This window comes from Cricetulus griseus, chromosome 8 (assembly GCF_003668045.3).
Source record: "Cricetulus griseus strain 17A/GY chromosome 8, alternate assembly CriGri-PICRH-1.0, whole genome shotgun sequence".
Classification (NCBI taxonomy): domain Eukaryota; kingdom Metazoa; phylum Chordata; class Mammalia; order Rodentia; family Cricetidae; genus Cricetulus; species Cricetulus griseus.
The window spans coordinates 97,813,083-97,954,635 of record NC_048601.1 but is presented as its reverse complement, the minus strand read 5'-3'; the positions used below and the strand labels follow the sequence as shown (position 1 = coordinate 97,954,635).

The following is a 141,553-nucleotide window of genomic DNA, read 5'->3' as shown; positions in this document are numbered from 1 at the left end:
TTCTCTTGATTGCTGGTTGACGTAGGAGGATCCCGGCCCACTATGGGTAATACTATCCCTAGGCAGGTGGGCCTGGGATATAGAAAGGAAGCTAACTGAACTTGAATCTGAGAGCAAGCCAGTGAGCAGTATTTATTTGTGACGAAAACAGGGCCAGAGAGACAGAGCCGTCAGGCCTGAGTTCACAGGGCTTGCTTGTTGCTCTTGCAGAGGACCATGTTCAATTCCTAGTACCATGTGCAGCTCCAGCCCTGTGTGTGACTTCATTTCTCATCCATGCTACTGTATCCTATGTGACTGACAGCCACTGTGATGGGAGATAGCACAATGCAGATACTTTTGTTTGTTTGTTTGTTTGTTTGTTTGTTTGTTTTTGAGGCAGTGGTGTTGGTGGTGATTGAATTCAGAGCCTTGTGCAAATCTTTTGTTTTTTGTTTTCTTTTTTGAGACAGGATTTCTCTAAAGCTTTGGATTGGCCTCAAACACACCGAGATCCAAGGGCCTCTGCTTAGATTAAAGGTGTGTGCCACCTTTTTTTTTTTTTGAGACTTGGTTTTGAGTAGCCCAGGTTAGCTTCAATCTCTCCTTATTTAGCCGAGGATGACCTTGAACTTCTACAGGCAGAATCCTAACACACTCCATCTGTAGCTAAAGCTCCCAATAACACATAGCTCCTGACGTCAGTACTTCTGCCAAGGCCATGAGCTCATCTTGAGATGGGCAATACTATCCCTAAACTGGGCTATTCCACTGTCACAGTCCATTGCCAAACATCACAGTAGGAGTTAAGTGGAAACTCAGCTTCCTGATTTTTGGTTTGGGCCCCGGTCACCATTCTCCTTGAATGCCTCCATTAACTCGGTGGTCCCTGACATCAGTATCTCTGCCAAGGTTACATATGAGCTGGTTGTGGGCATTTATGTTTACAGGCCTGGGGCTTTCTTCATGCGGGAGAAACTCACCTCTAATTCAACACAATCTCTCTCTTTCTCTCTCTCTCTCTCTCTCTCTCTCTCTCTCTGTTTTTCGAGACAGGGTTTCTCTGTGTAGTTTTGGAGCCTATCCTGGCACTCGCTCTGTAGACCAGGCTGGCCTCAAACTCACAGAGATCCTCCTGCCTCTGCCTCCCGAGTGCTGGGATTAAAGGCGTGCGCCACCAACGCCTGGCTTCACAATTTCTCTTTTGAGACAGGTTCTTACTATGCAGCTTGGGCTGGCTTTCAACGTGGCACATTCCTGCCTCAGCCTATGTGAAGGGCTACAGGCATGTACTACCATGCCAGGCTGGTTTGCTTTTTGTTTGTTTTGGTTCATTTTGTTCATTTGTTTTTAATACACGTTTCTCTGTGTAGCTCTGGTTGTCCTGAACTCGCTCTGTAGACCAGGCTGGCCTCCAACTCAGATCCCCTTGCCTCTGCCACCTGAGTGCTGGGATTAAAGGTGTGCCACCACCGACTGGCTTTGTTTACACATTTTTGTGGAAATGCTTGAGGCTTTTTTCCTTTTTAAAAATTTTGTTTCTATTTCTTCTGGTACTTAGTTTATTCCAAGGTTTTCCCTCATATTTTTTGAGACAGTTTCTGATTGAATTTAGGGCCTATCAACTGAGTCAGACTGCCTGGCTAGCAAGCCCTGGGAATCCTCCTGACTACTTCTCCAAGGCTGTCCTGCAAATGCACCTGAGTCCAGAGTAGGTGAATTATCCCTGGAGGTGACATTTTTATAGGGAGGACTGTCAGACAAAGAGTTCATTCACTTAACTGGGTGTTTGGTGAGCAAGTTACTATCCAGCAAGCACATCTGTATGGCAGTCACCACACAGGGAGACCAGGAGGTAGGTGACCTAAGGCTGGGGCTGACCACAAATTACTTTGACCTTGAATAAGTCACTTCCCTCTGTGCTTGTCTGTTTCCATCACAGAAGCTTCTGAACTAGGTGGGTCTCTATTAGACAGGTGGCAGGGACCTGACGAAACACCCTAAGATGTAAATAGGGGGACTTGGTCAGTAGAAAGTGGGAGAGAAGTGGCTAAGCCATTGTGGGAGTCAGAGCTGGCTGGATGCCTCATCAGGCACTGCTCTGGCCATTCCTGCCAGCAGAAGGTTGCAACTAGTCAACATCTTGGTCATCTTGTTATTAGGGCCGCCGGGGTGAGTAGCAACTCTCAGACATCAGCCACCCTCTCCTGAGCCCAGGCCTGACTCAACCCTTCTGTCAGATTTTAATTCCAAATCTGAGCTAAGCTACAGGTACTTGAACACTGTGACTATAGTATAAGCCTGGAACAGCTTGAAAAACACAATTTTTTGGGAAAAGGGGGTATAAAATATTAGAAACTGGGGGTGGGGGGCAACGGCAACAAATGTCACCCACCTGCAGTTGAAAATATGCAGCACTGCCACCACCACATTTCCAAAAACCTGGTGACATTGCAGCTGCTGTTTGCTTCCAGGCCGAGGGCAGCTCTGAATCCCAAACAAGGCACAGCTAATTTTAGATAATTTGCAGACTTTCTAGGCATTCTTAAAATGGTCAAAATGGTTTTCTCCTTGCTGAGTGGGTGTAGGTGACAAGTGGGCTGACTGGATTATTAAGTTGAGTACACTTCTCTTCCTCCACATGCCAAATCCTTCCAACCCTGAGCTCCAGGGCCAGTCTTTCTTTTGGGTGGTGGTAAAGAAAGTCAGGCTGGCCTCAAACTCCCTAGTGCTGGGATTCCAGGCCTGTGCCACACCTGGTTTTTAGTTCCTAATAACAGGTAGTTGGATTCAGTGACAAGTGGCTCTGTTGCATACTCAGGGCAGGCTGACTTAGACCACTTTGCTCCCAGCCCAGCTAGCAGAGCCAAGTCCTCTGGGGCTATGGTGGAGCAGCCCTGCCAGACTGAGCTCAGTGGAATGGCGTGGTCCCTCTGCAAAGCAGCCCTGAAATCTCACCATCAGGGAGAACAGACCCTTACCACTTTTTTAAGGAACAGGACCAAGTGTGCCTTTCTAGGCTGTGGTCAGAGATCTCCCTCCCTTTTGAGTAAGTCTGACCTAGTATCCAAACCACACAATTTAGTATTTTTTATGTGTTGCTGGTTTTCCCACTCAATTGCAAGCTCTTGGATGTGCTGTTAGGACATTAAAATGGCTGGTGTGCTTTCCAACAAAGATGGCCACTGAGGCTTCAGGGTTAAGGGTGAATATGACCCTTAGCCCTTAGCATTGGTGGCGCACACCTTTAATCCCAGCACTTGGGAGGCAGAGGCAGGCAGATCTCTGTGAGTTCGAAGCCAGACTGGTCAACAAAGAGAGTTCCAGGACAGCCTCCAAAACTACAGAGAAACCCTGTGTGGGGTGGGGGTGGGGAAGAATCCTGGCTAGATGTAAGCTAGACAGAGCTGTCTGAGAAGATAGAACTCGGTCATCTGAGGAACTGCAGACGCAGACCCTAGATCCTGCATCTCTCCCACTCTCCCAACTGACAGGTCTAGCTGGGAACCCTGGATTTTTACAAGTGTTCCATGTGATGTAAGGTGGTAGCAAGAGCATGTCATACTGCAAAGTATGGTGCGTGACCTCCTGCTCAGGGTCTACACACCAGGCAACTTGTTAGGAATGCCAGTTCAAGCTGCTTTCAGTACTGCCAAAAAGTTGCCAAGGTCCACCTCTGTGACCTGACAAGCCCTCTCTACATCCAAGTCTCAGGAAGTCTCCTGAAACACAGGCCTAAGGAAAAGCTCGATCCAGAAGTACAGGTGGGGTAGTACGTTACTGTAGCTGCAGAGGGCCAGACTTGCCCATGGCTTGCTGAGGGAAGGAATGCTTACTGCAGGAAGGGAAAGAAAGAATGCTCAGAGACACAGGAAGGAGGGACTGTGGCTTCCTCTTTATTGGACACTTTGTAGATGACACACAGATCTACAGTTAAATAATTATTAAAATACCGACCAGGACTACAGCCCTGACCCAGGGTTCCAAACCAGAAGCAATAAGGGATGGGGTGATGAGCTGGCAGTACTCTTCCAACATCACCAAAACCCATAACCCAAGACTCTGTGAATCCTTCCAGGGTCAGACCAGGGCTTGGGCCCTTGGGTTAACCCAGGGACCCTTGGCTGCATCTCTTAGGGCAAGGTAACCAGCAAGGGTCTGGAGGGAACAGCCAGCCAAGTCCAGACACAGACAGACCCAAACGGAAGGAAGAAGATGGGAAACGGACATGTGCTGTCCAGCTGGAGATAAGATGCAGCAAAGGCAGGCTGAGGGGAGAGGCTGGGGCAGTATTGCAGCAGTGCGGGAGTGCAGCCCCAGGGTCCTGTCCTGAGTGGCTGGTCAGGTGTCAGCTGGCAGTCTCCAGGTGGCATTCCTGACCCAAGCCTGGCTGAGGGCTCACACGTTGTGGGTCCTCTTGGTGAGCTGGGGCTCCTCATCTACCAGTTTGGATTTGAGGTGCTCCTTGTAGGCAAGGATGTCTCCAGGCCATTTAGTGATTGTCTGCTTCTCACAGACCCAAATCTCCTGTGCAACCTAGAAACAGATATTGGGGCTCAATCTGGCCACTCCTCAGCACCCTCCCCACAACCAGCACGGTACGGTATGGCATTTTCCGAATGAAAGAGCCTCTTCACTGAGGCCTCACCCAAACCCATATCCAGCTTACTCTCTCTGGGGACATTTACCCAAGAGCACTATAACCAGCATTCTAGAATTTTCCAAGCCAGATCCTGCTATGCCACTCTGCTACTGTGAGGTCTCCAGCAGGCTCCTGATCTATTCAGAGGCTTCATGAGCTATGTGATGATTTTCTATCCTAGCTTCTGTAGAAGCTCAGAAATGGCCAGCAGCCTTTCCTCCTCCTAATCCGAATTCTTAGTACAACACTTATTTTTTGGGGCTGAAGAATCTTTAGACAGGGGCTAGAGAGATGGCTCAGAGGTTAAGAGCACTGACTGCTCTTCCAGAGGTCCTGAGTTCAATTCCCAAAAACCACATGGTGGCTCACAACCATCCGTTATGAGATCTGGTGCCCTCTTCTGGTGTGCAGATATACATGGAAGCAGAATGTTGTGTACATAATAAAATATTTTAAAAAAAAGAATCTTTAGACAGTAATAAAAGTCATCTATACCAAGTTAACTACTATCACCAGAGCCGTGATGGACTGTGGGATAGCTGTGATAGATCGTGTGGCCTGTCACCAGGCCACATGGACCCAAGCTCCTTCCCTGGATTTTGCAAATGTGTTCAGCTCTCCATGTGGCACAATTGTGTTTCACACAACCTTCTCCCCTACATTTCATTCTGTGCCTCAGGCCACACTAACCTGCTGGATGAGTCTGAAGTCATGGCTGACTAGCATCATACCACCCTCAAACTCATTGATGGCATCTGCCAGTGCATCAATGGTCTCGATGTCCAGGTGATTGGTAGGCTCGTCCAGAAAGAGCATGTGAGGGTTCTGCCAGGCCAGCCAGGCCAAACACACTCGACACTTCTGCCCATCCGACAGGTTCCGGATTGGGCTCACCTGGAGGAATCATGACATAAGAACTTGGTGTTACACCTGCTGTGCAGCATAGGACTTCCCTCCCCTCTCTGGCTCCTGTTAGCACTATCGCCCGCCCCCCTCTCACTGCAAGACATTTACTTAGGACAACCCAAGAACACACAGCAAGACGCTGGCCAAGCCATTCATTACTCTTGAGCTTGACAGGGGACACCTGGAAACATGGGCACTCAGCCCTCTCACTGTTAGCATGTAAGTTCTGGTGCATGGCATGAGCGATGGTCCTGCAGTTTCCTGCCAGTTCCCTTGTGCTCTTAAGCACTCTGGCTCGAGAGCCTGTCAAGAGTCTCACTCACTGTCCTTTCCCACAACCCTGTGGTATAGAACACTTCAGAGGAAAGAAATGGAGGAGACTCTGGTACTGCTTCCAAATCCAGGTGTGAGGACAGTGTTCTCTGATCACCTGGCCACAGCCTCTGAGCCACCTTGGGTCCCTCCCCCCTCCCTCACCTGCTGCTTCCCAGTAAGGCCATATCTCCCAATGATCTTCCTCATCTCCTCCTTTTCCTTGATCTCCGGGTAGCATTTCATCATATACTCCAATGGCGAAAGGTCCAGGTCCAGCTGCTCCTGTAAGTGCTACAGAGAAAGCAAGAAAGACCACATTTGCGGGGAACGTCCTCCTAGAGGAGGCCACTTGGCATGACAGGGGTTGCCCTGAAAGGGGTCTACCCCAGGAGCCCACCCAGACACTTTGCTCAGGATCCAAGAAGCAGGGAGAAGCCAATGTTCCTAGAGGGGCTTGGACAGATATGGTCCCTTCTTCTACCCTGACCCCAACCTTGATGCCAGGACTGTACCTGATGGTAACGCCCTATCTTGACATGAGAATGCTTCCGGATCATTCCATCTGTGGGTAGAAGCTAGGAAAGAGTTAAGTAGAATCAGAAAAGTAAACATGCCAAAAAGGAATCCCAAACAGAAGCAAACACATGCACAGGGCTCAAACAACCTCTCAATCAATCAACTCTACTAACACAGACTATAGTCTAGGCACTCTTTAATGTTAGAGGGGCTGGGCAGATGCTCAGTGGATTAAGGCACTGACTGCCAAGCTTGACAATCTGAGATGATCTGGAACCCACATGGTGGAAGGTGGCAACTGACATCCATAAGTCCTCTGACCACCACACGGGAATGCACACACAATAAAATAAATGTAAAAGCTTAGAAAGACTTACTAAAACACTCTCAAGGCAGGTGAAAATACACAGCAGTTTACTAGGTGGACATGAAAGGTCCATTGTATAATACATCAATAAGGCACTTCATGTAGGTAGGTACAACACACATTTTCTCGAAAGAAACTCCAATGTATAGGCCACCTTACAGACTAACAAACACTGTCCCATGCATGCACTCTTAGTCATACAGATTCTTGCCCACCCACCCTCTGTGGCCTCAGCACTGCCCCAGTCCCTCCAGGTGGCTCACTCAAGCAAAGCATTCATTCACTCTCTTCTTCCTTAATGAAGGTACCAGGAGAAGCCTGACATTCTACCTTAGCACCATACCTCTCCAGTGAGCAGCTTCAAAAGAGTGGACTTCCCTGCACCATTAGGTCCTACCAGAGCCACCCGTGTATCAAGGTCAATGCCAAATTCTAGATTATTGTAGATGCAAGGCTGAGGTGGGTAAAGAGAGAGAGGGGAACAAGGTTAGAACTTGAATCTATTCTGCCTGGCATGTCAACTCCATAAGTGTACAGAATGGAGGAGGGAATTACTGTCAAAGCCGATCCCAACCCGCCGTTTTTAATCTGCTAAGCCTCAAAATCATCACCCTGGCAAAAGTCAGCAAGAATGGGAGAAGCTCCCAATGCTGAAACAGTCCATGCAAAGTGTACCCGGCCGGCCTCCTAGATACACACAGGCTCGTCACATGCGCTCTGGCCTATACTCACTCCGTCTTTTGTGTACTTGAAGCTCACGTTCTGCACCATGATGACAGGCGGTGGGATTTTACCACACGGTGGGAAATAAAATGACAGCGTCTAGAAGGAGGCATTTTTGTGTCAGTACGTTTTTTTTTTTTAAACCCACGCTTCAGCTGCCTAATATAACCATCAGATCTCACCTTGTCACTCACAACCCTTTCTGTTAGTCCTGATGCCATCATTTTCTGTAGCGTTTTCTCTTTGCTCTGAGCCTGCCGGGCCAGCTTGGCACTGCCATGGCCAAACCTGGCAATGTAGTTCTGTAAGAGACCACAAGAGGGATTGGAGTGTGTGCAAGAGACATGAAGGGGCTTGTAGTGTATGTAGGAAACTAGATTGGGGTTTAGGGTGTGCATGCACACAGGACACCAGAAGCAGCAGCTCCATTGTTTGTGTGTTTGTGTGTGTGTTTTGTTTTTTTTAAAAAGATTTTATTTATTTATTTTGTATAGTCTTCTGCCTGCAGGCCAGCAGAGGGCACCAGATCTCATTACAGATGGTTGTGAGCCACCATGTGGTTGCTGGGAATTGAACTCAGGACCTCTGAAAGAAGAGTCAGTGCTCTTAACTGCTGAGCCATCTCTCCCCAGCCCCAGCAGCTCCGTGTTTTTTTTTTTTTTTTTTTGAGAGAGTTTCTCCATGTAGCACTGGCTGTCCAGGAACTCACTCTGTAGGCCAGAATGGCCTCAAGCAGAGATCACCTGCCTTTGCCTCCCAAGTGCTGGAATTAAAGGTGTGTGCCACCATGCCCAGCCTCAACTCTTAAACCTTGACTAAGAAATGACCCCACAATTCTTCCCAGCCTCCCCTAGCCCCCATCCCTTCCCAATACAGGTGGAGAATGGCAGTGTAACTTCCCTACCTTCATGTGTGCGATCTGGTCCTGCTCCCAGTGAAACCTCTTCATCTGGTTCTCCTCCAGCTCCAGCCGCGTCTTCACATACTGATCATAATTACCCTGTGGGGAAATGCCCCAAGCAAGGCAGGCAATAAACACCCATACACATAAAGAAAAGAACTTAGATTCTAGATTAGAGATAGATAATACATCCACATATGATAGTTCCAACAAATGACTGCAAATATGCAGTTTTGGAAGGTGATATAAGAAACTATCAATGTTCCCACAGTGACAGTGACTGTGACTATGAATGAAAAGGTCTATTGTCCCTTTTCCCATTTGAAACTGGTGGAATCCAGGCTGGTATGACCCTCAGACTTCAGCCAACATAATGCTGGGGTCATGTATGTGCCACAACACCTGGCACTATTTTTCATTAAAAAAATATGACATTTTTCTTTATTTAGTGGTATGTGTGTATTCATGAGATTCCCAGAATATACATCAGATGCTCAAAACCACCTCTAACTCCAGCTGCAAAGGATCCAACACCTCTGGACTAAGTAGGAACCTGCACTCACCTGCACAAACCCACACATGTATACATAATTAAAAATGGTAATAAAAACAAGTATTTTTAAGAATTAAAAAACAAACAAGGCAAAAGAGGGAGACTGCTGAGACACTAACTTATTTTCACGTGCACCAAGGTCTCACAATGAGGGGGCGAGGGGGCACAGCTGCCAACTGTGGCCTATGGTCAGAAGCAAAGGCTTTGAAACTAAAATAAAATGGGCTGCAGGACTTCTGTAAAAGGATGTTTTGGTATTTAATAACAAATTCAAAGAATCAGTAAGTGTAGGAGCCAAAGTCCACTCACCGTGTAATACTTAAGTTTCTTGTTGTGCATGTGGATGATATTGGTACAGACTCCATTCAGAAAGTCCTGGGAATGTGACACAAGGACCAGGATGCGCTTGAAACTGTAAAGCCAAAGAGCCAATCACAAAGATTGCAAGCTAGAGACTGGTCAAAAAGCCCACACAGCCAGACCCCAAAGTCCTCACCCTCTTCCACCCTCACCCCCATGTGCCTTGCCGATCCTGCAGCTAGCACTGCATTCACTCAATAAAGGCTTTTGGAGCCTCTCCGCGGTAAGACAGCCTGAGCCTGAGTCTTCTGTTCTGTCCACAGAATGGATGGGAGATGGAGTAGTAGTGAAGTCAACAGTCTGTATATACAAGTATCCAGAACTGTAGGCAGGGCCAACTCAAACCGCTTCAGTAAGAGAAACAGCACTAAGGTACATCCGACTGTTTCCTTTTAAAGCTGAGACAATAGTCCAAGCTACTCAGTTCTTTGGTTATAAAAGAACCATGATCATATATGTTAAAATTTTTCTTTATCACCACATCATGAATTTAAGCATTAGACTCACTTCATATGATTTGTATGTGTATAAACACATACATACTATTAAACATTGTCTTTAATAAAGATGCTGTGTTTCAGGTATAGGAAAAACAAAAGTTTTGGTTTTAAAACCTCATATATTTCCGACTAAAAAAACCCCCAAAACACCCCAATGAAACAAAAGGCCCACTCTTAACTGCATTTGGCACTGGCTATATCTGGCCCCGCTTTGGCCTCCTTTCACACACTCATCAAGGAAGCTTCTGAGCACCTATTTCCTTTGGACTCTGCTACTGACCCCTCAGGGATCTGTGGCTCCCAACCCCGCCTCTTACGTCTTAAGTTCCTCTTCCAGCCACACACAAGCATCCAGGTCCAGGTGGTTGGTAGGCTCATCCAGAAGCAGCATGAAGGGCCGAATAAAGAGGGCTCTGAAGGACACAAAAGGGAACAAGAGGCACCTTGAGTGCCGAATGGAAGGCACAGCTTGCCTGCCACAATGTTGGTTGGGTCTAGACTGAATCCTTCAGCCAATCTATAGCAGTCTTCTTGGACTGCCAGCCCTCCCCCCATCACGACAGGAGACTTATTAATTATCAATATTCAGCTTAGACTGTTCCACTACCATTTTAATTTAATCTGTTTCTCTTCATCTATCTTTTGCCTCAGGGCCTTTTAACTTTCTTATTTTTTTAAAAAAAAATAATTTATTTTTATTTTATGTGCATTGGTATTTTGCATGCATGTATGTCTGCGTGAGGGTGTCAGATCTTGGAGTTGTAGGCTGCAATGTGGGTGCTGGGAACTGAATCTGGGTCCTTTGGAAGAACAGAGAGAGTCACTTCTCCAGTCCCTATGTTTTTCATTCTGCATGTACTACTTTCCTGCTTCCTCGGTGTCTGTCTGTCTGTCTGTCTGCTGCCTGGCTGGCCCCTGGTGTCTCTCTTTCTCCATTGTTCTCTCCTCCCTTGAGCCTAGATGCCTCCTTCTACTTACTCTCTCTGTCCGCCAGCCCAGACCATCCCTCTAATGCCTAGCTATTGGCCATTCAGCTTTTTATTAGACCAGTCAGGTGTCTTAGGCAGGCAAGGTAAGACAAATGTAGCACATGTTTACATAGTTAAATGTTGCATAAACAAATGAAGCACATCTAAACATAATTAAAAAACAGATGCAACACATCTTCACATAGTTCAACAAATGTTCTTCAACACCAATCTGTTTTCTACCTCAGAGAGAAGGGGCTCCAGAACTCAGGACCCAAAGGTAGAAAGAGAATAGGAATGCAGCCTATAGGTAAGGCTGAGAAGGCCTTTTTGCACCTGAGGTTTCAGATGGCAGTTGGTGAGCATCAGAGGCACAACAGGAAACAAGTTATCAAAGCAACAACCATCCTGGTTAGACTATTTGATGGGGCTGCCAGACTCCAGCAAGCACCCAAACAAAGAATGTCCTTTCCTTACACAGTAAGTCCAGGAACAGGCTAAAACTCTGGCTTCCAGACTGCAGTTACCATTCTTGGGGAACTTGGTAAAAGTATTTCTGAGCATCACACTCAAGTTGAGAGTTGTCTCTAAAGCTCCTAAGTCAGCCAGAGCAGCTTATGGTTATCAAGTGGAGCCACTGTACTTAAGTTTTAAGACACAGGAAACTCTTTAGGCCCATGGGGCAGCCTCACCAATCTGCTTCCCAGGAATGGAGCCATGCAGAAGGCATCACACATTTAATTAGCACTATGGCTTGAATGCATGTGGGCTCCCACTGAGAGGCATTAAGAGGGAATACATCTGAATGTTGATGCTTGGCCTCTGCAAGGTGAGCAAGATTAGGCAGTCATTGGGGTAGAGCCCAATGAGCACACATTTGTGGCTTTATAAAGAGCCAAAGAGAGATACACAAAAAACTTCCCTATCTCTCACTACATGAAGCCTACACTATACTTCAGGATTCTGCTAGTAAACCACCATCAGATGAGGCTCCTTGGCCTTGTACCTTCAGAACCATGAGTCTCTTCTCTTTATAAAGTGTGCAGCCTCAGATAACTTCATTATTATAATTGAAAACAACTCAGCACTCTGGGGAGGGACACTCAAGTAGTGCTGAACTATAGAAACTCATGTGAAGAACAGGTTTCTCCAGGGGTAAAAAGGACAGGTGACGTCAGTGCTGTCCACTATTTCACTATCATAAAAATTGGCAAGTGGAAGCACAAAAGGCAGGAGGAGGTGGAGGTGAAAGAAAAACGTAACTCTTACCATTTTACCTGAGTCTGCACAGAATGCTCCTGGACCATGTGCTGAAGAGCCAGCACTGAGCATGCAACTACTTTTGAGTGCCTCAGCCAGGACACTCAGTCTCGTCCACACCCCCATCCATGCCACATCACTGATGGTCATCTCGTCTGACACACACTGACCATGGCACCTGTTCTACAGGCCTACCAGAGTGAGAATTCCACTCCAGGAGATGGGGACTCCAAGCAAAGAGGGAAGGGGGGAACTCACCTGGCAAGAGCAACTCTCATCCGCCAGCCACCACTGAAGTCTTTCAGCTTCTTGCGCTGCATGGCAGGTGTGAAACCCAGCCCATGTAAGATCCTTGAGGCCCTCATCTCCGCTTTGTCAGCATCCAGCTCTTCCAGCCGCTCATAGAGTTCCATGAGCTTCTCACACTCCGCTGCGGGTGGGTGACACAGGACCATCAGCTCCCTGAGGGTCCCCGGAGGAAGCCCAGCCCACCCGTGGTGCAGAGCCCTACCATCCTCGTGAGCTAACCGCTCGGCCTCCCTCTCCAGCATGGCTCGCTCTGTGTCCACCTCCATCACACACTCCAAGGGGGTTTTCTCGCTAGGAGGCATCTCACGAGTCAGATGGTAGATGTCTATGTGCTCAGGGATGGGCACTTCACGTTTCCCAATAGCAGAGAGCAGCATGGATTTCCCTGAGAGAGAGAGAGAGACATAAAGAAACCCAGTCACTTCATCGTTCCTTTGTGCTTGTTTCTAACAGGCCCAGCATGCCCATTCTTTAACTGCCTCACTTCTTTTCACTCAATCAAATCCCACTATCCTTCACCTCAGGATTCCCTTTCCAACTTCCAGCCTTGTGCTGCTGCTCCTGTGAAGTCCTGTTTATTTACAATGGCTTCACACACCCTACTTACTCCCCACCCCCCGTTTCCCATACCAATTCTCTAACACCTTCTGTCAAAAACTACTCACTCGGTACTCACTGCACACTGCTGTGCCATAAATCCCCGGTCCCTGGCTTGTCTGTCCCCACTCATAGTATTAATTCCTTGCTTTGCTAGTGCTAAATACATACGGAGTGACACATGAGCCAAGAAGGAGAAACCTCCCACTTTGCCCTCTAAGGGCCTCACCAATTCCATTTAAGCCAATGAGACCATAACGACGGCCTGAGTTGAGTTCCAGTTTGGTGTCACTGAGCAGCTCTTGACCATGAAAGGTCAGTGAAAGGTTGATGATGTGGACGTCAGTGCTGTTGGGGTGAGAGGCCAGGACGCCGGTGACGGCTCGAGCAGCCGCTTTCTTCATCTCAAAGTCCTCTAGCTCCTTGGTCAGCAAATCAACTTCTGGAGACAAACCAATTTGGGAAGGGGCTGTCAGACAGACTCGGATCTGGGTCGAACAGGCAGATCTCACAGGACCCGAGCTCAAGTCATTCAAAGCGTACTCAAGAATTCCAAGATCGGCTGAGTGGTGGCGCACACCTTTAGTCCTAGCAGTCGGGAGGTAGAGGCAGGTGAATCTCTGAGTTTGAGACCAGCCTGGTCTACAGAGCGAATTCCAGGACAGCCAAAGCTACAGAGAAACCCTGTCACAAACAACCAAAAAACATTCCAAGAACTTCAAACCCAGTGCACATGGCAGACTTGCCCAATATCTGCTTTCACAGATGAGTTTCACTCTGTCCTCTTTTTGATTCTAAGCTCTCTTGTCGTAGCAAAGTCCTTTCCCTCCCACTGTGTTGAACCTCTCCACCGTCACTGCTAAGCCAGCTGGGGATAAGACTCCCTAAGGCCTAACTTCATCACACTAGCTAGTTTCCTTCTATAACTCTTACTATGGAGATGATTCTTACCACTTAACTCTTATCAGTCATTTTTAACTCTATTTTCTTTCTACTCCCATTGTTAATGTCATTATGCTTCTTCAGGTGTTTAGTGTTCTCTCTAACAATACTCCAAATGTGGTCCCTGCATATGCATATAAACAACCGAGATGACTAAAATAGACACAGATAACATTGCAGAATGTCTCAGGGGATAACGAAAGGACACAACCAATGTTAGCTGTCATGAAAAGGCTTTGAGAGTAAATCTCAAATACAGCTTGTACAAATACTATAGTATCAAAAGATGTATCAAAGGGACAATGAGCAGTCTACATGCAGCAGCAGGACTGTGTAGTGACTTTTCAGGGAAGTGAAGAGACAGGCACTAAACTGTAATGGTCATGACTATGCATTCCCACCTTTCCCCCTTGTCACAGTTAACGTCACAAAAACCTGGGAAGAGGGAACCTCATTGAAGAATTGCCTCCACCAGACTGGCCAGTGGCCGTGTAAGGCATTTTCTTTCTTTCTTTTTTTGGTTTTTAGAGGCAGGGTTTCTCTGTGGCTTTGGAGGCTGCCTTGGAACTCCCTCTTGTAGACCAGGGTGGTCTCAAACTCACTGAGATCTGCCTGCCTCTCCCAGTGCTGGGATTAAAGGTGTGCACCGCTGCTGCTGCTGCTGCTGCTGCTGCTGCCGCCGCCGCCACCACCAGGCTTGTAAGGCATTTTCTTAATTGTTAATTAATGTATCGGGTCCAGTGTGGGCAGTGCCACCTCCAGCTAGGTGGGTCTGTCTGGGCCACATCTGAAAGCTAGCTGAGCAAAACAGTAAGCAGCATTCCTCCATAGTCCTTGCCTTACTTCCCTCCAAGAGGGACTGTAACCTGGAAATATAACAGGAAATAAACTTTTTCCTCCCAAATTGTTTTTAATCAGTGTTTTGTCATGGCAATAGAGAAAGGAACCTAGAAAATAAAGCTTCTGAAAGTAAACTATGTTTATACTATGAGTGAGTAGCACAACAAATATGGAGAAATGCTCAATAAATCCCCAAAACACAACAAAACCAAAGCTGTTTTCTCAGGAAAATTAACTAAAACAATATGTAACAATAATTTACAAATTAGTATAATCACTATCCCTGTGACATCACAAGAGTACCATATGGTAAAGCCTGACATATCACCACTGTAGGTTAGAAGGAAAACCGAGAAAAATGATATTAGTTGCCTTTTCTTTTGTCTACTTCAGCATCAGGATAGACCAACAACCCCTAACCGCGTTTGTCACTTCAGTTTCGTTTCCTTGATCGGTAACAAGGTGGCACTATCTTTAACTTTATGGGTTTGCTTTTCACTAAAAAGTTTCACGGCATATAAAGGTGCATGTGTTGGGATTTTTACTTAGTAAAAGCAGCCCACGCTGGCCTCCTGAATGTTGGAATTAGGCCTATGCATCTGAATCCAACTAGAGACACTCTTCATTGCCTCTGCATCCAGATTCTCATTTTGTTTGGCTGAGGCAACCAGCTCAGGGAATTCACCCAATTCCCCTCCATCACCTGTGGTCTCTCTGCCATTGGCCTCCTCATTTTTCTCCTCTGCCACCTGAGGTTCTGTGACAGTGTCTCCATTTTCTTCATGTCCCTTTCTGGGCCGCTGTCGAGCTTTGGCGGCTTCCTTCTTTTTGGCTGCTTTTTTCTTGGCCAGGTCGGAGGGCATGGTGATGAGCCACAGGGGTAGTGACTGTTCTTTGAGTCTGAAGAAAAGCAAACAGATACTCCAAAATGCTAAACTTATCGGTAAGAATGTCTGAGCCGCAGTCCATCCCTCCTCGGAATTTTCCTATCAAGCCTCTGGTGCCCCACTCTGCCTCTGCCAACTTTGTCAGGGTCTCTTCGCACAGTCTGGACCGGTCTTCCAGCCTCGTCGCCTCCTTTAGGACTCGCGCGCCAATCCCCACCGCCGGGCGGGCGGCGGGCGGGCGGACAGACGGGCGCGGCGCGGGCCGGCCTCGCCGGGACGAGCTCTTCCCCCACGGCCTGGAGGAGGGACCGCTCTGCCCCTGGTCTCTACTTTCCCAACTTGGCGCTCGCGCACCTCAGCCGGCTGCCTCCTTTTCGGGTCTTCGCCAGGAGTCCGACCCGGACCTGGTTTGGGCCGCTCCCCTCCACCCCACCGCCTGCGGCGCGGTTTCTCCCCGGGATCCACGCGTCCTCCCCGGCGGGTCCCAAAGGGTCTTCGCGCTCGCTGCCCCTAACCTCCCCCACAGCCCGCGCGCCGGCCTCTCCGCCTGGGCCACTTCTTTCCCCGTCCGGCCCTTTCCATCCCGACCCTGGTCTCCCTGCCGCGTCTCCTCCCGCTTCCTGCTCACGGGTCCGCTCTCCTCCCCTCCGGCTCGCCTTCCCCCTCACTCAACTCACGGGGCCTCGCCGCTCGGCCTCTGTCGCAACAGTGCTGCTCCTTGAGCTCCTCCGCGTGCGGCCGGCTCGTCAGCCAATCACGGCTCCCGGTGGCCCTTGGCGCGCTGCCGCGAGGGCTCCTGGGAAATGCAGTTCTTGACTCGCAACGACCTGGGGCGGGACAGTTCTCAAGAACTACCACGAAATCCCGAGAGTGGCGCGGTCCTAGTGACGCCATCAGAACGCGCGAGGCTCCGGGGCGAGGGAGGATTAGCGTCCGAGAGTCCCCGTCCCAGCAGGCCGGCTTAAAGTGTTGGGAACTGCAAGTCCCAGATTGCTCCTCGGAGAGGCGAGCCCGTCTCCCAGACAGTACCTACCTCTAGCAGATGGGTTTACCCGGCTGCCCAACCGGTTTAGCCAGCAGGGAGTGCAGCCACGCTTCCTTCCCAGCATGCATGCAAACAAAGGGAGGAGAGAGGTAGAGGTGCGGGGGGCAGGCAAGAGTGAGGTGCTGCCGGGGGCAGGCGGCGTGAAGATGGGGTGGCCTTCCGCAGACCTCCACGCCGCTCCCCCAGTTTCATGGAGCCGAAATTGCAGAGCCGCGGCCATCGCTAACCAAACTTTTAGAACGTGCTAGAGGTGCTTGTATCTTAGCTGACAGCAACCGGATTCCATCAGAGCAGAGAGTCTAAAGTAAGCCGGCCGGAGGCGGTGGCCCACGCCTTTAATCCAGGCAGGCGGATCTCTGTGAGTTCGAGGCCAGCCTGGTCTACAAGAGCTAGTTGCAGGACAGCCTCCAAAGCCACAGAGAAACCTGTCTCGGAACCCCCCCCCCCCCAGAAAAAGAAAAGAAAACAACAACAACGAAAACCAACCCAACAAAATTTGAGTCTAAAGTAAAAGGACCACTGTAACACGAAGTAATATTAAATGACCCAGAGACTGATATTGGGTTTCAAGCTTCAAGCTAAATATCCGAAAAGCAAAGCAGCTGGCCACTAGCTTCTTACCTCTACCTCAGGCTGAATGGGCTGCTCCTGTCTCCACGAGCTCTCACCAGACTGTAACCTGGCTGTGGTTGGAGAATGAATTCTTCTCTGAGAACTTGCTTCTGTCTTACATACTTCCCTAATGTTGGGATTAAAGGTGTGAGCTATGATTCTCTTTTAGACTGATTCACTCTTGTGTAGATCTGGGTGGCCTTGGACTCAAAGATCCATCTACCTCTTAATCCCGGGTCTTAGAATTAAAGGTGTGTACCATCACCTAGCTTCTGGCTGCTGAGATTAAAGGCGTGTGCCTCGCTTCCATGGCTTGTGGGTGACTTTGCTTTCTGAATCCTCAGTCAAGCTTTAATAAATCACAAGTAATATATCACTACAGACTCAACTTTGCTGAGTTTAGGTTTGTGAACGATTACCTGTGACTTGTCTTGTTTCATTTCTTTTGAGTCTCCCTGTTTAACATCTGTAACAGACTTAGTGTTAAGTACACTATAAACTCTAGACTTGTAGCCTAAAAAACAATGTAACTCTTTTTTGACCCTTGTTACCTCTCCAGGCTCCAGTTCACTAGTGACTTTACTATTGATGACAATAAGGAAGCAAAAAAAAAAGGACACTTCCCTTGAGTTCACTTCAGAAAGTGAGCCCCTTTTCCTTTTCAGTTATCATTTTCCAAGCTAAATAGAATTAGGTTTGAAGGTCATTGAGGGTGGACATCATGAGCAGCTTCCTGTGTCTTTGATAACACACTAATATTGAGAAAAAAAGCATCACCCAAGATGTAAAAGGATTGCAAAGATCAGAAAAGGGAGGAAGGCGAAGGCAATGCTTTGTTGAAATGCACTAAGGGAAGCCTGTTTTGTCCTGGTAAGGGCTAGCTATTTTTTATAGACCCCCCCCCTTTAATTCTTTTTAATCTGCTGTTACATTGTTTGTAGACCCAAAGTTCTAACTTGGGCCCTGAGTAGAAACAAGACTCTCTGAAGGGGAGAGAGGAGGAGAGAAGGGGAGTGGGGAAAAAATGTATAGCTGCAATATAAGTAAATAAATAAATAAGATTTTTGAACTGGCAGGTATATTTTAAGATTACTGTTTAAGCAGAAGGCCTTTGACAATGAACAAAAATGCATATTGCTTCTTCCATTAAGAGTTAATCCAAAGAGTAGAGAGATGGCTCAGCTGTTAAGAGCACTTGCAGAGGATCATTTTTGGTTCCTAGCACACCCACATCAGGTGACTCCCAACTGCCTATGAAAACAGTTCCAAGAGATCCAGCACCCTCTTCTGGACTCTGCAGGCATTTACACACACACACACACACACACACACACACACACACACACACCAGCTGGGGGGCGGAGGGTACCCAAATGGGCCTGTTAATGGCCTGGACAGGAAAATGCTCAGGAAGCTGTTCCAGAAACTAGGAAATAGTATAAACCTGCCTAACCATTGTCCAACCCTACCTCTTGAGAAATGTTTTTCCTTGAGTGTTCCTTTTTAGGTCCACTGTCCACTTCTGCCTTTGAGAATGGCCTCATTTTGCTACATGGTAAACTATCTTCACTACTCTGTGTGCCTCACTGGAATTTACAAACAGATGACAATGACAGGGAAGCCAAGGGGGAGGTCACAGTAAGATCCCTATAACAACAAGACTCAGAAAGCATGGGCTGGAGAAATGGCTCAGAGGTTAAGAAACTGACTGCTATTCCAGAGGTCCTAAGTTCAATTCCCAGCAACCACATGGTGGCTCACAACCATCCGTTATGAGATCTGGTGCCCTCTTCTGGTGTGCAGATATACATGCAGATAGTACACTGTATCATGATAAATAAACCTTAGGAAAAAAAAATGACTCAGAAAGCTGATCCCACCTCTTCCCCCATAATAGAAATAGTTTATCTCCTTGATAGTTTACCAGGACTTATAGTTCAGATATGTCTCTTAAACACCATTGACCATGTTCCTAGGATAACCCCACCAGCTGAGTAGTGCTATTGCCATCTTACACACTTCAGTGTAGCAAGAAAACTTTATTTAAAGGCCAAGTAATAGTACAGATCAGAAATATACTGTCATCACTGTTGATCACAGGGCACATGTGTGAGAAACTCAAGTGTCTGAATAATGTTTAGGGCTTCCTCTTATGCAGTCCATTGCAGAACATTGTATACAAAATAAATAAAATCTTTAAAAATATGATTTGTTATGTATACAGTGTTCTGCCTGCACATATGCCTACATGCCAGAAGAGGGCACCAGAGCTCATTACAGATGGTTGTGAGTCACCATGTGGTTGCTGGGAATTGAACTCAGGACCTCCGGGAGAAGAGCCAGTGCTCCTAATCCCTGAGCCATCTCTCCAGCCCTGGGTTCTCTTTTGTGACAGACAGGTTTGAGTTACATAAGCTTGTGCTCACTACTTACGACCTTTTCCCGTGATGCATCTGATCTTTAAATTTTTATTTGTTTGCTTATTATTGTGTGTATACCACATGCACACTGATGCCACAAGACAACCTGAATAATTGATTCTCTCCTTCCACCATGGATTCCCAGAGTCAAACTCAAGTCATCAAGCTTCGGTGGCAAGGGCTTTTTTTTTTTTTTTTTTTTTAACCTGCTAAGCTATCTTACTAGCCCTTTAAAACTTTTGTGTGTATGGAATATGCGCACATGTGTGGATGGGTGTGTGCTCCTGTGTGGGGGAGGGCAGAGGAGGATATCAGGTGTCCTGCTCTATCATGATCTACATTATTCCCTTGAGACAGGGTCTCTTATTGAATCTGGAGCGAGCTGGCAGTCAGCAAGCCCTATTAATCCTCCTGTCTCCACACCACCCTGTAGTTGGAATTTTCTTTGGGCCACTACCTCACAATAATGACACAGAGACTTACTAATTATGAAAGTTTGGGATTAGCTTAGGCTTGTTTTTAACCAGTTCTTACAACCTGACACATTTCTATTAATCGATGTTCTGTCAGGTACAGCCTATCCTGCTCCCTCCTGTGTCTCTCTTGCACTCCTATATCCTCCTCCTCCTTCCTCTCTCTGCCTGGAAGTCTCTCCTATGCCTCCTGCCTCGCTATTGGTTGGTCAGCTTTTTATTATTACACCAATCATAGCAATACACCTTCACAGAGTGTACAAATATACCACAATACCACCCTCCACAGCACTGGGGTTACACACATATTCAACCATGCCCGTCCTTTTATGAGTTCTGGGTCTTTGAGCTCATGCTTGTGTAGCAAGTGCTTTTAAATGCTGGGCAATCTCCCTAGACCCATGCATCTGATGTAATGTGCAATCCCAATTATGCGTAGGCATAAAATGGCAATCGGGGATTCTCCCTGAAACTCCAAAGGACACAGTTTCTCCGATTGCACAGACACCCAAAACCATTTTAAGCTAGATTATCCCATTTCTCTTGTTTTCAGGGTGAGTTCCAACATATTTCTGAGTAGAAACCGGGCATTACCTAGGGGTCACTAAGGGAGTAACTTGTTTCTATTGTTTAAGGTTGGTATAACTACAGGCTGATACAGATGGGGGTCCCAGATTTCCAACAGGATGCTGGGTGCACTGTTGGGAGAGATGTCTTTGTGCATAGTATAGGCAAGTGGGGGTCCTAGGTGGCCAGGTGAATTGTTAGAGAGTGAATGGTCTGAACTAAGTGGAATCTGAGGTTGCTGAGCCTGTCTCATTACTAATTAAGCCCACATGGGACTTCTCTACTGAGAAGTTATTCCTTGACTCCTGAGAAAGCTCTTAAGGAGCCTTATTAAAGAGAGCCTACACTGAATTACAAAAGAGTTTGTCACATTTTCATATAGCATATGTCATTCATCTCCATTACTTTTTCTTGCCCTACCTCTTAGACCCTTCTGAAGACAGAGCTTTGTTGTTCATTTGTATGTTTGTGTCATGCTAAGGATTGAACCGAGGGCCCTGTGCTTGCTTCACGTATGTCTCCACTGAGCTTCAATCCCAGTGCACGCACACTCACACCCCACACACCCTACACACACACACTGATGATTTATACCTCAGCCTCCAAAATAGATGAGATGACTGGATTATGAATCTGTGTTACCAGGATGTTTTTCAGGGGCTCATGTAGCCTAAGCCTTAAATTCTTCTGTGTAGCCAGGATGACTTTTTTTTTTTTTTTTTTTTTTTTTTTTTTTTTTGGTTTTTCGAGACAGGGTTTCTCTGTGTAGCTTTGGAGCCTATCCTGGCACTCGCACTGGAGACTACACTGGCCTCGTACACACAGAGACCCGCCTGCCTCTGCCTCCCGAGTGCTCCCGAGTGCTGGGATTAAAGGCGTGCGCCACCAACGCCCGGCTCAGGATGACTTTGAGCTTGTGATTCTCCTGCACCTCCCGAGTGCTAGGATTATGGGCATGAGTTATATGTACTGAGATCAAGCCCAGGGCTTCATGCTTACGCCACAAGCCCATCTCCAGCTCTCCTCCCCCCCTTCTCTATATATATTGCACAGACACCCAAAACCATTTTAGATCAGATTATCCCATTTCTCTTGTTCTCATATAAAAGAAATGACTTCCATGCACCATTGTAATGCCAAGGAGGCAGGGCTGTCACTTGGCACACGCTGCTTTATGCAGACCCAGCTCTCCCCTTCAGAGCCTAACCTTGGGCAATGACTGTACTTTCCTCTGGGAGTAAGAATGACAGTAATACAGTTTTACCTCATATTGGTTAGAAAGATTAAATTAGTCAAATTCCTAGGTTTCTATTAGACAATGAAGTTCCATTAGGCTTATGTTGTGAGCTTCTGTGGCTTGTAGACTACTTGTCTAAGGGCTGGGCGGTGGTGGAGCGTACCTTTAATTCCAGCACTCCAGAGGCAGAGACAGACGGATCTGAGTGAGTTCAAGGCCATCCTGATCTGCAGAGTGAGGGCCAGGACAGGCTTCAAAGCTACAGAGAAACCCTGTCTCAACCCAACTCAACCAAAGAAAGAAAGAATACTGGTCTAAGGATAATGTATATTAGCTGTTTATTCAATATAATATTATTAGTAAACAGAGCATTAAGTATGAACAAAAGCTAAATAACTAAAATCCCTCTTGTTTGCCACATAAGCACAGGGCCCTGTGCTTGGATCCCTAACACTCATGTAAAAAGCTGGGCACAGTGGTACTCACCTGTAATCCCAGTACTGGGGAAGTGAAGACAGACAGATCTCTGGGACTCCCTGGCCAGCCAGTCTACCTGAGTCAGTAAACTCTAGGCTTAGTAAAGTGCTCCAAAAATGAATCCCAGAGTGATTTCGGAACACGCTGTGTCCACATGTGTACCTCAGGCCTCCGCCTGCATAGACGCATAAATACACACATCTGCATAGACACAAACACACACACATGTACCACACACAAAGACACAACCCCTCACGCAGGAACCGAAGCCTCCTGGGACCACTGTTGATAACATATCTCCTCCTCTCTCAGTCTTACTTAACATAGTGGTCACAAGCAATTAAGAGCTTACAAGAGAATAATATTTATTTTTAACACTAACAATTCATTATGCTATTTCTATCATATTTAATTCCCCCAGAAAATTCTGAGGTGATGTTGTTACCACTGTTTCCATTCTACACACAAGCCCGGGGAAAATGCTTAATGTTAGGAAAAAAAAAAAGAAAAAGAAAAAGAAAAACAAATCAAACAACAACAAAAACCACTGCTACTTAGAGCCAGTACAAGAATTTAAGGCTGAAATCTTTTGGTTCTCTACCATCAGGTACTGTTAGTGTAGCCAATCACAGTTGTGATATCCTATGAGTAAACAGTTGATAGGCAGAGTCCTCTTCAGCAAAGTTAGTGTCTTAGAAAACTTGCTAACTGCTTGGATTATTTTCATTCCCACCCAGAGTTAAAACTGTGTGCACAGAAAAGTGCCAGGGATGAGAGAAGAAATGAAGGCTAAATATGAATCACAAAAAGTCATAGTTCAGCAAGAACTGATTATTAGGTCAATTTGTCCTGGTTTCAAAGTTTGCATATGGAAGAATCTAGATTACCATTTCAATATTGATTACATGTTGAACTGACATTTTAGTTTTATCTTGTAGTAGTTTGAGTATGGTTGGCTCCCATAATCTCAGAAGGAGTGGCACTATTAGGAGGTGTGGCTTTGTTAGAATGGTGTTACGTGAACCCACGAGAGTCTGTTAAAGGGTCTCAAGGATTTATAGAATTTATTTAGGTGTAAAATGGGGATAAACACTCACTGATATAGAACAGATCAGATACTGTTGGCAGCCATATAGCTTGGCATGAACCTTTAGGCCAAACTTGGCAAGCCACACAGTTATAGAACTGTCTTTTGATTATAAATGGTGTCTAGAAGCATGAGCACCAGAAGGAACAACATGACCCAGATGTCAATCCTTTGTTCCAAACACAGGCCTACTTACCTAAGCAACCCTCCCGAGTCCCACCACTCACCTAGGTAACCCTCCCTCTCCCCACCACCCATGAACTTTTTACCCTGCCAACATCCTCCTCCTATAGTTTTCTGACATCCTGCTTGAACTAACACCTGGCTCTTGGCCTTTTCTCCCCCTCCCCTTTACCCCATACCACTGACTGTATAAGCTAGCCTGGGAAAAATAAAATTTGTCACTTGATCAGAATCCTGTCTTCTGGTCATTCTCTCGAGTCTCTTGTCCCCATTCCCCTCCCTGGATATCTTGCCCTAAGTTGCTGTCCTGCAGGTTGGGACAACTACAAGATACCACTATGATCCAGTGGCTGTGTCTCCTGCCATTTTGCCCAGGGGAGGGGAGACACCCCTCAGCTTTTAAGCGGTCATATACACAGACAAGACCATGCCCTAGGGCTTGCTGCCTCAAAGGCCATTGGCTAAATGGATGGAAATCCCACAACAGAGTGGGTATGGCCTGTGGAGGAAGTGTGTCACTGTGGGGTGGGCTTGGAGGTTTCCTATGCTCAGGGTACTGCCAGTGTTTCAGCTGACTTCTTATTGCCTGCAAGATGTTGGACTCTCGGCTCCAGCACCCGCCATGCTCCCCGCCATGACTGAATCTGTAAGTGAGCCGTTCTCAATTAAATGTTTTCCTTTGTAAGAGTTGCTGTGGTCATGGTGTCTCTTCACAGCAATAAAATCTCTAAGACATATCTAATACAAAGTAAAATATTAAAGCTAATTCTACCCATTCCTTTTACTTTTAATGATTGTGGCAATAGCCAGGCACGATGGCACGCGATTATGATCCTAGCACTGAAGAGGCAGGTGCAAGTGGATTTCTATGAGTTCATGTCATGTGGTCAGACTTTGTGTCAAAATTAAAACAGTATAAAATTATAGTTTCTTGACAATAACATAAAGAGAAGTAAAGGGAAATACTGTGTAATAAAATAATATTTCAGTATGCTCAAAAGTGAAGGAGAAGAGAGAGAATATCCCGAAGGCGGCAGCACAAAGGTATTCTGAGCACTGCCATGCATCCCTATAAATGACAAACTTTCTCCAAAAAGATAACCATCTGCCATCCATATGAGCGGCTTCTGAAGAACTTAGCACAGGGCTGGAGAACTTGCTGCTCTTCCAAGGACCCAGGGGCTGCTCCCAGCACCTACTTGGCTGTACACAATATCTATAACTCCAATTCTAAATGAAGTGATGTCATCTTCCGGCCTGCTTTGTTACTGGACACATGTGGTACACAGACATACATGCAGGCAAAGCAAACAAACAAACATTCTCTCTCTTTTCCTTCACTTTTGAACATACTGAAATATTTTATTACACAGTATTTCCCTTTACTTCTTTTTATGTTATGGTCAAGAAACTATAATTTTATACTGTTTTAACAAACAAACTTAAAGAATTTAGCACGTTACAAATTCTACAGAATTGGTTCTCTTTTTTTTTAGCAGGGGTGGGGGGTGAGAGGAGGAGGGGTAAGTCAGGATTTGTCTCTCTGGCTGTCCTAGAACTTGCTTTGTAGATCAGGTTGGCCTGGAACTCACAGAGATCTGCCTACCTCTGCCTCCCAAGTGCTGAGATTAAAGGTGTGCACCACCAATGCCCGGCTAGAATTGGGTCCTTTTTTTTTTTTTTTTTAAAGCACAGGTGCAAGGATAAGAATATCGCAACCATTTTTTCCCCACCTACAAGAATGTTCAGGACGTTGAAAGCTACATGGGATCAGGACAGCTTTCATATGAGACACCTTCTTACAACGTACAAAACATCACACACACACACACACACACACACACACACACACACACACACACACACACACGCGGTATCATTTGACAGCAAAATTGTCCCTGTACATTTCCAAACTGCCCTCTAGGGGTGGCGCTGTCCTTCTTGGGAGCCCACTGCCATCTTCTCCTGCAGGCTCACCTTGGGCTGTTTTGCACTTGGCTCTAGCTTGCCCTGGCCTTCCTTGGTCAATCTCCTCGATCTCTCAGGGCTTTCCTGTGCTCTCCTTGCCAGGAAAACTCTTCTTTACGTCTGGATAAATCTTGCTGGAACTTGGCATCTCAGCACGTCCATATATCACAGCCTAATTAGATTCTTCCCGCTTGGTTTTTCCAGTTACTTCTATATTTCATAGGTGTGTGTGTGTGTGTGTGTGTGTGTGTGTGTGTGTGTGTAGCAGAGGCACAGAGCTCAGATCTGCAGTCTTGGTGGCGAGCACCTGCACACTTACTTATATGTGTGTGTATGTGTGTGTGTATGTGTGTGTGTGTGTGTATGTGTGTGTGTATGTGTGTGTGTATGTGTGTGTGTGTATGTGTGTGTGTGTGTGTGTGTGTGTGTGTGTGTATCAGAGGCACAGACTCAGGTCTGCAGTCTTGGTGGTGAGCACCTGCACACTTACTTCTATATTTATGTGTGTGTGTGTGTGTGTGTGTGTATGTGTGTGTGTATGTGTGTGTATGTGTGTGTGTGTGTGTATGTGTGTGTGTGTGTGTGTGTGTTTGTGTATCAGAGGCACAGACTCAGGTCTGCAGTCTTGGTGGCGAGCACCTGCACACTTACTTCTATATTTATGTGTGTGAGTGTGTGTGTGTGTATCTGTGTGTGTATCAGAGGCACAGACTCAGGTCTGCAGTCTTGTTGTCGAGCACCTGCACACGGCGAGTCGTCAATCCCTTGCTTCTCTGCCTTGAGACTTACCGCATTACGTTACTGTCTACGGCCTGTCTCCAGCAATTCTCCCGTCTTAAAGCCACAGGATGAATCTGAGGCTAGCCCGGGGCATCTTTCTTTAGAGCTAACAGGGCTGAGCTGGAGTGGGGGAACACCTCTGGTCCAGTTGGGGTTCACCAGCCTTGGTGCTGGGAGACACAGCCTCCGAGTTGAGCCGTGCAACCGCGACCATAGAGAGCGCGAGGCGGGAGCGAGGAGCCGGATGTGGTCACCATAGAGACGGTGACTGACAGGCAGCGGAAGAGGAAGCCCGGGGAGGGCTAGGCTGTGAGGTGGCAGCGGCTGCACAGGGGAGCTCCCCGTCACCCGCGAGGCGGCCCCGTGCCCGCCCCGGCCTGCCGTGGGCTCGGCTGCCTCTGCCGGCCTGATCGGCCGAGCACCCGTTTGGTCCTGCTCCCTGCCGCGACCTCCTTCCCGCTGCTGCCGCCGGGGCTCGGGGCTCGGGGCTCGGGGCGGGGCTCGTAGAGCAAACCAGCTGGACGCCGGGCCTCCTCTGCAGGCGCAGGACGTAGGCGGTGCATTCCTGACCCCGGACGACCGGCTAGCATTCGCTCTGGGCTTCTTCCGAGGGTTGGCACGGGGCCGCGGTTGCCCAGGGACCTAGTAGGGCCCGGGTGGCTCAGGCGGGGGTCGTGTTTGGAAGGTGGTGAGCCTGTGCTGGCCTTCCCAGACCCCGGTTCCTCTAGCTGCAGCTGTCCCCGGGGTGCTTTGTTCGGTAACCCCTAGATACAGCAAGAGTGCCTATAATTTGTGACTTGCTGCCCTTAGGAAGGTGAACAGCAGCACCTCTTGCAGGACTGAGTGGGATGGCCTGCAAAATGGCTCCGTCAGCCATTGCGCTCCTCTGAGAGACCAGTTGTGCTGAGTCACCGTGGCTGCCCACTTCATTTGGGTGGGCAGATGGGAGTGCACCATGCATGGTTAGTGATCTTATGTGACAAGGAGGGAGGGAATAGAACTTGCGTTTCTGTGACACTCAGCAGCAGCGTGCAGCAGTAGGGTCAGGAGTGCCTTCGTGGGCCTGAGCAGACATGGTGGGCCGTGATACCTACAGGACAGGGCAGGGTGGCTGAGGTGCGACTGTGGTTTGGATGGCGCCTGCGCTTTTCTCCCTGCTCATCAGGTGCTGCTGACATCTGAATTAGGCCCGTGCTTCAGATGGTGTAACCCCTTCTTGTGATGGGTTTGACAGTATTGCACTTTCTTTCCCCTCTCTTCTGGACCACAGACTGCAAGCCCAGTAATGAGTGGCATGGTTTACGTGGACATTAGTATTTTGTTGAGAGGTATCAGCACTATGGCCACTGAAGACCAGGCATAGGGAGTTGGGAAGACTTGGTGGGGGATGCAGGACTTGGAAGCCAGCGCACTTTGCTCTTTTCTCTGTTGCTGACCTCATTTACCTCAGGTTCCCTGGTTTAAACTGTGTGGCTACTGCAGGCCTGGTGCCTGTCAACCTATTGATCCTTGAGACTGTGCCCTGGGGCACTCCATGTCAGGGCCTGCCACCATGCGACTGAGCTCCCTGTTGGCTCTGCTGCGACCAGCGCTCCCCCTCATCCTGGGGCTGTCTCTGGGATGCAGCCTGAGCCTTCTGCGAGTTTCCTGGATCCAGGGTGAGGGAGAAGATCCCTGTGTAGAGGCTGTGGGGAAGCCAGGAGGGCCACAGAATCCAGACTCAAAAGCTGGGTTGGACCAAAGTGATGAAGACTTCAAACCCAGGATTGTCCCCTACTACAGGGATCCTAACAAGCCCTACAAGAAGGTGCTCAGGTGAGGGTGATATGTGCACAGTCCCCCAGCACTGATCCTCATTCTAGAGCTGTTTGCTGCTGTGTTTGCATTGCTACTCAGTGTTACTTTCCTAGAAGCACGTGTTTCTGATCTTGGTTTGTTCCCACTTTATCCCTGCCCAAGTCTGAGAGTCTCACCCATTCGTGTTGATGTTCACAGGTCTTTTTTTTTTTTTTTTTTTTTTTTTTTTTTTTGGTTTTTCGAGACAGGTTTTCTCTGTGGCTTTGGAGGCTGTCCTGGAACTTGCTCTTGTAGACCAGGGTGGTCTCGAACTCACAGAGATCGGCCTGCCTCTGCCTCCAGAGTGCTGGGATTAAAGGCGTGCGCCACCACTGCCCGGCTCACTGTTCTTGGACAGAGCTGTGGCTGCCCTAACCTACTGAATAGACCTGAGCAGACCCTGCCCCCACCTGCTAGTATCACCAGCATCACCTGCTTGGTGGCACTCACACCAGAAGCTAGTTAGTAGTGAGTTCCTTCCCCTTTCCCAGGCCCAGCTCTTTCAAGCTGGCAGTGCTTCCCTAAGGACTCAGGAGTTGACCCCTTACCTTCTGATCTCTCCACAGGACCCGATATATCCAGACAGAGCTGGGCTCTCGAGAGCGCTTGCTGGTAGCTGTCCTGACTTCCCGCACCACACTGTCCACCCTGGCTGTCGCTGTTAACCGTACAGTGGCACACCACTTCCCTCGAATACTCTACTTCACAGGGCAGCGAGGGGCTCGGGCTCCTGCAGGGATGCAGGTGGTGTCTCATGGAGATGAGCGGCCTGCCTGGCTCATGTCAGAGACCCTGCGCCACCTTCACACACACTTTGGGGCTGACTATGACTGGTTCTTCATCATGCAGGATGACACATATGTACAGGCCCCCCGATTGGCAGCTCTTGCTGGCCACCTTAGCATCAACCAAGACCTGTACTTGGGCCGTGCAGAAGAATTCATTGGCTCAGGAGAGCAGGCCCGGTACTGCCACGGGGGCTTTGGCTACCTGCTGTCACGGAGTCTCCTGTTGCGTTTGCGGCCACATCTGGATGGCTGCCGAGGGGACATCCTCAGTGCGCGGCCCGATGAATGGCTTGGCCGCTGCCTCATCGACACTCTGGGCGTCGGCTGTGTCTCACAGCACCAGGTGACAGCCCCTTCAAGGCAGTCCCAGTCCCCCAGAGGTTGGCAGTGACTGAATGATTGCTGTCCAAATTGAATTCTCGAGACCATCCTTTTGTCCTTCCCAGATGCCAGCCTGCCCCTTCAGCTCTCCCTTGCTCACCTTACAGCACTGGGGCCATCAAAAGTGCGTATCTTTAGGGACCCCTAAAGCCAGAAAGGTCCCAACTCACCACCTCCCACCCCATTTCCACATCCAGTGCATATCACAGTTAAGGACAATGTGAAAATGTTCTAGAGTTGGCCACTCCCAAAGTGGAAAGTCCAGAGTTCCCGCTACTACCCCAGAGAGTAGCTCTGTACCTCTTCATAAGGTAGAGCATCCCAGAGGCAAGCCATCTGAGACACCAGCCTACTGGGAGGGTCTTCTGTGACTGTATTCTCATTGAACAGTGGCGTCCCTGGGGGAGGAGAACGTCCTTAGCTGCCTATTTGCTTTCTCCTTTCTAAAGTGTGGGCACTGGAAGTAGGAATGCAGGTTAGGGAGCCACTGCATTCCTGTCCTCTAAAGCAGCAGCAGCGATAGGAGTGAATGCTAAGGATTGCTGAGGGAGCTTTGGGAATAACGGCTTATGTGTGCAGCATTGATTGTCTGATTGGTCCCTCTAGGGACAACAGTATCGCTCCTTCGAACTGGCCAAGAATAGGGACCCTGAGAAGGAGGGGAGCTATGCTTTCCTGAGTGCCTTCACCGTTCACCCTGTCTCCGAGGGTACCCTCATGTACCGGCTCCACAAACGCTTCAGCGCTCTGGAGTTAGAGCGGGCTTACAACGAAATAGAACAACTACAGGTGAGCTGATGCTGTGAGCTGTGCCTGGGGGCCATGGCTGGAAGTGTACAGGGAGCCGGGGGAGTCAGGCTTACAGGGAGAAGGCAGCTGAGTTGGGGGCCGGGCTAGTAGGATAGAAAGAAGCTAACTTCCTACAAATTTAAAATCACCACAGGGACAAGGGACCCTGGGGTCCAGGACATTGTAAAGTAAGCTCAGGGCTGACTTAAGTGCCACCAAATGTGTAGGTAGACTTGCTTAAACACCCCTACAGTACTACTCTCCTCTGAGACAGCAACCCACAAAGTCCCAAGCTGCTAGAATTGTCCTAAAAAGGCCCAAAAGGTAGACGAGAGGGGAGTCCTATAGTGTGGGGATCTCCAGAGGTGGGGTATAGATCAAAAGTTTGATCGTGAAGAGGGTGAGTCCTGTGGGCGTGGGAGTGAAACTTGTTGAGCTCTGTGTTTTGAGATCCTCTTCTCTGCAAAGCACAGGATCTGCCTGGCAGCAGCTGTGTAAGGTGGGTAGCACTCACCTCGCTTCTGCACTTTAGATGAAGACTGATGTGATATATGAAAAGGACTAGGTGTTTAGCCAGGACTCTGCTGTTGGAGCCTCAGAACCTGGGCATCTGGACTCGGGTGGGATCTTAAAACCAGCACTAATGTTGGGTGCATTCCCTCCAACCTAGGCTCAGATCCGGAACCTGACGGTGCTGACCCCCGAAGGGGAGGCAGGGCTGAGCTGGCCTGTAGGGCTCCCAGCCCCTTTCACTCCACACTCTCGCTTCGAGGTGCTGGGCTGGGACTACTTCACAGAGCAGCACACCTTCGCTTGTACAGATGGCGCTCCCAAATGCCCTCTGCAGGGAGCCAGCAGGGCAGACGTGGGCGATGCTGTGGACACCGCTCTGGAGCAGCTCAATCGGCGCTATCAGCCCCGCCTGCGCTTCCAGAAGCAGCGGCTGCTCAATGGCTACCGGCGCTTTGACCCTGCCAGGGGTATGGAGTACACCCTCGACTTGCTTCTGGAAGCTGTAACTCAGCGAGGGCACCGGCGCTCCCTGGCCCGCAGAGTCAGCCTGCTGCGGCCACTAAGCAGAGTGGAAATCCTGCCTATGCCCTATGTCACTGAGGCTACGCGGGTGCAGCTGGTGCTGCCGCTCCTGGTGGCCGAAGCTTCCGCCGCCCTGGCTTTTCTTGAGGCCTTTGCTGCCAGTGTCCTGGAGCCTCGAGAACATGCATTGCTCACCCTGCTGTTGGTATATGGGCCCCGGGAAGGCCGCGGGGGCCCTGACCCGTTTCTTGGGGTGAAGGCTGCAGCAGCTGAGTTAGAACGACGGTACCCTGGGGCAAGGCTGGCCTGGCTTGCTGTGCGAGCAGAGGCCCCTTCCCAGGTGCGACTCATGGATGTCATCTCCAAGAAACACCCAGTGGACACACTCTTCTTCCTTACCACCGTGTGGACAAGACCTGGGTCGGAAGTCCTCAACCGCTGCCGTATGAATGCCATCTCTGGCTGGCAGGCCTTCTTTCCAGTCCACTTTCAGGAGTTCAACCCTGTTCTGTCACCACAGAGATCCCCCCCAGGTGTCCCTGGGGCTGGCCCCGAACCCCCATCCCCTGGTGTTGACCCCTCTCGGGGGGCTGCAGTCGGGGGCAGATTTGACCGGCAGGCATCGGCAGAGGGCTGCTTCTACAATGCTGACTACCTGGCAGCCCGTGCCCGGCTGGCTGGTGAACTGGCAGGCCAGGAAGAGGAGGAAGCCCTGGAGGGGCTGGAGGTGATGGATGTTTTCCTCCGGTTCTCAGGGCTCCACCTCTTTCGAGCCGTAGAGCCAGGGCTGGTGCAGAAGTTCTCCCTGCGGGACTGTAGCCCCCGGCTCAGTGAGGAACTGTACCACCGCTGTCGCCTCAGTAACCTGGAGGGGCTGGGAGGCCGTACCCAGCTGGCCATGGCTCTGTTTGAACAGGAGCAGGCCAACAGCACTTAGCTTCCCTACCCCTGTGCCTGCCATAGCCCCAGGAAGGGCAAGGCAAGGTGATGGACAGATGGAGGGCTTGTCACTGTATTTTTTTAATAATAAGAAAATGTTATTAAAAGTATCTTCTGCCAAACTGTTTTTAGGTCTAGGGAGAGGGGTAGGAAGAATGATGTGTGGGAGGGTTGGGGAATTTGTCTGCGGGGTCCCACTGCCTCCTCCCTCTTTCCCTCCCTCCCTCCCCAGCCCCCAATGACCACGAGGCTGCTGTCTGATGAGTGACCTTTAATCCAGTCCTCCCCACTCTGCCTGCAACCCCACCGCAGCAGGGGACGGAGGCCAGAGTCCAGGGCCTATGCTGGACAGTGTGGCTGGCTGGTCCACAGTGATGCTTGTTCATGGGCTCCTAGGTGTTGCGCACGACCAGCGATTGCTCCAGCTCCTGCCTGCGCTGCTGGATCTTTAGAGGAAGTGTGAGCAAGGGCAGGGTTACAGTGATCCTGGTGAGTGACCAGGGGGCACCCCTTCCTGGCACCCCTTCCCTGGAAGAGTCTGGGAGCCAGGAGACTACTGCATGGGGTTGTAGGGTGGTGGACAGGTGTTAAGCATGGCAGCAGCAGAGACTGTCGGAAGGTGAGAAGCAAGGGTTCTTTAGGATTGGAAGACAGGGAACCCTCATGTTCAAGGACCTCCATTACCTTACAGTAGAAGTAGCGGCTGACGGCTTCCTGGGACCAGGGCTGGTGGTAGAACTCAGCCCGGCGTTCCTCTTCAGGGTTACCAGCCACATCTGTCATCACCTGGGAGGGAGCATGGGATCTGAGTTCCCCAGAACCTCACCTGCCCGAGTTGCATGTCCATCTTTCCCTCCCCACGTGCTTGTCTTGTTGTCAGTGCTCCCTGAGCCCTCTCTTCACCTTGAGGTCTCGGCTCTGAGAGCGGAGCAGGTCTTGGACGTAGCCTTTTGGGTCTCTGGAGAAACTTAGCATGAAGTCCCTCTGGATCTTGAGCTGGTTTATGGACTCAATCGTCTCGTGGATCTACAGGTAGAAAGACAGTTATTTCCACCTGACCCTGTGATGGGTGAGAGGAATGTAGGAGGAAGAAGTGGGTGGGGGGACTTGCAGTTCCCCAGAGCTCCCGTTTCCTTTGAGCAGTGGGGGAGGGGTGGGCAGAGCTGAATTTGGAATGAGGTCAGCTTCTCAAAGCAGGAAAGAGCTATGTGCTCCTCATGTCCAAGGCCCGTGCTGTGGTCTGAGTGTTTTCTCCTCTCTCTCGGTTAATGTCCCACTCTAGCTCTGGGCTCAGGCCGCACCTTACTGTCCAGAGCGCTGATCTCCTGCTGGTTGGCTGTGGACAGGAGAAAGCTGCTCATCTGCCCCTTCAGTGGCTCCTCTACCTCCACGTCAATGTCATAGCACGCTGTCTTCTTCTGGTCTGATGGGTCCACGCTGCCAGAGAAGCCCAGCCTTTGATGTCCATGGTACACCCCACAGAAGTCCAGGGGTAGGGCATGGGTGGGTACAGGAGAAGGGTGGAGAAAGCAGGGAAGGCTTTCCTCTGTGGAGGAAGCTAGGCCACCTCACCTGATGACATGGTTGATGACAATTGGGTCAGGGGGCAGCAGCAGGGCTGTGAGGCGCTGGGGAATCTCAGAGAACTTCAATCGGGGACAGTCAAAAATCTGAAGCAGGATTTTGAGAAGGGGGGGTCATCCTTGTGTATGTTGTGTGAAGAGACAGTAACTAAGTTGGATCCTTCCATTCTGGAAAGACCACAAGAAGCTGAGAGCAAGTCAGATTACTGAGTGAGCATGGCAATGAGCCAGGCTGGAGGTGGAAAAGCAGGCATGCCCAAGGGGAGGCCAGTGTGGACACTAAGTATGCCTGTTTGGCTGTCAGTCCCTTGTACCACATTCCGTGAGCAAATTACTTAACACCTTGGGTCTCAGCGCCTCCATCTCTAGAACTGGGGATATTAACAATCCCCATTTCAATGGTTGTCATGAAGGTTAGGTAAATTAGAATACAAAAGTAAGTGTTTGGAATGGTATATGGTAAGTGCTCAATAAAATCCAACTACTCTTTCTACTCAGATTTATCTGCTGTGTTTATTTTAAAATATATTAATAGTAATACTTTGGTAGAATTTTGCCAGATCATTTCTGCAACAATCTGGTTTTTCTTAGCTGCCAGATACATGTGATGGCACAGCTTTCACCAATCCTCACGTCAAAGACAGAACCAGAGGCAGAAAGAATAGCAAAGTAAGTTACCCCAAGTCTAGACCTAGGACTGGGACCCCGGGAATCCCAACTCCAAGTACCAAGAAGATTACACACAGGGTGCTGCTGCCCGTTCCCCCAGGAGGGTCCCAGATTTGCTTCCCTTGAGGAGCAGCCAAATAGACAGGGCAAGAGCCTGGGTGAGACCCTGCTCTTGTCTCCAAGCCTGGCATTCAGGAATCCCGCAAGAGAGCCGGCTACCTTTGAGAGGTGCTTCTGCTGGGTCACTATGCCTGCTCCCCAGAGCCTGGCGCTTAGGACACCCGTTACCTGCTGGAAATACTTGTCTCCATTGATGTATTCCTTGTCATGGGAATCCTGCAGCCGGTTTGTCTTCACATACTGCCACAGTGCCTGGACTATGGCGGAGCGGCTCTGGGTATGCAACCCCAGCAGCCGGGCTAAGCGGGGGTCCAGTTTGAACTGGGGAGGCTGGGAAAAGATTACCAGGACGATTAGATCAAAGGGGGCAGAAGTGGAACTCAGGGACACAGGGCTGATGGTCCTTGGCAGTGTGCCCCTAGAGAAGATGGGTAGGATGAATGGGTTCTTCGGGTAGCATATGCACGTGAGGGGAAACCAACCTGATAGTCCAGCATAAGGAGCAGGGTACAGCGCACACTCAAGTCCCCTGGCCTCTTCACTTGGAACCCATCTGTCTCCTGTGTTGTGGGTGTCCTGTGCCACTGTCCAGGGGGGAGGAGCTAGGTCACCTACAGACCCATCTGGACTGGTAGGGCTAGGGCTTTAGGGTGGTCCTCATTCCAAATCTGTAGCTTCTTGAGGGTCTTGGGTTTGTGGGAAGGGTGGTGACTCAAGGGCAGAAGCAATCTGTCTTACCTCAACGAGGTGGTTGTCGGGGCCATAAAGGTCTTTGTCCAATTCAATGACCAAACTCTTGAAGAAGGAAGAGAACTTGCGCTTCTGCTTACTGGGCTGTGGGAAAGTGACAGGGACTGTGGGGGCAGAACAGGGACCATGGACACAGAGTGGGCCAAGTTGGCAGCAGGCAAGTGGTATGCTCAGAGGCAGTCCTCTGTACCCAGACTGTCCCCAGGCCCACCCACCCCAGCCAGGGCTGACTACCCCACTCCCAGTACAGACATTGAGTTCTGCCCTTGACTCAGCCCATACCCACCCCAGGACACCTGGAGAGACCTGGGCCAGGACGTACATCATCCAAGAGCTTCCCCTCCACCCGCAGCTCCCAGGAGGCAATGCTGCCATCAGAATCTTCAGCATCGGGCTTCGCAGGGTTAAAAGTATTGGAGATATAAAGGCGCAGCTTTCGCTTTTGCTGTAGAAATAAAGTGTAGCACAGGACAAGGGCCGTGTGCATCCCCCGGGGTTCCCCGCTTCCTCCTGCTGGACGGGGCACTGAGAGCCCTCTGCCCACCCCCACACTAAGGCACCTTCATGGGCCTCTTGAGGGCCTCCTGGATGTCCACCCGCTTTCGCATGATGGTTTGATCCAGTTTCCTCTCGAACGCTAGGAGGTCCATGTAGGCCTGGGACTCGGGGACCAGCTCCCGAATCTGGAGGAGGGACAAAGTGGAAGCAGGGCTCAGTCAACCTTGCCACGCAAAACAGGACACAAAGGACATGTAGGGGAGCTGTCCGATTGATTTCAGGGTGTGGAACTCTGAGCGTGCAGAGAGGACTTGTCCTCAGGACCCTATTATGTAGCCTCATTGTGTGTGCATAAAGATTGCTTCTCCCTCCAGGAAAACCCATGCATCTCATCACCGGGGAAGGAGGTAGCAACCGGCAGCCCGCAGGTGCAGCGCTTGGCCTCATCCTGTCACCCCCCTGAGATAGTTGGGAGGTAGTGTTGGTTACCTCAAGAGGCCTTCCTGCTACCTTCTGTTTCCATCACCTAGCAGTCTCTTGTCCCTTCTTTGTCCCATGCCTTTATGCCTTTGGACACTGGCATTCAACCCTCTTAACCTCAGGCCCTGTGTTCTGCCCCTCCTCCCTCCATGGCTCTCCAGCTCCTCTCAGTCCCGCCCTACCCTCTCATATAGGGAGCCTCACTTCTTAATGAGCTTTTAAAACAAAAAGTGAAAGTGACGCTGAGCCCAAAGCATCATTCCTGAAGGAGGAGGGGAGGGCGGAGCAGCAGAGGGTGGGGGCCTGCTGGGGGCTGCTGTGAAAGGCACTCACCCTTTGAGGGAGGATTTTGTCAGCCATCTTCCTTCTCTTGGCACTGTACATTTTTAAAAGAAAAAACCAGGTTACCATGGCGACAGATCTGGGAGTAACGAGGCCACCTGCTAAATTATCCCGACATCTCCGCCCGCCTGGCTGGGGTTCCCACAGCCTGCTTGTCTGCCCGTCTGAGGGCTACAGCAATGATGTGGAGCTAGTGCTTCCCTTGGAAAGCAGGACGACTGGTCCTTTCTCTGACCTGGGCCCCCCTCTCCAACCCAACACACAGACCTTATACCTCACCATATACATCCTCAGAAACAGGGAAATTCAGACTTAGGGGGAACTAGTAAAAGAGGTGATGTTGCCAAAAGATGGCTGCAGAAGTGTTTGCAAAAAGCTGCGAGGTGGGGAGGAAAGCAGAGAGGAGACAGTTTCTGAGGAGGACCCTCTTCTGCCAAGCAGGAGGAACATGCCCAAGACAGCCGGAGCTCCAAGAAGGGGAGAGATGGCTCTTCCACCTGCTTCCTGGAGCCACAGTGGTGTGAAGCTGGTGGGACTTGGCACTCCTGCCACTCTGGGCTTGGAATGGACTGTTTAAGGGCAGGAGGTGCTTGTGGTCTTGGACCATTTGCCAACCAAGGGTCACACCACATTCACAAGGACCCTGAAAATGTGCAGGAGTGTTCTATATGAGTGTGACTCAACACTGGAACCAAAGCGGCTGGAACTTTGGTAGATAGCACCTGGAATCTGGATGCTTCTCAGTTTCGAAAGCATCCCAGAAAACCCTTGGCTGGCCAAGAGAGCACACAGCCTAGAGGATAGCTCTACACTGCCCCCATGTGGCATTCCCACTCACTGCCCCCTCCCTATCCAGAAATCCATTCTATGGACAGGCAAGCAACTCATTAAAGAAAAAAAACAACCCATTCTTAGGCTGGGCAAGCCTCTCATGAAAGGATTTCAAATAAATTGTCCACACAAGGCTCTTAAACACAACAAATCAAAGAGTTATTTACTAAACAAGATAATGGTTCACTTTGTAAAAGAATTTATCATGGGATGCCTATAAATGATTTTCCTTGATGTGTAAAAGCTAATAACTTAATAATGAGGTAAAATTGGTATTACACCTTGTATAAGAACCCATCTGTTGTGCAAAAGGGAGCATGTGTGTTTGGCTAAATACTGATGCCCATAGGGATCTTGCCAACAGTCAGCAGGGGCCATGGTAGTGTCACCAACTTCTCAGACAAATAAGCTGGTCCGGTGGCCTGAGGGCAGATCTGGTCCCTCAGAGGGACTATAACGTCTATTCACGCCCACTGCCAAGATAGGGACTGTGGAGGTCTAGAGGGAGATTCGGGACTCCGGACTGGCAGGGAGGTACCAGAGGACCACACTTCAGCAAACACACAGCTAAAGCTCAGCCCTCAGTTTACTGCCAGCCCTGCCTCTCCCCAAAGCCTGAAGCGTCATCCAGAACTTGGGGTAAGGGATGTGAAAAAGGATTTAGCAAGTGACAAGCAGGAGAGCAAGGGGTGCGTGAGAGAGGGGACACTGGCAGCTGACTGTCGCAGTCTGTCTCCAGTGTGGGCACACAAAAGAACCAGACCAGTGCCCCCAAGCCCTCCCCAGAGAGTATCCAAGTCAGAATGACTTGGTCGCTGCTAACACCCTTCCTCAGCTTCCCACACCCATCACTCACCCACCTGGTCCCCGAGGCTTCTGCCTGCCCGCCCCTGCACGCCCTTCCACGCCGGTGGGGGGGCACTCACCTGCGGCTCCGCGCGGGGGCGGTGGGCACAGGCTGGCCCTGGCCCTGTGGCTGGCTCTGCCCGGGCGGGGGCGCTGCTCGCTTGCGGGCGGGCTCCATGCCCGCGGGGGCCAGGCCGGGTCGCACGGCGGGGCTGCCCATGTAGGGGGAGCCCGGGGGGCCCATGGGCGCCCCCTGGTGGGGCATTCGGGCTCCAGACGGCATCCCGGGGCGCTGGGGGGGTGGGGTGGGGCGGGAGGTGAAGCAGAAACCGGCGCCGACAGGTCAGATTCGGTCCCGACCCCCAGGCCAGCGTGCTGTGTCCCCGCCCCTCTCCAAGACCCGGGGCTGGTAACCCTGCGCTGAGCGAGGAGTGGGAGTGATTGTGGGAGGGGCGGGGGCGCGGGAATCTGCGTGGCTCTGGAGGAGGGGGCTCGCCGGCTCCTTGCAGGAAGCTAACTGAAGCCAGGCAATTGCCCAGGGCATAGCCGAGCCTCGGAGCCGTGCAAGGTACCGCAAAAATGAATATTAATGGCGCCTTTCAACCTTTCAAAGGATGTTCACATCGGCAGGCACGGTCTTCTGCAAGCCAGCCAGAGCCGGTCTTTTTTATCCCCAATTGACAGATGGGGCAACTGGGGCTCAAAGAGAAAAAGCGACCTCGCCAAGGTCACCCCGTTCATCCCGACAAAGGCAGCACCTTGACGGGCCTTGCTCCCCGCTGCTTTCCTGCTTTCTACAGCCCACTTCTGGGGCTTTGTATGTGAGCCCCCATCTCCCTTTCAGCACCCCTGGTTTGGACCCTTGGTGTTCAAATAACCCCTTCAGCTGACTCCAGGTCTCTGACTTAGTCTGCCTCCTTAATTTCATTTCTCCCAAGGTGATACAAGAGGCTGGGCAAAGGCACCCGAGGGTCTGAGCTTTTCCGAGTGGCAAGTGGGGAACTGGACTAGAAGTGGGCTGCCAGAGGGCAGGGATGGTTGAAGGAAGCCACATCTCCCTCCCATCTGCCTACATCAGAGAGAGAACCCAGTACCCACCCCATCCTAGTAAGGGTACAAATTGGAGGGAAATGAGGCAGGTTGTATTTCCCCAGCCACCACCTCTGGGCAGTCAATCAAAACAGAAGAGGTGTAAACGCAAGCGGGGTGTTCCAGAGTCCACTTGTCCAGGCCTGGAAAGGGAGTTGAGGTTTAGGGGCTAACCAGGAACAAGGAGGTGATGTGGGGGTGCAGACCCTACTATTTACACACCCTCATCTCAGGCTAGGGATGTAGCTTGGTGTAGTGCTTGCCCAATACATGTGAAGCCCAGGGTTCGATTCCCAGCACCAAAGAAACTGCACTTGTAATCCCAATCTCAAGGTGGGGACAGAAAGAGCAAGACCATCTTCCCTTATATAGTGAGTTCGAGGCCTAGGCTACAGGAGACCCTGCCTCAATACACAATAAACAAATACAAAATACTCCTCATCTCACCCCAGAACCAAGAAACCCCGACTGCTCAGACCAAAGGTCTCCACCCTCTACCACCCTCTACCAGCAGCTGTCCCTGGCCATCTCTTCTGTAGTGTAACCGGCCAGTTCCTGAGTTTGCCTCCCCCATTCCACCTGACTCTGTCACTCATACCACCAGTGCCACCAGGGTGGAAGGCCAGGCCTAGTCATTCCCCACTACTAATAAGGGGGCCTTGATCACTCAAGGACTGACCCTCCAAGTTGGCCATATTCAAATCCACATGGGCAGCCTCCTCTTCACTGAATGGGACTCTGTAAAGCAACTCCCCCAGGCAGCTAGGTTAGGACTGGTAACTCCACTAACCCACAGGACTGCCTTGGGAACTGCACCCCAGAGATCCCTGTGGCTAGAGGGCAGGCTGCCACAGGGAAGCCCTCCTCCCTATCAGCTGCCCTGCTACTCATCAAGGCCACCCACACTGTCTGGTTTACTGAGAGGAAGGGGCTTCCAGGGGCTCTGCCACCAGCACCACAATCACAAGAGGTCAAGGTTTTGGGGGCCCTTGCCTCTTTCACTGAGGAGGTGCTTCTTGGAGTCACAACCAAATTTGGCCATAGTAAATTTGACTGATTTTTCCCTCTATCACATATCCCCAAGCCTGGAGCGCCTTACAGCCAGGCTCTCCACTGACTCAACCCAGTCATCTCCCTCCTCAGGTCCCTGGAACCCTCAGGTCCCTCGTGTGCCTTCACATGTCTGTGGCAGGACACTATAGTGTTAACCCTTTGATCTCTAGGCCTCATGTCCCCAACTCCATCCCTTCACACCTTTGAGGTATTAAGGTCATCAACTTCTGGTGGCTGAGCCTGCCAAGGGATCCCCTGACCCCTTTAACTTGGGGTCCATCTCTTAAGTAGGCCTCTCTTAGCTCTGACAGCAGGGCCAAGTCCTCAGGACCCTCCTGCTAGGCTGCAGAGGTTGCTCAGCCAGGGAGCTTTTGCTCTCAGGTGCCTCCAGGGTCACCTGCTCCTAGTTCCTCAGACCCAGTCAGAGTGACACTGCCCCTGTGGATGAACAGGACAACAGGCAGCCCAACCCTAGTTGTGTGTTCCAGTCGCCACCCCACCCCCACCCCAGGGCAGGGGTAACACCTGGGCCCACCAGTAAAAAAGAACGGGCGACGTGTCAGCTACAGAGGGGACCCACCTCTTGGGGGGCACGGTGCCCACATCCCACCCCTTGCCCCTGACAAGAGCCCAAGCCGACGCCTCTCTTCCCTGCCGCCGCGCGCCCATCCCCAGCCGACCGCTTGGCGACGTGTTCGGATGCCAGGGCGCCGGCAAGGTCCCAGGGTTGGGCCGTGACCGTGCGCCCCCCAACCAAAGGGGTGGGAGAGCGGGAGCGCGCCGGCGGCCCTTCCCGATCATCCCTCCATTCAGCCCGAGCCAGCTCGCTCGCCCTCCCCCGCTAACTTTCCCCCACTCACCACCCCATGGACCAGAAACTCAAAAAGTTTGCTTTTCGTGGCTTTGCGCGCCCCTCCGGCAACTTCGTCCGCGGCCATCGGGGTGGGCTCAGCGGCTCCTCTCACTCTCTCTCTCTTCCTCTTTCTTTCCCTTTTCTGCCTTTTTTTCCTCCAACTCTCCCCTCTGAGTCCTGCTGGGCTCTCTCACACTTCTACTCGAGCGGAGTGGGGAGGGGGCCCCTTCAGGGCTGCCCTGACGGCCCACGGCCCAAGCCGCCGCCGCCCGCCCGCCGCCGCCGCCCGCCGCCGCCGCCGCGGCTGCCGCATTCCTGCACTGATAAGACAGAAATAGTCCGGCGGCCCGGGGTCTGCCTGCGACGCGCGGGGACACAGCAGCCCTCCCGTGCACCCGCGTGGTCCAAACGGCGCAGAGACGCGGCGAGCCAGGCCGGTCCGCCCAGCGGCTGCGAGGCGGGCAGCGAGCGCCCAGGCCGCCGGAGGCTCGCCGGTGGCGGCACGGGGAGGGACAGTCTAGGGAGGGGACGGGGGGGGGCTTGCCCGCCACCCTGCCTTCTTTCTCCACAAACAGTTTCTCGGTTGGGGAATTCGCCGGCAGGGCCAGGCAGAGAACGGGCAGTTCCAACTTTCTTCCCCCAAGTGGCTCCTGCAGCATTTCTGAGGCCCTTTCCCCAGGGACCGGGCAGGCCAAGTAGGGAAACATTTGCTGGAAGGAATCCGGGGGCGGGGGGGCGGGCGAGCCGGGAGCGGGCCTTGCAGCCGTCCAGGGCCGGCCGCCGTGGGTGTGCCCGTGCCTCGCGCTCCGCGTGTCTGCACCCTTTTGTGGCTCGGCGCAGCGGCCGAGGGTGTGGATGTTTATGTGCGGGCACCGGTGTGCTCCCTCCACGGGAGCCGCCGTGCCTGCGCGTGCGAGCGTGCGAGCGTGCGTGCGCGCGGGGCAGGACACGGCCTGTGCCTTCCAGCTCGGAGGGAGGCTATTTCTGGGCTCGTGAGTCTTTGTTTGCCTCTGTGTGGGAAAGTGAGGGCAACCGGGGAAAGTCTTTCCGAAAAGGGGACATGGACTGGGCTCCTGAGCACAGGAAGAGTGAGTGTGGGGAATCGTGCCGAGCCGGGATGCGTACTTGGGTGGGTAAGGAGGAAAGAGTGAGCAAACAAGGTTTGGTGGCTCTGGCATGGAGACCCAGGGGGGCTGGGGGGCTGAGGTCCGCTCCAGGACCGAAGAGAAAGCAGGAGTGTGGAGTGGGAGAGGATGAGGGAGCCCCGGAAAGGACCGTAGGGAGAGAACTGGCCGACCCCCGAGTGGAGGGAGAACAGAAAGGAGATCCCTAGGCTGAGCTCAGGCCCCGCCCATGCCAGAAGCCACGCCTGTTCCCACCTTCTGGAGGAGGAGCCCGCAGGCTTTGGGACAACTAAGGGTCACACTTATGGGCTTCCTGGGACGGCAGCTGTCAGAACTAGGATGAGGGAGGGACAAGGCCTGAGGGAATTTGTGGGAACACATTAAAATTTGAGCCCTCAGGACCCAGCATTGCACGGAGGGGGCCTAACCTTTGGCCCTGCAGAATGTCTTCATTGGCCAGGACAAGCAACAGAGGGAATGTTCTCCCAGGAGTCTTTTGGGCCAGCACCTTAGTTTCCTGCAGGTCCTGCTAGTGTGCCTAGCTGTCATTGCCCTTTCAGGCGCCCACTGTCACTGTGAAAGGTTTAGAGAGAACGCCTTGTTCAGATGGTGTGGCAGACACTGGTTCACGGTGGGCTGACCAGCAGCCAGGGCTATAAAGGTAGCTCTAGTGATGATCTGCGTGGGAACCCTCCCTCATCTGCTAGCCTTGAGGCTCTTCTGCCACCGTGTAATGCCTCCACTTGCCCTCTGCCTGGCCCATCACACTCACCCTTTAAGACCCAGGTCAGACCCTGGTTCCTGGCCTCACTCATGGGAATACATCTTAGTCTTCTCCAAACGTCCGGTATCACTATCTTGTCCATAAACTGGGCTGGACTAATGCCTCAGGTGTCCTTTGCTTCAGGTGCATTTGGGTTTGTGACTCCTGAGGGCAGAACCTGGCCTTGGGCCCATGTTTTCCCCAGGCCTGGGTACAGGAACTCTGTAACACCAAAGCCGAGAAAAGCCTAACCTAGGCCAGTGGGTGCAGCTGGTGCTCTGGCATATACCTGAAGATTTGTGCTACCCCTACCTCTACTTCTAGCCGGGCCTGGGACCAGGCCTCCTCCAAGGTTCTGGGAATGGGGTAGACACATCTAGGCTTTAGGAAAAGTTGGGTGTTTTCAACTTTTAGAGCTACCTCTTGGGGGGAGAAGATAGTAGGTGGACTGGCATCTCAGCTTTGGGGGTGTGTGAAGGCCAAAGGAGGGGTACCAGCTCAGGGAGGTAGCAAGAGATTACAGGGGTGGTCTTGGTGGTGAAGGAGACACGGGCTGAGTGGATACCAGTACTAAAGAGATGGAGAGCACCAGGCAGGTCCATCGATAAGGTCCTTCTCGAGCCACCCATCTAGGTAGGGTATCATTACACTGCACAAATGGCAGCCACGGGCACACCGTCACAGGGACCAGGAGCCACAAGGATTTGCACACACACGTTGACCTCCCCCACCGAGATGCTGGAGTCACAAGCGAGCGGACACATTTACATGCTCTTGTAGCAAGTCCGGTCGAGGGCTCACGGCCAGGGAGCCGTCCTCACAAAGACTCGGGTCCTCACCAACTCAGTGCCACCAGGTCGCTAGGCAGCAGCATGCTGCCCGCGGTGCCTGCTGCCTGCTGCGGAGAGCCCGGACTTCTTCCAACCCGACAGGGCGCAGGCCACACCCGGGCAGGCCTAGAGCGCGTCTGGGGCACGGGGAGGGCGGCCTGCAGCCGCAGTCCCCCCTGCCGTCCCCCCATCTCTCCTTCCCTCGCAGAAGCACGACCAGCACCAAATGGCAAAGCGCCGCTCCCCGCGCAGGGAGCGCTGCGCCGCGGCCCGGCCCGCGGGATGGACCGACCGCCTCGCCCCCCACCGTGCGCAGCGAGCGCGCCGCAGCCGGTGCTCTGGGGGCCCCGGACCGCCGGCCAGCACCGCCCTCCCGCTGCCCGCACCGGTCCCCGGCCCGAGCATGCGCGCTGCGGCCTCCCCTCCCTCCCTGCCGGTGAAGGTCAGCCCAGGGCCCAGCTGCAGGACTCCACAGCGGCCAGGGGAGGCGGACGAGGGAGGAGGGATGCGGGAAAGAGACTTAACTCTTTCTCTGCGGGAAGATGGCCACCGAGACCCAGTCCAAGCCTCTTGTGCTCCCTCCCTCTGTGGAGGTCCTGATTGGGGACAAGGAGGGGTGGGGGGAGTTGGGGAGGAGGTGGGGAAGGGGGAATGGAGGGCTGGAAGAAGAGAAGGGAAGCTGGGTGGGAGAGGAAGGGAGGGGGTGGGGGAGGAACAAAGGAGAGAAGAAAGAGGGAGAAAGGAAAGCTTGCCAGAGACCCCTTTCTCGTATCAGCTTTTCCTATGCCCCAGCAGTAAAACTTCCCTCAGAGGAATACTAGTACCCCGATTTTATGGGGGGAGCGTAAAGAGAGGCCCCTTAGAGCTCTCAGGGCCAGGACTCCTGATTTTTGTGACCTGGCCCATCCCTAACCTAAGCCGACAACCCTCTCCTTAAGTCACTAAATCCTGGGACATGTCAGGGGGACCCAGAGTCAGATGACTAAGCTCCAAATCCCTTAGGAATTCTGGCTAGAACTTAGGGCCAGGCCCAGTTCCTAGACATGGTAGGAGACCCCATGGCCTCTGAGACCCCAACAGCCTCTACTCCTACCCCCCTGAGAGACTCAGATACAGTCTTTCTGGGGGACGCCTCACAGTGGCTCCATTGCCTGAGCAGCTGTGCGCCTCCCTGTTAGTGTCAGGGGGCATCTGTACCCACCACACAGCCTGCTGCTATATGGGGGCTGTCTCTCTGTGTAACTTTGCCTTTCTGTGTTTTGCATGAGTGTACACGCGCGCGCGCATGTACACACACACACACACACACACACACACACACACACACAGAGCAAATATGAGCGAACAACAACAAAAAAAATAAACAAAGAAAAAATAGGACACCAAAATAGTTTTGTGACCTTGGATGAGTTGCTGTTATCTGCCTGCTCCTGCTTCCTCAGGAGTAGCAAGAGAGACTTGACCAGGGATTCCAGGGCCTTTCCTGCTCAGAGACCCAAAGATTCCACAGACAGAAAAGAACTGAGGCAGACAAGAGGGGAGGGGAGGGGAGGGGAGGGGAGGGGGAAGAGAGGGGAGGGCAGAAAGACATGGAGACACAGCCCCACAGCCAGTGTGGGTGCTGTTCCCAGAGAGGTCTGAGTTACTGTCAGCCACTCTGTGAAGTCCTCAGGGACACCCGGCCTCCCTCCTTCCTTTCCTTAGAGTAACACCAGGTGTGGCCCCTTGCCACACCTCATTTGTGCCCTCAACGCCACAGACCACACCATGGGCCCCCTGCCATGAGGGAAAGACCTTACCGTGGGGTCCCCAGGGTCCTGCGCCGTGGGCAGGTACATGATCAAAGGTTAGCTGAATGCACAGTCCTCCTTCCTCTCTGCCTGCGTGGATTTGTTCAGTCTAATGGGATGCTCCTTGACACCCCTCCCACCCCCACACACACCGCACACACAATGAACTGCAAACATGGGGAGCTGAGCCTGCTGGTCGCAGGAGGAGCGGAGCTGGCCTCTGGGGCTCTGAGCATCCCGCTGGCCCAGAGGGAAGGCACGTTTGGATTCACAGCCAGTTTTCTTTCATCCCCCCTCAAGGCCTCCATTAATTAGGTGGTCTCTTGGAGCAGGTCACTCCGAATAGCTTAAGGCGCCGTAAAAAAATAAAAAATAAAAAAGAGCCACCAGGCTAGATGCCTATTTCTCTGAGGATATGGCAGGTGTGTAGGGCCATGTTTCTGTGGGGTCTCGAGGGGTGCTAGCCAGTGCACCCCAGTGTGGCTCTGCCTGTAGGCAGGATTGCATTTGTGGCCCAATTAGGCAGTACCCTGGGAAGAAAGGGTATGTTACACAGTCACCCCACCTCCTCCTTGATCAACACCTCAAAGGTTTGGCTAGAGTCTAGGGCTTAGGTATGAGAAGGCTTGGGATCAAATTGTGGGGTGAGGGTGGGGGTGAGGCATGGCCTAGATTTGGACACACAAAACTGCAAGTTTTCCCCTCTCCTCTTCTGGAGGTGGAGCCAATGGCGGCACTCTGGGCCCATTCTGTGAGGCAGCCCATCATCCCAGTAGAGCCTGTCTCACCCTCTGAAGCTACCCTCTGTCGACCTCACACAGTATCCAAGTGCTTGACATTTTAAGAGAGTCCATCACTTCATGTCCCAGACTTCTTGACTTTTGGATATGTCTGCAGATGCCAGTGGAATCATCAGTGTTTGTTGCTAAGAAGCTGAGAACCCAGATTGAGGAAAAAGCCCGGTGGTTTCCTAGAGGTTTGCTCATGTCAATTCTAACACCATGTCCCTAGGAATGCCCCTGTCCACCTTGGGAAAAAACACCTGTCCTCATCTCTGGCCAGAATGCCATCTGGTATTTCATTCTCCCCTGTTGAACTCTGGGAATACAAGGAAGATGCAGAGTGCTGGGAATTGAACCCAGGGCCTCATGTAAAGCCAATTCTCTACCACCGTGCCACACTGCAGGTCAACTTTATTCCATAAGGTGCCGTTTTAACCTTGTTTGAATATACCCCTTGACTGTCTCGCTGCTCATCCTACCATCAACATCTCCACCAGACCCTTCCTGCCGGCATACAACAGTATGGTTTCCCCATCTGAAAAGGACTCTCCTCACCCTGCTTCCCACAGTTGCAACAAAACTTCTCAAGAGTATATCTGCATTTGCTATCTTTACTTCTTGAACTCAAATTTTAGTGGATGTACATCCTACTGAGAGTGTCCCTGTCAGGAACACCAGTGGCCTCCATATTGTCCAACGCCACCATCGATTCGAAGGCTGTGTCTTGCTTAGAACACTACAGTATCTGACCAAGGAAACTCCCTTCTTCTCTGTCTGTCATCCTGGCTCCAGGATGCCCTTCCTCAGGCTCCTTCTCTGTCCTGTTCCTCATGTTTTCTCTCAATATTGGGGAACTGAGAGAGGAAGGGCTCAGCTGCTAAAGTCCTCCATCGGGTCTCATGTCAGGACCTGTATATGGAAATCCATTCCTTCCTGCCTTGAGTTCTTAGAGCCCAACTGGCTCCTGTTGTCTCTAAAATTTTAGCTTAAGGGTTACAGGCCTCTGTGGTGAATGGCTCCTATCTAAATAACAATAGACTTGGGTCCAGGAGAGTAAGTATACTCTCACCCTGAAGGCTAGGTGATACTTAATCTATGGAGTGCCTGAAGGCCAAGTCGTAGTGCAGCTGTGGAGTACCTTTAGGATTAGGGAAGTAATTGCTATTTGTCCTTTATACATGATAATGGAAGTCTTTTGCCACTGTCCCCACCTTTGGTTGATTACTTAAGATGGTTTTTTTTGAGTAAACTAAGGTGTATTCACTATGAACTGAAATTGCCCTCCTGACAGCTATTCTGTGTCTCTGACTCTTAACTCTTTTAGCTAGCCTTTCCCTCACCCACACCCCCAAACTCAGAAATGAACCAGTGTTGTTTGGCTGGTCCCAACTGCAGCCCCACAAACACCAGTCCTCGACAGTCTCACTTACCGGTACCACTACTTCCTGAAGAAAGGTGTTGACCTCTGAAGTTTTCCCATAACCCAGTCCTCTCTCCCAGACTTCAGACTGCTAAGTCTAATTATTGACTCAGCATTTCCACTCTGCTGTTTACAGACATCTCAAACTTAACCCCAGTGTTCTACTCCATTCTCCACTCTGGGCCTCTTCCAATGGCCCAGGGCCCCAGTTCCTGAGCCATCCGAAAACCCCCACCTTTCTCTTATACTTACATCCAATCAGAAAAAATATTCCCCTGGCTCTGGATTCAAAGTCCAACAGTCTCTCCCTTTTCTTCTCTGCTGTCCTTTTCTTCTCCTGCCTCCAGAATGCCCTTCCTCTGGCTCCTTCTCTCATGTTCCCTCTCAACATTGGGGAACTGAGAGAGGAAGGGCTAAACTCCTAAAGTCCTCTATCAGGTCTCACTTACTGGTACCACTGCTGCTATGCCCTAGTCAAAACCACAAGTGCTAAGTGGATAGCTTGCCACCCTGCTTCAGCCTGCTCCAGACACTGTAAGCAGGCACTCGACATGGTGCGTGTCTCTGTGCACATAGGAAGAACGGAGTTTAAAACAGTGAGGCTCCAGCCTTCCTGCAGCTGCAGCATCTCTAATGGTCAAGAACAGGATGCTGTCACCCATGAGTAAAAATCGTGGTTGATAAAAGAAACCAAAGCCACAAAAGGGATACTTTGTGGATGCCTGCCCCCCAGGCTCTCTCTCTGATTTCCAGTCTTGCAGGCCCCACTCTGCTCCCCACACTCTCTGCTCTGGACTCTTGACTCTCCCCTTGGGCTGCTCTCGGCCTCTTGTGCCTCTTTGGAACTCAGGGACTTTTCCAGCCTCACTCCAGCTTCTTCTACCTGGGGTTCTGCTCTTCCTCCGCTGCCTGCAGGCAGGGCTCTCACCTCCTAAAGATCTGTTCTCAACCAGACAGTTTGTACTCCTATAAAAATATAGTCTTAGCCTGGGCATGAGGGTGCACACCTTGAATCTCAGCACTCGGGAGCCAGAGGCAGGCAGGCTTCTACGAGTTTCTGGCCAGCCTGGTCTACACAGAAAGTTTGGGCCAGCTACAGCTCATAGTGAGGCCTTATCTCAAACAAAATAAAGCAAAAAACCTTAGCACCTAGCTGGGGAGATTATTCAAGGGGTAGAGTGTATGTTTGACCCTCAGAACGTACATGGTGAGAGCAAATCCTGATTTAGGCACATCCTCTGACTTCCACAGTGCACTGTGGCCCATGCCCACCTCCACCCACTATAACAAATGCACTAAGTAATTAAAGGAATCCTGCATCGTCTCTCTTCCCCCCAAGCCCCTTATTGCTTTTACTCTGCTCAGTTCTCTCAATGGTACTTTAGACCTCCCCAGTCTACATAACCTACCTCCTGACTATAGTAATGCCTTTCTACCCCCTCCCTGCTTTGCCCCCACCCCACTTAGGGTGCAGGCTCCCAAAAGGTAAGGCTTTTTATCTGTCATGTTTGCTGATAACGCTCAAGTATCTTGGACATAGCAGAGGCTGAAATCTAGTCAAAGGTATAGATGAAGGTGCCTACTCAAGTCAGTTTGAGATCTGGAGCATGCGTCCATGCTGGGTAAGGCTGCTATCTGAACCAGTGTTATCTCAGTGATAACACACATCTTCATTTGCATAGACTTCTTCACTGTTGACCAAACCCTTTCACACACACTGACCTGCCTGGTTCTCACAGATACCTCAGGCGCCTGCCTGAGAGGATTTCTAGTCAAAAGATAAGGAGAATGGTGTTCTCAGAGCCATGTGACTTACCAAAGCCACTGTGCTGGTACAGACTCGGCTGCACATCAGAACTCTGATATAGAGGTCCTTGAGTCTCCCCTTCATCCCAAGCTGCCTCCCCAGAATCACCTGTGGAAGACACACCTGTCCACGAGCCACAGAGTTACACACGGACGTCCTACCTTTCCACACTCCTGCCTTGTTTAATGAAGAATGCCAACGGGCTGGGAGGTGGCTTAATGAACAAATGCTCCCCATGCACGTGTAAAGATCTTGGTTCAGATCCCCAGAACTTGCACAAAATCCTGGGCCCAGTGAAGTCCATCTGTAACGCCAGCATTTGGGAAGCAGCGATGGACAGATCCCTTGAGCTGCCTGCTGGCCAGCGAGCTCCAGGTTCACAGAGAGACTCTGTCTCAAAAACAGAGAACAATAGAGAAAGACACCTGACGTCAACCTCTGCCTCCACACACATGAACAGGTGAGTCCAGTTACTTGCACAGCAGGAGCACACCACAAACATACACAAACATACATGCACACGAAACACACAGACACCTGATGGGGGAAGCCCTTCTGTGTATTGTTTGTCTTATTGGTTGATAAAGCACTGTTGGCCAATAGGGAAGCAAGATAGGCGGGACTAGGAGAAAAGGAGGATTCTGGGAAATGTAGTAAAGACAGAATTGCCATGTGATCGCCAGCAAGAGAGGACACATGCCGCCAGTGTCCTTGATAAGTCTTTATAAAATATATAGATTAATGGTTATGGTTAATAATTAAGACTGAGCTAGCATATAAGAAATGCTAGTCATTGGCCAGCAGCATTGTACCTAATATTAATCTCTGTGTGTTATTTTGGGTGCCCACATGGTAACAGGGCTCAGGCGGCTGGTGGAAAGATTTATCGTTACAGACACTCAAACCCTGCACACACACACTCACACACACACACACACACAGAGCGCACAAGTACTCGTAAAGGAAATCAAGACTCCTGGAAGCCTGTGCATTAAATCTGATTTACCTTCAATTATCCAATTATCTCTTTTTTCTTTTCTTTTTTCTTTCTTTCTTTCTTTCTTTCTTTCTTTCTTTCTTTCTTTCTTTCTTTCTTTTTTGAGACAGGATTTCTTTGTGTTGCTTTGGCTGTCCTGGAACTCACTCTGTAGACCAGGCTGCCCTTGAACTCACAAAGATTCACCTGCCTCTGCCTCCCAAGTGCTGTGAATAAAGGCGTGCGCCACCACTGCCTGGCTCAATTATCTCTTAATAATCACACTCCAAACTCAAGAACATTGTTTCAAATATTGGGAATATAAATATTCAAAGAGGTACCACCAAGGTGTCTAAGATAAATGTCAATGCACTCAGTGGCAGTCTCCTTAGCTCCTATGTAAAAACCCTGGTTAAATTTGGAACAAACCCTTTGATTGTGGCTTTTCCTGGAGTATGGCTGGACATGTGTGTGCATGTGTGTAACATAAGGAAGTGTGTGCATGAACCATCATGGACACATATCCCCCTGTCCCTCACCCTAGGCTGCTATGCTTCGGAAGCTTATTGTCCTCAGAGCACACCACCTCATCCTGCCTTCCTGGCACCACTTGGTAATTGTAAGTTTGGGAACTTGGGGGCTCTACCTGGCCCCCAAGAGGCTGGCTATGTGGAACAGCCTATGGCTCTCTCCCTCCCGTGTGTGGGTGTTTATGTGCATGGGTATATACGGGTGTGTGTGCATGTGGGGGCCAGAAGTCAACCCAGGTATCATTCCTCAGGAACTGTGTATGCTGGATTTGGAGCTTGATTAGTCTAAGCTGGCAGGCTAGCAAGCCCTAGAGAGGGGCCTCTCTCTCCCCCCAGCACTGGGATTGTGTGTGCTATAATGTCCAGGCTTTTTACATGAGCAAGAGATCAACCTGAGGCCTTCATGCATGCACTGTAAGCATCAAATAAGCTATCTCTCCATGGTTTCCCAGATTTTGTGTGGAACTTGGTGAAAGCATATAGAGTTGAAAGCAATAGGGGCTATGTGGCATGTCTATGACAAGGATCTCACAGTTGAGTTCTGCATCTCCTTCTATCTCCAAACAGTATAGTCTAAGAGTGAGCAGAAATAACTACTCCTGGGGTCAAAGGCTCTGGTGGCAGCTAAGAAACCTCCCTGGACCAGAGGGAGGAAACAGGCTAGGCCTGTCTTCAGGGTCTGAACCAGCTTGGTATCCCACACCCTTCTCTATGACACTGGTGGCAGCTGGTACAGGCAACAGGCCTTGCTCCTAGAATTGGCCCTTGCTTGGTCACTCTGATCTGGCAATCAACTGTCTGGGGTCAGGGCTTTGACAACCTGGCCCCACAGCCCTGTCCTGTCCTGTCATCCTCTATGGTCCTAACCCACCACCCTGGATGGAATCTCTGCAGGTGACATGGTATGTTGTTCTGAGCTGGATGGAGTCTCTCCAGGTGACATGGTGTGTTGTTCTGAGCTGGATGGAGTCTCTGCAGGTGACATGGTGTGTTGTTCTGAGCTGATACTGTGGAACATGTTTTCTCAACTTTTGTACCATTGGCATTTGGGGCAGGATGACAAGTATGGCCTCTTTAGCACTGAGCTATATATACTTCCTGCTCCAGAGTGACTTACTGTGGTAGCTCTCCTATGCACCGCAGGATGTTTGAAGCATCCCTGGCCTCCAGCATCTTCTACCAGACTCTTTTCTCCAAGGTGATCAACAAAACACAGCCAGACACTGATCCCTGTCTCTGGAAGGAGGGACTGCCCCAGGGTGAGAACCTCAGCTCTACAGTCATGACTTGGGGTCACATCTGGCTCAGCACTGAGTTCTTTGACACCTCTGAGTCTCATTTTCCTTATCTGCAACACAGGAAGCCCTGTCTTGACTCACAGTGTCTGAGGTTGCAGAGAGGTCCAATGCTTTACCCCCCATAGCTACCCCATTAATCCCCAGTGTCACTGCCCTCCTGGGCTGCCTCTACTTCACACCGCAGGCCCCAGCTAATTCTGCTGCTGGCTGACCCCTGCTAGGCACAGTGGCAGCAAAAGACCCCCAGAGCCTTTCAGCTATTGGGGAGAGGGGAGTGGATAGGCTGAACAAATGCCCTGGAGGGAGCATGTGAGAGGTTGGCCAGGGCCCCTAGAAAACAGCCAGGCAATTACTCAGAATAACTAATTATGCTGGGCTCTGGGATCCCTGGAGAGTTTGGACTCTTCCCAAATCCTTGGACACATCCCAGCAGAGAATCGCCTAGGGCTACCCCAGTGTGCAGCTGGGTCACAACATGGGAAGCCTGCGGCCTACACCTTGAGAAGAGGCTGTGCCAAGGGACTGCAGGAAGGAGACTAGCACTCAGGAGCCACAAAGGAGTGTGTGCCCTGGGCATGAACCTCAGAAAACCCACAAGACCAACTGTCCAAGATCTGAGTTGGAACCAACAGCAGAGGCGTCTAGAAGAAAGCTGGCCTGTGGACTTAGTGCTCCCCTCTTCTACATACTGTGAGCAAGTGCCCATGCCAGGAGAAGCACACCCCCATACTCCTGGGAACCCCTGCAATCCCTGAACAGACAAGCTGGGTGGAGGGCTTAGTGCCAGGAGCCTATTCAGGCTCTGCAGAGGAAACAGGGATGCAGCATCCAGACAGGTGAGACACAGAAGCCATCTTGGGTAGTCTGTGCAGAACCTGAACTAGATGTGGGAAAGCCCCATTAGGATAAGGTGAGTGAGGGTAGTAGAGTGCCGGGGTTCTGGGGCACACAGAGAGAGGCACCCTTCTTTTGGGAGAGGCACCTTGGAGCTTGGACTTTATGTTGCTGAGGATCTTAGGAATGATGGGATGGGAACAGATGGCAGGTGTCCAAAGAGCCTGGCCAGGACTAAACTAGTAAGAATTACAGCCGACACACAGGCACCTGCTGAGTCAGGGACAGCCTGCCTCTAGTTTGCTTTCATTTGTTTCAGGTAACCCAAGCACCTGAGAAATCTCTATGTAGCCGAGAATGACCGTGAACTTCTGATTTTCCTGCCTCTACCTCTTGAATGCTGGGATTACAGGTGTAAACCATCAAGCCTGTTTTTGCAGTGCTGGGGCTTGAGTCTGGGGCTTTGTTCCTGATAGGCAAGTATTGTACCAACTGAGCTATGGGCCTCCTCTGCCTCCAGTCTCTATTGCAGCTTTAGGCCACAGGGATATAGGCGTGGGAAGAGGGAGTGAAGATGTTCCCAAATATTTAATTAGAAAACAAACAAACTCAGGGGTAAAGGCAGGAAAATCAGGGGTACAAAGCTCACATTAGCTACAGAGCAAGCTCTGTGCCTGGGCTACATTAGACCCTGTTTCATGAAAACAAATAGCCAAGGGCAGGGGCTGATGCTTCAAATCAAGGCTGAGGCTGTAACTTCAATTTCAAACCCGAGTGAGAGCTGCAGACTAGGGGCAATGTGTCCCTGCATTCACACGAGACCCCCCCACCACACACACACCTTGGCTGCTAGTGGCCTCTGCAGCAGATCACAGACACCCCACATCCCATAAAGCCACGTGTCTGTTCCCAAGTTCTACCTGCAGGAAGGACCAGTCTCCCCTCCCTTCAGCTACATCACCAGGTGGCAGGCTGGCCAGTTACCCCAGGCCAGCATTCCCATGTTTTTCTGTTGTCATTAACATCCTCTTCTCCGCCACCCTCACAGCCGGTGCAGGGTTAGGGTCAGGGTTCTGTCTCTTCCTGATCCTCTAAGTACAACAGTATCATCTGCCACAGCCAGTCTTGGTCTGGGTACCCTCATCTCTCCCCTGACCCCATCTCTCTCCAACTTGTTTCCTATATCATTGCCAGATCCATATTTTAAAAGGTCTGACTAGGAGCACAGTACACCCTTTTTAAGAACTGACAGTGGTTTCCATCACACTAACCAAATCCAAATCCCTTGTCCAGTTCTCAAACTCATTGAGCCTCTATTGCCTCAGGCCTTTGCTCATGCATGATCAGCTCCTTGTGGCTGAAAGTCACACTCCTGAAGACAAATTTGGTTCCTGCACAGAGAGGAGCTCGTATCAGCTCCAGCCTTAGCGGCGGTGCTCCAGAATGACAGCAGCATTGGCCACAAGGTAGGGTGGAGTAGCATACCTGCGTAGCCTATTCCAAAGCCCAAGGCGTGTGAGGGTGATGGGGTCTGCAATGAAGTTTCCAGCACAGCCCACAGCCTGGGCTGGCATCAGTGGGGGTTCCTAGGTACAATGAAGCTGTCATCCCCTAAGTGGCCCCCCATGACAAGGAGGTGAATAGTGACCAACGTGGAGCTGTGTTCCCACCTCTGCCGGAGACGGCAGCAGCATGGTTGGCTGCAGTGTCTGAGCTGGAGCCTCATCAGGAGAGTCAGCATTGAATGCCAGGGTAACTGCTGTCACATGCATGTTCCCACATGAGGAGGCCTGGAGCTAGGTGGGCTACCGGGATCTCATCCTCCAGCACCTCAGTAATAGCAGTGTGTCCATTTGTCCCCTCAGGGCCTTGGTTCCCAGAGTAGTCTCCTCAAGATCTTTCTGAAGGCACAGCTCCAAACACTGAAGGCAGCTATTGCAGTTCCCTCCCCTGCGTGGGTTGAATGGTGAGCCCCCTAATTCTGGGCATGCCCAGTGAATCAGAACGTGAACTTAGAAAGAGATTCTATGAGACTGGAGAGATGGCTCAGCGGTTAAGAGCACCGGCTGCTCTTCCAGAGGACCCGAGTTCAATTCCCAGCACCTACGTGGCTGCTCACAAATGTCTGAAAAGATCTAACACCCTCATGTAGACACACATGCAGGTAAAACACCAATGCACATAAAATAAAAATGAAATAATTTTAGAGAGAAAGAGACTCTGATGTAATCATGGGTCACATGACCAGGAAACAGACCGGGGCAATGTGCACAGAGGGGCGTGAGAAGGCACAGGGAGAGGTGGCCTGCACCTGCAGCTGCTGCTCAAGCTGGCAGCCTGGTGCAGGCCCAGCAACTGTGGCAAACCAGCCCACTCATACTGGCACTCCTGTGGGTGGCTCCTGAGACACACTGCCAGTCCATTTGTGTCCCTGACCTGGAACCTGAGCACGGTGTCTATTCTCTGGAAAGCACTGAATGCCATACCTTAGACATCCTAGTCGTGTGTCCCATGGCAGCACCTCAGCATACACACTGAATCTGAGGACTCCACAGAAGCATGGAGTCACATGAACCCCTCTAAGCCTGGATTTCTTCCGCCCGCAAGTGGCAGGGTGAGCAGCATAAACACATGGGATGGCATGAGGACAGTCTTCAGGTCACAGGGCCATCAGTGTGGCGGCTCTTCATGGCTGGCGCTCACACATTCCACAACCCCATGTGCCTTGAAAGCTCACACCCTTTCTCCCTCCACTGTGCCTAAACACACGCTGATCCAGGCTTGTGAAGCAGTCCCTTGAACTCAGACAGAGAACTTTGGTTTTTCCTGCCAATTCTATGTTGGGAGAATCAGCTCATTGCTGGCCTGGTTGGGAGCCTCTAGGTTCCAGTATTGATACAGTTACCATCTCCAGCTGCGTGGTATTCAGAAGTCTGAGGAAATGTGGCAACAGTCTTCAGCCAGATCTTTGCTCATCTTAATCTTTACACTTATATTGAAAAGGGACAGAAGGTGGCGAAAGCCTCTTTACAGACATCTCATCTCTATGCCTACTGGACTTCGTTTTCAATTATTTTTTAATACATATGATTGTCACAGGATTTTTTTTTTTTTTTTGGTTTTTCAAGACAGGGTTTCCCTGTATTGGCTGTCCTGGAACTTGCTCTATAGACCAGACTGGCCTCAAACTCACAGAGATCCACCTGCCTCTCCCTTCCAAGTACCAAGATTAAAGGCGTGCGCCACCAACGCCCGAACTTCTTTTTAGTTTTTTCAAGACAGGGTTTCTCTGTGTAGCCCTGGCTATCCTGGAACACATTCTGTAGACCAGGCTGGCCTTGAACTCATAGAGATCCACATGCCTCTTCCTCCCAAGTGCTGGGAGTAAAGGTGTACGCCACCAGGATCTTATTTTGTAGTTCAGACTAACCTTCAACTCTTTTTCTTTCTTTTTATTAATTAATTTATTTATTGATTTTTTGAGACAGGGTCTCCCTAGCCTGGGACTCATTATGTAGACCAGGTTGGTCTGGAAATAACATAGATCTGTGCCTCCTCAGTACTGAGAAATTGCCTTGAACTCTTGATCTTCCTGCCTTAGTCTCCCCAGATAGACTTATAGGTGCCACCGTGCCCAGATCATCTTCATTCTTAGAAAACATGTTGATAATAGTAACATCCAGCCAGTGTCATGCTTGAGTCTTGTCTCAGCTCTGGAGAGACTGCTTATGCCTTATGTCCTTTGTAACCAGCAAAGGACACAGAGCGGGCTCACTGAGCACATGTCCTGCCTAGGGCCAATGGTTACATAGCCACCAGCACACCTCTGCATCCATCCAGTCCTCCTTGTGAATCATACCCTAACTACACTGAGAGATGCTTCATCACCCACTGCCAAATGGAAATGCACTTCTGGGTGGAGGTCAGCCTCTGGGACAGCTGATTTGGGTTCTGGGCTGAGGGAGAGAAGACAGGTGGCAGGGCAAGGGGGGTTAAGTGTTGCTTTGGCCACACAATGTCTTTCAAAAAATATTTTTTGTATACATGTATGTATGTATGCATGCATGTGCAGCTCTATGTGTCTGTGTAAATGTACACATATGTGTGCAGATTTGTACGTAGAGATCAGAAGAGGGCATCAGGTATGACTTCCTCTATCACTCTTCGTCTATTCCTTCGAGGCAAAGTCTCTCCCTGAGCCTGGGACTTGATTTTTCTTGGCTAAGCTGGAAGCTAGCTCGTCCCCGTGATCCTCTTGTCTCCATCTCTCAGAGTTGGGATTACAGGTATTCATGGCTGCCAGGCTTCTGTGAGTGCTAGAATCTGAGTCTGGTCCTCATGGGAACAGCAAAAGCTCTCAACTTCTGAGGCATCTTTCCAGACCTCACTCACGCTGTGTCCGAAATACTTCTATTTGGTGCCACCCTTGAAATTTGGGAGATTTCTTAGGAAAAGTTAGGTCTCTAGAATCACTTAGAAATTTAGTGACATGGTTCCTGAAGTCAACCAGTCCAAAGGGAGCCGAGGAAGAGCTGCTCCTTTCTGAGAGGCTGGTTCTTCCCAAGGGACACATTCTCATTCCTCCATATTGTCTCCCCACTCCTTACTTTAGGGGTTGCAACCCAAATGCCCCTGGGGGCCCAGCTATGACTATAAGAGAGTGGCTTTGAGCCCCAATGCTGTAAAGGAGGAAGGGCTGGGGTGAAGAGGGGCTATACAAAGGGTGGCTGTTTATACTTTTGAGGATCAGCAGGATTTGGGCCCAGCATAGCTCTGAGGGCCGGATGTGGTGGAGACACCCTGGTTGGGACTCTTGCCCTGGCCTCTGGGAAAATGACTTAGATTTTTGAGCCTCAGTGTAATTGTCTTAAAAGTCTTGGCAGTTCTAACCACATTTACACCATAGTGTTTTGAGGCTCAATTAAACCAGGAAACAGTTCTAAAACCACCCAACAGTCAAGAAACACCAGCTGCAGCTACCCATTCACCTGCTGAGCTCTGCTTACTGCAGGGGTACCCTGCTCCCAGGGCCTCAGTGCTGCTGAGGAAGCAAGCAGGGGCTGGAGAACCTCAAAAGCTGGGCCACTGCCCCCCCCCCCCGGGGCTACTTTCAAGTGTCTCAGGCACCCTGGGATGTAACTTAGTTGGTAGAGTGCTTGCACAACAAGCACAAGGTTCTAGGTTCAAACCTGGGAACTGCATAAAGCATGACTGTAGTGCCAGCATATGAGGGGGGGGGGTGGAGGCCAGCAGGGCAGAAGCTCAACGCCATTCTCAGCTGTGCATCAAGTTGAGGTTACATGAAAACCTGGTTCAAAAAAAAGTGTCTCGGCATTTTCTTATGAATTAAGAGTCCTAATAGGGCAGTGGCAAAGAGGGGACCTGAGTCAAGAGAGGGCCAAGAGTCACAGTGATGATCCCTGAAATACTGGGGTAAGTTAAAAGAAAAACTATTTGGGGACTAGGCATGTGACTCGGTGGTAGAGGGCTTGTCTGTAGTATGCTCATGACCCCAGCTCCAATTCCTAGCACCACAAACAAGACAAAGAAAACCTCTACGAAAGGCAAGAAAGGAGTCCTCTCCAATATGCAGACCGAATAGACTGGCAGGTGTTGGCTATAAAGATGGACTAAACTAAGGTCAATCCCTATGAGAGTTCAGGGGGTAGGGCAGGGTGGACGCCAAGCTGACCAGTGATACAATAAAGGCACCATGAACAGATGTTGAGACCTGGAACCAAGGGAGCTGATGCTCTAGGGCTTGCAGGTGACACCTGCAGAAAGCAGGGCTGAGTATTTTCCCTAAGCCACATGGTTACCAGGGGTGCTCCCAGCTCTAGTTTCATGCAGTGTTCTGCACACACATGCAGTAAGTCCTTACAGAAAGAAAGGCTTTGTGACCAGTGTTGCAGACAAGACACTTGCCTTTAGAGAACTAATGCCCCTGCCTCGGTATATGTGTGTGTGTGTGTGTGTGTGTGTGTGTGTGTGTGTGTGTGTGTGTGTTTAATTTACTGTGTAGTACATGCTAGCCTTGCACTCAAGACTGAAGGTATGCATCACCATGCCCAGCTCAGGAGGCAGCACAATCTTCTATGATAAGTCTGTCCAGCCCTCAGGGGCCTCTTTGGAAGGGCAGAACCGATTGTTCCTCAGAAGTGTGTGGGAGAGCAGTGCACAGGGGCTGGGAGCAGATAAGGTCTACTCTCTGCAATCCCGGAGGTCCAGGCTAAAGTCAGAGGGAGGGAAACTCTCCATCCCCATAGCAACACTTGAACATGGAATGAGTCTGACTGTGGAGAGCCATCCTGACAGGGGGAGCTGCAGACCAGTTGTTAGGGCCCAGAGCACATGAGTGGGCAGTGGGGTGTCAGCAGGCAAGGCAAGGCCACTATGAGGCCAGCTGTACCCAGAGGGACCTCAGCTCCTCTGAGTCAAGGCCTCTTCTGCCCCCCCCCCCCACACTGTCTCATTCATCTGATTTTCATTCCAGGAATACTTTTCCTACTATGCAGAAAAGCACCCATGCTAAGTGCGAACTCTGTGCACTCTGCACTGAGCAGCACCCCCAGCCTTTGTGTTTTCTTCAGAAGAGTCTGGGTGAGACAAGGGTACTGATAAAGTAGGAGTTTCAGGGGAAACTGAAGAAAACAAGAAGAAAAACAAACAAACAAAAAACCGGCAAATGTACACTGTAGATCTTATCTTTAAGGAACACTACAGTTAAATATTTAAATGTTAGCAGGTGCTATGAGACTTAGTGGGACTTCACTTCTAACCAGGGATGGGAGTAAGCCTCTCTGAGTGACTTGTGACTGAATTTAACTGACCAGGGCAAGGGATCAAGGAAAGCCATGGAGGCAGAAGGAATAGCAAGGAATGGCAAATTTAAGGTCATCCTAGGCTACATGAGACCCTGTCTCAAGAGGAAAAAGAAATAGATGGAATGGGATACAAGTAGAAAATAAAAGCCAAAGCCGGGCGTTGGTGGCGCACGCCTTTAATCCCAGCACTCGGGAGGCAGAGGCAGAGGCAGAGGCAGGCGGATCTCTGTGAGTTCGAGGCCAGCCTGGTCTCCAGAGCGAGTGCCAGGATAGGCTCCAAAGCTACACAGAGAAACCCTGTCTTGAAAAACAAAAAACAAAAAACAAAAACAAAAAAAAAAAGAAAAAAAAAGAAAGAAAGAAAAGAAAAGCCAACAAAGGGGGCTGGAGAGACAGCTCCACAATTATCATTGTTGCTCTTGCAGAGGACCTGGGTTCAGTTTCTAGTGTCCACCTGATGGTTCACAAGCATCTGTAACTCCAGTTCCAGGGGTTCCAACACTCTCTTCTGGCCTCTGTGTGTACCAGACATGCATAGAGTGCACATACATACATACATACATACATACATACATACATACATTCATACAAGCAAGAAAAACATGCATACACATAAAAATAAATAAATCTAAAATTTTTAAGCCAATAAAAGATCATGGTGACTATCCTGAGACACATCAGGAAGAGGATGGGATGACAAAGGTCATTTCCAGGTCTGGACTTAAACACTGCTGTCACTGTCTAGCAGTGTGACTGCCCCACTACCACTGCCAAGGGGACCCTTCCCTCTTCATGTGTTCACAAGGGAATTTCCATTCCGCTCCTTAGGAGATGACCCTGGATTAGCCCTTCCGCCCTTCTCTCTACCCCTCTTCCCTGTCTGCTAAGCAGGGGACAGGCATAAGGCTCACTGAGAAGCCCATCAGGGGAATGGTGGGACAGCTTTCCCCATGGTTGGCCCTGCTCTTTTGAGGAACCCCTATGGGGCAGACCATTTGCTCCTGTTCCCGTGCTCCATGTACCGGGACCTAAATCAGGAAAGGGTGGCCTTCCACATTCAGGCCTCATGGTCCAGCCTCCTCCATTGGACTGTCTGGGTTCTATAAGGAAGGAGTGTTGCTGCCTGGTCCTCCTTGTGCCTCAACTTACCTGCTAGACATGTGATGATCTTTAGTTTCTAGGAGCCCATCTCACCCCACCCAGGAGGCGGGGACTCTGGACTTACCCTCAGCTTTAGACTACCCTTCCTCTGCACAATGCGTAACAGATACATTGTGTCACAGTAGTAACAATTATTTCTTGAAAGTAGCAATCCCTCCGGCCAGTTGCTCTAAATGTAAAACAAATAGATTTGATTCTAATGTGTAGACTTGTTTTCGCCTGCCTGGTGTGTTTATGTGCGCCACACCATGCCTGGTACAGGTGGAGGTCAGAGGAAGGCAGCCCATCTCCTGGAACTGGAATCCCAGAACCGAACCTGGGTCCTCCGCAAAAGCAACAAGTGTTCTTCCCTTCTGAGCCATCTCTCCAGCCCTTAGTCACTATAAATTTTACCTTCAGGTTAGGCACACTGCATAAAGATCTATATGGCCAGGCAGCATGACACTCATTCTATTTCCCAGCCTGAGGAAACTGCGAGGACATTGTAAGACTTAGCTCAGCTTTGTTACACCATGTTCTTTATATAACCCAACAAGAGGCAGGACAGAATAACAGTGATTTGATCAAGTAGTTGGGTTTTAGCTTAAGGAAGGGTAAGCAGGTTCACAGAACCACAGGAGTTTATGCTTACACTAGCCTTGCTCTGGGCCACAAGGCATTTCCCTCTCCACCTACCATCAGTCCAAATTTTCCCTGCATCATTGACCTTGCAAGCCCCCCAAGACCTTTCTGGAACACAGTAAAGTGGAAGTGCATCTGCCCACGCACCTTCTCTCTGCTTCTCTACCCTCCCTGGGAGCATAGTGTTCCTCCCTCAGGGCCCCAGAATGTTCTTTAGTCTGGAGAAACGGTTCAAATGGGAGTCAATCCAAGTTTGTAAATTCCAGTAAAGGCATGTGTGGAACCATGCTTGGGAGGCACATTCTCAAATTCCCTAGAACTAAGTTTAGGTCACAAAGAAACTGGTTTCACAGCTGGGAAACAAGGGAACAGAGTGTGCATTATCCCAAATGGTAGCACAGCTCCAGTGAGCAGCAGCTCTCCCACAAGATCCCTTGTGAGCTTCCTGGCTTCCCCATATCCCACACCATTGAAGGATACTGGGGACAAGAGCCACAGTCCCTAGAAGATGTCCCTAGGCTTAGTGTACACCAGCAGCAGGCAAACAGGAGCCTCAGGCTGGCCCCTGTGTTTATTCCTAAGGCTCCAGAATCCTACCAACTCCCAGAGTGCACCTCCCAGTGACTCCTTCAACTCATTACCTTTGCCACTTATCTCACTAACACTTGCAATGGTACATCCAGTCCTTGGGGGCCAGCAGCTGTGTACCTAGCCACTGTACAGCCCACCATTGAGATACAGGGGCTTGTGAGCATCCAAATGCCTGCACACATGCCCTGGCCAGCAAAAGTCTGCCATCAAGACATGTGAGGGTTGGTTTCATGTTCATGTGACTCTCAAATCAAATACCAAACAAGCGCCATGCTTTGCTAACTCATCTCTGGCAGATTGGGGGGGGGGCACGTGAGTGTGCTGGTGCTTCTGGCTCCCCAGAAAGCATCTAATGACTTAGGGACATGCTGGGACCAGTTATCACTGCCCCAAACCCCAGTCTTCTCAGGCTTCCTTTCTTTCCCCCACTGCCCAGCCCTACAGTGAAATCATGTCCTTCAGGTAGCTACCTGTGGCTGCTGAGAGCCCCTGGAGGCTTAATTCAGTGCACCCCACATGAGCTGTGCTTAATGGAGCTTATCATAGGATGGACAGCTTCTGTGTACCTGCTAAAGACCTCAGCAGTTTCCCACCATCCCCCACCTTCAGGGCTGTCACCTCTGACAAACTAGAACTTTCAGATGTGGAGCCTGAGCTTGCTCCAGGACAAGCCTGCTGGATCCACCTGTGTACCCATTTGCTTAGGGAATCTTCACCACAACAGTTCCCACAGGCTTAGGAGGAGGTCCCCTTGTCACCTTAAGTGCTGGTAAGGTTGTGAGGAAGGAGGTAGGAGTCCTGACTTTTCTGAGACTCCCAGTGTGGGAATGGGAAGCCCATACCATGCTTGTTTCAGGGCTATGGGTACCAGGTGACTTGCTCACAGCATTATAAGGCTCTCACATTCTGAGCCAGGCTGGACTTACCCAGCAGGCAAAAGCATGTACCATTTTTTTCCCTGAGCTGGGCCAGGGGTGTGTCTGTCTGTGTGTGTGTGTGTGTGTGTGTGTGTGTGTGTTGGAGGTAAGAGTGTTAGGAACAACAGCTGGCCAGGGGCTTCCTCTTGCTCCACTCTGAGGAAGTAGAGGCTGAGAGAGGCCTCACTGAGGCCTTCTGAAGCTCTGTCTTCCAAGAACCACTTCAAGCTGCATCCATTCAGGGCTCACCTGAAATCCCCTCCTCAGAAATCCCCTCACTGCCTGCAGCACTTATTTTAGCCCTTCCCATATCCAGCAAAGGTCTTGAAAAGTGGCCTTTCTTTCCTACACCCTAGCATGTCCCTCTAGACAATTTGGAACTGGTGTGAGACTGCCTGAAGGTCACCCTCCTCTTCTACTAGAGCGAAAGGTCCAGCTCCTGTGTCCAGCAGAACAACAGACATCCAAGCTTGAAGCCTGCAAGGTGGCAGAGAAGAGCCACTACCACCCCCCTTCCACCATGAACAACCCATCGGGGCCCCTGAGGGGCTCTGAGAAGTCTGCTCGGCCTGTCTGTAGGTTGCTGAGCCAAAACTTTGTCAAGGACCTTCAGATTCCTTCCAGATAAGGGGACCATGGGTGAGAGGAAGGCGCTGAGATCACTGGGAGTCATTTGTGGGGATGGAGAGATGTTACCCATCCAGCTGTCTGTGGACAGTGGGGACTCTGAAGAAATCAGATCTATAAACCCTTTTCATATGAACTTGGTTTCAGATTAACTTGTTCCTGGATCAGAATGGCTTTCAGAGGCAGGGTCTAGGGACTCCTAAGGAGATGAGGGGACACTTATAAGAGGTATCAGAGATATGGCGGAAGGAAGGTACTAAATGACAGACGTCATCAGGGTCAGGAAAGTGTCCCATGCTGGAAGGGATGCACTGTGTGAACACTTGTGACCAGTGGGGAGGTGGGCAGACAGGGGTGGGGAGCAAGGCATGGCTAGAGCATAGAGCTGGCAGACTTTGGCCAAAGCTCCTGCTCCTAGGCTGGCAGAGAAGAAAGCACCTACCTGTACCACGGTGGGCAGGTGCTGAAGACCTGGAGTCATAGATGTCAGGGTTCTGCGACTGGGGAGTCATCCAGTGCCCCCTTGGTGCCCCGGCCCAGAGCCTGCCACACCTGGAGCACCAAGGGCCATGCTGAGGAGGATCTGAAAGGAGAGGGCTGTGGGAGGCGTGGCCTGGGCCCTGAGCCCCTAGGGCAGGCTCTAAAGGGACTTGGAGGGAGGCTAGGTTGCAGGCCTCCTTTCCAAGGAGGTCAGAAGGTCTGAAGAAGAATACGGAAAACTGTTCAGAAGGGGCCAGACCCTGGGGCCAGCACAAGCCAACCTGAGGCCAGGGACACTCCAGGAAGAGCATAGTGGGAACAGTGTATGCCTGATGCTCATGGATGTGGGTCCAAGACAACTTCAGCCAGGAGCTGAGACCCCAGGAAGAGACCTTCTGGCCACGGTTATACCTAGCATCAAGACAGCCCCAGGGTGAGCAGGTAGGTGGTCACCTGCACTCGATCAACAACTTGCTCCAGGCTCTCCTGTACCACTGCCTTCTGGGTTCACCCCAGGTCCTGTGGCCTTTCCCTACTGGGAAGAGCAGAAAGGTCCCAGGCTTGGAGCAAGAGAGAACAGTGCCATGGGGTGGGGTGGGGGGCAGGTTTGAGAGTGGTCCAGGAACATGCAGAGTATATGGGTGGAAATATGTTGGCCAAGGTTGGAAGATGGAGTGAGACCCAGCTGAGGATGCTGAGGTGGGATGTGGGGCGTGTGATAGGAGAGCCAAGAGGGTCTGAGGTAGACTTGTAAGGCCACGATCTGAGACTGGGGGCAGGAGCCTGTAGGCAGGTAAGGACAGAAGGATAACTTGAATGGCAGAGGGCTGTCCAGGAGGGAGGGTAGCAAGTGGAGTCTGCGAAGGTGCCAGGCGGCGGGCAGGAAGGAAGGTGCCAGGTAGGGAAGAGTGAGAGGATGCCAGATAGGGCAAGTGGGAGAAGGCTGCCAGGAGCAGCAGGTGGGGAACGAGCTAGGCAAGAGGGAGGAGCCAGGCAGTGGGGAGGAGGGTGGTGCCAGACAGGGAAGCGAAGGTGCCAGGCAGCAGGGTGCCAGACAGGGGCAGGGGGAGGGGAGGCAGGTGGAAGGAGGGTAGGAAGGTACTAAGTAGGGGTGGGAAGAGAGGGTGCCAGGTAGGGGTGAGGTGTCAGAGATGGGGCTGGATGGGAGTTGGCTGGAAGGGGTGGTTGAAGGAGGTTCTAGGTCAGGGAGAGTGCCAGGCAGAGGGGAGGAAAGAGTGGGCAACACCAGGAAAGAGGGAAGGTGACAGCAAGGAAGAAAGGGGACGCCACATAGGGAGGAGGGGTCTGGCCAGGTAAAGGGAAGATGCCAAGCGGAGGAAAGCAGGGAAATGCCAGGTGGGAGGGAAGAGGGATGCCAGGCAGAGAGGAGGATGCCAGGCAGAGGGAGGATCAGGAATGCCAGGCAGAGGGAGGAGGGATGCCAGGTAGAGGGAGGAGGGATGCCAGGCAAGGAGGAGGGATGCCAGGTAGAGGGAGGAAGGAAGGATGCCAGGCAAGGAGAGGAGGGATGCCAGCGAGCAGAAGGAGGGATGCCAGGCAGGGAAGAGGAGGGATGCCAGGCAGAGGGAGGAGGGGGATGCCAGCAGAGGCGAGGCAGCACTGCCAGCAAGGAAGGCGGGGGCGCTGGTGCAGCGCGGCTGGGAGGCGTGTTTGCCTAGGGCAGTGGGGGACGCGGGCGGGTCGCTCACCTGCTCCCTCGGGACCCCGGCCCCGGAGCGTGGCTGCCCGCCCTTCGCTCCGAGCTCCGGCTAGACTTGGCGCGCCTGCGCTGCTGCAGCCTGGAGCGGGGGAGGTTCAGGGAGCGTCTGCAAAGAGCTAGGCACCTAATAATGAGTTAGGGATTGGAGTAAGAAGCTTTGCCCCATCCAATAGTGAGGGTGATCTTCAGCTCTGAGCACTGAGACTGAGCCCTCGCCAAACTTTGACCCATCCGTGGTGAACTTCAAGCTTGTGCACAGATATCTTGTAAATGCACCTGCGTACCCATATTTCACAATACGTTCAAAACACTCTGATTCTTCTCCATACTAACCGTCTACCCTGCGGGCAGAAACACACAGCTGTGTGCTTGCACACAGTGGGAGCATCGTGAGTGCTGCAGATTATTACCTAGCAAGGAAATTCCCTTCTCTAATATAGTGTTCCGGTAAACAATATGGTACCCTTGCAGCATCTGAGACCCAAATGAGACCTCTGGTGTAGCTTAGCTAGTTGACACAAACCTCAAAGAGGCCACTGAGAACATAGGGCCAGCAAGCCTGGTTACTGGTCACCTGTGAGGTCTTCCCAGAGTCCCAACTCCAATCACCAGACTCCAACTAGCAGAGTATCTGCAGGACTTAACTCTGTCTTGAAGAGCAAATGGGTTCAAACAGCTGGGCAAGGGCCAGCATCTGTGGGAAGCAGCCAGTGAAGAGAAGCAACAGATAGAGAGAGCAAGCCTGCTAGATGCCTGGGAACAGAGGACAGTGCCCCCCTTCCCCAAGGATGCTGCAGACAGTAGGGAGCTGTGGAAGAGGCTGAGGTCAAGGCTCTACCCTGATACCTTACATTTGCCTCAGCCCTAAAGGCCTGCCACTCCACTTATGTGAAGATCACTTCAGAATCTAAGCCCTGAGCCCTGAGCCCTGAGCCCTGAGCCCTGATCTCTACCTGGCTGTGCTGTCCCTGGGCATGAGCAGAGCTCTCCCTCCCTCCCTCCCTCCCTCCCTCCCTCCCTCCCTTCCTTCCTTCCTTCCTTCCTTCCTTTTGTCTTAAAACGTTAATCGTAGCCAGGCAGTGGTAGCACACGCCAAAGGCAGGCGGATCTTAGTGAGTTCGAGGCCAGCCTGGTCTACAAAGCGCGTTCTAGAATAGCCAGGGTTGTTATACAGAGAAAGCCCATCTCAAAAACAAAAACAAACAAACAAACAAAAAAACAGAAAAAACTTTAATTGTGAAAGAAAATAGACATAATAAAAATAACATCTTTTAAAAAGATTTACTTTTATTGAAATTATGTGTGTGTGTGGGGGGCATGTGCACATGTGTGAAGGTACCTACAAAGGCAAAAAGAGGATGTTGGATACCCTGGAGCTGGAATTACAGGCAGTTCTGAGCTGCCTAACAAGAGCCCTGGGAGCTAAACTCACATCTTCTGCAAAAGCAATACATGACTTAACTGCTGAACTACGCCTCTACACACACACACACACACACACACACACACACACACACACACACACACCACTCACACACATACCCCCCCACACACACATACCACTCACAACACACCCCCACACACCACACATACACACACCCTCCCACACACACCACACACACATACCACTCACAACACACATACATCCCCCACACCACACACACACACACACACACACACACACACACACACACACACACTCACATCTTTTGGAGACAGGATGTCATGTATCCCAAACTGGCATCATATCTGCTATGTAGCAGAGGGTGCTCTTGAACTCCTGTTCTTCCTGCCTTTACCTGAGATCACAGTGCAGGTACCTCTCCCTCTGACCTTTGGCTGTAGGCTGTGGCACAGCTCTTCTGTCCTACTCAGAGCTGGCAGGGAAGCCATCCAAAAAGGCTGTAAGGTGACGAGTATAGCACCGTGACATTTCTGAGTGGGTCAGCAGGGAACAATGTCAGAGAAGCCAGTGAGATTGCCACAATGCTCACAACCTTGACTACAAATTACTCCATGGCTCTCTGCCACTCTGGACAGGGACTCTATGATGGAACTGATGGAACCAGGGAGTCATGGCAGCCGGGGTTTCCTGGCCACACCTAACACCTGACACCAAGTAAGAGGCAGATTCTGGGAGACAGGGCCAGCACCACACCCTGAGATGCCTGCGCTGGGTCGAAGCAGCTAAGCAGGACCAGGCCAGTGTTGAACTGGAAACACTACACTTATAGTTAGAATTTGGAATCTGAATTTTGTCAACATAATAACAGATCATGTCAGCTGAGTGACAGATATGAACAGGTGCCTGGAAGATAAATTACTTCATGCTCTCTAATGTTACATAGATAAGAAGATATATATTGATATATATTGATCTATATCTATATATCTATATATATTGATCTAGAAGATTATATATTGATCTCAGCTACAAGTCAAGGGAAGTCAGCAACACATACAGGACAATGTGTAAAGAGTACCAGCATCTGTGAGTGTGAGCATGTGCAAGCATGTGTTGTATGTGCAAATGGATACATGTGACTTGTGTGTTATGTATATCTGTGTGTGTCACATGCAATCTGTCTGTGTGTGTGTCACATGCAATCTGTCTGTGTGTGTGTCACATGCAATCTGTCTGTGTGTGTGTGTCACATGCAATCTGTCTGTGTGTGTGTGTCACATGCAATCTGTCTGTGTGTGTATGTCATATGCAATTTGTCTGTGTATAAGCACTACTCCAGAAAGGTGAGTCTTTCACTTCCTATTTTATTTTTAAAATAATCTTTTAATTATATTTTATTTGTTCACTTATTTGTGTATGCTTATGTACATGTGCACATGCATGTATTCAAGCCATGGTGCGTATGTAGAGAGCAAAGAACAGCTTTTATGAGGCAATTTCTCTCCTTCTACAGTGTCAGTCATGGGCTCGAACTCAGGTCATCAGGCTACGCAGCAGTGGTCTTTACCCTCTGAGCCATCTTGCCTTTTTTCCTTCCTTGCTTGCTTCCTTGCTTCCTCCTCCTCCTCCTCCTCCTCCTCTTCTTCTTTTTTTTTTTTTTTTGGTGGGGGGGAGGTTTCGAGACAGGGTTTCTCTGTGGCTTTGGAGCCTATCCTGGCACTCGCTCTTACAGACCAGGCTGGTCTCGAACTCATAGAGATCCTCCTGCCTCTTCCTGGTGGGATTAAAGGTGAGCACCACCACCACCCAGCGCTGCTCCTCCTCCTCCTCCTCCTCCTCCTTCTCCTCCTCCTCCTCCTTCTCCTTCTTCTTCTTCTTCTTCCTTCTCTCTCTCTCTCTATTTTTTCTTTCTTCAGAAACAGGGTCCTATGTAGCCCAGGCTGAACTCAGACTTGCTTTGTAATAGAAGATAACCTTGAACTCCTAATCCTCCTGCCTCTATCTTCCATGTGTTAGGATCGTGGCATACATCACCCAGACTGGTTTATGTGGTGCTAGGGATCAAACTCAGGGTTTCACACAGGGTAGGTGAGCACTCTGCAGCCCTGTGTAACGATATGCACCCCCCACTCTGGTGTCCTATAGAGAGGCTTCACTGGCTCGAAGTCCCAACCCCCATTCCATATATTCTTCCCTCTTTCCCACTCCAAGGCCCAGTTAACTGCTGATCTTTTACTTTTCCAGAAGCCACTGGTTGGAATCTCATAAGCACAGTGCACTCCTGGGCTCTTTCATGTCACAATGTAAGTTTCGAATTTTGTAATTTGTTTATTTATTTATTTTAGATTAGAATAAGATTCCATTTCATCTACCTCTGAAATAATTATTTCTAAAATGTTTGTTTACTTAGTTTTCTGTGTAATTACCATCAAGTCAGTTCCAAAGTCCTGGCTGACTATCAGGACCCCCTCTTCACCACCATCTTGGGAAATGCCTCTACCTCTCTTCTGTCCATTCAATAAAAGAGAGTGGTGTCCTTATCAAGTATCAGGTATTGTTTCAGAGTCAGGCACTGAGGTACACCGGGAACAAAATGAACCAAAGTGTTTCCACCCACTTGGCACTTAACAGATGACAGAGGGATAAGAGGCAAGAAAACTATGTGACTTGTCCACTGTGGCCATGCAAGACTGGTTCAGCATTCAAAGCTCCATCCAGGGGATAGGGATAAGCTAACCAAAACTACAGATGCATTAAGGCCCTTTAGGAAAACCACTACTTTGTAAGCTAATTTTAAAATGTAATAAAAAAGTCAGGCATGGTAGCACACACCTTTAATTCCAGCACTCAGGCAGAGACAGGCAGGTCTCAAGTTAGAGGCCAGCCTGATCTACAGAGTGAGTTCCAGGATGGCCAGGGCTACACAGAGAAGCCCTGTCTCAAAAAACAAAGAATGAAACAAAGAATATAATATATATTAATATATATATTTGTGTGTGTGTGTGTAGTGGTTTGAACACAGGTACCCCGCATGGGTGGACAATGCTTCTCCCAAAAGACAAAGGTTATTAAATAAAAATGTCAGTGTCCTGCATGCGATACCTCCCTATGAGTCAGAAAGTTCCCAGAAACACCACCTCCCCATAACAAGCTATTGCTGCTACTCTTGGTTACCCACTGGAAATAGAAATAAGACCCCATTTCTGAGGATACTATACATTTAGATGCAGGATGTAGAGAAATCAAGCTAGGGCTGACCTGAAACATCTTCCTTGCTGCTGGCTCTTGTAATGCTGGGAGGTGATGTCAGACCACTGTGTCTTACAGAGCAGTGAACCCTAAAGGCTCCAACACCGACTGCCAGGCAAGATGCCTATGCAGGTGAGGCATGAAGGTTATGGAGGCATCCAAAGACTTCCTAACTGGAGCTGAAGCTTGCTGTACAGGGGGGAATTCACACCTGGTACAGTAAACCTGGTCAAAATCTCATGGCAGGAGGAGACATCGGCCTACTGTTTTTTAAATGGACACAGGATCAAGCTACCTTATGGACACTTACATCCTTTTATTAATGCTGCTCTCAACCTCAGTTAGTGAAGCTTCTCTCTGCAATGGGCAGCAATAAATGTAGAAAGTCGAAGGAGGTCAAAGAGCTGAGAATAAGTGACTTTTGCATGCTCAGCCCTAAAGTTGAGTATACCACTACCCCTGGCGCCTGTAACATTACAGAAGAGGGGGTGCAAGAGCCAGAGGGTGAGGAGGAAGACTGTGAAACGCTGTCCTTTGGACATGACATGGCCATTGCATCCATGAACTCCCTGAAGCTATTTGTTACCTGCACAATAGATGAAGATGCATTGAACACAAGTATGAAATTGTCAAAACATACAAAGAAGGTATTTTAAAAACTCTGTCAATTTGATCCATCACATTGATGAGCTAAAGAAGAAAAAACCTGAGATCGCATCAGTCAATTCAGGAGATATGGTCAACAATATTCAACATCCGGGCTGGAGAGATGGCTCAGAGGTCAAGAGCACTGGCTGCTCTACCAGAGGTCCTGAGTTCAACTCCCAGCAACCACATCATGGCTCACAACTGTCTATAATGATATCTGGTGCCCTCTTCTGGCCTGCAGGGATTCATGCAGGCAGAACACTGTATATATAATAAAAATAAATAAATCTTTAAAAACCCCAATATTCAGCATCCATTCACAGTAAGATTGCCAGGAAAAATGCAGGCAGAAGACAACTTAGTCAGCTTGATGAAGGGCATCTACCAAACTCCACTGATTGACAGCACCCTGGGCATGGGTGAGTATTTCATTACCTCTGTCCAGCACATGGCCAGCAGTGGCCCGATACAAGATGGGAAAGGAGACAAAGACTGGGCCAGAAAGAAGAAACAGAAATGTCCCTGTCTGCAGATGACAGAAGGACACAGGGAAGCCAGCAGGTCTGCAGAAGGCCTGATCAGGAACTCAGCAAGGCCCAGGACATAAAAGCATGCAAAATTCACTTGCAGTTCTGTGCCCCAGAAAGGACCGAGTGGGTCCTGGAGTTGAGATGGCGATTCCACTTTTAATTGCTCAGGATGATGAAAAATCTCGTGTAAGTCTGACAGAACATACACAGGGCTTGTCCCTTGGTGGCTCTACATGTGGCAGGGCTGGAAGGAAGCAAAGAGAACCTTTGTGGAGCATGTGTTGGTTTGGGAGACTCAGTAGAGGGAAAACTTTGATTGTTGAATCTGATGCTGATACACAGGCTTTTTTTAAAGACAGGGTCATGTCAGGAGCACAGACATGTGCCAACACACTTAGCTTAACTCAACTGCTGTCAAAATCCCAGTGGATATTCCTGTAGAGGTAGAGAAATGAGTATGGAAAGACAATGAAGGGGGAAAATGGCTCCACACTTAAGAGCATATGTTGCTCTTCCAGGGGATTCAGGGTCAATTCCCGGCCCTATGTAGCGGCTCATAACCATCTTTAACTCCAGATCTAGGGGATCTAATGCCTTCTTCTGGCAGCTGTGGGCACCAGGAACATGCATGGTGAAGGCAGACATACATGTAGGCAAAATACCCATGTGCATAAAATAAGAATAATAAATCTTAAGAAAAAAAGAAAGACAAATTAACTATTATATCTGATGTGTTTCTGAGATAAAAGAAGAAAGTGGAAACCAGTGAGATGACTCAGTGTGTAAAGGCACTTACCCTACAAGTTTGGCAACCTGAACTCAATTCCTGGATTCTAAGTAAAGGTGGAAGGGGAGAACCAACTCTGCAAAGTTGCCCTCTGACCTCCATGTGTGCACATGGCACACATGTCCACATACATGTATCATGTACACACACATTAAATGAATATCTAAAAGAGTAAAGTTGGAGGGCTCCTGCTAATGCTTTTTGTTCCAGCCTCACCATCAGAACCCTGGGTGATAGGCACGGAGGTGGACACAGAAGAACAGGACAGAGCAGAGAGCCTGGAGACTGACTAGCAAATATTCCCACCTGAGCTTAACAAGGGTCCAAGAGTGATCAGCGGAAGAGAGCTGGGGTGGGCAGACAACCCCGTCAAGAACAACCCCTCAAGTTTCTGTAAACTCTGAGCTCAGCAGGTCATAAACAAGTACAGAAGAGGTAAGTGAGACTCTTGGACATTTATTCTAGCAACAGCACCTTTGAGATCAGGGCTTAGTGAAGAATTCCTAGACTTGATGATCTCAGGTAAGTCTGATAGATTGATTTCCATTAAAATAGAAACTTTGCGCTTCCTTCCCTTTCCACCGACACATCAGCAACTAGAGTCCTCATCCAGTGGCTGATGGAAGCAGAGACAGACATCCACAGAAATACACTGAGCTGAAATCGGGAACCTAGTTGAAGAGAGGGAGGAATGAAGAACGAAGGGGTCTGTACCAGGTTGGAGAAACCCACATAAACAGTTGGCCTGAAAAAGGGAGAGCACATCGACCCCAGACGCTCTTTGGGAGGCCAGTACGGGACTGATCCAGCCCCCTGATCATGGATGCCAATGGGGAGGCCCCTGCACTCTGGGGAGCCTCCGGAGGTGGACTGGCGTATTGCCCTGGTGTGTGTGGGGGGACTTTGAGAGCCCATCCCACGTGAAGGGATGAGCTCTGTCTCTGGACACATGGGGAGGGGCCTAGGCCCAGCACAGGAAGATTTGGTGGACTTTGTGGAGCCCCTGTTGGGGGCCCTACCCTGCCTGGGGAGTGGTGGGTGGATGGGGTGGGGGTAGGTTGGAGGTGGGGGAGAAGGAATGGGGGTGAGGGGAGGGAGAGGGAGAGGGGAATTACATGTGAAACAAGCCTGTTCCCTAACTTGAATTAATAATAATAATAATAATAATAATAATAATAATAATAATAAGTAAAAAAATTAGAAAGTTTGCTACAAAATAGGAGAAAATTAGATGTCAAGTATCAGACAGGAGATTTCACTTACGATACATGAAGAACTGTGAACTCAGAATTGAGGGGGACACACAAATAGTCCAGTTTAGAAAATGAGCAAGAGAAACACAGTTGCTTCCCAGCAGGGAAGTAGCTCCTGTAAAGACAATTGGTGACTGAAGCCTTTACACACCTGGCAGAGCAGCCAGACTTGCAGCTAGTGCTGGTTGAATGGGGAAAAAAACCACACCACCACGTCCTCCAGGTGGGGATGTAAATGGTCAGAGCACTTCAGGAGAGAGTGTGGCAGTTTCTTATGACTAAGTATTTGTTAACCCAGTGTGTGCAATCATGAGCATTCATCATAGAGAAATGAAATCTCACGATCACCCCAAAACCTGCCTGTGAACATGTTCACAGCAGCTTTGTGCAGGATAGTTCAAAACTGGTAAGGAGCCAAGCCCTTCAGTGGAAGAATAGCTAAATGGTTGTACTTCCAGGTTGGGGGACATTACTCAGCAATAAAAAGAAACATTGTACTGATACGCATAGCTATGCCTGGATAGCTGAAAGTTTGTTTCAATCTTTTGAGTTATTGGAAAGTGAAAAAAACAACAACAAGTGAGTGAAAAAGTTTCACATGCAATAATCATGCATGATTCCATTTATATAGAATTCTTGAGATGGCAAGATTATAGAGATGGAAAACAGATTAGTGTTGCCAGCAGTGAGGATGGGGTGGGGTGGAAGGAAGGAAAGGGGAAGGACACTGGAGAAGGAAACACCTGCCCTCTACACTGTTGATCTGGGCTGACGAAGGCTCCTGAAGCGTTGCCCACATCCTAACGCCCAGAATCTGGCCATCTATTCTGGAAAGGTCTCTGACTTGTTACTAAGTTAAACTCTGGAGACAAAAAGATCCTGGCTTACCATCCCAAGTATCCTAACAGAGTGAGCAGAGGCCTGGGGAGCAGTTGCCTCACAAGTATGGAGACCTGAATCAGAACCCAGAATTAATATAAAAGATCAAATGTGTGGCACACACTTGTGAACCCAGAAATGGCAAGATTGAAGGCAACGAGGACTGGATCCCTGGAGACTTGCTGGCCAGTGAGCCTAGACCTTTCTTCAAACAATAGGTGGAAGGTACCTGAGAAGTGACAGCCAATAGTTTCCACACACAGGTGCTCACACGCACACCAACACGGATGTATACACATACACACACAAAGAGTGAGGCAGGGGGAGATATCTCTGTCTCTCTATCTCTCTGTGTCTGTCTCTGTCGCTCTCTGTGTCTCTGTCTCTGTCTCTCTCTCTCTCTCTCTCTCTCTCTCTCTCTCTCTCTCTCACACACACACACACACACAGATGGAATGAAATCAGAGCACAGAGATGGAACAACCCTGAGGGCGAAAGAGGCAGAGGACAGGTTCTCCCTGGAGCCTCTGCAGTGAGCATAGCTTTATCTATACCTCAACTTAGGGTTCTGGCTTCCAGCTACCTAGTTCATGGCCATTACAGCAGCTACAGGGAACTAATTTGAGACTAGGTCAGCATCCTGCCTGAAATATGTTACAGGGGTTTTGAAAGGTGTTACCATTGGGGGTGGGACAGTGAGTAAAGACACAGGATCTGCTCATGTTCTCTCTCATAGTTACCTGTGAATCCACAATTATTTCCAAATAAAACATCCAATAAAAATGAGCCAAGGGACTTGGGGGTGTAGCTTAGCTGGGAGAGTGCTTGCCTATATGCATGAAGCCCCAAGTCTAATCCTCAGCACTATCTTACCCACTTGCAATCCTAGCACTCCAGAGGTAAAGATAGGAGAATCCGAAATTCAAAGTCGTCCTGGACTGCTGTAAGTTCAAAGCCAAGGCCACCCTGGACTACATGAAACTCTGTGTCAAAAATAAATAGGAAACTCTGTATCAAAACTCTTTATCAAAAGTAAAGAGCTGGGCTGGGTGTTGGCAGCGCACACCTTTAATCCCAGCACTCGGGAGGCAGAGGCAGGCGGATCTCTGTGAGTTCGAGGCCAGCTTGGTCTCCAGAGCGAGTGCCAGGATAGGCTCCAAAGCTACACAGAGAAACCCTGTCTCGAAAAACCAAAATAAATAAATAAATAAATAAATAAAGAGCTGGAGCTTCAGCTCAACGGTTAGAACTTTCTGCAGTTATGATTATAAGTACTAGAATTCGGATCCCAACACTAATGTAACAAATTGAGCATCACACACATGTCCGTAACCTCAGCTCCACAGTGACAGAGACACGAGGATAACTGGGGCTTGCTTGCTTCCTGGGAGGAGAAATGGGAGGAGTTCCAGGGTTAGGGAGAGACCTTGCCTCAATGAAATAGGTGGGGACAATAGAGGAGGGCACCTGGCACCTTGTCTGCCCTGATACCTGTACACACATGCACTTATACACCAATCAGTAAACTTAAAAGCAATAGGTAAGTAACTTAAGAAGCAAGGGCAGGAGGGGAGGACCTTTCTCCTGCTGCTTTTTAGACAAAGTCTCCTCATGTAGCATTGGCTGGCCTGGAAAATGCTGTGTAGACCAAGCTGGCCCCAGATTCACAGAGATTTGCCAGCATACTGGGCTTGGGAGGGCAAGACTTTAATATGGGCCAGGGAAGAGCTAGCAGCACAGGCTTCCTGGTGCACAGGGTATGGAGACTATAAGGAGGCCAGAGGAAGATGCCAGGTTCCCAGGAGCTGGATTGACAGGGGGGTGTGAGCTGCTTGCTGTGGGTGTTGGAAACTGAACTTCAGTTGTGGATCTCAGGCCAGCCCCAAGATCACTAGGTAGCCCAGGCTGGCCTTGGACTCCTGATCTTCCTGCCCCAACCTCCCCAAGGGCTGAGATTACAGATGAGCGCCATCACAGTCTGGCTAGGTATTTTTAAAATAGGAAGACTGGTCTGGGAAGATGGATCGGTGGGTACAGCATTTCCATGCAAGCATAAGGACCCGAGTTTGAATCCCCAGCACCCACAGGTAGATTTGCTTTGTCAGTGAACTTTTGGTGGTGGCCACACCCTATGGGCATGGCTTCAGGTGTTCATAAGTGACCCCTCTTGGGTTGTGGTGAGAGTGTGAGAGTATCCAAAGGGCAGAGACCGCATCTTCTGGAGCAGGAAGACCATGGCGGTTATTTACTATTATTTTTCTTTTTTCAAGACAGGGTTTCTCTGTAGCTTTGGAGCCTTTACTGGCACTAACTCTGTAGACTAGGCTGCCTCCATCTCACAAAGGTCCACCTGCCTCTGCCTCACAGGTGCTGGGATTAAAGGCGTGCGCCACCATTACCTGGCTTAGTAACTATTATTTGTGTAAGTGCTTCCCTAATAAATAGCTATTTATCTTGGGCCTGGTGGACTCATTTAAACCTCACCTTCAATTGGCACGCGTCTCCTAATGATGCTGTCATTGGCCAAATACAACTAGAAGCCAGAAATAGGAGTGGCCAAGCCCGGGCACTACAGAGTCTACTTCTGGCAGCACACAACGGAAGAAGAGAAGAAGCGGGGAGGTTACCACACACACACACACACACACACACACACACACGCACGCACGCACGCACGCACGCACGCATGCACGCATGCACGCGCGCACACACACATACACACGTGTGCACACACACACGCACGCACACACGCATGCACGCATGCACGCGCACACACACATACACACGCGCACACACACACACGCATGCATGCACACACACACACACGCGCGCGCGCACACACACACGTGCACACACACGCACACACGCACACGCACGCATGCACACACACACACACTCGCACACACATACACACACGTGCACACACACACGCACACACGCGCGCACACACACACACACACGCACGCACGCACGCACGCATGCACGCACACACACGCACACACACGACAATGAGTGTGGCCCTTGCTTAGGAGAACAGACACCATGTCCCCTCAGCCTTGGATCACCGTGAGTCATTTCCCCAGCCCCTCTTTCAGTGAGGATGACATCAGTGATCAATGTTGCTGTGGTGGATTTATTGGGGAAAGCTATTCTCTTGGCCGGCTGCCATCCACCTCGCCTGGCTTCTACACTCTTCTGTTAGTTTCCACAGTTGGGCTTTACCTCCAGTGCAACCCAGGTCCTTATGGCCGCACGCTGTGGATGGTCCTATCCTTTCGAAGCTACCACACTTTCACCCTGCCTGTTGTTATTGGAAAAGGAGAACATGAGTCTTCCGACCCCCACTCAGCTTCAGAAGTCATTCCTCTGAAATCGGGACCCATTTGCCGGTCTAAGGCGTGTCTAGGCTGTGACAGTTCCAGCTCCAGGAAAAGCCTGAACTGGCTAGTAGAAGACCTGAGAATCAGAGGAGGCCCAGAGTGTGTTCACTCTAGAGAATCATTAACACGCTTAAGACATGTGTCTTGGTTTGATTCCAAGCACCAAATAAACCAGGCATGGTGGTGTACAGTCTAATCACGCCACCCAAGAGGCAACACAGTTGCAATATAATATAATGTTTTATATTATCTTTACAGTAGACCTAAAATTATCAAAATAGAATGTCAAGAAAGAGCAATTATAAAGGGGAAAATAATTCCAAAGTGTGAGAAGAGCATAAGAATTGAAATGGGGTTGGCCGGGCATTGGTGGCGCATGCCTTTAATGCCAGCACTCAGGAGGCAGAGGCAGGCAGATCTCTGTGAGTTCGAGGCCAGCCTGGTCTCCAGAGCGAGTGCCAGGATAGGCTCCAAAGCTACACAGAGAAACACTGTCTCGAAAAACAAAAAACAAAACAAAACAACAACAACAACAAAAAGAGTACCAATGGAGGGTGAGCTAATACAGCCCTGCACATGGCACAGATAATGGGAAGCAGAACTGACTGGCATCTTTGGAAAAATAATCCGGCAACCTCTCAGCAGTCACCTGCTTATGACCCAGGCATCCTACCCCTAGGTGTTTACCAAGACACTTCAGGGAATGTGCCTACAAAACTGTGGAAACACAGCCTTGGAAGAGCTCTATAGCATGAGAAAGACACTTGAGCACTGTCCTGAGTTCCTCCTGAGTGGGAGCCATGTCTTCAGTCATTCCTATGGGCCTCTTCTACAGGGCAGGCACCTCAGCACAGGCCATTCACCAGAAAGCCCAAAGAACTCGAGGAGTCCAAGGTCGGGGCTTTCAGCCTTCCTACCTGGCTGTCCCTGCCTTCCAGAGGGGGCTGGAAGCCAAACTCTGGAACCCGGAGACCTTGAAGCTTCTATGTGTTGGAGGTGTGGCTTGCACAGGAGTGTGCAAGCCCCTCCAGACCTCTCCCAGTCCTTGTAGTGATCAGCTCTTTTCCTGGATATCCATCCACACCCATGTTTGTTTGTTTGTTGATTGGAGTCAGGGTCTTGCTATATAGCTCAGGTTAGCCTTGAGCTCATCACCTTACTGCCAAGTACTGGGATGTTGGTTTCAGCCAGGTCTCTTATACAAATGCGAAGGTATAAGCAGACAACTTCCCCCCAAGTTCTGTAAGTTGTCCTAGCAAATTAGCCAATGGAACAGGACAGAGGATAGATGACTTGTAGCTGGTCAGTCAGAGCTCAGATAGAACTGACAGCCTAGAACTTCCAGTTAGCATCTAAAGTAGGGCAGTCTCGAGGGACTGACCCCTCAAGCTGCAACCTCTGACACTGTATCCTGGTAGATAATATTTACTTCCTGTTGCTGTGTTAAAAACAGAAGGCAACTTGGAGGAGGAAAGAGTTCATTTCAGCTTATAGTTTACAGCCCATTAGGGAAGGAAGTCAAGGCAGGAACTTCAGGCAGGAACCCGGGGGCAAGAACTGATGCAGAGGCCATGGAAGAAAGCTGCCCACTGGCCAGTTCCTCCTGTCTTGCTCAGTTTGCTTTCTTTTACCTTCCAGGATCCCTGACTGGGGAAGGCACTGCCCACAGTGGGCGCTCCCACATCAATCATCTATCAAGAAAATGCCCCCAGAAAATTGTTTAAAGGCCCAAGTAATTTAAAGTAATTTAAAGGCCCAAGTAATTGAAGTTCCCATTTCTCAGATGACTCTGGCTTGGGTCAAGTTGACAGAAATCTAACCAGGACACTGTGTCAAGTGAGGTCAGTTGGAGGATCCCCGAAGCTGCTCAGAAGAGAACTGCCCAGCTGACAAAGAAGTTGACACAGAACTGCCCAATTGTCACAGTTGTGGCAGCCGACAGGATAGAGAGCAGCAGTGTGTTTTTAGCCCAGATATCCCCGGACAGGAGAGAGGGTGCCGCTGGCGTGCTGTGCCATGGAGACTATTCTACAGCACGGCAGGACTGACGTTGGCATGTGTGCTCACACAAGAGGCTGTATTTTCTGGAAAAGTGCCCCTCTGGCCCACCCAGCAGAGCCCAAGTTTCAGGCGAGGGAAAGCAAGAGTCTGTAAAATGGTTATAATCTAGAGAAGCTGCATGAGGCGTTCCTGCCTCCAGCCTTGACCCTTGACCCTCGGGCTCCTATATGGGTGTTTCTAGCCCCTCTTCAAATCTCTAGCAGTGTGAGACCAGAGGGTTCCATGGGTCTCATTGCCACATACATTTCCCATCATAAATTCCTTGGTTGGAGACGATGTGTGGGTTACCATGACAACATATAGGGGCATCTGAAAATCTTCAGATGGCGATGCTGGCAGGAGCTGTGAAGTAGGCAGAGTGAGGAGGCCAGCTGCCTTCATGAGGGAACGATACAACTGCAATCAGCCTGTCCCTGCGTGACTGGCTAGCCTCTCCCCTTGTAGAAGGTGCAGCACCAGGGCTCAGTGCTGACCCCTGCTCACCTGTAGCAACCTGAGAATTTAACAGTGATACCCCTGTAAGCTTTAGGGAAAGGGTCATGCCTGGAAGGCTGGGGTGATGGAGAACAGTCACAGAACAAAACTGATCTCATGAGCCCGACTACCGACTTCAGAGACCTTTCCTGCAGTGGGTGCCCCCACGGAAACTGACAGCACCCAGGTATTTCCGTAGGACGTCTCCATTTACTTGCTGTTCCCCCCACCTGGGGACTTGCTGTCAGCGGCCATCTAGCCTCAGAGTTCCTGACCATCATGGCAATCTGCCCACTACAATAGAGCCCTCTGGTCTCTAAAGCAAACTATCACATTGTGCTAGATTCATCAGAACAGCTCCCAGGGAGTCCTTCCCTGTGGGCATGCAGCTCCATCCAGTGACTGTCTGTTGCGGAAACAGTTGGGCTTCCTCCTCTGCTGAGCGGGAACTCCTCAAGAAGCCAGTGAGTTGAGGAAGAGGCAGTATTGTCAGGGCCTGCACCACTGCCCCAGATTTACTAGTGCCTTTTAGACCCACTTGTGTCTATTCTCCCAGGTACAGTTGCCTTTCCTAATGCCATGAACACCGCCCATCCCACTTTGTGGTTCAGAGCACCAGATAGACTCTTGGTGCATGCTGAGCAGTCCTACCGTGCTGGTACTTGCAACTCCAAGAACTCTTGGCTCTTATGTGGTCAGGGCTCAGATTTCCCCACCAGTTTAGCCTTTCCAAAGCTCATCTTTCTTTATCACATGACTTTCCCTTTCCCCCAATAAATTCCCCTATCATCCCCTTGAATGCTGATCCATTTGTAAAAATTCTGTGTTTTTATTTAAAATCCTCATGGGTATAGTGGCACCAGTCTATAATCTTGGTAACACTGGAGGCTGAGGCAGGATGACCTCAGATGCTTGCCTGAGCCCAAGCATCTGAGGTCATCATAAGCAATATAACCAGATTTTTCTCTTAAAAATTTTAAATTCATTAGTCAATTATCGCTACAGGGTCTACCATATATTCCTGGTTGACCTAGAGCTTACCATGTAGACCAGGTTGGCCTTAACTCACCAAGATCTGAGTACGCTGGAATTAAATGCGTGTGCCGCCACATTTGTTTTTTGTTTGTTTGTTTGTTTTTTGTTTTTTTCTATATATAACCTTGGCTGTCCTGGAGCTTGCTTTGTATACCAGGCTGACCTCAAACTCACAGAGATCCGCCTGCCTCTGCCTCCTGAGTGCTTCAATTAAAAGCATGTGCCACCACTGCCTGGCTATCTAGCCTGTTTTATTTATGCATTTTCTTTTCTTTTTTTTTTTTTTTTTTTTTTTTTTTTTTTTTTTGTTATCCGAGGCAGGGTTTCTCTGTGTAGCTTTGGAGCCTATATGCATTTTCATTTTTAATTTATTCTTACAGCCCTGTGTTTCCTCTCCTTGGGCGGTTATTAAGATCTCTCCGACTTTGTCTTTTGGCAGTCTGACACAGTGGAATAGGGTGTGGCTTCCATTGTATTTATTCTACTTAAGAGGTCACATAGAACTTTGTATCTTTCTGTGGCTTTGTTCTTTCCTCGATTTAAAAGTTCTCTCCCTCTCTCTTTTTGTGAGTGTGTGTGTGTGTGTGTGTGTGTAAGTGTGTGTGTGAGTGTGTGAGTGTGTGTGTGTAAGTGTGTGTGTGACTGAGTGTGTGTGTGTGTGTGTGAGTGAGTGTGTGTGTGTGAGTGTGTGTGTGTAAGTGTGTGTGTGAGTGTGTGTGTGTGTGTGTGTGAGTGTGTGTGTGTGTGTGTGTGTGTGTGTGTGTGTGTGTGTAGATGCTGGGAATCAACTTCAGCTGTCTTCCTCAGTCATCCTACCTTGTTTTTTGAAACCAGGGCCGCTCACTGAACCCAGGCTCAGCAACTGGCTAGACTCACTGGCCAGTGGGCTCCCAGGACCCCAATGTCTGTAGCCCAGCACGAGGGCTACAGATGCATGCCTCCATAGCCAGCTTTTATGTGGGCACTGGGAGTCCAAATTCAGGTCCTCATGTTTGCATGGCAGGCACTCAATCAAGCGGGCCATCCTCCTGGCCAATATCCCTGTTTTGAAAATTCTTGGCTGCTGTCTCTTTATCCACCACTCCCGCATTGTCCTTCTGCTCTGTCGGGGCACCAATATCATGGTCCCAGACTTCCGCTGGGCCCATTCCTCTCTCAAGCCCTTTTCTGTATATTATTTTATTTAATGTGAATTGTGAATCCGTGCATGTGCTTACATAGGCATGTGGGGGTCAGAGGACAACCTTCAGAATCGGTTCTCTGCCACACGATGCTGGGGATGCATAGGGAGGGCTTTTTACCTGCTAAGACATCCCAGCATCCACCTTGTCTGCATCTTTGGAGTGACTTTGTCTTGCATACTGACTTACTGTTAGTGAACAAATTCTTTTATTTGCTCCTCTAGTCTACAATGCAATCTTTCTTCTTGAGTCTTAATTTCAGTTATATTTTTCAGTTTATTAATTTATTTAATTCACTTTTTTGTATGTCTTGTATTTTTCTAACAGTTTTATTGAGAGATAATTGACATATGCCAAATTTCAAATATTTAAATGTATAATTTGATTCATCATAATCAAGATGGTGAAAGTATCCATCATCCCCAGAAGATCCCTTATGTCTTTAGTGATCTATCTACTTATTCTCCCATCATCTCCAGGCAAGCACTGAATTATCATTATAGTAATCTGAATTTTCTGGAAACCAAATCACCTAGTATCACTTTTCATTTTGCTTCTTTCCATGGACATTGTTTGGGAAGTTGCTGTCTAGTTGTAGGTATCAATAGCTTTTTGGGCTTTTTTGTTTGTTTGTTTGTGTCTTTGTTTTCTAAACAGTCCTGGCTGTCCTGGAACACACTTTGTAGATCAGGCTGGCCTCGAACTCACAGAGGTCCGCCTGCCTCTGCCTCCCGAGTGCTGGGATTAAAGGCATGCGCCACCACCTCCCCGCTAGCTTGTTCTTATTGCTCATTAGTACCCTGTATTTACCTTTTGATGGAAATTAGAGTTACTATCTACTATCTTAGAACTATTTAAAAGAGTTGCTGTATATCCTCATGCAAGTCTATTTGTAGAACTATATCTTTGTGTCTCTTATACAAATGCTTAGATGAGAAGCAGGTGGGTCACATCATAGCTATTGTTTGAACCTAAGATATTCTCAGAAGTCTCAGACAGTAAAGTCTCCATTGCCAGCTTTGTGGACGTGAGTGCATCATAAGGGCTCTGACTTCATAGTTGTTAGATGGTCAGGCATAGTTGAAGGAAGTAGGTCACTGGGGAATACCACTCTGAAGGGTGTATCTTGTCCCTGGCCCCTTCCTCTGTTTCCTAGCTGTCATGAGGTGAGCAGTTTTCCTCCATCATGCCCCCCACATGATGCTAAGGCTCGCTACAGGTGTAAGAACAACACCTGGCCAGGATCAAGTCTCTGAAACTGGGAGCCAAAAGAACCTTTTCCTCTGTTAAGTTTCTCCTGTCAGGCATTTGGCCACAAAGACGCAAATGACTTACAGAGAATGTATTTCATCGTCTCATAAACTACCAAGCTGTTGTCCATCGTCAACCCTCACTGGTAGTGTGTGAGGGTCCCCTTTGCCCTGCATCTCTGCCAACAGTTGCTGTAGTCAGTCTTAACTGTTTCTCTATACGTGCAGCGGTAACTTGCTTGGATTTCATTCTCATTTTCCTTGGTGACGGGAAATAGTGAACTTCTTTTTATATCTGGAAAGGTGTTTATTCGGATGTTTTCTTCTCTCCCCCCCCCCCCTTTAAGAATGTGTCTGGTAGCATTCTAGGCACTGTATTTGACAAAGAGGCTGCGGGTGATACTATGTCCTGGTGTTACAGTGGCAGACACATGGAATATAGCCAGGTCGTCCTGGCCTAGTTAAGGACGGGCTTCAGGCTTTGGGCAGGCTGGCAGCTCCTTGCTGTGTGCTTACTCCTACACTGCAGTCCTTAGCTGGAAGCCAGTGCTAGTTAGAGATTTCTCTTTAAAAATTCCAGTGTGTGTGTGTGTGTGTGTGTGTGTGTGTGTGTGAGTGTGTGTGTGTGTGTGTGTGTGTGTGTTCACACGTGCTTGTACAGCCATGATGCCTCCATGGAGGTCAGAGGACGATCTGTGAGAATTTCCTTTTTCTCCTCACACTATGTGAGTCCTGGAGATCAAATTCAGGTTCCTGGGCTTGGTGGCAAGTTCACTGAGTGTCTCACCAACAGAGTTATCCTCGTTATCCTTGTGACAATATACTTGAGAAAGCAAGCATTTATTTTGGCTGGTGGATTCAGAGGTGTCCGTCCGTGGTCCCTTAGTTTTATCGTTTTGTGCCTAATGTGAGTCCAGTCATCTCAGCGATGGGAATGCAGTGGACAAAACACGGTGTTGACGGGAAATGGACGGGAAATGGAAAGACAGAAAACCCACTGTCAATCTTTCTTCTTTCCTCCACTTTATCCCATTTATGTCCCCAATCTACAGGATGGTGACACCTACATTTGTAGCAGGGGTTCTCCCTCAATTAATCCTTCCTGGAAATGCCTGACCCAGAGAACTGCTTCACCAATCTCCTGGGTGATTCTCAAGCCAGTCAGGTCGAAGGGCAAAATCAACCACCCCAAAGCCCAGGGGTTCCCGTCGTCTCTGCCCTGGTCTCTCATACCTTAGACGGCTGAAATGAGCCGGGTGTGAGGCCGCATCCTCTAATCCCAGCGCTCTGGGGGCAGAGGCAGGTGGGTCTCTCAGTTCCAGGACAGCCTGGTCTGCACAGAGAAACCCTTTTTTGGTTTTTCGAGACAGGGTTTCTCTGTGTAGCTTTGGAGCCTATCCTGGCACTCGCTCTGGAGACTAGGTTGGCCTCGAACTCACAGAGATCCGCCTGCCTCTGCCTCCCGAGTGCTGGGATTAAAGGCGTGCGCCACCAATGCCCGGCCTGAAATGGCTGCGTTCAAGCCACTAAATTGAGCTTTCTGAAACTGGAAGCCAAAAGAACCTTTTTCTCTTTTAAGTTATTCGTGCCAGGTGTTTTGTCACATTTGGTTTCCTTTTCCTTTTCCAAGAGGCCCAAAAGACTGGGGGAGTACCGCCTTGGGGAGGGGACACAGCTCCAGAATCCCCAGGATATCTCACGCTCACGGAACTCTAGGTCGTCCCAGCAGAGTGTCCGGTTCCAGCAGGTAAAGAGTGCGCCGAGGTTAGCCCTGCTCTTACCTGGGGTAGCCTCACTCTTCAATCAGAACGGTGGCCTGGGACAGGCATGCTACGGGGAGAATGAGACTGACGGACTTTCTCCCCCCACTCCTCCCCTCCCCGCAGCCTTGAGCAATCCTTCCACAGCTAGGACCCCCGCGGGACACCTCCGGCTCGCCTTAGAATGCCTTGCTCCGGCTCGCCTTGCTCGGGCTCGTGCGCCCCCTCGTGGTTCCCCTGGGAGAAGGTACCGTGCTCCTCTACCCTGCTCTCTCACACCCTAAGAATGCTCAAATGAGCCCTGGTGGCGCGGACCTTTAGTCCCAGCACTCAGGAGGCCTCTCTTGGGAGTGATTAGTTATCCTGGGATGGGCCCTATGTCTTTATATTTTTTGTTTTAATTTTAATTTCTTTTTCCAGGGCTAGGAATAGAATCCAGGACCTCACACATGCTAAGTAAATGGCTTACTGCCCATCTAATATTCTTAGCCCTTGAAAGAATTATTATGTTTGGAGAGATAGGTCAGTTGGTAAAGTGCTTTGCAGATAAGGACCTGAGTTTGCATCCCACATCAAAAGCCCCTTGTAATCCCAGCACCAGGGAGGCAGAGACAAAAGGCCCCTGGGACTTGCTGGCTAGCCAATCAGCTAGCTCCAGATTTAATGACAGATCTTGTCTTATAAAATAAGGTAGAGCAGGGCAGTGGTGGTACACGCCTTTAATCCCAGCACTCGGGAGGCAGAGGCAGGTGGATCTCTGTGCGTTCAAGACCAGCCTGGTCTACAAGAGCTAGTTCCAGGACAGCCTCCAAAACTACACAGAGAAACACTGTCTCGAAAAACCTAATAATAATAATAATAATAATAATAATAATAATAATAATAATAATAATAATAATAAATTAAGGAAGAAGCCTAATGTCAACCTCTGCCCTCCACACACTAACCTCTGCCTCCTGGGAGCTTCACTACACCAGCCCTGCTTTTTACAATATATGTATAGGACTGGAGAGATGGCTCAGCCATTAAAGGATAGGCTCACAATAAAAAAAATGTTCATATAGTCAGGGCTGGGAACGTAGCTGAGTTGATAGAGTATTTGCTCAGCATGCACAAAGATCTAGGTTCAACCCCCCACCCCATACCATATAAACCAGGCATGGATACAGGACTCCAAAGGTGAAAGTCGGACCATCAGAATTTCAGGGTCATCCTCCATTTTATAAATTCAAGTAAGTTTAAGGCCAGCCTGGAAACAGGAGACCCTGCCTCAACACAACCATTTCTACATTGCCATCATAATCTTGTTTTTAATAAACCATGCTATTTTCTTAATTTCATCAAATATGCAATGTTTAAACATCAAATCGCCTTATGAATGATTTGGTTTATTTATTCATCCATTTATTTATTTAGAGACTTGTATTCCTGGTTGGCTTCTCACTCCATTTGGAGCTGAGGCTGACCTTGAACTTCTGATCCTCCTACCTCTACTTCCCCAGTGCTGGGATCACAGGCATTTGATACCACACTGGCTTGGATAGGCTGGGGCTAGAAACCAGCGCCCCAAGCACACTTATCAAGGACTCTGCCCCCTGAGCTGCATCCCCGCCTTCTTTTTAAAATTCCTTTCATCTTATTTGTTTACAGATAGTCTCACTCTGTAGCTCAAACTGTCCTTGAACTTGAGTCAACTCTCTGCCTGCGCCTCCATGTGCTGGAATTACAGGCAAGAGTCACAAATGGTAAATGTCTTTTTTAGGCAGGTAGGGAGGCAGGCAGGACAGAGTACCTGCAGGCTAGACCAAGAAGATGGAGGCCAGCAGCCACCTGGGAAGGCGCAGTCTCCCAGTAGAATACCAGCCTGGAAGTAGTGGCAAAGCCCCTGAAAGTGTGCATCGTGGGCTCCGGGAACTGGGGATCGGTTATTTCAAAGATCATTGGGAGCAACCTGAAGAACACGAAGAAGTTCGAGCCCACGGTCGAGCCCACGGTCAAGATGTGGGTATTTGAAGAAATAGTCCACGGGAGGAAGCTGACAGATACCATTAATAGTGACCATGAAAATGCGAAGTTCTTGCCTGGGCACAGGCTGCCAGAGAATGTGGTGGCCACTCGAGTCTCAGCCAGGCTGTGCAGGATGCAGATCAGCTGGTATTTGCTTCCCCACACCTGTTCTTTAGAACCATCTCTGATGGGATTGCCGACATAGTTCCCAAAAAGGCCCTGGGCCTCAGCCTCATCAAGGGCATGGGTGAGGGCCCAGGGGGCCTGAAGCTGGTCTCTGACGTCATCTGAGAAGGTGCACGTAGACGTCAGCGTGTTGATGGCGGCAAACATAGCCAGCGAGGTGGCTGACGAGCAGTTCTGCGAGGCCGCCATCGGCAGCAAGGTGCCGCAGAATGGCCTTCTCTTCAAAGAGCTGCTGCAGACCCCCAAATTCCAAGTCACTGTGGTAGAAGACTCAGACACCGTGGAGCTATGTAAGGCTCTAAAGAACATAGTTGCCTTGGCGGTCGGCTTCTGCCACAGCTTCTGTCACGGAGACAGCACCAAGGCTGCTGTCATCCTCCTGGGCTTCATAGAAATGATTGCTTTTGCCAGGACTTTCTGCAAGGGCCGGGTGTCTATGGCCACTTTCCTGGAGAGCTGTGGGGCAGCTGATGTTGTCAGTACCTGCTATGGGGGCCGGGAAAGACTACTGAGGAACTGGAGAAGGAGATGCTGAAAGGACAGAAACTACAAGGACCAAATACTTCTGCCCAGGAGTCCCGCATCCTTAAGCGAAAGGGGCTGCTGGACAAGTTTCCACTGTTGGCAGCTGTGTATCAGACCTCCCGCGAGGGCAGACCAGTTGCCGAGATGATCTCGTGTCTGCAGAACCACCCGGAGCACAGGGAGCAGGGCCCTGGCCAGCTCTACCTTGCCCATCTCAGGATCAGATGGAAACCAGGACATGACAGTGAGATGTTTGCCTGGCTTTCTCCCATCTTGATGCACATGAATTATTATGGCTTCATTTCTGGGTCACGAGACACAGCTCCTTGGCTGATGTACTGGTAACAACTACACACACACAATGAATGTGAAAAAACAAAGCAAAAAAAAAATACAGCTTGGTAGATTGAATCAGGATTCCAATAAGGTTCAGAGTTGTTTACCTTGTGCATGTGTGTGCATGCTCGTCTGTGTGAGTGAGGAAACATATTGGTTGGCCTTGTGGGTGGAATGTGTATTTACATACATGTATAAGTGTGTGTGTGTGTGTGTGTGTGTGTGTGTGTGTGTGAACAAGTGCATGATGTGTGTGCATGTGTGTGAAGAAATTGGGTCATCTGGACACATTAATTTTATGGCTTCATTTCTGGGTCATGAGAGACAGCTCCTTGGCTGATGTCCTGGGTAGCAGCCACACACACACAATGCATGTGAAAAATGTTCCCAGTGCTTTACTGGCCTCCCCACTCTGATATCCTCCTCCCTGGGGAAAGACATCTTCCCTGGATGACTCTTGTGTGATGTCAGCAGCAGTGGAAAATCAGCAGTGGAGTCATTCCTTCAGTATTTGATTTTGTTGGGTGGTTGTATTGGTCCATTGTTGTCAACTCGACACAAACTAGAGTCACCTAGGAGGAGGGAACCTCGGCTGAGGAACTGCCTCCATTGGACTGGCCTCTGGGCAAGTCTGTGGGGCATTTTCTTGACTTATGATTGATGTGGGAGGGCCAAGCTCACTATTGATGGCTCCATCCAGGGCAGGCAGTTCTGATTTATATTTGAAAGTAAGCTGAGGAAGCTGTAAGGACCATGCCAGTAAGCAGTGTTCTTCCATGGTTCCTGCCCTGACTTCCCACGGTGAGGGGACTGTAATCAGGACACACAAGCCAAGAAATCTCTCATCTGCCATTTGGTTCTGGTCAGTATTTTATCTCAGCAACAGAAAACAAACAAGGACAGAAATTGGTACCAGACAGACTATTGCTGTGACAGACCTGACTACATCCTTTTGGGGGGAATGGTGGAGGCATTTGGAACTTTGGGCTGGAAAAGCCATTGAGTGCTCAGGGCTTAGAAAGCAATGATGAAGACAATAGAGGCCTGGCCTGTGACAGTTCAGAGGGAAGCAGAGATTCCATCTGGCTTATGTGTAATATTCTGAATTAAGAATCTGTGGTTCCGCCTGGCGTCGGTGGCGCACACCTTTAATCCCAGCACTCGGGAGGCAGAGGCAGGCAGGTCTCTGTGAGTTCAAGGCCAGCCTGGTCTACAGAGCAAGTGCCAGGATAGGCTCCACAGCTACACAGGAATCCCTGTCTCGAAAAACCAAAAAGAAAAAAAAAAAAAGAATCTGTGGTTCCGGTCAGCTTGTCCTGGAGTCAACTGTGATTGAGAAGAGAGGAGCCCACTGGAGAGAAACTTTTGCTCTACTGGGACCAACAATGCTGGCTAGCTGGGGCTGAGAAATGGAACAAGAAAGGACGAATATCACTGGGTAGAATCTTCTGAAAAATGCTTCTCCGGGCTCAGCATGCAGCTGCTGTGGTCCAGAAGGGGCCAAGGCTGCATCTCTAGCTGGTAGCTATAGAAAGCAAACTAGAACAGTGGTCCCAAAACTTTGATTGTCTTCCCAGCTCTTCTTTTATTGATAGGAGAGGAGGAGGAGGCAGGGCGCTTGGCGTTCTCCATCCTATTACTCCACACTATGCCATGGTTAAGTGCAGTCAGGTTATTTCCTAGTTGTTCTCTCCTACCCTAGCATGCCAGACTCGCCGGGCCATGCAGCACGGTGTGGACAGAGGAGGGGTGGACTGGTGTGGCAATAGACTGCACCACTCTGCAGCTGTCCTTGCAGTAACTTTCTCAGGTGATGAGATAGCTCCCGCTCCAGTGAAACTTCCCTGGTATCCATCAACTCACGGTGGCCAGACTGAGCTAAGGGGGGGCAAACTGTCTTGATGAGGAGCAAGGGATGAAGGTATGTTGGGTGAGTGTTTGGGTTTCTCAGTCTGGCAGACTTGGGCTTCAATATCAACTTCACCATTCACCACTGAGTCATCTTCACTCTGAGCAGTCAGTCACTCACCACTCCAGAATCTGCTTCTCGTGCCTCCCAATACATCAGGTCCTAACGGCATGGGCCTTGCCTAGGCTTGGAAAGGGTGTTTGCAGGCAAGATTAAGTTAAGGATAGTGGCACAGGGAGACTACTCTGGATCACACAGGTGGGCTCTACATGTCACAAAGAATGTCCTTGAACACACACACACACACACACACACACACACACACACCACCATGTTGGGGAATAGGTGCTGATTTTATTGAATAAGTAACAGATATTTACAGATGAAGCAGTGGGTAGTCTGGGCTTTTAGAGATGAACAGGCACCTAGACTGAGGTCTAGGGAAACTGGGTTAGCCTTTTTACTCTACTACTCTGTCTGCGTGTGTGTGTGTGTGCGTGCGTGCGTGTGTGTGTGTGTGTGTGTGTGTGAATTTTTCCATTGAAAGCAATACCTCTCCATTCCAGGGGTTTGTCTAGGACAGCGGCAGCCCGCTGCGGGGCTTTGGCGCCACCTGGTGTCCACCTCGGGAATGACTCCCTAGGGAGTTGAGACCAGCTTGTGCTTGGGTCTTGCACCAGCCAAGAAGGGATGCCCATATGGCATGTGACAGTGGCAATTTTGGGTGTCTGGGAAGGACCTGCATGCGAACACAGTACAGAGTGCTAGCTGGACATCGTTACATAGAGTCTGGGCAGTGAAAGATGCATCTAGCATGGCTTCCTGAAGGAGGGGAATCCAGCTAGCTTGCCGAGTATGGGCCCACGGACAGCAGGGCTGCACAGCTTGGAGCTTGTAATGACCCCAAGCTGAGTGAGTACTCACCATACTCTGAGTCAGGAGACCTTGCTGACCAAATAGGGTTCCACCACAGGAGGGTGGGGCCTATCACTGGGCTGGTTCCGATCCTTCTATAACAGCCAGTTTCCTTATCTAGGCTTGTACAAAGAAAACAATGTCCCGTCCCTCTGCTCAACTTGAGTGAGTGTAACACCACAGTCAAGGGCCTCAGGCACCAGGTACAGCTGATAAGCAGGCAAAGGCCTGTCTCATGCCTGCTTCCTCAAGAGCTAAGGGGTTGAGGACCCTGCCTAGGGGCTCTCTGAGACTCTCCCTGCTGTCCTTGATACAAATTAAATCTTGGCATCAGAAGAGACCTCAGAGCCACTAACCAAGCAGAGCCAGTGAAGAGATGGGATTGACCCATGGTCCATAGGACAAGTGGTTTTCAGAGCAAAGTCATGAGACGCTTCCATCTGAAGGTCACCTGCTAAGTCCTGGGACCATTGCAGGGTGCCAACCCATTGTAGAAAGAGAGGTGAGGTGTGTGTGTGTGTGGTGCCGTTTGCCGAGTGGGACTTGACAACTGTGGATAGATGTGTTTTAAGCTTGCATCGAAGGGGCTAATTTTAAGATGATCACTAATTCTCCAGGTCAGGTTGTCAGCTCTAGTCCCTCCCACGACTATAGGAAAGTCCCAGAGCCAAATTTGGTTCATCTGCCTGGGTTTCCACTTGCCATAACAATTGCTGGTAAGTGGGGCCAGCAGTAAAATGCTCTTGGAGGCTGGGTCAGCTCCTGAAGGCTGCTGTGTCTGTCTTGTACACCCCCTTCTGTGGCCAGGTGCTTTTTTTTTTTTTTTTCTCGAAACAGGGTTTCTCTGTGGCTTTGTAGGCTGTCCTGGAACTAGCTCTTGTAGACCAGGCTGGCCTAGAACTCACAGAGATCCGCCTGCCTCTGCCTCCCAAGTGCTGGGATTAAAGGCATGCCAAAGGCCCGGCTGCCAGGTGCTTTTTTTTTTTTTTTTTTGTATACAACATTCTGCTTCCATGTATATCTGCACACCAGAAGAGGTCACCAGATCTCATAACAGATGGTTATGAGCCACCATATGGTTGCTGGGAATTGAACTCAGGACCTCTGGAAGAGCAGTCAGTGCTCTTAACCTCTGAGCCGTCTCTCCAGCCCCGCCAGGTGCTTTTTAAAAAGGTGTGTGTGTGTGTGTGTGTGTGTGTGTGTGTACATATGTGCACGTACAGGTGAGCATGCATGTATAGTGTCCATAGCTCGTTATCGAGTGTCTTCCTGGGTCACTCGTCACCTTGTTTTTAACTCTTAAAATATTTTTAATTATCTGTCCATGTATGACTGTGTGCATGTGGGTACAGGTGTCTGTGGAGGCCAGAGGAGTGAGATACTCTCCGGAGCTGGAGTTATGGGCAATTGTGAGCCACCCAGTATAGGTGGGAACAGAACTTGGGTCCTCTGCCAGAACAGTATACACTCTTAACCTCTAACCCCTTTCACCTGGAACTGGTTAATTCACCCAGACTAGCTGCCCAGCAAGCCCAGCAATCCTCCTGTCTCAGCCTTCCTGGTGCTGGGATCACAGGTGCACACTGCCAGGCCAGGCTCTTTTTTTTTTTTTTTTAATATTTTTTACATGGCTGCTAGAGTCCTATACTGACCATGGTCAGTGTAGAAATGGCATCTGTTGGGTTAGAGCCCAAAATTGCCACACCATGGGCTGGGGCACACTGTGTTAGCTTGCTTTCCATTACTGAGATAAACACCATGACCAAAAGCAATCTGGGAGAGGAAAGTGTTTATTTGGCTTACAGTTCCTGATCATAGGTGATTACTGAAGTAAGTCAGGACAGGAACTCAAGGCAGGAACCTGAAGGCTGGTCCTGAAGCAGCAGCCATGAGGGATTGCTGCTTTTCTGGCTTGCTCCTTGTGGCTTGCTCAACCTGCTTTCTTATAGCCCCCAAGACCTGCTAAGGGGTGGCACCACCCATAGTGAGCTGGGCCCTCACATATCAATCATTAATCAAGAAAATGTCCTACAGGCTTGCCTACAGGCCAATCTGATGGAGGCATTTTCTCTATGGAGGTTCCTTCTTCCCAGATGACCCCGCGCATCAAGTTGACAAGACAACAACCCAGCATAGTGCCCCTGCCCATCCTTGGCCCAGTGGTGCTTCTCCGAACACCACTTTCATCTCTGAGAAAGGACAAACCGTTCTTGTTCCCCTGGCCCTTGCCAATTTCATGCCATTTGCATCTGCAGCCTTTTAGGTTATTTAACTTGTAAATTTCCCAAAATAATTCCAGCTCCGTGACTCCCAGAGTCCTGATTGCGCATTTAAATGTTTTCGTATTCTGTGCAGCACCGTGTTTGAGAGGTGTGAGCGCCACCTTCACCGGGGCAGCCAGAAGGCACGGTGAGTGCAGATGGGCATCCATGGCTTCTCTCACCACTCTGTCAAAATACCTGACAAAAGCAACTCACAGAGAAGAGGGTGTGTTTGGGCTCATGGCTTGGTGTACAGTGCACCGCAGCAGGGTGGCGGGCGCCTGGAGCAGCTGGTCACCTTGTGACAGAGCAGAGGGAGATGGATGCAGGTGTTCAGCTCACCTTCTCCTTGTTAACTTCTATTTATTTCCTGTTGTGGTTGTGGGGTGTGAGCCCATGCTGTGGCAGCATCCACAGTCAGGTGGGCCTTCCCTCCTCAGACAAATCTCTCTGGAAACACCTTCACAGACGTGCCCAGAGGTGTGTCTCCAAAGAGACTGTAAACCCAATCCGGCGGACAACAAAGGTTAGGCATCACAGGTGTGCCCCACTCTGTCCTGGAACATCTGGCAAGCCCCTCCCACACCACCATATCCAGAGAGGAGCCTTTCCTCCCTCTAGGTTCAGCCATAGAGCTACTGCCCCTCATCTTATTAGTAAAGGACACTTCATGTGTCCCACGCTTCCCAGCTCCAGGCCCCGTGGGACAATGAACCTCTCACGTGGGACAATGGCCAGCCTCCCCTACTTCCCAGCTTCATTTCCACCTTGGTCTCAGGTAGGCAGATCGGTGTGGAAAGACAAAGAGTAGGGTGTTCCCACATCTCCCTTCCTCCTCCACGGCCATCATGGGCGGCAGCCCCATCTCTTAGGGCGGTGTCCTCAGTCTTCAGCCCCCCATACCCATAGTTATAGTTATGTGTCATGACAACACTGGCTCCTCCTTCAGGCCTAGACCAACCAGGGGCTCACATTCCAGCCTGTCTAAGTCCCCAACAAACGACCTCAGACTTACTAATATCCAGTAATTACTGTCTTGTGCTCCTAGGGCTTAGGAGGTCAAGAATTCTGAGAGGGCAGAGGGAGGGGCAGGTTGCCCCTGCTCTGCCAGGCTGGAGACACCTGGGAAGACTGGAAGGAGGGTGTGTGAGTGTGTGCCTGGCTGGGAGCATGTGGAATCATCTTCTCTCACATATGCTCTGGCAGCTGGGCCTGACAGTCAACCAGAACCCTACATATGGCCTCTTCACAAGCTCCCTGTGTACCAGCTGGCTTGGGCTCCCTCACAGCCTGGTGGCTGAATTCCCAGAGACAGGGGCCCAAGTACAGTACTGTGGGAGTCCATGTGTGTTTTTGCTGCAGCCAGGGGCAGTTACATGGTGTCCCTTCTACCGTGTCTCCTGGCTCCAGGAAGTCAAGACTGTGGTCACTCAGGCATGCAGTCACACCAGGGGCTCAAGACTCCTCCAATCACTTGCTCCCAGCTTGGCTGTTTTGTGGCTGCTGGGACACCAAAAGGGTGAGTTTCTGGCACTTTCTGCTTCTGGACAGAAGTTTGCCTGAAGAAAAGATTTCCCAAGATCTACAAAGAGAGTTGTTTGATGGCAGAGGAGGAGCTGCAAGTGCTAGGCCAGCATTGAGCCTAGAGGAAGGAGCCCAGAAAAAAGCTATCACCTTCTGGCTTGTCTGTGGATGGTAATGCCAGGGACACCAAGCCTGCACCCCTCAGCAGAGGGTACATAAAGGCAGTGTATGCTTACCTTTCTTTCTTTTCTTTCTTTCTTTCTTTCTTTCTTTCTTTCTTTCTGTCTTTTTTTTTTTTTTTTTTTTTTTTTTTTTTTTGAGACAGGGTTTCTCTGTGTAACTTTGGAGCCTTTCCTGGAACTTGCTCTGTAGATCAGGCTGGCCTGGAACTAACAAAGATCCACCTTCTTCTGTCTTTTCTTTTCTTTTTTAAATAAGGAGATTAATTGGGTGCATAGTTCCATGAGGTCAAAGGGCTACAGCTAGCAATGGCCTTCTTGCTGACAGTGTCCTGAGGGGCATCCTACCACAGAACGGCAAGATGTGTATGAGTTCTGGTCTCCCTTCTTCTTTTTTTTTTTTCCGAGACAGGGTTTCTCTGTGTAGCTTTGGAGCCTATCCTGGCACTCGCTCTGGAGACCAAACTGGCCTCAAACTCACAGAGATCCACCTGTCTCTGCCTCCCCAGTGCTGGGATTAAAGGCGTGTGCCACCAATGCCTGGCCTGGTCTCCCTTCTTTTAACCCACATTTTTCTTTCCTTTTTTATTGTTATGGGAATCCAATGTTTTATAGAACTTTAATACTGCCTTTAACTGCTGTTTCAAAAGTTGTTTTGCCCCAGGCAGTGGTGTTGCACGCTTTTAATCCCAGTACTCATGAGGCAGAGAGAGACAGTTGGGGGGCTGACTACATCTCAAAAAATAAATAAAAATAAAAAAGTTGTTTTGCAATGTTTCAATAAAATAGAAAAGATAAACTTTGGATATAGGGTATACATCAGTGACATCTCCTTTTGTTATCTTTTGTTAGACCCCCGGGAAACTCAGGCCTCTGGGGTCCCAGCCCAGGACCTCGGTCACCCCAATACCAGGCAGATTTGAAAACTTGCTGCAAACTGCATGAGGCTTTATTGTAATTTAACGAGCTAACCCCATGTTAGCTCTGATCTTTCACCCACCCGCCATGGCAGATGGCTAGCAAAGACAGCTCCAAGGGGCTGCAGAGAGATCTTGTAGGGCAGCGTAAGGGGAGTGTCTAGGGGTGAGCACAGGCTCAGGATTGGTGTGCCTCCAGGCTTGGAGGGCTTGCCCTGTGTTGATTGGCCAATTGGTTGTTATGGCCCATAGGCCCTCCCAGGGTGGTTGCTATGCTCTGCGCATCATTGCTGTGCACTTGTCTGTAGAGCACACCCAGAGCTGTAAAGCATAGCGCCACCAGCTAACTTCTGATTGGTTCCTTGCCACGAGGCAGGCATCTGACTTCTAGTGACTAGGACAAGGTCATGGCAAGCACGTGTTGCTGTCATGGCTGCCGAAATGGGGAGCTGGTCCCTTCACTTTAAACTGAATTTGAGATTAATAAGGCCTGAGACAGAAGCTGTGAGTCAGGGGAGCTAATTCTGACATGGAGGTTGCTGGGGACAGAGAACCAACCTTTAGCTCTTACAGATTGACCTAGGGGAGTCTCAGGATTGGAGTGCTTCCAGGCTTGGACGACCTGCCCTGTGTTGATTGGCCAACTGGTTGTTATGACCCATAGGCCCTCCCAGGGTGGTTGCTGTGCTCTGTGTCATTGCTGTGCACTTGTCCGTAAAGCACACCCAGAGCTTTAAAGCACAGCTCCACCAGCTAACTTCTGATTGGTTCCTTGCCATGAGGGACCAGCGTAGGTCCAGCAAGGTCAGATGAGCACATGTTAGCCTGTCATGGCTGCTAAAACAGGGGGCTGGTTCTCCCCTTCTCAAAGTACCAGTGGGTGACAGGACTCAATCCTGAGTCCTGCCTTTTAGTGGCTCAAAGGGGTGTTAACAGGCCCTGCCATCAGCTGACAGCTTTTTCTGAGGGAGTGACGTTTGCATCTGTTATCACATTGTCCCTATGTAAGGGAGTTCCTTTTGATTTAGAATCTCAACCAGGGAAAAGGGGCAACGTATTCTTTCCTGTGCTACTTCCTGCTGGCTCTGGGGCACATTAGGGACCCAAGAAGGCTGAAATGCTAGTCAAAAGCAAAAAAAAAAAAAAAAAAAAAAAAAAAAAAAAAAAAAAAAGGAGGGGGAGTGGCAGCAGGATTTAGGCAATAGGGTATCTGTCAGAAGCTTCTGGTTAGCAGCCTCTGTTATACAAAAGGACATAACAGTTTTAGGTATATTAGCATTACCAATCTGTACTGAAATCCACATTGCAGAAAAAGCAGATATTGGGTATTTGTCAAACAGCAGGAACATACTTATACCTTTGAGTCCTACTTAAAACTACAGATTTGGGCTAGAAGCATGTACATTTTTCTTCTTTCCAGAGAGCCAGGTATGGATTGGACAGAGGTGCTTTTGGCCTGATGAAAAGCTCTTTGAGTTTATACTTAGATGACAACCAAAATTAACCTAAAAAACCTTGAGCTTGTGACTGGACAGCAGGTAGTCACTGCTCTATCAGCTTATCAGAACTTTATTATATGTTAATTTGAAGGGACCAGCTCCCCATTTCAGCATCCATGACAGTAACATTTGCTTGCCATGACCTTGCCATAAAGCATAACGCCACCAGCTAACTTCTGATTGGTTCCTTGCCACAAGGCAGGCATCTGACTTTTTAGTGACTAGGACAAGGTCATGGCAAGCACGTGTTACTGTCATGGCTGCCAAAATGGGGAGCTGGTCCCTTCATTCCCCCATTTTCTTTTTTGGAAATTCCAATCACGGAATTGCTGTCTCTCTAGCGCCCCCATCAGGGAGTGAGAGATATTGGCATCCCCATGCAAGGGAGTTCCTTCTGACTTAGCATTTTAACCAGAAAAATGGGCGGCGAATTCTTTCCCATTCTACTTCCTGCTGACTTTGGGACGAAGTTAGGGACCCCAGAAGGCTGAAATGCTAGTCAAAAGCAAAAAAAGGAATTTAGGCAATGGGGAATCCATCAGGGGCTGTTGGCAGACTCTGTTGCAGAGACAGGGCGTGTCCACATTAGCTGGACTGGTTCACATCCACAGCAAGTCCAGGGCTCAAAGTCTACTTAGAGCAGCCTGTAGTCAGCAACCGATACTCAGATGTCTGCCAGAAACAGAAACCTGTTTAAGACATGTTTAAACTAGGAACAGAGGTTAAAACTTATTTACTGAAGCCCACAGTGCAGAAAAAGCAGATATCTGGATACCTGTTCAAACAGCAGGAACATATTTATAACTTTGAGTCCTAGCAATAACTACAGATTTGGGCTAGAAGCATGTACGTTTTTCTTCTGTCCAGAGAGCCAGGTATGGATTGGACAGAGGTGCCTTTGGCCTGATGAAAAGCCCTTTAAGTTTGTACCTAGATGACAACCAAAATAAACTTAAAAACCTTGAACTTGTGACTGAACAGTAGGTAGTCATTACTTTATCAGCTACCAAGCTGACTATAGTCTATAGTGGATCTGACTGCCTGATGCTGTCAAGTTGACAACCATTAATATTTCAGAGATCTGAGAAGGGTATATTTTATCCGAATCTACTAAAAAGTGACAGAATCCAGTTAGAAGCCAGTCCATATACAGTCCACACTCAAGTCTCTCCATTACCGATGGAGGCAGATGTCTCAAAGAACAGCAATCTTCGCCAGGCCTACAAGGTGAGAAGGACATGGAAAAGACTGACCTTGTTTTGTCTAGGCAAAGGCAGTGCAATCAATTTTCCAGTGTCCAGCAGCTTTGTCCACAGTCTTGGCCAGGTCCTGGCAGGCGGCAGGTATCACATCTGAGCATCTCGCTCACTGGTCCAGGTGCAGGAACTGGGGTGCCTCATAACCTTCTTTGGAGACTTTGGGTCACTGTCAGGATCTGGCAGTCTGTCTGATATTATAAAGTTTAAAGACAACAATTTAAATGCTATATTCTGCAGGTCTCTGAAGCATTAGAGGTCTGTCTGTTTTAGTTACTTGCCCTAAGCACACAAGAAGCATAGATGGCTAGGTAAGGTCTTATTTCTGTAATTAATTTTCAGCCTGACTGTAACTGGTTTTAACTTAGTAAAATATTTGAAACTTAGCACAAATGAATTTAAAACTGCATAGAGTTACCTTATAGTCCTTAAGCAGTAGCTACATGTACACATTTTAGCTGCTTGCTTAAACTTAACTTCTTTCTGAGACAGGGTTCTGTGGCTTTGGAGCCTGTCCTGGAATTCCCTCTGCCGACCAGGCTGGCCTTGAACTCACAAAGATCCACCCACCTCTGCCTCTGAGTGGTGGGATTAAAGGCGTGTGCCACCAACACCCTAAACTTAAAAGTGTGTACCACCAACACCCTAAACTTAACTTCTGAAAACAAAAAACTGTAACATCTTATAATAGATTAGCATCTTTTATAAAACAAGAACTTTACATTGTCAGGCTTTGCTTAAAAATGATTCTAAATTGAAGCTCTTTAAGTACAAACATTGATAAAAAAGACACTTTAAAAAAACATAAACATTTAAAAAACTGGTTTTAAAAAGAAATTTAAATTCCCTTAATGTCTTTCTGTAATATATAGAAGCATTAACATTTTAAATCTTAACTGAAAAACTTGTTTCTAAGATGGTACCTCTAATTTCCATGCAGTCATCTTTAGTCAAGATGGCGGTTTAAGTATCTTTTTTACTATTTGTAGACATGAGAAACCATAGCAAATAGTTTACATTTTTCTCTGACTTTTAACAACCTTTCCTCTGACCTTCTATGACTTTCTTTGACCCTCTATAATTTTTATATACCTTCAGTTCATTCCTCTAATTCCCTTAGACATTCTTATTTAGACAAATTTCTCTTTCCCTTTCCCTCTTTATTACTTTAGTCTCCTACATTTTCTCTCATTTCTCAGTCAACATAAAAACTCTTACCAAAGTCCTTCTTGTAGTTTTTCATAACTTTAAGGCCATTTCTTTAGAATGTCCAGAGCAGGCCAGATGGTTCACCTGTCCCAGCTCCATGTGCTCAGGGCAGAGACCTGGGCAGGGGCGGGGGTGGGGGTGGTGGTTGTTGCTGGTAATCCCAGACCCTCTGCCAATGCAGGGGTGGGAAAGAGACCCCCAAGGCTTCCCTGCTCCAACATTCTGCACACCACGTGTGTGAAGCACGGAGAAGGCCAGGCAAATGGTGGCCTTGCAAGCCACATGCTCAGGGCAGGGAAACTCCTGCCACCAGGCTAGGACCTGCCGCAGGATGGCCTCAGCAGTGGTTGGAGTTCAGAACAGCAGCTTCACCATGTGCTTGGAGACAGGGGACTCCTCCACAGCACACTCTAACACATGGCAGAGGAACTCCTGTCCCGAAGGCCACATGCTCAGGACAGCAAGAGAAGACCCCTGACCCATGCATGCCACGTGCATGGGCGGCAAGGACAGAGGGAGATCCCGCTGGAGTCTAGAGCAGCAGCTGTGCTGAAAGACCTCCAGAGTCAGGACAAAAGACAAAGACAGGCTTAACACAGCACAGACTAGACTAGGGTCCTATTCAGAATTTCAGATGGCTAGCCACATGGGGAACAACTTGGTCCCACCAAATCGCCCTCCTACAGATTAGGCGACCTTGGGCCCCCCTTTTTACAGAATGCGGAAGCTGCCGCCCGAACCTCTGCCCAAGTCCTACTTACAGATTTTGCTATCGAACCCAACATAGAACCTTTACATTTACACAATCAACAAAAACAGCAGACCTGAAAACACAAAACTGACCCAGAACATACAGCTCAGGATCTGCCAAGCCAGCACCAAAAAGCAGGCAGGCAGACTGTGGATTGCAACAGATCAGATAAAAAAAAAAAAACCCCGCTTATCTGGCTAGTCACACAGCCTGTTTCGACTCTCCAGGCTCCACAGAAACCATACAGAAACAAAGACAGAAAAAGGAAAGCTACCCTGTGAGGTGCCACGTGACTCAACGAAAGGGGGTGTCGTGGTGGATCCTGAGTTGAAAACCAATGATAAAAACACACAGAGACAGAATAGACAGAAAAGAATAGATGCTAACCCAATCCATCCACACAGCTTATAAGGCAATGGTGCAGGGCAAATGGGCTGCAGAACCAGGTGGCTGCAATCGCTGCTATCTGAGGAGGGTGCAGGCGTCCTTGGGCCTCCAATCCTCCTGTGGGGCGTCCCCCCAGGGCAGCAGTCTGTGATCCTCCGGGCAAGTCTACTGATCACAATCCGGGCAGTCTCACGACTGCCAGGACAACTGCAAACCAAAAACCAAAAGCGCTTTCACAGAATGGACAGAGACAGAGCCAGCAGACAGTAGACCAGACAGAATAGGGTAACGGCTTACCTCCAAGATTGACTCCACTCAGGTGAGGGGTGGTCGCAAATCCCAGACGAGCCACCAAATGAAAGACCCCTGGAGGCTCAAGCCCCCAGGATCTCTGCCCAGGACCACAGTGACCCCAATCATCAGGCAGAGGCAAAAACTTGATGCAAACAGCAAAAGGCTTTATTGCAGTTGTTTAACGAGCTAACCCCATGTTAGCCCAGGCCTTTCATCCATCCACCATGGCGGATGGCTGGGGAAAGACTCTGAGAAGCCATGAGACCAAGATCTTCTAGGGCAGCACAAGGGGAGTATCTAGGGGTACGCACAGGCTCAGGATTGGTGTGCCTCCAGGCTTGGAGGACTTGCCCTGTGTTGATTGGTCAACTGGTTGTTATGGCCCATAGGCCCTCCCAGGGTGGTTGCTATGCTCTGCGAGTCACTGCTGTGCACTTGTCGTAAAGCACACCCAGGGTCATAAAGCATAGCACCACCAGCTAACTTCTGATTGGTTCCTTGCCATGAGGCAGGCATCTGACCTCCTAGTGACCAAGGCAAGGTCAGCAAGCATGTGTTAGCCTGTTATGGCTGCTGAAATGGGGAGCTGGTCCCTTCATTATCACCTGGGTGACTATTAAATTACAAAGTTTATCGTTCCTGTGCATAGAAGCATAAACATTAACATAAATCTTAATACAAGATGGTGGTCCAAGTATCTTTTCCAACTTCAGCACAATGGCTACCAGACCACCACGTCACCAGCATGCCATGTGGCTAGCTGCAATTTGGCGGCAACCTGCAACATTTCTGTTTCAGCTATATGCTTGTAACAGAACTTAGATTATGCCAGAAAACACAGACAAAACTTTTTAACAAAACAAGAGCGGGGCATTGGTGGCGCATGCCTTTAATCCCAGCACTCGGGAGGCAGAGGCAGGCAGATCTATGTGAGTTCAAGGCCAGCCTGGTCTACAGATCCAGTTTCCAGGACAGACTCCAAAACAATACAGAGAAACCCTGTCTTGGAAAAACAAAACAAAACAAACAAAACAAGCATATATATTTTCTTTTGATAGATAAACAGAACTTTTTAAACAATTAACCTAATATGGTTAAAATTTTAACTTATATTACTAATTCTTAAAATTTAGCACTTGTAGATACGAAAACCACAGCCAGCAGTTCACATCCTTCAAGCCAATCTGTATTACCTTCAGTCTCTTCCTTAGACGTTTTTATTTTAGACAAATTTCCCTTTCCCTCTTTTTATTACTTTAGTCTCCTACCTTTTTTCCTCATCCTTCAGTTAACATAAAAACCTTCACCAAAGTCCATCTCGTGGTTTCAATACCTTTAAGGCTGTCTGTTTCTGCGGAAAGACCAGTTCTGGCCACAGGGCTACCACCCCAGCACCATGTGCTGGGACAGGGAGGCTGTCTCCTCGCCTCTGGCGAGGCGGGAGGCTGGTAAGGGGGAGGGGAGTAGAAGGGGGGATGCCGGGGTAGCTGGCAGATGGTTCTCCTGCCAGCATGTCATGTTCATAGGGTAGAGGGAGCTGGCAAATCCCGATCCTCTGCCCATGCAGACAGCGCAAAGGGACCCCGCGGCTTACAGGTCCTGACACTGCTCACCACATGCTAGGGGCAGGAGGACCTGGCAGGGGGAGGCCAGGCAGCTCCCTCCCATGGCACATGGCAGAGGGACTGGCCATATGGCTCCCCCGCCCCACAGGCGCAGGGAGAGAGAGTCCCCTACCCTGCACGCCTCACGGCAGGTAAATGAGGACTGAGAGACAGACACTCCTCCCGGTCAGTCATGAGGCCAGCAGCGGGGGACCCGCTGCAGCACGCTCTAACCCATGGCACATGGGGGAGGGACCTCTGCCCCGCATGCCGCATGCTCAGGGAAGCAAGAAAAGATCCCACACACACCTGCGGGCACTACCAGCGTGTGAGGGTTGGGGGGGGTGTGTGCCACTGGAGCTGGAGTCCAGAGCAGCAGCTGTTCCGCAGGACCTCCTGGGTGCCAGAGTCAGGACACAGAAAGGCTTAACAAACACACAACACAAACGCAAAACAAATGTTACAAACACAGATGGTCTAGGGCCCTGTTCAGAATCTCAGATGGCTAGCCAAATGGCGGTCAACTTGGTCCTTGACCAAGTTCTCCCCTACAGATTGGGCGACCTGGTCCCTGGGTCCCCTTACCTCGGATCAGTTTGGCTGCCACGGGAACCACTGCCCTGAATGAAGAATTGGATCGTCCTCTCAATCCCTCCGAAGGCCCACCCCACAACACGTCTGTCAAGGTCCTGTCCTACCCACAGATTTGGCTAGCGTACCCCACAGAAACACAAAATCACAAAACTGACACAGAACACACAGCTCAGGATCTGCCAAGCCAGCCCTGAAGCAGGCAAGCAGGCTGAGGGCTACAACAGATCAGATAACATAAATCTGCAGAACCCGCCAGTCACTCAACCCGCTGGAGACAAACACAGTCTGCTCTGACCTGCCAGGCTTCACAGAAACCAGAGCTCTACTCCTACACATTATTCTCTGACCTTTACATGTGTTCGTGCCCACTCACACATGTATAATAAATAAATGTAAATAAAACTATAATTATATGAAAATGTTTGCTAAGCAATTATTAACTAAGAAGTAACATTTTATTCTTTACTCTTGATGAGATGAATAAGGGTTTATATTTTCTAGCCAGTTTATGTATCTATGTGCTGGAATATTATGTATTATTCATTTGTTCAATTTTTTGAGCTGTATTTATTTAACACATACCCAAGTATTGAAGGCACACTTTTTTTAAAAAAAAGATTTTATTTATTTATTATGTATACAACATTCTGCCTCCATGTATATCTGCACACCAGAAGAGGGCACCAGATCTCATAACAGATGGTTGTGAGCTACCATGTGGTTGCTGGGAATTGAACTCAGGACCTCTGGAAGAGCAGGAAGTGCTCTTAACCTCTGATCCATCGCTCCAGCCCTGAAGGCACACTTTTTATATATTAATTTTAACCCTCCTGTTATATCAGAGCATCCAGCACTACTCATAATCAATGTATAGCAGTTTATGAGAAACAAAAACAGATGTGGTGCCCTCTACTGTCAAGAGACGGCTTTCCGGTCCAATGCTTCCCTCAAATCCTACACCTCAGAAAGAGCATTAGAAGCAGCTTGGGGAGCCCTGCCCAGCAAGCTGGGCTTTCGACACAAGCAGTATCAGGTTTTGGTTTTTAAAGTGTAGCCTCTGGTGGGTCCACTGGGTGTACCAAACCTAGGAGTGTACAGACAGCGTAAGTTGCTCTCGGTGCTTTATAGAAGGTGAAGGCAGAGAAGGGGGATGAAAAGATGGTGATAAAAACGATGACAACACTGGGCCTGGAGAGATGGCCCAGCTGTTAAGAGTACTTGCTGCTCTTACAGAGGACCTGGGTTCAGTTCCAGAGCCCCACGTGGTGGTTCACAACTCCAGTAAGTCTCGTTCCAGGGGACCTGATACTCACAACTGGACTCTGAGGGTACCAGGTACAAACTCAGTGCACATACATACATGCAGGCAAAACAAACACATAAAATTTTAAAAAGACTCCCTGTGAGGAGAATCTGGGGAGAGCTAGCAAAATATTTAAATTCTCCAAGAATTGATAAACGTTGTATATATTTGAAAAATCTACCCAAGCTATTGGATCAAAACCTAGGATTGTGTCAGAGATTCAAAACTAGGGCACAAAATTTGAGGGCTGTGAGTTTCTGAAAATGATTCCCCTTTGAGTCACATGTGAGGCTGCCCAGAACCTTCTAGAACTCTAACAAAAGGAGCTCATGACCCTTCTGGAAGTGTTTTCTGGGACTCAGAGCACTTCCTATCTAATTTGTTCCTAACTTCTCAGCCTCTGCTGGAGAGGATTCTGGAAATCATGGACTCTTGATCAGTCAGAACAATTCTCCCTCATAACTTACTCCTCTATCCACGCCCTTTCTGTTTCCTCTAAACACACAAGCAAACAAACAAACAACAGGGTTGTTCACTGTGCTGCTGGCTGGTCTTATGTGAATTTGACACAAGCTAGAGTTATCTGAAAGGAGGGAACCCCAAGTTGAGAAAATGCCTCTCTGAGATTGAGCGATGGTTGTTTTCTTACATAGTGATTGACGGGGGAGAACCCAGCCCATCGAGGGTGGTGCCATCCCTAGGAGAGTGGTCCTGGGTGATATGAGGAAGCAGGCTGAGCAAGCCATGAGAGGCAAGCCAGTGAGTATCCCCCCTCTGGCCTCTGCATCAGCTCCTGCCTCCAGGTTCCTGCCCTGTTTTAATTCCTGTCCTGACTTCCTTCAGGGATGAACTGTGATGTGGAAGCAGACCCCAAATAAACCCTTTCCTCTCCAGCTTGCTTTTTGGTCATGGTGTTTTGTTGTAGCAATAGAAACCATAACTAAGACACCTACTCTCCAGCTTACCAATCTGGCCAGACTGTCTAGCCAGCAATTCTCCAAGGACATTGCTGTGTCTGCCTCTCCAGGACTGCGATCACAAGTGTGTGCCACCAATTGGGAATGGCAGTGGATGGGTGTTTCTCTGTTTCTGTTATTTTTCCTATGGGTTCTAGAGACTGAACTCAGGTCTTCCTGCTTGCACAGCAAGTTACCAACTAAGCCATCCACCCAGGGTACCATGCTCTTTGCCTTTCCTTTCTGAGGTCTCTGTAAAGCCTTGGCTATCCTGGAACTCGTCATGTATAACAGGCTGACCATGAACTCCAGATATCCACCACCTCTGCTCCCACCAAGTGCTGGGATTAGAGGTGGGCACCACCATGCCCTATTCTGTTTCAATAGACCCTATTCAAAGGTGGCTGTGAGAACAGGTACAGGGATGGCCATGATGGGGTCTTGCAGCAGGGAGAGAGAGGACTCGACTCCAGCTTGAACCAGGACAAGTGGGAGTGATGATGAAGGAGCCAATGGAGCTCAGTGGATGATAACTGACCAAGGAAACATGAGGGTTTTTTTTTAGTAAAATAACCAGAGGGGATTCTGGAGTGGACTGGGTGATGAGATACTGGGGTGGCCAAACCCTAAGGGCTTCATGGTTTCACTAAGCTGATCTTACAGTATTCTTGCTCTCAGTATATTCTACAAGGACTGAGAAAGAAGCCCAAAGTTGCTGAGGTTCAGAAAGTTCTCAGGAGAAAGAATGTTTTGCCACAGAAAGTTCTGGAGAAAGGATGCAATCCTTGTCATAGAGTAGTGTGACAATCAGCTTTAATTATCAACTTGATGCAACCTACAAACATCTGGGAAGTGTCTCAGTGAGGGCTACTCTACGTTGGGTTGGACTGTCAGGGACTTTCTTAGTTAACTGATTTGGGAAGACCCAGTTCACAGTGGGTGATGCCATCCCTAGGCAGGAGTCCTGAGCTGTATTAGAGTGGGGAAACTGAGCTGAGCACAGGCAAGCAAGGGTGCACACATATCTGTTTTCTGCTCATTACTGTGGAAGTTCCCATGGTGACTTCCCCAAGTGACAGACTATAACTTGGAATTGTAAGCCAAACAACCCCTTCCTCTCCTATGACGCTTTTTGGTTAGGTTATTTTTATCGAAGTCATAGTTATGAAACTAGGACATGAATGAAACTGAAGTCCATCAGACTGAAAACATGACTCATCACACAAACTGTCCCGTACATGACTCATCACACAAACTGCCCCCGTGATGCCTGTGATTCTCTTTATAAACAGGAAAGTCAAGATGGGCTTTACTTTTTAAGTCTGTTTCTTCTTCTATACAAAATTGCCTTTTCATACAGCCTAACCCAACCTGACAGAATCAGCTATTGATGGAGACAGATAAACAGAACACTGTCACTTTTCATATTTTCGAGCAAAAATCAACCCCAGAATTTAACTGGGCTGCTATACAGATGGCAGGTAAGCAGAGGGAAAATTAAACTTGCTTAGGCAAGTTCCTTATTTACCACTACAAAAACATGTTCTTTCTTCCTTAGGTCTCCTTGTAAAGCCTTGGCTGTCCTGGAACTCACTGTGTAGACGAGGCTGGCCTTGACTTCCAGAGAGCCACCTGCCTCTGCAATGGGAGGGGGTGGGGGCTAGGGGTAGAGAGGTCCAGCTAAGAGCACTGGCTGCTCTTTCAGAGGACCTATGTTCAACTAGCTTCCATATAGTAGCTCACAACTATCAGTAACTCCAATTCCAAGGGGTCCAATACCATCTTCTGGCCTCTATGAATACTGCACCCATGTATGGTGCACAGACATACATGCAGGCAGAACACTCAGACATGTAAAATAAAATCTTTGGATTAAAAAAAAAAAAAAAACACCAAAGCAAACCGTGTGTTTCATTTGAAGAAAGTTCGGTTGGAGCCATTAAATATCCACTTTAGAAAACCTGTCAGATGAGTAATTTATGCCTGTAATCCCAGCACTTGGGAAGCTGAGGAACAGGACTGATCTCAATTCCAGGCCAAATTGGGCTATGTATGAATTCTAGGCTGTCCTGTCTCAAACAAAGAAACTACAAAATCAGGTCCCTCACAGTCCTGGGGACTGGGAGGGCCGATGTCAAGACCCTAGCAGATTTGGTCCAGTGAAGGCCAGTGCAGGCTTCATAGGTGGCTTCTTGCTGTGTTCTCACTGGCTGGCATTAAGGAAGGTGTCCATCTCAGGCCCCACTTACACATGCCATAATTCTAGTCCTGAGAGCAGAGCTCTCAGGATCCAAAGGTCCCAACATCATCCTCTTGGTTGGGAGTAGGCTCAAGACATGAGTGTTTTCAAGAGGTAGGGTGTAGGAGACACGTGTGCTCACAGATAAGCACTAGGGAAACCAGGAATACTAAAGTCCCAGGGCTGTCTCTTCAAAGGGAGAGATGTATAACCTGTTTTCTACCTAGAAGGCTGGAAGAAGAGGTGGTTAATAGCCTGGTGATCTTTGCACTGTTGATATGACTGAGACCACACCAGGTCTTCCCCCAGACCTTTAAGATGGAATGTGTAGTCAATCTGTAGAACCCATCTTTATGGAAGAGGACACATGTACTTTGTAAGGAGTTTAATGTAAACATGCCTTAAGCTTTATTATGCTTATGGGATTGAGTTAATTATCACCAGGAAACCTTTTTCCAAAATTGTGCTGTGCTCCAATTTGCCTAAAATAAATTGCCCAGTGGTGTCAGACTCTAGAAGTTTGAACCAACACCAGCTACAGAGTCATGCTGAACCAGATTTCCTTCTTGCTTCTGCTGGTCCTGGTGTTTGCAGAGAGCACCCCCCCCCATGGGGAGGAGGAGACATAAACATTCCACACATGTATCTGTCCCATGTCCAAATATGAGCCACTCAGCATGAGGGCTAGGAACTGACTGTGTCCTCTGCAACTGCAGCAAGCACTCTTAGCTCCCCGGCCTCCTGTCCGTCCCTGTGTTAATATATGAGTACCACCTTCTCATATCAGCCCAGAAAGAAGGATGCTAATTTTTTGTTGTTTGTTGTTTTGCTTTTGCCTGCTTATCTTCACTCTTGTTAGCAAATTCTTCTACCTTATTGCTTCCTCTGCTTCTGTGGCATTCCTTCACTGAATGCCACCAATTTTTTTTTAAAGATTTTTTTTTAGATTTTTAGATTTTTTAGATTTAGATTTTAGATTTTTTAGATTTAGATTTTTTTTAAAGATTTATTTATTATATATACAGCATTCTGCCTACGTGCCAGAAGAGGGCACCATATGTCACTATAGGTGGTCATGAGCCATCATGTGGTTGCTGGGAATTGAACTCAGGTCCTCTGGAAGAGCACTCAGTGCTCTTAACCTCTGAGCCATCTCTCCAGCCCATCAGAACCTAATTTATTTGACTTCCTGTATGGACTGGAGACCAGCAGCTCTCTAGGAATCCTTTAAGCCTGCAGTACCAGATTGGGACTGCTAAGGTACCCAGCCTAATGGACCGAGCAATGACTGGGTTTTCAGCCTCCTCATTATGAGACAGCCGTGGTTAGACATTTCTCAGAAAAGATCATGGAAGCCAATCTGGAAAATCTCCTTTTAACAGTATTCTTCTGTTTGTTCTTCCAGAGAACCCTAACCAGCACAATGTTTTGTAAAAAGGATCTGAACAGACATTTCTCTGAAGAAGAAATGATCAAGACACAACCAACCAACAAAAAAGACACAAACAAAAAGATGCTCAATGTCTATAGTCAGTTAGGAAATACAACCAAAACCACAGTGTAGTACCACTGCTTGCTCATGAGGGTGGCTGGAATAAAAAAGAAAGATATTAGCCGGGCATGGTGGCACATGCCTTTAATACCAGCACTCAGGAGGCAGAGGCAGAGGCAGAGGCAGGTGGATCTCTGGGAGTTCAAGGGCAGCCTGGTCTATATAGAGAGTTCTAAGACAGAGAGAAACCCTGTCCCAAAAAAAGAAAAGAAAAGAAAAAATGGGAAAGCCGGGTGTTGGTGGTGCACACCTTTAATCCCAGCACTTGGGAGGCAGAGGCAGGCGGATCTCTGTGAGTTCTAGACCAGCCTGGTCTACAAGAGCTAGTTCCAGGACAGCATCCAAAGCCATAGAGAAACCCTGTCTCGAAAAACCAAAAAAAAAAAAAAAAAGGGAAACTTCCACCTTGAACATCAGAATATAGAAGGGGAAGTTGCCAGGGACAATGGTGCGGCAATTCAAAAGATTAATGGGGGCTGGGAAGATGGCTCAGTTGGTAAGTTTACTTTCTATGAAAACAATGAGACCCAAGTTTGAATGTTCAGCATCCACATAAAAGCCTGGCATGGCCACACTTGCCTGTAACCTAAGCATGAGGGATGGAGGTGAAGACAGGTGGATGCCAGGCGCTCAACAGTCAGCTAGCCTAGTCTCATGGACTTCATGCTCTGTGAGACTCTGTGTAATGGTGAGTGTGAATTGCCTGCCAGCTTCACGTGGGAGATGGGCCTCTGAGGATGTCTGTGGAAGATTATTCTGATTTTGTTAATTGAAGTGGGAGGCACCGTTCCCTGGCTGGGACCCTGGACTGCATAAATGCAGAGAGGGAGCAGAGAGGGAGCAATCATGGCTTCCGGCTTCTTGATTGTGCATGTGTGTGTGGTTTGAATAGGAATGGGGGACTGGGGAGACGGCTCAGAGGTTAAGAGCATTGGCTGCTCTTCCAGACGTCCTGAGTTCAATTCCCAGCAGCCACATGGTGGCTCACAACCATCCATTATGAGATCTGGTGCCCTCTTCTGGCCTGCAGGTGTACATGCAGTACAGAACACTGTATACATAATAAATCTTAAAAGAAAAAAAATAGGAATGGTCCCCATAGGCTCATGTGTTTGAATGCTTGGCCCTGAGAGAGTGGCACTATTAGGAGGTTTGGCCTCACTGAAGTAGGTGTGGCCTTGTTGGAGCAAGTGTGTCACTGTGGGGATGGGTTTTGAGGCGTCATGTACTCAAGCTAGGCTTAGTGTAGCATTTACTTCTGCTGCCTGCAGATCAAGATGTACAGCTGCCTCTCCTCAGCATGTTGACCTGCACGCTGCCACACTTCTCAATATGATAATAATACTAACTCTCTGAAACTGTCAGCCAGCCCCAATGAAATGTTTTTCTTTATAAGAGAAGCCGTGGCCGTGGTGTCTCTTCACAGCAATAGAGACCCCGACGAAGACAGCCTGTAATGTGTCCAGCCGTTCACGCGCATGCTGTCTTGTTTTTGTGGTCTGTACTGAAACCTAGAATAAACCATTTCTTCCTTAAGTTGCTTCTGTCAGTTATTAATCACAGCAACAGTAAAAGAAACCAAGACTCCCCGTCTCAGAAAACAAGACGGAGACTATGGAGGGAGAGCCCAATGTGCTCCCTTGGCTTCCAAATGTGTGCGCATGGCCATGCTCTCACTACCCCATCATTAAATGCGGGGTACCACATGAACCACCAATTCCATTCCCAGACCAACACCTTAGAGAATGGAAAACTCCCTCTCAAAGGAAAACGTGGAGATTAGTGCTCACAGGAGCGCTCCCAACAGGGGAAGCCACCCCAGTCTCTGAACTGTTGAATGGATAAACAAAATGTAGCATACTGGTATAGTGGAAATCATTTGGCAACAACAAGGAATAAAGAATCAGCAAGGACTACAATGTGGATTAACTTTGAAAATCTTCAGGTCAGTGAAAGAAGTCAATTGTAGAAGATTATTGTATGATACCATTTGTTCTTTTGAGACAGGGTCTCCCCACAGCTCAGGCTGGCCTCAGACTTGAGCTCTACCTCCATCTCCCAAGTGTTGCGAGCACAAATATGCAGCTGGTTCTGTGTGAGATCATTTTCATGAAATGTCCAAACTAAGCAAATTTATGAAAATAGAAAGTAGTGTAGTGGCATTGGGGTCTAGGAGGAGGCTAGGCAAAAGGAAAGGGATGAGCAGTGTTTGAGTTGGGCGAATCAGTTCTGTGATGCGTTTGGATTTTTGTTGTTGAGACTGGTGGGTCAAGCTGCCCTTGAGTTAGAAATCTTCCTGTCTCTGCCTCCACATTCTGGGATTATAGGCAAGTGTCACCATGCCTATGGGATCAGGGTTCATTTTGAAAGTGATGAAATGTTTTAAAAGCATTTGTGGGCATGGATGGACAACTCTTCAAATATACTGAAAAATCATTGAATCATATAACTCAAGTTTGAATATTATAAGGTATATGCATTATATCGAAGTAAAATTGTTTTTGTTTTTTTTGTTTGTTTGTTGGAGACAGGGTTTCTCTGTGGCTTTGGAGGCTGTGCTGTAACTAGCTCTTGTAGACCAGGCTGGTCTTGAACTCACAGAGATCCGCCTGCCTCTGCCTCCCTAGTGCTGGGATTAAAGGCGTGCGCCACCAACGCCCGGCGTAAAATTGTTTTTAAGCTGGAAATACATGCTACCTTAACCTCAAGAGAAAACTTTAAAAGCCTGTACAAAAAGACGGATCTGCGGAGACACAGCAGAGTGGCTTCAGGATCTTTGGGAGGAAAGGATCAAGTTTCACTTTTTTTTGTGGTTTTCCAAGACAGGGTTTCTCTGTGTAGCTTTGGAGCCTATCCTGGCACTCGCTCTGGAGACTAGGCTGGCCTCGAAATCACAGAGATCCGCTTGTCTCTGCCTCCCGAGTGCTGGGATTAAAGGCGTGCGCCACCAACGCCGGGCAAGTTTCACTTTACTAAATCTGTTACAAAGTTGCAAAGGAGAGGTAACGGCCTCAATGCTCTGTTTAGAGTGGTAACAGTTACCTGCAGATACTATTTTATTGGGTTAACTTCCATCTACTAAGGCTTGCTACCCAATGCTGTGTCAGTTTTGCTGCATAGCAAACTACTTGGAAACCCAAAGCTTTGAACTTGTTCAGTTCCAGGCTCAGAGGCCAGGCACGTCTGGACTGACTCAGTGGGCCTGTGCTGGGCTCCCGCATGTGTGCGTGGGAAGCGGGTGCTGAATGATGTGATCGATCCCAGGCAGGCTGACAGTTGACAAGCCCCTTGGTATGAGAATCGGCTTCCCGCTGGTTGCTTGTGCGCCTTGCAGGCTCGTCCAGGCCTATTCACACAGTCTGCAGCAAGAGGAGGCTCAACAGCAGAGCATTGTCCCGTTTCTCATAGTATTACAAAGAGCCCTTTAAAAAAATTGCTGCTTGGATGTTTCCTCACCTGGACTTAGACACATGCCAGCTCGTGGATTCATCGGTATCTTTCACAGCTGTGAGCAAAGCAGACGTCCACAGATGCTGTACTCTCGGTGGCAGTGGGTAGGAATGGGTAGCAGGACAACTGGAGACTTGGGGACCTGGCAGCCGACCTGACTTCACCAGGAGGGGGCCTGGTGGCATTGCAGGGGCTGGTATGAGAATCCTTCAATTTAGGGGTAACCCGCCTCGTCCTACTGGAGGGAAGACGGGAAGAGGTGCAGGAAAACAGGTCTTCCCTACCCTCTGTCAAGGCTTTGGAGAAACAAAGCCAAATTCGGTTTCCTCTGACCTCAGAAAACCTAGGTCCGAGAGAGGTCCGAGCCTGCGGCACGAACAGGCTTGCACGGCCACACCACGCCCCTCGAGCCCCTCGGGAAACTCTCGGCTCCCGCTCTAGCCCCGCCCTCCCACCCAGCAGCTCCACCCACCGGGCCCCGCCTCCATCTTCTCCATAGCCTCTCCCCACATTGGCCCCGCCCCGCCAACTACCAGCCCCGCCCACAGGTGGCCTGACTGCCATCTCCGCCTTCGCTCCACCCCCTTCCACGCCCCCTCCAATTAGTGCAGCCCCGCCCACAGCCCTTCTTCGCCCCTATCAGCCCCGCCCACTGGCGCCAGCCCCGCCCACCCGGCGTCCCCCCAGCTCGTCCTTTCCCTTCCAGCCTCCCACTGTGCGGGACGAGCTCCCCGGGCCCAACCCTCATGAAGCCCCCGCCCACGGCCCGCCTTCCGGACGGCGCGAGGGGGCGGGGCGGGGCGGGGCGGGGCCGGCTTCACCCGGAATGAAAACAAACGGCGGCCTCTGCGGCATCCGGGCACTCGGCAGCTCGCAGCTGGCGCGGCGGTGGCGCAGGTGAGGCGGCTGTGGAGGGAACCGACGCGGGCCTGGGCCTGGCTGCGCGGCCGGGCGGCCGTCGGCGCGGTGGGGGCGGCCGGGTGGAGGCGGCGGTGCAGGCTCGGGCGGGAGCGGGGGCCGGGAGGTGGCCGAGGGCCCGAGGGACGGGCGGACACCGGCCGTCAGCCTGAGCCCCGCCGTCCGATTGCCCGGGCTGACTGCGTGGACAGCCAGCGGGTCGCTGTGGCTGAGGGCGCGACCTTCCTGGGTCCGTCCTGTCCCCGCCGCCCTCGGCTTCCCTGCCCTCACTCCTAAACCCGAGACCCCGATCGCGCGTTGTGCCGCTGACAGGGATGTGTGGGGTGTGCGCGAGTCTGTGGGCGATCCGGGTCGACCTGCTGCAGAAGGGAAAGTGAGAATTTCAACGTCAGTTCCTAACGCTTCACCTTCGGTTCTGAGCGCCGGCATTCAGGACTTCAGTGTGAGGATGCGGAACGCCCGGCGACATGCACAAAACTTGCACTTCTCCATTTAAAACGCGCTATTAGGGCTTCTTCCCCTTGACCTAACGCCTGTCATTCTGTTGTCTGTAGCTAGAGTCTCACTCTCTTGAAGACGGTGATGTATGTATTATGTATGTATGTATATGTACACACACACATACACATAAACAGTGCCTCACTATGTAGCTCCGCTTGTCCTGGAATTGTCTATGTAGACCGGGCTGGCCTCCAATTCACGGGAGATACGCCTGCTTTTGCTTCCCTAGTTATGGTGTTACGGGCCTGCAACAGGATGGCCAGCTATGGTGGTTTAATTTTTTTCCTTTTTTAAAATTTAAATATAATTTTAACTTTAATTAGAAACAAGCTTGTTTTACATGTCAAGCCCAGTTCCCTCCTCCTCCCCTGCCCCCCACCGATCCGCTGTCATATCCCCTTCTGCGCCCCAGGGAGGGTGAGGCCTTCCACGGGGGATCTTCAAAGTCTGTCATATCATTTGGAGCAGGGCCTAGACCCTCCCCAGTGTGTCTAGGCTGAGAGAGTATCCCTCTATGTAGGATGGGCTCCCAAGGTCCATTTGTGCACTAGGGATAAATACGGATCCACTAACAGAGACCCCAGACCTCCAAACTGACATCCTTGTTCAAGGGGTCTGGATCAGTTCTATGCTGGTTTCCCAGCTATCAGCCTGGGGTCCATGAGCTCCCCCTTGTTCAGGTCAGCTGTTTCTGTGGGTTTCTCCAGCCTGGTCTTGACCCCTTTGCTCATCACTCCTCCCTCTCTGCAACTGGATTCCAGAGTTCAGCTCAGTGTTTAGCTGTGGGTGTCTGCTTCTACTGGATGAAGGCTCTAGGATGGCATATAAGGTAGTCATCAATCTCATTATTGGAGAGGGGCTTTTAAGGTAGCCTCTCAACTATTGCTTAGATTGTTTTTGCTTTTTGTTTTTTTTTTAAGATTTTATTTATTATGTATACAGTCTTCTGCCTTCATGCCAGCAGAGGGCACAAGATCTTGTTCAAGGTGGTTGTAAGCCACCATGTGGTTGCGGGGGAATTGAACTCAGGACCTCTGGAAGAACAGTCTAGTGCTCTTAACCTCTGAGCCATCTCTCCAACCCTATTGCTTAGATTGTTAGTTGGGGTCAACCTTGTAGATCTTTGGACATTTCCCTAGTGCCAGATTTCTCTTTAAGCCTATAATGGCTCCCTCTATTATGGTTTCTCTTTTCTTGCTCTCTATTCTTCCCCTAACTCCCTCTCCCCTTCCCCCATGCTCCCAATTAGCTGAGGAGATCTTGTCCCTTTTCCCTTCTCCAGGGGACTGTGTATGTCTCTCTCAGGGTCCTCCTTGTTTCCTAGCTTCTCTGGCAGTGTGGATTCTAGGCTGGTAATCCTTTACTCTATGTCTAAATCCGAATATGAGTGAGTACATACCATGTTTGTCTTTTTGTGAGTGTGTGAGGGGGTGGGTTTTTTTTTTTGTTTTTGTTTTTGTTTTGTTTTGGTTTTGGTTTTTGGAGACAGTGTTTCTCTGTATTGCTTTGGAGCCTGTCCTGGAACTCTCTAGACCAGGCTGGCTTCAAACTTACAGAGATCAGCCTGCCTCTGCCTCTGCTTCCTGAGTGCTGGGATTAAAGGGGTGTGCCACCCAAGCCTGGCTCTGATTTAATTTTTTAAACATTAAACTAGGCTTAGTAGCTCACGCCTTTAATCCCAGCACAGTTGAATCTCTGAGTTCAAGGCCATCCTAGTCTACATAGTGAGTTCCAGGACAGCCATAACTAAGTAGTGATACCCTGTGTGCTGGTTGGTTTTGTGTCAACTTGACATAAGCTAGAGTCTTCAAGAGAGAAAGGAGCCTCAATTGAGGAAATGCCTTCATGAGATCCAGCAGTAATGCATTTTCACTATTAATGATAAATGGGAGAGGGTCCAGTCCATTGTGGGTGGTACCAATTCCTGAGCTGGTGATCCTGGGTTCTATATGAAAGCAGGTTGAGCAAACCATGGGAAGCAAACCAGTATTAACACCCCTCCATGGCCTCTGCATCAGCTCCTGCCTCCAGGTTCTAGCCCTGTTTGAGTTCCTGTCCTGACTTCCTTCAATAATGAACAGCAATATGGAAGTGTAACCTAAATAAGCGCTTTTCTTCCCAACTTACTTTGTGGCCATGTTGTTTCATCAAAGTAATAGAAACCCTAACTAAGACACTGTGTCTCAGAAAAAAATTTTATGTTATACAGACCTGGCAGCAGTATTGGAACATAGATGAGGGTTGTGATAACCTTGTCTCCTTTTGTCAGACAGTGGACTGGTTACAGTCTGGAAAGCTGTTTTCAACCTTTTAAATAGCTGGGTGCCGGTAAATTATCTCTGCCACCCTCCTTATGAGGTTCAGTGATTTTTTTTGGGGGGGGGTGAGACAGGGTTTCTCTGGCTTTGGAGGCTGTCCTGGAACTAGCTCTTGTAGATCAGGCTGGTTTTGAACTCACAGAGATCCGCCAGTCTCTGCCTTCTGAGTGTTGGAATGCAGTGATCTTTTTCTCAGAATTTTTGTAGATTTCAGTTCTGTGTCTGGTGAGTTAAGTGGCTGTGTTTGCAAAGCAGATGCTTCTAAGTGCTGATGTGTCTTGCTGTGAGGATCGGTTTGTGAGTGACTAAAACATACACAGCACACTCACTATTCTTTCCATTCACCGCCCTGACAACCTGTTTCTTTTAGACAGATCTGAGCATTCTTTTAAAAGGAATAATGCTATATCACCTCCTGGACGATGTTCAGGAGGCTGTAGAATATTAGCCCTCCATAGGGGAAAAAATAAACATTTAAGTGATATCCATCCATCCATTTTCCACTCTGAAATTCATGTTCATTTATAAGGGGTGAGTACTTCTCCTTTGTTTGACTTGGCAAACCTTGAAACACTCACTACACTTCCCAGTTGCCGCTAGCTCTCAGCAGCCTCACCCACCCCTTGGAATAGCTGTGCTGGTGTGGGATACCACCATAACTCCCTCCTCTGTAGAAAAGAGAAGGTGCATGCTGAGGACAGGCAGCAAGAGATTGTGAGACAAAGTTCGGATGTGGGCAGATGTCCCATGCCAGTCCTGGCACTGGCTCATGATGTGGTTTTACAAACCTAGGGCCTGGGCTTTCCCAGTTGTAAAATGATCTGGCCACTGTTAGATTGAATAATAGAGTGGATGTGCTATTGTGTGCTCAGAAGTGCCAGTGAAAACGAAAACAGTAAACCTTATGAGCCAGGTGTGGTGGCTCATGCCTGTCATCCAAGCACTGTCAAGCTAAGGCTTTGAGCTTCAGGGCAGCCTGGGCTACAGAGTAAGACCTTGTCTCAAAACAAAAATAAAACAACAAGTGAAATAGTGGTAGTGTTGTAAGTTTTTAAATTTTATTTAGTTTTTGAGAGGCTGGCCCAGAACTCACATTGCCTCCACCTCCCAAAAACTTAAAGGTGTGCATCACCACGCTTAGCTAACTCTTTAATTTCCAAAGTTCAACTATATAGACATTTATTATTGATAGTTCATAGTTCAAACTAGCTTTTCTTTCTTTGTGCTTAATTGCCAGAGAGCTTCGTCTTTGGTTTAGAGTTAAAGCAGTCAAAGTGTGAGAGAATTTACAAGCTATATATTGTGTTGCTTAAAATAATATCTTTTTGCCGGGTGTTGGTGGTGCACACCTTTAATCCCAGCACTCGGGAGGCAGAGGCAGGTGGATCTCTGTGAGTTCCAGGCCAGGATGGGCTCCAAAGCTACATAGAGAAACCCTGTCTCGAAACCGCCCCCCCCCAAAAAAAAATTCTTTTTTTAATGTGGATGTGTGTTCTGCCTGTATGTATGTCTGTATTCCAGAAAAGGCTCTTGGCTCCTCTGAAACTAAAGTTACAAATGGTTGTAAGCTGCCTTGTGGGTTCTGGGAAGAGCAGCCAATACTCTAACCCTTGAGCTGTCTGGCCAGCCCCTTAACTTGTCTTTCTGAGAATAACAGGGTAAGAAATGGCCAGTAGGGCACAGACCTAGCATGGGTAATATCCTGGTTTGTTCCCTCCTTGCACAGAAAACAGGAGCGTAAACTACTCCTTGCTACATATTAGCAAGTTTGAAATAGACATTTTAAGCTAAGTATGGTAACATATGCCTTTAGTCCCAGCACTAGGGAGCCGATGGCTGCTGGAAACCCTTACTGGGGGTGGGGTTGGGGGAACCAAAAGAACAACAAAAGAAACATTTTATATCGACTTACATGTAATTAGATACAGTAGTTTAGGTTAAACTGACAGGCACAGAGGGGAACTCCACTTACTTTGCAGAACACCTCCGTAGATTAGGTAATATGTAAAGCATTTTAAACTGTGATGTGATTTATTGATTTACAGTTTTACTTTCAAGGATGGCACAGAAGAAATATCTTCAAGCAAAATTGACCCAGTTTCTAAGGGAAGATAGAATTCAACTTTGGAAACCTCCATATACTGATGAAAATAAAGAAGTTGGTTTGGCCTTAAAGGTATTTTTCTTTTAATATGTAATGTAAATCTTTTGCAATGTCATAACTCCCTTAGTAAATACTAGTCTGGAGTCCCCAGAAATTATCAGGCACAGCTGTGAAAATTTTTAGAAGCACTAAAACCTTTAGTAAAGAACAAATTTAATTTTTAATTTTTAAAAATTTAATTTAATTTTTTTCAGCACTAAAGGTAGAACCCAGGGCTTCACACATGCTAGGCAAGCTCTTTACCACCAAGCCACACCCCCAGTCCTATTATTGGCATTTCATTCTCTTTCTTTTGGTTTTCGAGACAGGGTTTCTCTGTGGCTTTGGAGGCTGTCCTGGAACTAGCTCTCTTGAACTCAGAGATCCGCCTGCCTCTGCCTCCCCAGTGCTGGGATTAAAGGCGTGAGCCACCAACGCCTGGCTGAGATCCTATCTCAAAGAATATATTTTTAAAAATATAGTAAATATCATTGATATTGGTATATTCTTCCCATCTTCTCCTAATGACTATTTAAAATGTATTATGAGTAGGAGTTTGTCACACACACACCACAAAACCAAGGGACTGGAGAGATGGCTCAGTGGTTAAGAACACTAGCTGGTCTTCCAAAAGCACTGAGTTCAATTCCCAGCAACCACATGATGGCTCACAACCATCTTTTCTGGCCTGCAGGGATACATGCAGGCAGAACACTGTATACATAATAAATAAATAAATCTTTAAAAAACAAAGCAGTGGGCGTGGTGGCTCATGCCTTTAATCCCAGCACTGGGAAGGCAGAGGCAGGTGGATCTCTGAGTACGAGGCCAGCCTGGTCTATAAGAGCTAGTTCCAGGACAGCCTCTAAAGCCACAAAGAAACCCTGTCTCGAAAAACCTAAATAAATAAATAAACAAATATTTTTTTAAAAAATAAGCAAAACGAAAAAACCTAACCAAATAAAAAAGGTTATTTAATCTGTCTTGATCTCATACAGTTTGAAAAATTAGAATTTTTTGCTTTAAATTTTTTCCCATCCAATGACAATGAATAGTTCACTGTTTTAAAAAGATTTTTATATTTATTTCATGTGTGAGTATTTTTAGTGCATGTATGCACCACATGTGTGATTGGTGCCCTTGGAAGTCAGAAAGAGGGAAGACATTGGATCCCCTGGCACTGGAGTTACAGATGGTGGTGAGCTACCCTATGGGTGTGAGGAGCTGAACCCAGGTCTCCTGCAAGCTACAAATGCTCTGAATCCCTGAGCCGTCTCTCCAGCCTCCACAACTTAAAAAAGTAGTTGTGTGTGTGTTTGTGCATGTACACACAAGTTAGAAGTCAATTTGGAACTTGATTCTCTCCCATCATGTAGGGCCCAGAAACTGAACTCAAGGCAACAGGCGTGGCTGCAGGTGCCTTTACTTGTTGAGCCATCTCAGTGGCCCTGGTTCACTGCTCCTTAAAGTACTTTCTAATATATTAAGGCCATAAGGGTCTCAGCCCTCCTTTCTGTCCCCCGGAATAATCCCAGTTACTCTCATTTTGCTACGGAAATGTTTACTATTTGTAAGTGCTTTAATTTCTCCCTGAATCCTCCCTGGGAGCTGAGATTGAATTTCAGTATGAGGGGGCCTCCGCTTGTCAGTTACGTTGCTTTGGGGAGTTTTTTCTTTCCGTATTTTTGCACTGGAGCTCTGGGGAGCTGCAGCCTGGTCTCTCCTCCCAGGACCTTGTTAAGAAGTACTCTGACCGCCTCGAGTGCTGTGAAGATGAAGTGGAGAACGCAATAGAAGAGATCCGCTGCAAAGCAGTTGAGCGCGGCACAGGGAATGAGCACTACCGAGCAACCGGGATTGCCACAATCGAGGTGTTCCTGCCTCCCAGACTCAGGAGGGTGAGTAACGCCCGCTGCACATGTCCTGCTGTAATTGAGTTGTTGGTTTGTTCGGTTTGGCTTTTTGAGACAGGGTCTCTCTGTGTGGTCCTGCTGTCCTGGAACTTCATATACAGACCCGATGACTTTGAATTCCCAGGGCCTACTCTGTCTGTGCTTCCCACGTGCTAGGGCTAGAGCATGTGCCACAGTGCCCAGTGAGCGCTTGTTTCTGTAAATCTGCCAGAGAGTGCTTAAGGAACTGCAGGTGTTGAATGGTGATGATACATTTAAGGTAGCTTGTTCTTTAAAACATCAGTCACAGAAGTGGGGGGCATGGTAGTGCCGTTGTAATCTCACCAGGGAGACTGAGGCAGGGTTATCCTCAGCTACACAGTGAGCTCAAGGCCAGTCCATGGGCCAGTGAGATGGCTTAGCAGGTAAAGGCTTTTGTCATCAAGCCTAATGACTGGGATGTGTTCCTCAGAACCCAAACGGTAGAAGGAGAACTGACTCCTACAAGTTGTCTTATGATCACAAGTGCTCCATGGTGTGATAGTGCTAAATTAATAAATGTAACTTCAAAAAATTAAAAAAAAAACCATGTACAGAGCTGTGTGTTTGTACCTTTTCTAGTTTAATGATTACAGATACTGAGAAGTAGGGCTGGAGAGATGGCTCAGAGGTTAAGAACACTGGCTGTTCTTCCAGAGGACCTAGGTTCAGTTCTCAGCCCTCACAGTACAGCTCACAGCCATCTTTAACTCCAGTCCCGGGGTGGTCCAATGCCCTCTTCTAGCTTCCTTGGGCATCACACACACATGATACACAGACATACATGGAGGGAAACACCTGTACAAGTAAAATAAACGTGACGGGAAATAAATTTTAAGAAGTCAAAGTAGACAGCAGGTTTTAGAGTCCTATGTTGCAGGACACTCCCTGAAGAAGTCCTATTCTGATGGATGGACCGTAGTCAGCTAAGTGCTGAACAGGACTAGCCCCTTGTCACAGGGCCTCATCCTCAGGTAGTACGTGTCAGCATGTTTTCCTGGCAAGCACTTTACAGCCTTCTCAGAACCAAACAATGTTGACCATTTTCAAAATTTGTATGTGGGCAGGTGAGATGGTTCAGCAGTTAAAATGCTTGCCAGAAAGCCTGTTGATGTCATTGGGATTCCCCGGCATCCACATTAAAGGCAGGAGAGAACTGCGACCACAGCCCTGTCCTCTGATCTTCACAGGCGTGCCATGGCACACCCACATGTCCTCTCTGCCCCAACACGCGCGCGCACGCGCGCACACACACACACTTTTTTTCAAAGGCAGGAAAAAACAACGCATGTTACAAAACAGTAAAAGTGCCTGCCATGCAAGCATGAGGACTTAAGTTCAGATCCCTAGAATCCATGTAAAAAGCCAGGTGTGTAAGGGTTCCTGTAACTCAACCCCTGAGTGTTATAGGCTTACAGGGATGTGGATGGATCCCTGAAGCTCACTGGCCAGTGAATCAATGAGAGACTCTATTTGGGAGGGGAAAAAAAAAAAGAACTCTGAGTTCAAGGCTAGTCTGGTCTACAATTTAAGTTCCGGAGAGTCAGGGCTACACAGAGAAACCATATCTCAAAGAAACCAAAAAAAAAAAAAAAAAAAAAAAAAGAAAGAAAGAAAGAAAGAAAGAAAAGAAAAGGGAAGGGAAGGGTAGATAGTAATCAGGGCACCTGTCACCAGTCTCTGGATCTCACACACATCACACATGTGCACTCCCAATAACACATGAAACGCAAGAATAAACTGACTGGTGAGCATTCACAGTAGCACCACTCATGATGGCTGAGAGGGAGAAGCCTAACTGCCATCAGTGGATGTGTGGATAAACAGATACACCCACGCCACAGAAGACAGCTGGTGGCACAGATACACAACACAACACTAATAGTCTGCAATATGAGCCACCTCAGAAACGTGCAGAAAAGGCCTGACGCTCTGTGGTCTCCTTCAGTGAAGAGTCCAAAATAGACAACTTTGTAGACAACTTTTCTATTTTGTCCAAAATAGAAAAGAAATGGTTGCAAGGCTGGGAAGAAGAGGGATGGGGTGTAGGGCATGGTACCTGGTGATAGGTGGTGAGTGGGGAATGTTCAGAAATTCTATTAAACATTTCATTGTCTTAGGATTTTTTTAAAAGATTTTATTTATTTATTATGTATACAATATTCTTCTTCCATGTATATCTGCACACCAGAAGAGGGCACCAGATCTCATAACGGATGGTTGTGAGCCACCATGTGGTTGCTGGGAATTGAACTCAGGACCTCTGGAAGAGCAGTCAGTGCTCTTAACTTCTCTCCAGCCCTGTCTTAAGATTTTATTTGTATTTTTAATTATATATAAGTATGTGTCTCTGGGTTTGTGCATGTAAACAAAAGTGCCCCCAGAGGCCAAGAGTAAATTAAATTAGATCCTCAGGGTGGATTATAGTCAGGTGTGAGCTGCTCGAGTGGATGTTGGGAAGTGAGCTCAGGTCCTCTAAAAGAAGTATATGCTCTTACCACTGAGCCATCCCTCCAGTGTCATGCACTTTGATGATGATGGCTGGCCATGTGACAAGTCCCACTGAGCACTCAAGGGGTACTCAGGTCACTCTGTCAGTCTGTGCTGGACTGTGTTTATGCTTCTCTGTACAGGCAGTGGTTTGTCCTTAAGTAGAACCCGAGTTTACATCCTGTCACAGTACCCTACAACCTTACATGCAGGGTAGCAGTCCAAAGAAGTGTCACACTCAAGTACATTTAGTTTTGTCTTTTTTCAACAGGACAAGAAAAGTTTATTGGAGACCCGCTTACATGTCACTGGTAGAGACCTGAGGTCTAAGTGAGTATCTGAGCTATGTTTCCCAACAGGTTTGCCCCTCTTACCCTGGTTCATTGAATGCTCTCAAGCTGTCCTGTAAGCGAGGGAGCCAGCCTGTTTTCCTCTTACAGCTGAAGAAATGAAACCTGGAGGGTGGGACAAGAAAGAGGTCATTCTGGGTTCACACACTGCTAGGTAAGAGGCAACACGGCTGCCTGAGTGAGACCTGCTCATGGCTGCCTGAGTGAGACCTGCTCATGGCTGCCTGAGTGAGACCTGCTCATGGGAGCTTCTTGGATGCAGTGCAGCTTTTAGAGGGGTTCAGCTTGGGGCCCACAGAGGAGGTGCCCAACTTGTACCTGAGTGAGTAACTGAGGAATAGAAGCAGGAGCCATCTTTTCACTGAACAGAGCATGTTTTATAATTCCATTCTTTTTTAGCACTAATTGTTTGCTGTGACCTTCATTCAGCAAAGGCCAGTCAACCCAAGTGTTCTGTTGGAGAATGAGGAAGCATCACTCATTCAATGCCCACAAGTAGGCAGTGGTATGGGACAGTTGCAGGGTTCTCAGAGGATGCTGGGAGAGTGTGACTCAGATGGACATCCTCAGCTCAGATACAAGTTTAGAAAGAGCTTGGCTCACTCAGCTCCCAGCAGCTGCCACTGCACCAGCTTTATTGTAGTCGTGTTTACAGGTCAATAGGTGAATAGCCTGGGTGTTTCTAAGTAAAAACCTATTAAGTGGCCATCATGATCCAAGTCTTCATAGTAGGTAACAAATAACAGATTTGCTTCCTGCAGCTTATACTGTGTTTATTTTATAGAATAGCCGAAACTTTTGGATTTCAAGAAAATTACATCAAGATCGTAATAAATAAGAAACAACTTCAACTAGGTATGTCATAGCAAAGAATGCATCTGATGTATAAGTAGTGACTTTCCATTTTTTTGTATTTTTTTCTTGCTTTTCCTCTATTGAAAACTTCCTGGCCATGTTGCATTTATTATCCAAAGTCAATTAATGTTAAAAGTTTACCATAATGAAGATGTAAAGCAGAAAAGGACATTACAATAAATATTCACAGGCCTGCTCTGGGTAGTGGGGAAGAAAGACATTGATTTCAGCCACAAGAATATTCCAGAATGGAAGTCTGTGCTGAGAGGAGGATCTGGGTTACTCAGTTCTCTCTATGACCCTGAGAGAGACGGGTGGACAGGCCAGGTTGGAACACTCTGCGGACAGCCAAGGAAACTGAGTGTAGGGTAGAGGCCTTTCTGAATGTAGAGAGCAAATGGGCCATGGGAGTCTTCCGGCAGTGAGTCTCTGCCGGGGAAGACAGTTTCACCTTCCAAGGGACAGCTGACTTTGTGAGGAGACGATTTTGATTATAATTAGTTGGGGGTGGGGGCTGCACGCCTATCAGTGGCTGCCAAATGCAAGACAGTCCCCATCACCTCACAAAAGCCCCACGTCACAGGTATCTGCCCCAGATGGTGAGTGCTGCTGAGAAGCCTGCGACAATGAGCTTTGTTCAGTATGGAGTTTGTCCTCAGAGAGATGGGGGTCACTGATACTGCAGAGTGCACACAGGGACATTGTGGCTTACAGACCACTGGCTGCAATCTGCAGGAGGCATGAGTGGAAGCCGAGATACATTATCTCTTTAGCAGCTCAGGTGGTTCATGAGGGCTCATGGATCTCCAGGGGAAGTCCCTAGAACCCTAAGTTTCATCTTTCTTTCTTTCTTTCTTTCTTTCTTTCTTTCTTTCTTTCTTTCTTTCTTTCTTTCTTTCTCTCTCCCTTCCTTCCTTCCTTCCTTCCTTCCTTCCTTCCTTCCTTCCTTCCTTCTTCCTTTCTTCCCTTCTTTCTTTCTTCCTTTTTCTTTCACTTTTCAAGACAGGATTTCCCTGTGTAGCCCTGAACTCAGAAATCCACCCACCTCTGCCTCCTGAGTGCTGGGGTAATCGCCTATGCCACCACCGCCCGCCTGATGGCCCAGTTTCTATTGTAGCACCATGTGGCAGCTCACAATCAATAGCTCAGTTCCACAACATCCAATGGCACGTTGGTATCCCTGCACTCATGCAGGCAAAATACTCATTTACACCAAGTAAAATAAGTCTAAAAAATTGAAAAGAATAATGTGAAGAAGCTGTTAAGGAAGACACTGGATGACCTGTGACCTTCACACCCATCCCCCACAAAAATCTAGTCAGGTGGGCTGGGTGGCCCACACCTTTAATCCCAGCACTCTGGAGGTAGAGGCGGGCAGATCTCTGATTTCAAGGCCAGCCTGGTCTGCAGAGTGACTGCCAGGGCAGCCAGCACTACACAAACCCTGTCTTGAAAAAAAAAAAAACCAACAAAATCTAGTCAGGTGACTTTTCCTCTTGCCACCTCCTTTGTCCAGGTGGATCTTGCTTTTTGTATTTGAATGGTAGAATGGTTGTCATTTCTGAAAAAGAAACACAAGAAGAGGAACACTGCGCAAGTGTGCAAAGGAGGAAGTGCAGGAAGGCTGGAGCCCTCATAAACCACCAGCTGTTTGTAGGGGACTCTGGAAGGAAACCCAAGCTGATTCTCAGCTTTCAGGGATAAAGGAAGCTGTCGGTGTCCATCTTTGCGGACTTACCTTCTCTTTTGCTATGTTTATTTTTTAAGCTTTTTAAAGGATTACTTATTTATGTATATGAGTGCTCTGTCCTCCTGTAGGGCTGCTGGACAGACAAGGGCATCAGGTCCCATTACTGATGGTTCTGAGCCTTGTGGGTTCTGGGAATTGAATTCAGGACCTCTGGAAGAGCAACCAGTGCTTTTAACCACTGAGCCACCTCTCTGCCCTCAACATCATTTTTACTAGGTTTTTCTGTAGTGTTTGGCTAACCTATTCACTGGACTAGCTATTTCCCCTTGTTGTGTTTCATGGTTTCTGTTCTTGTCTTTATTTCTACTCATTACACGAGGAAATGCATCCTAGGGAAGCAGCAGCTGAGTCAGGTCCATGGGGTGGAAGGCAGGCACCTGTGGCCTGAGTCAGGTCCATGGGGTGGAAGGCAGGCACCTGTGGCCTGAGTCAGGTCCATGGGGTGGAAGGCAGGAACCTGTGGCCTCTGCTTTTCACCATCACAAGAGCTGGCCTCACTGTTGATACTGCACTGTGGCTTCTTGAGTTAGTTATTTCTCAACTAGAGACTGGCAAAGTTTGTATATTGGCTACACTTTTGTTTTCCTTTTATGCTGCCTGGCATAGTACTTGTTACTTCAGTAGGGTGAAGAGAAAGAAAATAAGAAAAGAGTAAATGTGGCCTACTGGTCTCCAAGTGTGAATGCAGGTTTTAGAATTCCATTTTCCAGGCTGGTGAAGTGTTTCCGTGGGTAAACAACACTGGCTACAGAGCCTGATACCCGAGTTTGGTCCTCGGATCCCAAATGATAGAAGCAGAAAAGTGGCTCCTGCAAGTTGTATACACACACACACACACACACTCACACTCTCACACACACTCACGCTCACACACACACACACACACACACTCACACTCTCACACACACTCACACACACACTCACACACACACACACACTCACACACACACACACTCACACACACTCACACACACACACACTCACACTCACACACACTCACACACACACTCACACACACACACACTCACACACTCACACACACACACACACACTCACACACTCACACACACACACACACTCACTCTCACACACACACTCACACACACACTCACACACACACACTCACACACACACACTCTCACACACACACACACACTCACACTCTCACACACACACACACACTCACACTCTCACACACACTCACGCTCACACACACACACAGTCACACACACTCACACACACTCACACACACACTCACACACACACACTCACACACACACTCACACTCACATACACACACTCAAAATAAATTAATAAATAAAAAAGGACTCCATTTACTGTAGGAAATGGACTGTTGCCCAGGAAGTGTGTGTGACAGGCAATTATGCTGTTCCCAGGGAAAACCCTTGAAGAACAAGGAGTGACTCACAACGTAAAGGCGATGGTGCTAGAGTTGAAGCAGTCTGAAGAGGATGTGAGGAAAAGCTCCCAGGTGGAGGAAGAGGAGCAGAATGAGGCTGAGCTGAAGGAGAAACGCATTCAGAGGACCAAAAGGGGGTTGGAGATCCTGGCAGAGAGAGGTGCATAGAATTCTGGCTTGTCCCCTCCCTCAGACACATCAAGTCAGCTCACAGAGCGTACCTGCTTCTCGTGGAGTGCTCCACAGTATGGCATCTCAAGTGTTGTCACGGTCACTGCTGTTCAACCATGAGTTAATGAGACTCCTATGGCTTTGTTGCAGCGGAGATGGTGGATCCGGAAACGATGCCTTACTTAGACATTGCAAACCAGACGGGCAGGTCCATCAGAATTCCCCCTGCCGAAAGGAAAGTAAGTACAGGTGTGGGAGGCTTGCTGGGTTGTCAGAACAGATCAGACAGATGTAGTCAGTCCCAGAAAATTCTTAGAATGAAGAGTTCTGACTAGGGATCAAGGTAATTTGAGGTTTTTTGGTTTTGTTTGTATCTTTTTGGTATTTAAATGACAATTTGGGGGTAGGCTTCACTATTTGAATTAATCTGAATTAAGAGCTGGGTGGTCAACTGGGGAGGCTGGAAGCCAAACCCTCATTTAGTACACAGCCTAAGCTATCCTAACCTTTTGAAAATGGATATGCGGGGCCTGATTGGTGGCTCAGCAGTGAAGAGCACTGGCTACTCTTCCAGAGGTCCTGAGTTCAATTCCCAGCAACCACATGGTGGCTCACAACCATCTGTAATGAGATCAGGCAGAACACTGTATCCATAATAAGAAAGTGAATTTGGAGGGCCCAGATGGCTTAGCAGGTGAAGGTGCTTGCTGTCAGGTATAAGCTCCATCTCAAGAGCCTGCATGGAAAGAAGACTCCTGAAAGCTGTCCTGTGACCTCCACTCACATGCTGTGGCACAAATGTGTATGTGAGCGTGAGCACGCTCTCACAAATACAAATAAATGTAAAACTGTTATCTTGGAAATGCTGGCATTGTCAAATATTTCAGAAGTGTGATGGTACTGCCTGTGAAGGTGGAGGATGGGAGAGACCCCAAATCAAAAACAAAACCACAGCCAAAAATGAGTGTGTGATAGGGTATATCACACACTGTTTGGACTGTCTTGCTACTTAGCTCAGGCTGGCCTCCACCTGACAGTCTCCTCCTTCAGGTTCTCACAGGTTGGTCCATGCTGCCATACCTGTACACTCCTTAGAAAGGCTGTAATAGTTACTAGATGTTCATCCTGTCTAGTCTTGTGGAAAACTAGAATTAGATCTAGACCAGCAGATGGGTAAAAACAACTACAACAAAAAATACCCTGGAGGAGTTGATGCTACTCTGTGACGTCAGCCACATTGACTTGAGAGTCTAGCTTCAGGGCTTCAGTGAGAGAAAGCTCTAATTATAACAGTTAATTGTTTTTTGCCTTGTTTTCATTAGAGCTAATATGATTTTTAATTTGTTTTATGAATGCTTTTCTAATTTTGTTTGAAAGCTGTTTTTAAGATCCCACATTCTTTCCTAGGCCCTTATGCTAGCTATGGGATACCATGAGAAGGGCAGAGCTTTTCTGAAGAGAAAAGAGTACGGCATAGCCTTGCCATGCCTTCTGGATGCTGACAGGTATTTCTGGTAGGTACTTTTGTATTCAGCAGGCACTAGTGTAAGGGGGAAGCCCAGTCTATAACTCCAGACTGATTTTCACCCCACAGCAGTTGCTAGGAATGAGGAGTTAAGGCACACACCAGTTTGTGGGTGTCTCCTCCTTTGTATTTCTAACCGACCCCTCCCCTCCACCCATTCATTTTGACCCTAGTATACAGGCTCTGCACCCCCCCCCAGTATGCTGCCACCAGAGCTGTTCACCACACTGCTCCTCTCTTCTTCCAAGTGGTGTCGGTGCAATGGTGATGAACTGCACTGCACTGCACACTGCAGACTGGCGCTCTTGCTCTTCTGTGGTCTCATGAGCTGTCATTTATGCTGAGGTGCAGTGTTCTCAGGAAGAAAGCCAAATGCCTGGCTCCTTTTGTGTTATTTTGTAGTTTTCAGATTTTGTTGGTTCCTCAAAGGTGACCAAACTGAGGTTTGCTTTTTTTTTTTTTTTTTTTTTTTTAAGCTTTATTATGTATACAGTGCATGCATACACACCAGAAGAGGGCACCAGATCTCATCATAGATGGTTGTGAGCCACCATGTGGTTGCTGGGAATTGATCTCAGGACCTCTGGAGGAGCAGCCAGTGCTCTCAACCTCTGAGCCATCTCTCCAGCGCCCCCCCCCCTTTTTTAAAAAAAAATAAATTCATTGGTATTAACTGGTGAAGCCAGGAGTGAATTCCTCCTATCTCAGTACTTGAGAGGTTGAGGCATAAGTTATAGGCCAGTTTGGGCTACCCTGCAAGCCCTTGTCTTCAGGGGATGGACCCACGCACTCGCACACTCACACACACACACACACACTTTTTTAACATGGGCTTTAACACATCTGATCTGATGTGCTTTATACATCTGTTTAGATTCTTCATCTTTGGCTGGCCCTGGTGTCCTTTTGCTCTGCTACTGATAATCTCTGCAGTTTCCCAGGGTTCCCAGTTCCTATTTGTGAAAATGGTGCTTAGAGAATGTTATCTGGGTATGTTGGATGCTTGAGATAGATAAAGTTGATTTTGGGAAATGGTCAAGAGAAAACAGCCTCAGTGTGGACTTTCTGTTTGGTGAATTTCCATGACATTTATGTGTGTCAATTTTGTGATAATTTTCCTGCTGCAAAGGTCAGTGCTGTTGCATCTTAAATGTATAACCCTCAGGATAACTTATACAAAGAAGGGATTTTTGTATGTTTCAGATGTTTAAGGAGATGAGGCAAGGCTGGGAAGAATGAGAAGGTGGTCGGGGCTTCAGGGTCTTGCCTTATCTGTCTCTGCTGCTTCATCTGCTTCTTCTCTTTTGATGCAAATGCTGGAGACTGTAAACTGAGTCCCTAAAATTGAGAAAAGTTTTCACTTCTGTGTATAGTTGTTCCTACCTTGTTAGTAGAAAAGATTTCAAATATGTGTGGAGGGAAAGACTGCTGTGGGGAACTTATATAGGCACATAGTTTGGCTTCAGTGGGTATCAAGAAGTGGTTGGTATTGATTCTTCTTTGTGAGCCTTTTCAACCTTTTCTCCCTGGACAAATTGCTTAAATGACTTTCAGATCTCAGATCCCTCATTAAAAACAATCAAGTCATCAGTTCATGATATACCAACGTATCGTTAAGTAGCAGGTGTAATAAATACTATTAGTGCCTTTAAAATATATATAGTCATGTTTCCTTTATGGGCATGAGTGCACAAGGTGATCAACATATAAAGAGCAAAGTTGACTGGCTCACGGTGTTAGAGGTTTAGCCTGTAACCAGTGGCCCATTGCTTTTCCATGTCCCTCTGTCTCTACTGCTTTATGGTGCAAGTGTGTGGCTGAGGAACTGAACTGTTCATCTCAGAGAAAGACCGACCTCTCACAGTTCCCTTCAAGGACACCTCACAATGACATAAAACCTTCTACCAGGTGCCACCTATAAAGGTTTCATCAGTTCTAGGGCTTATGCCCAAGCTGTTATACATGGCGCCTGGGGAAGTCCAGTTGCTTCTTTCCTCTGGGGAGCTGTTCCTTCTAGTCAACCTATCTGTGTCCTTGTGTGATTTCTCTTCATGAAGGAAGCCAGCTGTGGCAGGAGCATTCCATCTTCTTCTTGACTTTTTATTCATCTTATGTACAGTGGCTAGTATGCCAAGTATAGTTTCTTCTTTTTTTTTTCTTTATTTTTTTGTGCATGCATGCATGCATGTGTGGTGCTGGGAATCAGCCAGGGTTTTGTGCATGCTGAGAAGATGCTTTACCACTGAGTTTTACCATAATCTTCTTTTCCTACTTGAAACTAAATGTGAGAGCTTTGCTTTCAGCCAGGATGGAGCAGCAGGACAGGATTTATTCTGTCATGTGAAGAACCTAAAAAGCCTGGCAAAATGAAGAAATCAGCAGCCCCTATGCATTGAGTATTAATACAACTTAAAGTACAAATAAATAGTTCATGGCAGTGGCCTGGTGTTTTCTAGACTGCTTTCCCCAACAAGAAAGTCCCTGGGCATGACTGTTGTCATAGCTGTCATCAGCTGAGGCATTTTCAGGAAGTTGGGGGTTGGGGTGTCTTTAAAGTCATGTGTCAACCTTCCTGCATGTTAGACTCTCCCAGGGAAGTTTTAGTGATAGGACTCCAGCTTCTGGGTTGGAGAACCTTGTGACTGTTGCCCTAATTGTATCCTCAGCATCAGTATCCCCAAAGAAAAAGACTCCTGTGTCTTGGTAATTGTAATTCACAGCCAGGATAGGAAGTCACTATGTCCCTGGGCCAGATGCCACAATGCTGCTATTGAGAACCCTAATTTCTCTTTATATATTCAAAGGATTCATATAGGTACATAAAGGTACCATTGGTTAATTCTAGAAATGGAGCAAGAGCTGAAAAGCTTTCTGGGGACCCCAAAAGGGCCGAAGGGCTTTTCATTGATGGGTTCCTTCTCTTGCAGTGAGTGCAAGGAGCTTCTGGACACTGTGGACAACTACGCGGTTCTCCAGCTGGATATCGTGTGGTGCTACTTCCGCCTGGAACAACTGGAATGCCTCGATGATGCAGAGAAGAAGCTGAACTTGGCCCAGAAATGCTTTAAAAACTGTTATGGAGAGAATCACCAGAGACTGGTCCACATAAAAGTATGTAACTGTGATTGGTTTTTTGAACCCACTTATGGGCACAGATGTGGAAATTGCTACCAGAGGTGATTCATCTGGGCAGCAGTGTAAAATACCTATTTGTAAACCAAGACTTTAGCAGGTATTAAGTGTTTCATGAGTCTGGCTGTTGTTTATTTTATTATTTTGGTTTGAGACAGTCTTATGTAGCCCAGGCTGTCCCAGAACTCCTAGTCTTCTTGCTTCAGCTCCCAGAGTGCTGGGATTACAGGGATGAGCCACTTGTGCAGCCTAGGCTTGCTGCTTCTGTGGTGGCTCTTACAGTCAGCTTACTAATTACAGAGCCCTACTGTCATTCACTGACCAGGAGAGAACCAATGACTTATTCATGGCTTGTAATGGTGGAGACAGGTGTTCTGACTGGTTCCTTCCATGTGGACGAGGCACTGGTTGGGAATGTTCCCAATGGCAGTCATGATGCCCTGGACATTCTAGTGCTGCCACTTGGCTCCTTGTGGAGAGGTGGACCATTATAGCCATGAGAGTACTGCCCTTCAGGTGGAAGTAACACAGCTTATTCTTTTTCTCCCGATAACTTCAGGGAAATTGTGGGAAAGAGAAGGTACTGTTTTTAAGACTCTACTTGCTTCAGGGGATTCGAAACTATCACAGTGGAAATGGAGAGGAAGCTCGGGAGTATCTCAACAAGGTAAGAAAGGCTGCTGGGGCTGCCCTTATCTGCGCCACTGGGCCTCATGCTCAGGCTGACCTCCTCCATCCTCTCCTCATGGACAGCATGAACACTTGTGTCTGTGTGGCTTCAGGCAAGGTGCTGCACTAAGGACACTTCAAAATGACAGTGGATTTAATTGGGTACAGTTTCTGCCCTGCTATCTACTATCTTGAGGTGAGAGGGCTAGGGAGTCAGAGCAGACTCTTACATGAAGAAGAGACTGTGTGCAGTTGACACGGAGACCACCCAACCATCTCAGCTACAAGGGAGAGTGATAAGTGCTATGTGCAGCTCAGATTCATGGATTTCCTTTCCTCTTTGTTATGAGAGAGGGTCTTGCTCTCAGTCCAGATGGCCTTTACCTCCTGATTGCTGGGATTACAGGCATGCACCACCACGGCGAGCTAAATTCAAGAACCATATTACAGTCGCTCTGGCACTTCTACAACACTCAGCCTGCCTCCTGAGAGTATATTGAGGATTGGTTATGCAGGCAGAGCTAGAGTTGTCTGTTTTCATTCCTGGTAGTAGATAGGTTAGACAAGCTCACTTCGTCAGAGTCTCACACACAGTAACTCACATTGGTAGCCTGATTTCAGGGTTTCAGTCTTGCTTAGCTTTGATGTCACTACTGTTGCATGAGTCTTCTGTGGCTTCCTGTTTGTAGGCGCGCCAGCTCTTTAAAGAGCTGTACATCGATCCATCAAAAGTTCACAACTTGCTGCAGTTGGGGTTCACCGCCCAGGAAGCCCGGCTTGGCCTGCGGGCTTGTGATGGGAACGTGGACCATGCAGCCACACATATTTCCAACCGCAGAGAGGTAAGTTTTCACTTCAGCACCCATGAGACTTGGACCCTTTGAAAAGGTTAAGAAACAAAAACAGTGCAACTTCTTTTCTGAACTGGCTAGGAAAAGACCAGAGAGAGAGAGAGTGCCAGAAGCCAAGGGTAATCTTGAACTGCTGGCAAGCAAGCATCTACCAACAGGCTGCATCCCCGCTAGGTTGTCTTAATCACATCAGTTTTGAAGCAGGGCAGCTTCTTGTCACAGTGGCAGGTGAACCCAGCAGTCTTCCCTCAGGATCCTGTGTGATACCATATTGTATTTCTGGAAGTTATTCAAAGGTGACTATACACAGCCTGTGAGGCCACTGTGATAGTTTAGGATTGCCTTCTTGCCTGGGAACATGTCAGATCATGGAAACAAGGTCTTAGAAGCTGCAGTCATCTATAACAAGCTCCCAAAACAAAGCTTTAGAATTCTAGAGTTGGAAGGGAGGGGCCTTGTCATACCCAGTTAGTTGTACAGCAGAGGGCCTGAGGTCCAGAGAGAACTGGTGATAGCTGTCAGTCTTCTCTCAAAGCTAGCAGAGTCTCCTAGGGCTTCCCAGCCAGACACTCTTGTTGTGTGGATCCTGTTTCCCAGGGTGACCCTGAAGCACAGCAGCCCATGGGCCACAGAAGACAGCAGTCACTGTGGGAGTGAACCCATGGTTTGGTTAGTTGTGTAATGACCTGTCAGCAGGGCTGTTCAAATGGCTCCTTGCACAGTAGTCAGCCCTCAGCTGTTGTTTTAGTCATGGTCCATGGGACAGGTCAGGCGAAGCTGGCGCTGTACACTGTCTAGTTCAGTACAGCCTTCCCACCTTCCTACTGCTCCACCACCAACAGCTCAGTGGAAAGCCCCTGTTTTCAAGTGAGTTCTCTGAAAATACGGTGTAATGTTTTGTAGTTCATAAGTCATTCTCAAGTGGGACATGATTCAGTTGTACACACGGCTCTAGTGATCCACTGGCAAAGGTGGTTCTCATTTACAGTGAGGTGTCTGTGGTTCAGAGACTGCCTTTGAAAGGACAGTGAGATGACTCAGCATCAGTGTAAGCTTGCTGTCAAGCCCGATGATCTAAGTTTTATTCTCTGGGCCCATGTGCTAGGAGAGAACTGACTTCTCTAGGTTGTTCACACATGCACAACACACAGACACTAAACTAAGATTTAATAAAAAATATTGCAGAATTGTTGGGTTACATAAAACACTGGGCCCTAGCACCACAAATATAAATGAGCGTGTATACATATATGCACTTCTGAATTAAGTTGTGATCTTCAGAGAAAAAGCCCTGGAGAGAGTGATTATGATAGAATATTATTTTAAGGTGTGTGACTTGTTTATACTGCATTTGTTTACCTCTGTGAAGCTGTGTAACTGTGTCTATCTAAAACACCTGTTGTTCCTAATAAGTTTCTGAATGACCAATATCGAGGCAGGAGCAAGGACAGGCAGGGCTGGCAGGCAGAGAGAATAAATAGGAGAGAGGAAAGAGCAACCTGAGAAGCAGGGGAGGAGGACATCAGGGGTTGGCCGGCCAGCCAGCCACAGAGTAAGAAGAAAAGTAAGATACAGAAACAAGAACGATAAAAAAGTTCAGAGAAAAAAAGGTAAACAGGATAATTTAAGATAAGCAAAGCTGGCTAGAAACAAGCCAAGCTAAGGCCAGACATTCCTAACTAAGAATAAGCCTCCATGTGTGAATTATTTGGGAGCTGGGTGGTAGGCCCCTAAAGAAGCCAAAAAGGTCAAAAAACCCAAAGGTGGTGCACGCCTTTAGTCCCAGCACTCAGAAGGGCAGAAGCAGGCAGATCTCTCTGAGTTCAAGGTCTACGAGAGCTAGTTCCAGGACAGCCTCCAAAGCCACAGAGAAACCCTGTCTTGAACAAACAAAAAAACAAAAAAAGCCAAAGGAGTAAAACCTTGCATTACAAGTGATACGTTAGGTGAGTTGGTGGTCACTCGTGTTGCCAAGGACCTGGTTTTTGTCTCTGTCCCTCCCCTCTGTGTCCTCTGATCACACCCTGAATCCCTACCAGTCCTTGTGCTTCTTGCTGATGAGCCAGCTGCCCTTGAATGCCTCACTGAGGCTGCTGTGGGCTGAGACCTTTCAGATCCCATCTGGGAGCTAGTGAGGCAGGCGATGTTGGGAAGACATGCTTGGTGTGCCACAGAAGATGCACTCCTGTGGGAGCTTAAAGTGTGAGGCGGGAGCTGCTGCCTTAATTCCTACAGCTCTGAGTTTGTCACAGAACTAAATAGAATAAGCCTTTCTTTGTACTGATGTTAGGGATAGAACCAGAGTGTAATGCTAGGCAACCACTCTACCCTAAGTGATGTTCCCAGTCCCTTGATATGAATGCCCAGGTAGGTGACCTTCCACCGGGCAGAAAGCTCTTCCGCCATGACATTGGACCTCCAACACCTCAGCACCTAAGAACCTGGGTGCTGGCTTCATGAGATGCTGGGCTGATTTTGTGTTTGCACTCCTGACCTCAGAGCTCAACCCTAACCCTGTCCCTGGGCCTCTTGCCACTTCTCGGCAGGGATAGGTAGAGGTCCCTTGTCTGGTAGTTCACTAGCTCTGAAACCTTGAGATACCCTGCAGAACCCCAGATTCCTGCTCCACCTCCATCCCTAACTCAGAGGGACTTGTTTTCCTAAAGGAATTGGCTCAAATAAAGAAGGAGGAGAAGGAGAAGAGGAAACGCCGCCTGGAAAGTATCAACACTTTGAGAGGAATGGGCTACTCCACACATGCGGCCAAACAGGCCCTTCACCAGGCCAGAGGCAACGTGGACGACGCCCTGACGGTAATGAATGCTTCCAGACTTCCCTGAGCAGCTGGCTGCACCCCGCTGGCCTGCCTCTAGGCTGCCTCTACTTCCACAGTCTTCTTGAGCACTTTCCTTCTAAGTCTGTGTGGATGAGGCTGTGAGTGCAGTCAGCTCTGCTGTCCTCCAGCAGAACCCTAGGCACCTGGCCTGGAGTTTCATTTGACTAGAGTCTAACTCTGTGCTGTCTAACTCGAAGGGATTGGTCACATTTCAGTGTAAATTTTTGAGTGAACTGATTTTATGTCTGGGTTTTTTGTTTTTTGTTTTGGATTTTTGAGACAGGGTTTCTCTGTGTAGTTCTGGCTGTCCTGGTACTCACTCTGTAGACCAGGCTCTCTCGGAACTTAAAGAGATCCACCTGCCTCTGCCTCCCGAGTGCTGGGATTAAAGGCGTGCGCCACCACTACCTGGCTAAACTTTGTTTTTATATCTGTTTTTATTTTTTGTGCTACCTCTTGGCAAAAGGGCTTTTTAGAGAAATCCCCAAAGTAACAGAGAAGTAGTACCCTGTCCTGTCTTGGTCAAGAGGTACAGTAAGCTCTGTGCTACAGCTCAGACACAGTCCTTGGGTGCTGCTCTTAGGTGCTGCCCTCAGGTGCTACAGGTCTGTGATACAGAGGTGGATGACAGGGGCAGGACAGGAGCTGGTTCTGGGGCTCTGCCCTTTGGGGAGAGGGACAGTTTGTTGGCCTGGAGCTCTTGGACTGGGACTGTAGAGCTAATGATGGGTCTGGGCAGACAGGCAGGGAGGTCACTGTGTGATACAGGCAACAGCACCCATCTTTTTCCCTATCCTCTGCTTCGGAAAGCCCCACTTTTTCTTTCTTTCTGTGTGTCTGTGTGTGTGTGTGTGTGTGTGTGTGTGTGTGTGTGTGTGTTGTGTGTATGTGTGTGTGTCTATTTTTTTGAGACAGGGTCTCACTGTGCAACCCTAGTTTCCTGGAACTTGCTATGTAGACCAGGCTGGCATCAAAACTCAGAGATCTGCCTGCCTCTGCCTCTGAGTGCTGGGGTTAAAGATATGCACCACCATACCCAGTTCACATATATTTGAAATGTGAATGTAATTTGAATATGGAGCTTGGGGTTTTGTATTAGACAAATATGAAAAGCATCAGAAAGTCTAGCTATCTGAAGAAACCAGTGGAATTCAACAGTTTAAGTAGGTCATGCAGTTGGGGAGATGTCAGTTACACAGTACTTACCTTACACACATGAGGCCTGAGTTTGCTCCCCAGAGCCCAAGTGAAAATGCCAGGTGTGGTGGGCACATGCTAGTACTGGGAAGGTAGAAACAGGATCCCTGGACTCACTGGCCAGCCAAAAGCCCCCTTTCCTGCTTCAAGATACTCTGCACAGCCCGCTGTGACATCCTGCACTCATTTGTCCCCTCAGTAGACAGGAATGGGCTGTGCCTGCATGTGAGAGATGGTGGTCTGCATGGCTGGTAGTTAGGGTGAATAAAGGATGTCCTTGTGCTTTCAGATTCTCCTCAGCAACCCCCACATGTGGTGGTTACAAGATTCAGACCCTGAAAACAACAGCCGACAAGCAAGCCCTTCCCAGGAAAGCATCGACCAAGTGAGTGACAGGCGTTGCCTCTTACCGTGGGCAGTGCTGGCTGGGATGAGTAGGATGCTGACAGGATGATATGTGTGCTTCCAGGCTTTAAGCACGGCCTGCCGTCCCTGGGAGGACCTCAGATATATGGAGTGGGGGGGTGTGGGTAGAGGGCTCTGAGAGAGGGGTGCTTCTGTGGAAGGGAAAGGGGCTGGGCATGTGGGGCACACCTTTAGTCCCAGCACCTGGAGGGGAGGCAGTGATCTTTGAGTTCAAGGCCAGCCTGGCCTACAGAGTGAGTTCCAGGCCAGGACTGCATAATGGGATTCTGTCCCCTGGAAGCAGCAAGAAGGGTGGACCCTTCACTCTCATTTGTCAGTTACCCTTCGCCTGTTCCACTGTTCACATCAGTCCTGTTTCTCTGCCTGTGACCTAAGAGGTTGTCACTGTTCCATGAAACCTCATGAGACTTCACCCACACTTTAGCATGTCCCACATATTGTGACTACTTTACTTATGGTACTCAGGTTTTCACGACACTTGCTTTCAGCACCAAGGCAGCAAGGTGACAAGAGCATGGATGTGGGGTCCACATGGCAGTGTGAGCTGGGCCTGTGGTCCCAGTCCTGACCTGTGATCCATCTCTCCTAGCTGGTGTACATGGGTTTTGACACAGTGGTGGCTGAAGCCGCACTAAGGGTGTTTGGAGGCAATGTCCAGTTGGCCGCTCAGACGCTTGCGCACCATGGAGGAAGCCTTCCTCCCGACCTGCAGTTGTCAGGAGAGGACTCCTCCTCCACTCCATCCACATCCCCGTCTGACTCTGCAGGTAGGTCCCAGGTCTGGATGCCTCACTGATGGCTGCATTCTGCCAAGTTTGAGCTAATGGCAGCTGGGCACCTAAGGCAAAGGCTAACCTGAGGAGGTATCCCTCAAGTTCTGCCAGGACAGGGTGGTACCAAAGGCACAGTCAGGGCCGCCTCTCCTCTTGTGGCCTCTTATCTCTGTGGCATTTTCACACAGGGACCTCTAGTGCCTCAACAGATGAAGACATGGAGACAGAGGCCGTGAATGAGATCCTGGAGGACATCCCGGAGCACGAGGAGGACTACCTGGACTCCACTCTGGAGGATGAGGAAGTCATTATTGCCGAGTACTTGTCCTACGTAGAAAGTATAAGGTCTGCCGCAAAGAACAACTGAACAGAAATAAGTGCTACATTTCTGCCTATAAATTCTGTCGTTGTGAACGGTCGAATGCAGCTCTTCTTTGCGTTCCTCTTGCTTTTCAACGATTTTGCTCCAAGTAGGCTTCTTCCTCAGGTACAGGGACCCGGCATAGTGAAGAGAGGCTTTCTTTGTTGGGAAGAGGACAGTGGAGGACAGGGAATTCCCAGGCTCTGCTGTTTCCCTTCTGCCTCCAGGTCTGCACCCCTGACCCTGCCCTCTCAGTTTTCCATCCAAGTCTGGGAAGCAGGGCGGTCCGCAGAGGGACAGGGAGTCTGTCTCCTGTCCTCCTCAGCCAGCCCTCCCTCCTGTGCACTTTTCCTCCTCCCCTGCTGTTGGAGCTGCCCTCTTCCACCACTGCCTCTGCTGCGCAAGCTTACCTCAGCCCTTGCTAACCCTGCCTCACCCCTTGACTCTTCATTCCAAGTGCTGTGGGCACAATGAGATATATATAGGCCACAATCCCGTACCAAATGGTAGCAGATACCTTGATCTTGAAATGTCAGTGTTTTGTGCTCTTAGATCAGTAAAGTCTGTACTTAAAATTCAAATCAGAGTTGCAAATCAGAGTTTCTATGAATTCTCAATTCCTCATACAAAGTGAAAGTCTTTTATTAAATGGAAGTTTTAAATGCTAACCAAAGCAACTTATTTTTAATCAGCATGTCTAGATTGCTGTCATAGAAAACTCACTAACAGCTAAGAGATCTCTGTGATTGAGATGTTGCTCTCTCAAGTTTCTTGTTGGGCTTTTCTATAGCTGGGTCACA

General features: G+C 49.0%; 4 protein-coding genes and 1 non-coding gene across 8 annotated transcripts; 3 read left to right on the top strand and 2 right to left on the bottom strand.

Moving 5' to 3' along the window:
- Positions 1-3,853: 3,853 nt before the first annotated feature.
- Positions 3,854-16,378, bottom strand: LOC100760577 (ATP-binding cassette sub-family F member 2). Of its 2 annotated transcripts, none has more exons than XM_027428427.2 (15): positions 16,243-16,378; positions 15,382-15,578; positions 13,126-13,338; positions 12,502-12,684; positions 12,249-12,420; positions 10,080-10,175; positions 9,212-9,314; positions 8,353-8,448; positions 7,631-7,750; positions 7,458-7,547; positions 7,069-7,179; positions 6,355-6,417; positions 6,005-6,133; positions 5,312-5,515; positions 3,854-4,515 (listed from the first exon to the last, which is right to left on the bottom strand). In XM_027428427.2, the coding sequence occupies exons 2-15, from the start codon at positions 15,539-15,541 to the stop codon at positions 4,378-4,380; spliced, it is 1,878 nt and encodes a 625-aa protein (XP_027284228.1). In that variant the 5' UTR covers positions 15,542-15,578; positions 16,243-16,378; the 3' UTR covers positions 3,854-4,377. The 2 variants fall into 2 exon arrangements, with proteins under 2 accessions (XP_027284228.1, XP_035304771.1); XM_035448880.1 differs by lacking the exon at positions 16,243-16,378 and adding an exon at positions 15,920-16,051 and having other exon boundaries at positions 3,855-4,515.
- A 15,559-nt stretch (positions 16,379-31,937) lies between these two features.
- On the top strand, positions 31,938-32,016 carry Mir671 (microRNA mir-671). Its single transcript, NR_105262.1, has one exon. It is a non-coding gene; the product is annotated as a microRNA mir-671 (primary transcript).
- A 420-nt stretch (positions 32,017-32,436) lies between these two features.
- Smarcd3 (SWI/SNF related, matrix associated, actin dependent regulator of chromatin, subfamily d, member 3) lies at positions 32,437-41,533 on the bottom strand. 2 transcript variants are annotated; one of them, XM_027428428.2, is made up of 13 exons: positions 41,304-41,533; positions 38,382-38,593; positions 36,616-36,658; positions 35,865-35,987; positions 35,591-35,749; positions 35,293-35,388; positions 35,037-35,138; positions 34,723-34,884; positions 33,755-33,852; positions 33,484-33,619; positions 33,086-33,208; positions 32,867-32,968; positions 32,437-32,628 (listed from the first exon to the last, which is right to left on the bottom strand). In XM_027428428.2, exons 1-13 carry the CDS (start codon positions 41,379-41,381, stop codon positions 32,575-32,577), a joined length of 1,488 nt encoding a protein of 495 aa, XP_027284229.1. In that variant the 5' UTR covers positions 41,382-41,533; the 3' UTR covers positions 32,437-32,574. The 2 variants fall into 2 exon arrangements, with proteins under 2 accessions (XP_027284229.1, XP_027284231.1); XM_027428430.2 differs by having other exon boundaries at positions 35,627-35,749; positions 41,304-41,530.
- A 37,789-nt stretch (positions 41,534-79,322) lies between these two features.
- LOC100768514 (glycerol-3-phosphate dehydrogenase 1-like protein) lies at positions 79,323-101,793 on the top strand. The gene is given in 10 exon segments (XM_027428525.1): positions 79,323-79,518; positions 81,614-81,715; positions 84,430-84,439; positions 86,156-86,270; positions 88,139-88,394; positions 88,397-88,577; positions 88,579-88,970; positions 88,973-89,342; positions 94,517-94,570; positions 101,724-101,793. Coding segments are annotated over 10 exon segments (1,746 nt in total).
- A 13,086-nt stretch (positions 101,794-114,879) lies between these two features.
- Nub1 (negative regulator of ubiquitin like proteins 1) lies at positions 114,880-140,811 on the top strand. Of its 2 annotated transcripts, XM_027428425.2 has the most exons (15): positions 114,880-115,033; positions 119,932-120,049; positions 121,747-121,914; positions 124,709-124,767; positions 125,572-125,642; positions 128,790-128,972; positions 129,134-129,222; positions 130,391-130,497; positions 133,436-133,619; positions 134,200-134,307; positions 134,999-135,151; positions 137,827-137,973; positions 139,483-139,578; positions 140,209-140,386; positions 140,581-140,811. In XM_027428425.2, the coding sequence occupies exons 1-15, from the start codon at positions 114,963-114,965 to the stop codon at positions 140,757-140,759; spliced, it is 1,911 nt and encodes a 636-aa protein (XP_027284226.1). In that variant the 5' UTR covers positions 114,880-114,962; the 3' UTR covers positions 140,760-140,811. The 2 variants fall into 2 exon arrangements, with proteins under 2 accessions (XP_027284226.1, XP_027284227.1); XM_027428426.2 differs by lacking the exon at positions 128,790-128,972.
- The last annotated feature ends 742 nt before the right edge of the window (positions 140,812-141,553 follow it).

Excerpts from the sequence above, each read along its gene's own strand:
- LOC100760577 (XM_027428427.2), bottom strand. The coding sequence starts at position 15,541 with ATGCCCTCCGACCTGGCCAAGAAAAAAGCAGCCAAAAAGAAGGAAGCC. Across the intron at positions 12,685-13,125 it reads CATTGGCTTAAATGGAATTG|GGAAATCCATGCTGCTCTCT; the intron begins GTGAGGCCCTTA and ends TCTCTCTCTCAG. Across the intron at positions 7,180-7,457 it reads TCAAGTACACAAAAGACGGA|CCTTGCATCTACAATAATCT; the intron begins GTGAGTATAGGC and ends TACCCACCTCAG.
- Smarcd3 (XM_027428428.2), bottom strand. The coding sequence starts at position 41,381 with ATGGCCGCGGACGAAGTTGCCGGAGGGGCGCGCAAAGCCACGAAAAGC. Across the intron at positions 35,988-36,615 it reads ACAAAATCCTCCCTCAAAGG|ATTCGGGAGCTGGTCCCCGA; the intron begins GTGAGTGCCTTT and ends TCCCTCCTCCAG. Across the intron at positions 33,620-33,754 it reads GTCATCAACCATGTCATCAG|CGTGGACCCATCAGACCAGA; the intron begins GTGAGGTGGCCT and ends CTTCTCTGGCAG.
- Nub1 (XM_027428425.2), top strand. The coding sequence starts at position 114,963 with ATGAAAACAAACGGCGGCCTCTGCGGCATCCGGGCACTCGGCAGCTCG. Across the intron at positions 129,223-130,390 it reads TTCCCCCTGCCGAAAGGAAA|GCCCTTATGCTAGCTATGGG; the intron begins GTAAGTACAGGT and ends ATTCTTTCCTAG. Across the intron at positions 140,387-140,580 it reads ATCCCCGTCTGACTCTGCAG|GGACCTCTAGTGCCTCAACA; the intron begins GTAGGTCCCAGG and ends ATTTTCACACAG.